At 43.3% G+C, this 144,179-nt stretch overlaps 1 protein-coding gene across 2 annotated transcripts; it reads left to right on the top strand.

Moving 5' to 3' along the window:
* Window positions 1-65,224: 65,224 nt before the first annotated feature.
* Window positions 65,225-126,608, top strand: RAI2 (retinoic acid induced 2). 2 transcript variants are annotated; one of them, XM_003261106.2, is made up of 2 exons: window positions 65,225-65,584; window positions 124,623-126,608. In XM_003261106.2, exon 2 carries the CDS (start codon window positions 124,647-124,649, stop codon window positions 126,237-126,239), a length of 1,593 nt encoding a protein of 530 aa, XP_003261154.1. In that variant the 5' UTR covers window positions 65,225-65,584; window positions 124,623-124,646; the 3' UTR covers window positions 126,240-126,608. The 2 variants fall into 2 exon arrangements, with proteins under 2 accessions (XP_003261154.1, XP_030663299.1); XM_030807439.1 differs by lacking the exon at window positions 65,225-65,584 and adding an exon at window positions 99,039-99,181.
* The last annotated feature ends 17,571 nt before the right edge of the window (window positions 126,609-144,179 follow it).

Raw genomic sequence — 144,179 nt, 5'->3', positions numbered from 1 at the left:
CTTTTTAGGAAATCAAGAAGGAGTTCCCTAGGACTAAAGAGAAATTTATTTGGCTGGGGACAAGAGAGACAAATTTGAGAGCTTGGAGAACCACAGGTATCTACATTCTTCATCCTGACAGTTATAGGAGAGGAGGAAGATTTCCGACAACTGAGCTGAGGGAGGGAGGCTGGACCAAGGCTTAGGCTCCTGGCTAGCCAAGGCTTCTCCAGCTCCCAGCATGGCCAAGAACCTGCAGAATCTGAGGAGCTAAAGGGACCCTGTGGCCCGGCTCTGTTCCATCTCAGTGATAGCTTTGGATTTGCCTGAGATCATGAGGGTCACTCTGATGTCTTAGCATGCCTTGAGACACAGAACCTTAGCACATTCTGAAGAGTGAAGGAAAGGGCCCAAGAATGTCTGAGGTTGAATTTCCCACCAGCTTAGCAGGATGGGGCTGGTTGCTTTATTAAAAATAATGACATGCAGTGTTTTTTGCTCGTGGATTGAGATTTATGTCTGCTGCAACAGAGGAAGTCAAGTTTATATTCTCAAGCAAGATGAGTGCTTTCTTCATCTGGGAGGAAAACCAATGGGGTAGAATGGGTATCTCTAGATGATGTGACAACTGGCATGTAGCTAGTAGTCAGTTTGGTAAGATGGGTAGAGGAGAGTAAAAGACAGTGACCTCATTTTCTGAGAAAATGGATTCTAGTTCATCTCTGCTGCTTAAGCTTCTCACATCTTTGGCCAAGGTATTTCATCTCCCTGGGCCTCAGCTTCCTCATATGTAAAGGGAAAGTGTGGGATTAAGTGAGTGCTAAGGCTCCTCCCACATCATGAGACCCTTTGGCTTTGTTCTCGTCTTTCTCATGGTAAATTGAGTTTCTTATCTCTAAGAAATGAGGTGTATTAAGCAGCCCCATTGCAGCTGAGCTACAGGCAACCCGGCCTAGCACATGCCAGAAAACAGCAAGCCGGGACAGTTAGCATCACTGGGGAGGCTACATGTATGCATTTTAATCTAGACGGATCCAGGATTTCAGATACAGTGCATCAGTCCATGCAGATTTAATGAGGGTGGGGTCAGAGGGTGATGAAACCACCAAATTTGCTCTTTAAGGCTGGGCCATCTAGTGAAAATGGGTTTGCATACTAGTCTCGGAGGGCTAATTTATCACTCTGGAGAGCAATTTCTCATTAACACAATGTCAATACTGCTGGGGATTGGCTAGAGCACCTTTGGAAGAGGTTAAATTACCTTTTAATCAGCATATGGAAGAATAAAGCTTCTGTTCCATCGTGGCATAACAGCCTTGCTAATTTGACATCTTATAAAAGCCAAGGCAATTCTAACTACACCTGTGTGATGTGACCAGAATTGTTTCCAGAGAGGCAGAAGACAGGAAAGAAGGGTTTCTGTGGCTGTTATCCAAACTGGCATAATTGATGTGGGTGCAGTGGGTTATAGCTAATTGTCTGTGTTTAATTATGGAGGCAGTGACACAAGGCCTCAAGGATGATAAGGCCCTAACCAGATGATGTACCACTTTCTCAGTTCTGAGCTTGCTGAGTGACTGGATAGAGAGTCGGTACAACAGCAAGGTGCTCTAAAGTTTATGTTTCTCCTGGCAGCAGTGACACACAGGCCCCAGGTGAAAGTGCTGTAAAATCCACTGCTCTGGAAATCAATTCCCCATTTAAACCAGAATGACTTACATTGATATATGTCCAAAATTCACTAGCTGCTTTGAAAGTATAGGACTTTCCATTTTTTCTCACTTCCCAGAGCAATGAAACAACAAACAAATAAACAAAGGACCTTTTATCTGCTAGCTTGAAAAATAATGACAATAACTGTTGCAGAGCTGCATATCATCACACCATATCCATTCTCAACTTTTGGCAATAGAACCTTCAGGTTTTAGCCAGACACATGGCTATCTAGCTGGAGACTACATTTCCCAGACTCCATGGCAGCAATGTGGGGCCATGTGACTAGGTTTTAACCAATAAGAAAGGAGCAGAGTGACATGTATAATGTCTGGATCATGCTCTGAAAGGAAACTGCTCATCCTACATTTATTCTTTTCTCATCTTGTGGGTAAAAATGAGGTTGTGGTAAGTGGTGATTCAGTTTCATTCTTGAAGATAAGGAAGACACCCTATGGGAGGATGGGGTAATAAGAGAAAAGAAACCTGGGTCCTTAGTTGACCTTGAGGAGTAAGGTCATTCTACGTTCATCAACTGCCTGCAAGCTTGGGCTTTCACTTGACCAGATCTTCTATCCTGTTAAAGCCACTGTTATTTTGGTCTCTGTTAAAACAGTGATTTACATCAGTAAAGCACGTTCCAACTTGAAAAACATGTTCTTTTATATGTTTTATCTCTTAGCTGCTCAAAACAACCAGGTGAAGTAGACAGGGAGAGAAGCCGTTAGAGATTCTATTTGACAGGAGGAAATGGAGGCTCAGAGAGGACGTGGGTTTTGTCCTCAGTCACACCTACACATATACGGAGCCACATCTTGCAACTGGATCTTGTGACTCTGAATCTAGTGTTCCTTTTACTATCATATTGCCCGTCCTTCCTTGGAAACCTCCAGTGATAGTCGTGCATGAGAGGGCACTCTCCATTCATTGAAATGCTTAGCTCTTGCTGTTTTGATCACTTAAGTGTCCCAGCCTCATCTAGCTCCTCTCCCCTCCCTTCCACCTCCTCCAGACCATCCCCAAAACAACAGTAAAGAAAAAGCTCCATAAGGAAGGTTTTAAAAAAATGGTTGATGGCATTGCTTAAAATGAGAACAGTCTGGGGTCAGTGGTGGTTGGAGGAGTGCAGGGGGAGGAGTATTTTATCAATGACATTGTTTAGAATTGCCAGAACATTGGGGTAATAAAAAGCAGAGCAACTTTCAGTCAGTTTTATTATTGTTTTTAAATTCTCTACAGGCGATAAACCCCTTATTGCCTGCACCCCCCTTTTGCCTGCACACTGGATGGGCCACTTCCATTACCGCCCCCTTTAGAATACCACAAAATAATAGTTATGAAGAAAAGAAAATAATAAAGTGTAAAACCCAGTTAACTTCTGCCTTGCTCTCTGATATGTATACACATCCAGGAAATGGCTGGCATGTTTGTGCCAATCGCCGCCTGTTCCATTTAGAAGAGCTTCTGTAAAGAAGAGGAAAGCTTGTTTGTTTCCTTGGGTTTGTCCTCCCCTCTTATCTCCATAGTTACAAGAGTTGGTTCTGTGTAATTTTTTGAAGCTGGCACCTTGCCCAACTCAAATTGATTATAAAGGTTGGGAAGGACAGTTGAGATCTGCAGCTTGATTCCTGGGTAAGTTGGCTGTTTAGAAAGATAGCATTGACAGCTGAGATAGCCTGCAGATGGGAAGGCAAATCTGGAGATTCCGTTTTTTATTATGGAGCCGATGAATGACTCACTAGTTTGGGCCCTTCCTTGGAGGAATACAGAAAGATAAGTGCCTGGGAGAAATCAGCCAAAAGGTTCTTTCCTCAAAGGCTTTATAGTAGGGTTGCCAGGTTAAATACAGGACACAAGTTAAATTTGCATTTCAGATAAATGACACTTTTTTAAGGATAAGCATGTCCCCAAATAGTGTATGGGATATACTCATACTGAAAACACAGATGCTCAGTTATATTTGCATTTCACATAAACAAGGAATAATTTTTTTGGCATAAGTATGTCCCATGAAATATTTGGGTCATACTTAAACATTATTTACTGTTTATCTGAAATGCAAATTTTAACAGGGAATCCTGTATTTTTATTTGCTAAATCTGGCAGCCTTACTTACAGAAATCTAGCAAGGTCTTTAAAAAATGGTTTCTTTCAATTCGGGAACAGCCAATCTTGTTTTTCTCTTAAAGGATTCTGTAAGCTGTTGGATTTTATTTATTGGTGTGTGGGAGTACACGAGGGAGAGAGGATTAAGGAAAGAGATTGGACCAGAAGACAGGAGACTGAAGTCTAGACCTGCTCTGCCAGTAACTGGCTGCATAAACCTGGACAAGGCCCTTCACCTGTCTAAGCCTTATCTTTCTAGAAGGAAGGGATTAAATGGTCTCTCGAAGGACTCTATAGTCCTATGTCCTTCCCATGCTACTGATATCTTGATGGAATTCATTTTCCCTTGAGTTGACATAAATCGGTGCTAGCCAATAGAAATAAAATGCAAGCCACATATTGTAATTTTAGATTTTCCAGTAGCCACTTTATAAAAGTAAAAAGAAACAGGTGAAATTAATTTTAATAATATATTTTATTCAACCAATTATACTAAAATAGTATCATTTCAATATACAATCAATATAAAAATTATTAATGAGATCGTTTACATTCCTTTTTTGTACTAAGTCTTCAAAGCCTGGTGTTTATCCTTATAGTATATCTCAATTTGACTAGACACATTTAAAGTATCAATTGCCACATATGGCTCAGTGTCTACCATATTGGACAGCACAGGGATAGGCTAAATAAATAGATAAACAGGCTAGGCGGGGTGGCTCACACCTGTAATCCCAACACTTTTGGAGGCGGAGGTGGGCGGATCATGAGATCAGGAGTTCGAGACCAGCCTGATCAACATGGTGAAACCCCGTCTCTACTAAAAAAAATACAAAAATACAAAAAATACAAAAATTAGCTGGGCATGGTGGTGCGTGCCAGTAGTCCCAGCTACTCGGGAGGCTGAGGCAAGAGAATCGCTTGAACCTGGGAGGCAGAGGTTGCAGTGAACCGAGATCGCACCACTGCACTCCAGCCTGGGTGACTGAGCAAGACTCCGTCTCAAAAATAAATAAATAAAATAAATAAAAAAATAAAAACCCTCTCACAATAGGTATGTAACTTTAAAAAGTCCTTGGCCGGGTGCAGTGGCTGACGCCTGTAATCCCAGCACTTTGGGAGGCCGAGAAGGGCAGATCACGAGGTCAGGAGATTGAGACCATCCTGGTTAACATGGTGAAACCCGTCTCCACTAAAAATACAAAAAAAAATTAGCCAGGTGTGGTGGTGGGCGCCTGTAGTCCCAGCTACTTGGGAGGCTGAGGCAGGAGAATGGCATGAACCCTGGAGGCAGAGCTTGCAGTGAGCCGAGATTGCGCCACTGCACTCCAGCCTGGGCGACAGATCGAGACTCTGTCTCAAAAAAAAAAAAAAAAAAAAAAAAAAAAAAAAAAGAATAAAATAAACTAGCAGATAAATAGATAAAGAAACTTTAAAGATTAAGCAAATTTAAGAATGAGAGATCTATAAAGGGTTATGGAGAGAACTTAGGCTGTCATGGAACATATTCATAGGCTTTTAACAAGTAATATACAGTTGATCCTTACTATTCACAGATTCTTTAGTTGTGAATTTGCCTACTTGCTAAAATTTATCTGGAACCCCAAAATCAATACCGTTAGTGAGCATGGACATGCACAGAGCAGTTAAAAAGTTGAATTGCCCAATGTGCACATTCCCAGCTGTGGTCAAACGAGATGACACTCTGTCTTCTTATTTAAGCTCTCAAACTGTAAACAAGTGTCCTTCTCACAGTCTATTTAGTGCCACATTTTTTGCATTTTTATGGGCTCTTTTGTTGATGATTCACTGTTTAAAATGGCCCCCCACACCTAGTGCTAAAGTGTTATCTAGTGTCTGAAGTGCTGTCTAGTATCCCTAAGCCAAGAAGGCTGTGATATGCCTTATGGTGGAAACACGTTCGTTAGATAAGCTTTGTCCAGACAGGAGTGATAGCTGTTTGCTATGAGTTTAATGCTAATGAGTCAACAATATATGTTAAAGAAGGTGTCTTTAAACAGAAACACACATAAAACAAGGTTATTTACTGATCCAAAAATATTGTGACCAGAGGCTCAAAACTAGGGTTAATAATTCAATATTCACCAAGTCAGTGTTCTTGGTGACTTTGTAGAACATAACTAAAGCAAATAATGAGAATAGAATATACTTTTTTAGATAATAGTTTTAGATTCACAGAAAAATTGAGTGGTTTCCCCTCTTATTAACAGCTTACATTAGTATGGAACAGTTGTTACAGTTAATGAACAAATAGCCATCCATTGTTATTATTAACTAAAGTCCATAGCTTATTCAGATTTCCTTAGTTTGTACTTAATGCCCTTTTTATCTGACTATGAGGATGCCACATCATATTTAGTTGTAATGTCTTCTTAGCCTCTTCTTTGCCATGACAGTTTCTCAGACTTTCCTTGTTTCTGATGATCTTGATAGCTTTAAGGAGTCCTGGTCAAGGATATTGTAGGATGTCCCCCCACTGGAATTTGTTTGGTTTTTTCATGGCTAGATTGAGGTTATGGGTTTCCAGGAGAAAGATCACAGAGGTAACATGCCATGTTTAATCATATTATATCAAGGATGCATACCATCAAGATGATTTATGACTGTTGATATTGGCCTTGGTCACTTGGCTGAGATAGTGTTTGTCAGGTTTTTCCACTGTAAAGTGACTCTTCCGTCCCCTTCTTTCCATACTGTGCTCTTTGGAAAGAAGTCACTATGTGAAGCCCACACTTAAGGAGTGGGGAGTTACGCTTCACCTCTTTTAGGGCAGAAAATACATGATTTATTTGAAATGCTTCTGCATAGAAGACTGGCCTCTCATTCCCCATTTGTTGATATACTGAATCATTTATTTATGTCAGTATGGACTAAGGATATTTATTTTATACTTTGAGTTATAATCTAATACTACCTTATATATTTTGCTTTTCAAGGGCAGCTTTGTGCCTCACAGACTTTTGTAAATTCAAAACAAACAGAATGTATTTAACATCACTCTCCAAAGTTGAATTATTACATCAAAGAGTGTTTAAAATTTTTGATGTACATTAATACATTTCTTAAACGGGTGTGCTGCTAATTCAATGTAGTCCTGGTGTCAAAAGAGAAGCCCCCAAGCTCTCCCCATTCCCCAATCCCATGAGGCTCCCTTTTAGTATTCTTTGGAGAAACAGAAAGGACTCAAATCTGACCCAGTGAAGCAATTGTTTGGTTTTCTTATTATATTCTGACATGAATCCAGATATACCACAGGCAAATCTGGGCCCCAAAGACTTGTAATCATACTAGTTGACATTTATTGAGGACCTCCTATGTGCCAGGCACTTTTCCAACAGCTTTATCTGTATTAAATAAGTTAATTCTCACAATGCTAAGAGGGATATCTGGTGGTCTCCATTTTATGGATGGAGATCCTGAGGCACAGAAAAGTTAACTAAATTGCCTAAGGTCACTTGGCTTGTACATGGTAGGGACAGAATCTGAACTCAGGCAGTCTAATGCAGGAAGCTACTCTCTTGGCACCCCCACTGTGACTATGTAATATGGAAACTCTTATGAACCAGTGCCCTCATTCTTGTTTACGATTACTCTTTTCCAATACCAGCATTTTAAAGGTTGCTCCTTTGTCATATTCTCATCTTTTTTTTTTCAAGTTTCCAGTATCGAAAAGCTTGTCTTGTTTAAATAGGTCAGAGGACACTATGAATAAAGGTCACTTTCTTTATTGACAAGCTTTCCCAAAGAGAAATTTGCATTTCTGTTGATAAAAACCGTATCACAGATACAGGTGATGGTCCAATGTTTTAGCAAATAAGGAAGTGAAGGGTGCCAAGCTGAGCTCAGCAGAACTGAAACTAGGGCTTCCCTTGCTCTGTGCGGACCAATCTTCCGTCACCACCCCAGGGATTCCTGAAAACAATCTTGAAAAGGGCACATGACCTCAGGAAGTATTTTCTTTTTTATAAAAAAAGGGCAATTCCTTATTTTTTCTGTATATAATGTCTAGGAATTGTCCTTCCTGTACAAGTAAGGGGGCTCTGCTTGTCTTCAATAGCTGGGAAAAGCAAAAGAGATGGTTAAAAAAAAATAGCTGGCCCTGCACAGCAGCTCATGCCTGTAATCCTGGCATTTTGGGAGGCCAAGGCAGGAGAATTGCTTGAGCAGAGGGGTTCCAGACCAGCCTGAGCAACACAGCGAGACCACATCTCTACAAAATATTTTTAAAAATTAGCCAGGTATGGTGGTGCACACTTGTAGTCCCAGCTACTGGGAAGGCTGAGGCAGGAGGATTGCCTGGGCCCAGGAGTTTGAGGCTGCAGTGAGCTGGGATCGTAACACTGCCCTCCAGCCTGGGAGACAAAGTGAGATCTTTTCTCTAAAAAAAAATATAGCCTTTAAAAATAACAGTCCCCTCCTCCATCCCTGTTACAAGTGCATTAGTTATGGTAACACTGGAATCTCAGTGGATTAATCCACTAGTTGTTGATTTCTCACTAATGTCAAGTCCAATGCCAAGGCTCTTGCTCAGAAGGTCGACTTCCACTGCCTCCCTCAGAGGCCCAAACTTCTTTCAGCTTGCTTAGTGGCCTCAGAGTCAGTGGATGGGGAAAGAGATTCTACAGAAGGCGCACTTGCTGCTTACACACCTTAGCCTGGAAAGGCAAAGTGTATTTCTACTCACATTCAGGCAGTCTTCTAATGGGGACCCCTGAAGTGTGAGAAATGGACTCCCTGGCTGGAGAGCTGCTTTTCAGCCACAGCTCTACATCATGGAGGTGAAGGCCAATCCTGGTGGCTAGCTAGTCATCTCTGCCATGAGGACCTGAGCTGGAACAAATTTCAATTTCTCAAGAGGCTAATGAGACTGCAAAGGGGTGGAGGGCACTCTGTGGAAGGGTAGGCACTGACCCCATGCTCTCTGCTGATGTGTATCACATGTCCACAGACTGTCACTTGCTAGTGACATGAGAGAAGAGTTATCTTTCCGTGCACCAGGCATGGAGATCCTGGGGAAAATCAGGATCCTGGATGACTTGACCATGAAGTGAGCACAAAATAAGAAAAGAAAAATTAATATAGCATGTAGAGCAGATAAATGGGAGAAGTGGGGAGGTGGGATGGTTTATTCACAGGCACTGATTTGATTAAGCAACAGAAAAACTGTCTGATGTTTTGGAAAAAACAGAACAAACCCGCAAACTAGATGCTGTCTGGCCACATTGCTTTACGCAGGACACTTGAGCACTCTGGGGCTTAGTTTAAGCAAAAATCGTATGTTGACCCAATTGTTTCAAAAGTATATTTGGTGATCCTAGGACTTATGAACTATCTAATGGTAATGAGCACTTTCAGAGCCATGAAAAAAGCCTCCTGTTACATATCTTGACCTGGCTGGTAGTTACACAGATGTGTTTACTTTGTAAAAATTCAATGAACCATATGCTCATGATTTGTGCACTTGTCTTTATGTATGTTATTCTTCAATTTCAAAAGTATACGAAGGAAAAAGGAAGCCTGTCACTATTTCCACCCCTTTTCAAACATGGAGCCCAATATAGTTTTCAAGATGCAATTCAGGCCACAAAACATGCGTGGGATTTAGTCATCCTTTGCTAGGCATGTCCCCAAGACTTCCATCCCCTCTACTTGTTGCCCCTGAAATAGGGGGAAGGCAACTGCCTGCTTCAAATATGCTCAGATTTTTCTAGAATCTCTGATTCCCATAGCAATCAAGCCAACGCAAGAAGGAAGCAGGGCCAAATATGACCATAATCTTTAAGGCCACTGATGTTTTCTGTAACTCTTGGCAGAATCCTCAGCAGATCTCTTTTGGTGCTGGGCATCTCACACCTCTTACCACCAGCCACACCTGTAGGCCCCTCTGAATGGTCCTTGCCTTCAGGTAGCTCCTTACTGAGAGTTCATGCTGCTGCTACCATGTGACCTCATCTGCAGGACAACTAGACTGGTCAGAGATGAACACATGACCCAAGGGAAGCAAATCTACAGGTGATCAGAAGCCAAGAGGTGGACTGCAGTGAAAGTTTCACAGAAATAGAGATGACCAAGGTTGACTGGAACAACCCGATCATCCTGGGGATGTGGTAAAGATACAGTCAGGCAGGTGGGTGAGGGCAGAAGAGGAAAGATGTCTGAGAGCAGGCAGGCAGCAAAGCCTTTGAGGAGGAAGAGGCAAGAGTGGCCGTGACCATGAATGAGCTTTGAATCCACAGAAAGATTAGCAGGCTAGAAGGTGCAGCAGCTACTTGGCAGGAGCAGGCACAGAAGTCTCTAGGACGAGGGCACTGAGTCATAGCAATGGCGAGCCCACAGGCAGCAGCCATGAAGCCACATGCTGCCAATGAAGAGGCTCCGCAACTCCAGTCCAGTTCCCATGAGGCCACCTGTACTGCCATTCCTCCTTTTCCTTTTAGGCATAAGCACAAGATCAAGATTCTCAACAGTTTTATTTAACTTCTCCTTTCCCTTATCCATCAAAAAGGGTTAATAATAATGCCCACTTAATGTTTTGTGGAGATTAAATAAGTCAATACATGTAAGGCACTTAGTGCCTTCCACATATTAAGTGCTCAAAAACAATTGCTGTATTGAGGGTGAAGAAGATGATGATTTTCACACGTGTTCTTAAACCCACAAGAACCAAGGCAACCAGAGTCTCTGTTACTTTGAAACAAAAGAAAATAAAATTTTAACTGGTATTTTAAACTCTAAGATACGTGGCTCAAAGCTATTCTGGCTTTACCTCCACTCATAGCTTTCAAACACAGCCCAGCTTCCTCACTTGGGGCAATCCCCTAAAATGGTCGATTGTTTAGTTTCTTGGATCTTGGTGGCTTCACTATCATATGGATGTTTTAGGTGTTAGAGCACTTGTGGCAAGCTGGAATCATAGGGATGAGGAGAAGGGAGACACACTAGGTATACTGATGTGCACTTAGTATGAAAAAATGACGTTTAAAGTGAACAATAAACTGGCAAATGTGTGCTGCATTGACACAGTATTCTAATGTGTGTCTTCCTCAACTGAAACCCTGACATCGTGAAGCCTGTCAAAATGCTAAGCTGCCAGGACCTCCAGAAAAAGATAATTGTCTTAGACAGGGTTCCTACAGAAGCCGACCTGGACACAAGGGCTCAAGTGCACGTAGCTGATTTGAGAGCTGGTCCAAGGAAACACTGTAGAGGAGGAGGAACATGAAACTAGGAAGGGAAGGCAGCAAATAAATGGCGTGGTATGAAGCCAATGATTGCTGTGGCCAACTGCAATTGGCATTAATTTCCCAGTACTTCTGGCCTGCCACATGGGAGGGTAACACAGACCTCTGGGACCAGAAAAGGCAAGGAAATGCAGGCTCTGACAAGTGGAAGTCAGGCTGGAATGCATCACAGTGGTAGGGGTTGGGGGATACAGGCAGAACACTGACAGTGTCTGATAGGATAGCCCAGGCCTCCTTTGAAGTTGTGGCTAGGTTTGGATTTCTAGGGATCAGGTGTTGTCTTACAAGCCATACTGACGAGCAGCCATTCTTCATTTTCCAAATCAGTTGGGTTGAGACAAATGTGATGGTTCCCCTAAAGTGGTAATTGTATTTTCCTGGAAATCAGCGCAGGTTTGTTTATATGCCACTTGTGTGTTGCAGCACATAGCACATGCAGATCTTGAACATCTTGAAAAAGCAGTACAGGGACCCAGAACAAGTCTGTTCACAGACCTGCCCAGAGGATACCAAATGGTATGTTATTTCCTCCTCTCAACTGCATGTCACCAACAAAGGAACCCTACATGCTGGAAGTGGGGCTTTTTGGAGATCTCGCAGCAGGCTACAGACATGAGATTTATGCCAGTAAAAAGGTCTGGCATCCTTTCTGCAATGTGTTAGTGGCACGGATGAATACTCAGGATGGAGGAGGTTGCTATTTTAATTTACACGCTATTGCTACCCATTTTGGCTGGCTTACCCAGAATGCCCCAGATACCTATTTGAATGGGAAGTGTTCCATATTTGTAAGACAGACCATCTTGTGGAAATTGGTGTTTTGTCACTCTCCTGAACAGTGTGAAGTTAGGAAAATGGCTTGTGTGTCTTGTTTGTGTTACAGAATTCTAGCATTTTTTCTCCCTGTTTTTCTTTCTTATCAGCATTTTTTTTTCAAAGGAGTTGAGAAAAACCAAAAAGATCCTTTTCACCACTTTTTCAGAATCATCCAACATGAAAAATGCAGGCTTCCGTTACATCTTAATTATTGTTTGCAAAAACTGTAAGTAGTTTTACACCATAATTTCTATATACTACTGAAATTGCTTGGTAGAAATTTGAAAGCTACCAAAAATCATTTTTGCTTTTGCAAATTTCTTCTTTTTATTTTTCTCTTGGAATACTGATATAGTAAATAAAAATGGTCCTTTATTCTAGGCCCAATATACTGGTCTGATTCGCTTTAGATAATTATTCATAGAAGTCATACAATTTCTTTTATATTCTATTATTTTGCAACATATTTCTATGCATTACTGAGTTATCACATTTTTACATTTCGTTTTTATACAATGAATTTTGTCTATAGAACACTCAGCTTGCCATATATAATATGCATGCATATTTAAAATGATAAAAAGACGCATTCAAGATTCCAAAGAGAGTCTCATATAATTGCAGTGATGTAATATAATATAATGCAATAAAAATGCAATTTATCCCAAGGACATATTTGGCAGAATGCAAAGGTCACTGTTTTCTGACCCTAATTTTCAAGCTACTGTCTGACATTTACATTGTATATCATTAAGAGCACACACAAGCATATCATGTCTTTTGGGGACTAATTTTACATAAATTATGTGTCTCTATGGTTTGTTTGGATGATGGGGCATTCAGTCTACATTAGGAATATCACACAGACAACCCCTCCTCACTCCCTGCCTATCGCAAGAATGCTGGAAGTAAATCAGAGAAAAGAGAGACTGGAGAGTCCTTCTGAGAGATTCTAAAAGAATCAACAGCAGACTTTCAACAATAAGACAGACTGAGCTCAAGAGTGAGGCCCCTCCTCTCACTAATACATAGAAATGCAGACAAAACATATCCTCCAGAATTTAAATACATATATGAGCTCAGAAAAGGATGCAGGGGAAATCCCCAAGTGCCAGACAGGAAGAAAGGAACCAAAGTCAGAGCAGTAAGGCCAAACAGGTACCATCGCACACCATGAAGATTTCATACCGAGATATAGGCACCACAGACTGATTCTAATACCAATGTGGTATGGGAAATGAGGCTTCAGACTTTGGTGGGGCAGGGGAGCTGGCATCTTAGACAGCTGTCCTATCTAGGTTTTGAACAGGGGATTAGAAAGGTTGCCAGGGAAGCAACCCTGACCCAGGGAACTTATGAGGAAGCTTGTATCTAGGCTCTTGGGTGGAAACAAGTCATCTGCAGGAATTAAAACCTAAGATTGCACTCTACTGAAAGTAGAATTTGAATTGGCACTGCCTGGATGGCACAGGAAATCCAAGCCAAATAACTAACTTAAAAACAGATCTGGAACCTTTGAAACCTTCAGAATTCCCAAATTGAAACAAATGCCAAACCACTCTGTAGGTCCATTTTCACAACTCTCAGTAAAGCTTAGCGACTCTCAGGATTCCTTCACGAAAAAGAAATCCCCTAAAGATAAATTCACAATAAAAAATTATAAATGTATAGAAAAATGTACCAATTGTGAGGGAGAGTTAGAAAACTCATCAAACAAAAGAATTAGCACCCCAATTTGAATATAATAGATTGATCTTAGACTATAAAATAAGTATATTTTAAATGATTAAAGACATAAATGAGAGAAGCCAAAATAAAAGCACAAAACAATATGAAAAAAGAATCAGAAAAATTTGAAAGAGAATCAGAGTTACTAGTAGTGAAAAATAGAGTCATGGAAATTGGTGAACAGGTTAAACAGTAGTCTAAACAAAGGTGAAAAGAAAATTGGCGAACTAGATGGTATATGTGAGGATATTACCCAAAATGTGGCACAGAGAAAGGGTGAGGGGAGGGGGGGAGAGAGAGAGAGGGAGGGGGAGAGAGAGAGAGAGAGAGAGAAATGAACCATGAAAGTGATTTGGTGGAAGTTCCAACATATGTCTAATCAAAGTTGCAGAATAAAAAATTAAAGAGAAATGACGAGAAGCAATATTCCAAAAGATAATGGCTGAAAATTTTCCAGGACTGAAAAGAGACATGAGTTTCTAGATTAAATAAAACATGTCATGTCCTAAGCAAGATAAATTAAAACAAATCCACACCTAGATAAATGTAAAACTACAGAATATCTAAGAAGAGGTAAATGTGAAACTACAGAATATCTAAGAAGAGGAGAAAATCTCAAAATAAACCAGAAGGAAAAAAAAATCAAATAACCTGCAAAGGAATTATACAGGTTATAATTCAATCACATGAACACACCTAACTGCAAAAGAAGCTGGGAAATGTGGTCCAGTTGTGTGTCTGAGAAGACAAGAATGTGTCTTTTGAAGACCAGATACCATCTTTGACCACAGTGTAGTTATCACCTTTTGAGTATTGAGCTCAGAGCTGTGGAAGAAGAGAGGAAGAAAGATGCTCTTGGGAGACAAAATCTTTCTAACAATCCTCAAGCCATACCACTTAAAGCACCGAAACTTCCTTCTCTGAAATTATTTTGGCTTTGCTGTTATAAATGGTGATAAGGCAATTCTCCCGCCCAGATTAAATATAACATGGTTTGGAAATGGATCTTGTCTAACTTAAATTAATGGAGATGTGGAAATTGAACAACCTGTTTCTGAATGACTCTTGGGTAAATAATGAAATTAAGGCAGAAATCAAGAAGTTCTTTGAAACTAATAAGAACAAGGAAACAGCATACCAGAATCCCTGGGACACAGCTAAAGCAATGTTAAGAGGGAAATTTATAGAACTAAATGCCCACATCAAAAAGCTAGAAAGATCTCGAGTTAACAACCCACCTAACATCACAACTAAAAGAACTAGAGAAGCAAGAGCAAACAAACCTCAAAGCTAGCAGAAGACAAGAAATAACCAAGATCAGAGCTGAACTGAAGGAGATAGAGACACGAAAAACCCTTCCAAAAACCAATAAATCGGGGTGTTTTGAAAAACATTAATAAAATAGACTGCCAGCAAGGCTAATGTAAAAGAGAAAAGAATCAAATAAGCACAATCAGAAATGATAAGGGGGATATCACCACTGACCCCACAGAAATGCAAACAACCATCAGAGAATACTATTAACACCTCTATGCACATAAACTAGAAAATCTAGAAGAAATGAATACATTCCTGGACACATACACCCTCCCAAGACTGAACCAGGAAGTAATTGAATCCCTGAACAGATCAATAACTAGTTCTGAAATTGAGGCAGTAATAAATAGCCTACCAACCAAAAAAACCCTAGGACCAGACAGATTCACAGCTGAATTCTACCAGAGGTACAAAGAAGAGCTAGTACCATTTCTACTGAAACTATTCCAAAAAATTGAAAAGGAGAGAGTTCTCCTTAACTCATTCTATGAGGCCAGCATCAACCTGATACCAAAACCTGGCAAAGATACAACAAGAATAGAAAACTTCAGGCCAATATCCTTGATGAACATCGATGCAAACATCTTCAGTAAAATACTGGCAAACCAAATCCAGCAGTACATCAAAAAGCTTGTCCACCACGATAAAGTTGGCTGCATTTCTGGGATGCAAGATTGGTTCAACATATGCAAATCAATAAATGTGATTCATCACATAAATAGAACTAAAGACAAAAACCACATGATTATCTCAATAGATGCAGAAGAGGCCTTCAATAAAATTCAACATCCCTTCATGTTTAAAACTCTCAATAAACTAGATATTGAGAAACATACCCCAAAATAATAAAAGCCATATATGACAAACCCACAGCCAATGTCATACTGAATGGGCAAAAGCTGGAAGCATTCCCCTTGAAAACTGGCATAAAACAAGGATGCCTTCTCTCACCACTCCTATTCAACATGGTATTGTAAGTTCTGGCCAGGGCAATTATGCAAGAGAAAGAAAGAAAGGGTATTCAAATAGGAAGAAAGGAAGTCAAACTATCTTTGTTTGCAGATGGCATGATTTTATATCTAGAAAACCCCATTGTCTCAGCCCAAAAGCTTCTTAAACTGATAAGTAACTTCAGCAAAGTCTCGGGATACAAAATCAATGTGCAAATATAACTAGCATTCCTATACACCAACAACAGGCAAGCAGAGAGCTAAATAATGAATGAACTCCCATTTGCAATTGCTACAAAAAGAATAAAATACCTAGTTAACAAGGGAAGTGAAGGACCTCTTCAAGGAGAACTACAAACCATTGCTCAAAGAAATCAGAGAGGACACAAACAAATGACAAAACATTCCATGCTCATGAATAGGAAGAATCAGTATGGTGAAAATAGCCATACTGCCCAAAAGCAATTTATAGATTCAATGCTATTCCCATTAAACTACCATTGACATTCCTCACAGAATTAGAAACAACTATTTTAAAATTCATATGGAACCAAAACAGAGCCCAAATAGCCAAGACAATCCTAAGCAAAAAGAACAAAGCTGGAGGCATCACGCTACCTGACACATGGACCAATGGAACAGAACAGAGAACTCAGAAATAAGACTGCACACCTACAACCATCTGATCTTTGACAAATCTGACAAAAACAAGCAATGGAGAAAAGATTCCCTACTTAATAAATGGTACTTGGAGAACCGGCTAGCCATATGTAGAAAATTGAAACTGGACCCTTTCCTTACACCATGTACAAAAACTAACTCAAGATGGATTACAGACTTAAATGTAAAACCCAAAACTATCAAAACCCTAGAAAAAAAACCTAGGCAGTATACCATTGAGGACACAGGCACAGGCAAAGATTTCGTGACAAAAATGCCAAAAGCAATTGCAACAAAAGCAAAAATTGACAAATGGGATCTAATTAAACTAAGGAGCTTCTGCACAGCAAAAGAAACTATCATCACAGTGAACAGAAAACCTACAGAATGGGAGAAGATTTTTGCAAACTATGCATCTGACAAAGGTCTAATATCCAGAGTCTATAAGGAACTTAAACAAATTTACAAGAAACAAATAAACAACCCCATTAAAAAGTGTGCAAAGCACATGAACCAGATACTTCTCAAAGGAAGACATGCATGAGGCCAACAAATATATGAAGAAAAGCTCAATATCACTGATCATTAGAGAAATGCAAATCAAAACCACAATGAGATACCATCTCACATCAGTCAGAATGGCTGTTACTAAAAAGTCAAAAAACAACAGATGCTGGTGAAGTTGTGGAGAAAAAGGAACACTTTTACACTGTTGATGGGAGTGTAAATTAGTTCAACCATTGTGGAAGACAGTGTAGCAATTCCTCAAAGACCCAGAGGCAGAAATACCATTTGCCCCAGCAATCCCATTACTGGATATATAACCAAAGGAATACAAATCATTCTATTATAAGGATACATGCACATGTATGCTAATTGAAGCACTACCCAATAACAAAGACACGGAATCAACCTAAATACTTATCAGTCATAGGCTGGATAAAGAAAACGTGGTGCATATACACCATGGAATACTATGCAGCCATAAAAAGGAACATGATCATGTCCTTTGCAGGGACATGGATGAAAGTGGAACCCATTATCCTTAGCAGACTAACATAGGAACAGAAAACCAAACATCGCATGTTCTCACTTAAAGTAGGAGCTGAATGATGAGAAAACGTGGGCACGTGGGTGATAAAAACACACACTGGGGCCTGTTGTAGAAGGCTGCAGAGGGGGAGGGAGAGCATCAGGAAGAATAACGGATGCTGGGCTTAACTTCTGGGTGATGCGTTGATCTGCGAAGTAAACCACTGTGGCACACATTTACCTATGTAACAAACCTGCACATCCTGCACATATACCCCTGAACTTAAAATAAAAGTCGAAGAAAAAGTAAAATAAACTAAAAATTTAAAAAATGGAGCAAGTTGAAAATTTGGGTTTTTCAGACATGGAGCGGACCACTCACAGAATAATAAACTTATAACACCATAAGGAGATCTCAGTCAGTTACCTAGGTTAGCCTTGGTGAGTGCAACAAGAACAGTGTGTCATCTGTGTAAATCACATAGTAAACACTCAGCAAAAACCCACTGAATGCGTTCATTGATTAATTCAACAAGCATTTATTGGATGGGCACACTGAGCTCTTGTTCTAGGTCTGCACTGTTCAATATGGTAGCCATTACTCACATGTGGCTATTTAAATTTAAACAAACTAAAATTAAATAAAATTAAAAATTCAGTTTCTCAGTCACCATAGCCACACTTCAAGTGCTCAATAGACACATGTGGCTAGTGGCTACCATATTACACAGCACAGATATAGAATATTTTCATAATCACAGTAAGTTCTATTGGATAGTGCTGTTCTAGATGCTGAAGATGCAGCTGTGAACACAACAGACAAATTTCCTGTCTTCATACAGCCTACATTTCACAGGACGAGGCAGACAATGAACAAATGAGTTAGTAAAGTATATGACATGTCACATGGTGGTAAGTCTATGGAGAAAAAGCACGAATGGAAAATAGGGAGTGGGAGTGGAGGGGTGAGGGAAATAGCTACAATTTAAAATAAGATAGTTTGGAAAGTACGGAGAAGGCGACTGTATTAGTTAATGTAATGCTAACTGATGTAACAGATAAGGCCTCAAATCTCAGTGGCTGAATATAATAATAATAATAGTTTATTTCTTGCTCCACTCACTGAGTTGTGGGGAGAAACTGTGGAATTACAAGGTGGAATCTCTTCCATTTGGTCATTCAGGGGCACAGGCTAATGGAGGCTCTCCCATCCTTAACACAGAGCTTCGAAAGTTGTCCTGGATGTTAACATCAAGTCAGCAAATGACAGAAAGTAAGGAATGGAGGATGGTTCAAGAGGCTTCTGTGGTCTATGGGTCAGGCCTGGAGGTGGTATAATCACTTACACTAGCATTCACTTGGCCAGAGCTCAGTCACATGGAGAACAATCAACTTTACCAGTTTGCCAAGACTGAGGGATTTCCTGAGTTGTAGGACTTTTAGTGCCCAAATCCAGAACGTTCCAGGCACAGGAGCATGAGTTGGTCACCTCAGCACATGTCTTCAACTGGATGCCACTTTCCAGCAATAATTCTAGTCTGTGGAAAGGGAGAATGCATCTTTGCATTGTTACTGTCTGCATTGTTACTAATGCAGACAGCTAGCTGTCTGCCATAGTAACATTTTCCTCAGAGAAATGAGAAATCCAGCATGCAGATATGGGGAGAGGAAAGAAGAGCAACTGCAGCCAGAGGGAATAGTAAGTGGAAAGGCCCTGAGACAGGGGTGTGCCTGGCATTGAGGTAGAAAAACCAGGGGACAAGGACAGCTGGAATGGAGCAGGTGAGGTAGAACATTCCAGAGCATCTTTTCAGGTTCCCACTGATCTACTAACAGCCCCCCTGAGATGTGGTTGTTCACTTCCATCAAACTGGCCATAATTTGGTCATAAAGAAATGACGACAATCTCAGCTAACTCCTTTGCTGAAATGTAGATAGATAGCCTATGGCCTTTCCCTGGTTTAACACTTTGCTAGCCCTATCAAAAAAAGTTAACTGGCATGGATAGTGATGCATGTACAGTGAGACCAACAGAGCTTAAACGTCTAGGCTCCTCACCTATACAACTCCCTTCCAAAGCCCTGGAAAGAGCCCTAGCACTGTGTTCACATGTCATATGTTTTCATAAATTTTTCAAAAATAGGATGTTCTCATTATAATCTGTTAAGTTCTCTGTTTCTTTTTAGTTTTACTCCCTCTCCATCACACTTCCCTTCAAGTCTGCTGGTGTTGAAGTGGCCAAGGACATTTTTGAGCTCAGGCTGAGGGGAATTTGAGTTGGGGAATACATTTAGTTTACTCTTAGTGGGAGATGTTTATGTGGTTCACAGTGACTTATGCATATAGTTAACTTATTGCTAGCCATCTTGGTATTGAATTGGCTCTGGAATCCTACCTGCTGTGCCAACATATCCAGCATTGTGACACAAAGACTCAGCACACAATATGACTCCTAGTCTCTCTTAGTCCCTTTTCTGTTGCTTACAGAAATACCTGAAATTGTATACCTGAAATTGGGCAACTTATAAAGAAAAGGAATTTATTGCTTGCAGTTATGGAGGCTGAGAAATCCAACGTCAAGGGGCCACATTTGGTGAAGGCCTTCTTGCTGTGGGGACTGTCCGCAGAGTCCCAATTTGGCACACGGCATCACATGGCAAGAGCCTGGCTGTGCTAAGGATTTTTCCTCTTGGAAAGCTACCAAACCCACTCCCACGAGAATCCATTAACCCATTAATCTGTGAATAGATTAATCCACTCATGAAGGCAGAGCCCTCATGATCTAACAACCTGTGAAAGGCCCCATATCTCAATACTACCACATTGGGGGTAAAATTTCAACATGAGTTTTGGAGGGGACAAATATTCAAACCATAGCATATCCACTTTGAGGTATCAACTGGACCTCTGGCACCTAGTACAAGATGTACATGAGTAGTGGAGAAGGAATGAAGTATGAAAAGTACATAGGTAGATGCTGTGAACAATTCTTCCAAACAAAAGTACAAGGGATGTACTTGGTTGAATATCGTCTCGCTAAAATTCATGTCCACCTGGAACCTCAGAATGTCAGCCTTATTTGGAAATAGGATGTTTGCAGATGTAATTAAGATTAGGTCATGCTGGTTTAAAGTGGGCCCTAAATCCAATGACTGATATCGTTATAAGAAGAGGAAAGGGCATGATATGGTTTGGCTGTGTCCCCACCCAAATCTCACCTTGAATTGTAATAATCCCCACATGTCAAGGGCTGGGCAAGGTGGAGATAATTGAATCATGGGGGTGGTTCTTTCTTGTGCTGTTCTGTTGGTAGTGAATAAATCTCACAATATCTGATGGTTTTATAAATAGGAGTTCCCCTGCACAAGCTCTCTTGCCTACAACCATGTAAGATGTGACTTTGCTCCTCCTTGGCTTCTGCCATGGTTGTGAGGCCTCCCCAGCCATGTGGAACTGTGAGTCCATTAAGCCTCTTTTCTTTATAAATTACCCAGTCTCAGGTATGTCTTTATTAGCAGCATGAGAACAGACTAATAAAGGGCATAATCACACCAAGAGAAGAAGGTCATGTGAAGTCAGAGGCAGTCATTGAGTGATGTTGCCGCAAGCCAAGCAATGCCAGGAACCACCAGGAAGAGGCAAGGAAGGATTCTCCCACAGAGAGTTTGGAGAAAGAATGGCCCTGCCAGCAGCGTGATTTTGGACTTCTGGCCTCCAAAACTGTGAGAGAATACATTTCTTTTGTTTTAAGCCACCAGTTCATGCTAATTTTTATGGCAACACTGGGAAACCAATGCACATAAATACAGCATTTACAATTACAAGTGCGTAATACGTCTCCTTTCTTTCATTAACTGGAAGAAATAGAATTGGTTTGGATTCCTTTATTTATACGCACAAACTTGTAGCAATACTATAAGCAGTAGGAATGTGTGTGTGAAGTTGCATATTATATGCATCCCAGCTTTCAATAATTAAACAAAGAATTTCAATCAACCATGATGGAGGTAAGACTGAATTATTTCTATAGAAAATGACATTACAGAATTGTTGTCACATGAAGATGTGATCAAAGAGTATCTAGCCATCAAAAAAGGAGGGGAAAAGGTAATATAAAAATATTTCAGGAAGATAATTAATACAAAATAGTATGTTATTTTTCTTGATTTTTGTTTGGGATATCTGCCATCTTTTTTTGAAATTTACAATTTGTTGCAAGTTTTAGTTTCATCCTAAATAAATATTCACACGTGTTACCTAATTTTGTATTTGTTATTTTGTATGCTTTTTGAAAGAGTTCCTTCGCCACCACCAAATTCTATAAGCTTCAGGTCTCACAGTATGCTTTTCAGAAATCTACAGTCAAGTTAAGCCCTCTGGAAGCTTATATCGTAAGTGAACCAAGTAATCTCTGGATTTACAGCTATCCTGCACGAACAGGATTTTCACAAGGTAACATAAACAAGCTCAAAAATTGCTTGTACTTCTTGTAGTGGTTTCTCAACAGCAATTCTAATGACATCTTGGGTGGGACAAAACTTCGTTGTTCCAGTATGTTCCCTGAACTTAAGAACATCTGGTATCCTTGGCCTCTGTGCACTAGATGCCAGTAACAGGCTCCAGTCTGTGACAATCAGAATCACTCTCAAACATTTTCAAATTTAACCTGGGCTTGTTGAGGGGGAGAAATACTGCCTCCATTGAGAACCACTGCTACAGCAGGTGGCGCTGAGATATTCTTTGTAAATCCCATTATATCAGATTGAGATCAAATTGGAATTGGACTCAAAGGTGAGGCCCCTCACTTTGTGTCTCACTTATAGGGCAGACTCACCCTGGCTCTTCCAAGTCAGCCCCTCTCTCCTGCAAGTGAAGCCTGGGAAACATATCTTGAAAAGGCTCCCCATGTGACTCTGATGTCCACCGTAATTTGAGAGCACCTGTTCTCAAATTCAGGGTGATTGTGGCCCCCAAAGAACAGTTGGCAATGTCTGGAGGCAGTTTTGGTTGTCACAACTGGGGCAGGATGGGGTGTTACTGGCATTCAGCAGGTAGAGGCCAGGGATGCTGTAAAACATCCTGCAGTGCATAAGACAGTCCCCACAACAAGCACCAATCCATCCCAAGATATCAGTAGTGCCAACGTTGAGAAATCTGATCTAGACATTAGATGTCCCTGAAATACTCTATGTCAATCTCATTTTACTAAATCAAATTATATTTTGGGAATATTTTAAGGGAATTAGGAGATTTTGTGTCTGTCAAGCCCCAAGGCTTTCAACCAGGCTGACCTGCTGGGAGCCGTAAGCAGTGTCATGCCCTGAGTTTTTGAAAGACCTAGGGCTTGCACCCCATCCCTTCCCCACATCTGTCAGACTGTCTGCCTTTGGCCCTTTTCCGATGCAACAAGGCTTGCCTGAGCCCCCAGGGAGTCCTGTTCTCTCCTAGCTATTCTGGGTAATATGACACAGATTATAAGTACTTACCGAATCATTTCTGGTTTATCCTTTCTCTGCTTCATTTTTTTTTCAAAAATAAAAAACAAACATGTATGCATTATAATTTTCCCTTGTAACATACAATATACCCTGTTTTATGCCTTACCTTTTAAAATGCATGATTTTCCTCATGCTTTCTTACAGCCATATAGTACTCCACGATGCAGATGTACCATAGTTTATTCAACTGTGAACCAATGTACATTAGGGCTTTTCCAGCCTTTTGTTAATGCAAATAATGCCACAGTGAATAAAATTAGAGAGGCATTATTTTATATTCATGGAGGGGCTTCTTCAGAGTGCATTTGTGGAAGTAAGATTGATGGGTCAAGGGTAAGTGCAAATGTAGTTCTGTTACCTATAGCCAAATTCTCATCAATGGTGGCTCCACTATTTTTCACTTTCACTGCAATGCAGAAGCATGCCTGTTTTCCCACAGCATTGCCAGGAATGTATTTTGTTAAACTTTTGGATTTTGCCTTAAGTATGGATAAAAGTATGTAGTCTCAGTGTAGTTTTAATTTATTACAATGAAGTTGAGCATATTTTCTTACATGTAAGAGTCATCTGTATGTCTTTTTCTGTGGGCTGTCTGTTTATAACTTTTGTCCACTTTTCTATTGTGTTTTTGCTTCCTCCTCCTCCTCCTCTTCCTCTTCCTCCTCTTCTTCTTCTTCTTCTTCTTCCTCTTCCTTTTCTTCTTCTTCCTCTTCTTCTTCTCCTTCTTCTTTTCTTCTTCTTTTTGAGACAGCCTCCCACTCTGTCACCCAGGCTGGAGTGCAGTGGTGCAATCACAGCTCACCGCAGCCTCGATCTCCTGGGTCCAAGCGATCTTCCCACCTCAGCCTCTTGAGAGTAACTGGGACTACAGGTGTGTGCCACCACACCCGGCTAATAGTTATACTTTTTGTACAAATGGGATTTCACCATGTGGCTCAGGCTTGGTCTTTTTCTTCTTGATCTTTAAAAGTTCTTTATATATGTGAGAGAAATTAGTACAAAAAGGAGCTTCTTTTGTAAACTGAAAGGGAAGTTTTAAAACTGGGAGAAATAAACACATAACTAAAAAGCTGAACTTTTTCTGCTACTTAGCAGGAGGGAATAGGACGATTAGGTCAAATACAGGCACATAAATGGAATGGTTTCTTGTTTTCTTCTTTTTTTTCACATGAAAGTATAGTGTGAGCAGAGCTGTGACTCACTACATATGGCTGAGGCACCAGAAAATTTCAAATTCAATGGGCTTTCACCCTGGGCTTCCCGAAAGTGAGATCTGCTGCTGAGATGTAACAAGTTTGCCAACCAGCTCCTTTCTTAAGAAAAAGATGATAATGTGATCTCAAAATGAAAAATCCTAAACAAGAAAACATATATCTAGTTCTTAAATGCATTAACTAGAGGCATGATTAGAGGACAGCTATGAAGTATCCCAAAAGCCAGGTGTTTCATAATGAACAATAACATTCTCTTCGCCCTCATTTGAATTTTGGAGGTATGTTTAAAGTAGAAAAAAAAGCAATAGATATGGAGCTCGAACTACTGTGTCTAAATAAACATCTTGCAGCAATGATAACTTGGGAATGTTCTGAATTTAGAGTTAGATAGAGCATCCTCGGTAATGTTATTATGCAGAATCTGCACTGGTATTCTCTTTGATGGAGAGTAAAAGGGCAACAGGAAAATAAATCAGCCACTCTAAGCAAAAGCAGCTTGATTCTTCCCTTGAATCTTTGCTGGGGCTGAGGTGACCTGCAATAACAATCTCCTGTAGAGATTGTGTCAAGTTCCATTCTCAACCTTGGAAAGAGATGGCAACACCAGTGGAGGCAGCCACGTGAAATGACCCCACAGAGATACTCAGCAGGTGCTCAAGCCAGCCCTGTCTGGAAGGAAGAGAAGAAAAAGGTGAGCAGATAATCCAGAGGTGATGCTGACTGCAGCTTCAATGGCGTGACCAACAAAACCCGATTGGAGTGGGTTCAAGAAACAGGAGAGCAAGTGAAGATGGCAAGTAGAGACAACTCATTCCAGCACTTCGGGTGTGAGAGGAAGTGGAAAATTATAGCAATGACTGGCATTGGATGCAGAGTTGAAGGAGGCATGTGTGTGTGTTTAAGTCATGAAGATAGTACAGCACGTTTGTAAGCTGGCCCAGCTTTCTCCGGCACAGAGGGGGATATTGCTGACATAGGAGAGAATTGCTGGGGTAACTCCTTGAGCAGATGAGTGAGTGGGACCAGCTTCATGGGCCTGCATCCTGTGCAGGCTTCCAGGGCCCCAGGCCCCTTGTGCTTGATGTAATGCGTGGGAAACCCCAGGAAGATGAGCATTTCCAGGAAGTAACTGCACCCACACTGTGGTCCGGACTTTCTGAAGCTCAGCATTTTGGAGAGGCACATGCAGTCCCTCACAAGCAAGATGTCTTGCCTGTCTGCCACCCATGGCACCGTCTTCAGGCCCCAGTCACTTACAGAAGCATAGACAGACCCAGACACACCTCAACAACAGATGACTATCCTCCAAATCTGGTGGAAGAGAGGCGGCCTTTTGGGGAGGAGACAAGGTTGGAGAGACCCTCAGAACAGAGGGCAGGGGAAAGCCAGAGCCAGAGGGAAGGTGATGGGACATCAGAGAGACCTCCTTCTCCAGGCACCGAGGGTGCAGGGCAGTGTCCAAAGTCTTTCCACATTTGTCCCTTGCTGCCAAGAGCCTAGACACGAAGTCAGAAGTTGTTCCCTAAGTCCACATTTAGAAACTGCCAAGGGGGAAGCCCCTTTGAACTCTAAACATGGCTTCCTCTCAGTTCTTCCTGGTGTAAGGTGTCAGAGTAGAAGTCCAGCTGCCAGCAAGCCTTGGCTGCTGCAGTGGCAGTAGGCGGCTTCCTTGAAGGAGTCCTGGGACACCAAAGCCTCTGAGGGCAGGCTAAGGAAGTGTGAGACCATGGACTCAGGCTACTTGTCCCACTCTGGGACCAGCTTCTGGTCCCCTCCAGGCCCTGCACAGTTGCCTGAGCACGGCACTGAGTCTGAGGGCGAGTGAGCTCAAGGCTGAGACCTGAAGGTGCCAGAGTTGAGGAGGGTGAGCATGTGGCTAGCCTGGAGCTAGAGAAGAAATAGTTGAAGGATTGCACCTCCAGGCTCAGTTGGCAACCCACATCTGGACAGCATATGGCCCTGCAAAACCATCTTGTCCAAGCAGAGTAGTATTGACCTCCCTGTTCCCTACACCTACAAGGACTCCTTCCATTTTGATATCTGAGTGCTGGAGCCCAGTGAGAGGAAACACAGCACCTTCCACTTGGTCCACTCCGTCTTCACTTCAGTGAATACATCTTGGCCCCTCTTCTTTCACTCTGTCCCCACATAGCTCTCCACCACTATGGAATGCATGCCTGTCACCAGGAGCAACTCACTATCCTTCATCAGAAGTGCCAGGACACGGCAGGATAGAGGGCCAGACCCTGTGGAAGCCTGCCTTAGGAGGAAGCCTCTGAGCCCCAGACTCTACCTGGCTCAGTTGGGCTACAGCTTGGGGCTGACCTTGATGGGTGTCCCCAGTAGTCACCCTCGGGCCCTGGTCAGTCGTGATGCCATGAAGGGCCTGCCTTTTACCCCACTGAAAATATCCTGACCACCACAGAGGACCCCAGTGGGAAGAGAAATGCCACAGCCAGATGGAGCTAAAGATGTTTTCCCAGGACAAGCAGCAAATGTCTAGGGATAAGACATTCAAAAGAAACCACCGGAAAATGAAAATCAATCACCACAGAGTCAAGAAGGCGAGGGAGGTGAGACTGGGCAACAGGAGAGAAGCAGACTCACCATCACACGCAGAGGCAGGAAGGGCAGGGTGCAGGCCAGTCAGGGGATGAGAGATACACCTGTTTGTGGGCACACCATCTTCCCTCCTGGGGCCACTTCTGTTGGAGTGAAGATGGGGCTTGAGGAGGGTTGGTTGGCCCAGGAAGTCTCCTTGGTCATGGTGTCTCCCAAGCAGAAGGAGGGGATGGTCAGAATATTAAGTATCGACCAGTCCAGGGTGAACACAGCCACACATACCCCTCACCCTAAGCTGCAAAGATTCCCCCCTGTCCCCAATTTGGGCAGTAAGAGTCCTCTGCTTCCTTTAAATGGGAGGTTGGAGCCAGGGTGTCACCTGCCACCAGCACCTGGTCCTCAAAGAGGTGACCCACAAACCCCCAGGCTGGTTTTGCCAGACCCCAAGCAGGAAGGAGGCTTCCACGGTGATGGGAAGCAGGGAATAGATCAGGGGGCCCAGGCTATTCTGAGACTGCCCAGCTGTAACTGTAGCAAATTCTAGCCCATGAGTACAAGCTCCCCTCAGAGAGGAAGAAATTGAAGATAGGGCAGCTGAGCAGCCAATAGAAACTAGAACCTCTGGGAGCAGGAGGCAAGAGAGAAGAACCCAGATGGCTCCGCAGAGGATACCACCCCACTGTCTCAGAACTGGGACAGTGACCCCAGGGAGAAGACAGGGAGATGCACTAAAGTACTATCTGCATGGAGGGTAAGAGAGGTGGACCAACAGACACGTTCTTGGGGTCCTTTGGTATCTCCTTAGCTACTTTTTGGATTGTTCTGAGGCTTTCAAGGGGGGAAAAAGAACCTCCATTTCATTCTGTGTCTGTGGTTACCAGGCAGTGTCTCAAGTCTCTAGGTGGAAGCAGCTCTCAGGCGGCCACTTAGCCTTGACTTCCTGGGGTTCTTTTCTTGCTAGAGGACAATGACTTCCTTAAGATTCTTCCTTAAGTCACCTCAGGGAGAAACCCACTTACCCTGCTAGTAGCCACAGAGGACTGAGTAAGGCCAGGATGCCCTCTGAGGGAGAGGCTACCCCAAGAACCAGGCATCCTTTGTTGGGTCCAGGCTGGGACCTGTCTTCCAACCCAGCCATAGACAGGACTAGTTTTATGGATATGTGACTCATGTTCAGAAGGGTCCCGTGCTTGCTTTAGTGCTCTGATGTTGATGTCTCAAAATTCTTAATACATTTTGAGTAAGGTGCCTAGATTTTTCTTTTGTACTCGGTAGCCAGGTTTGCAAGGAAGGATGGGATCCAGGGCACAAGTGAGGGGTTGGCCTTAGCTGGGAATGGACGGTCCATCCATAGTAGAAGAGGGGAAGGCACAGTTGCAGGTAGGTTGGTGGACGTGGTGGTGGGAAGCTGAGGGATTTCTGTCTGACTGCTTCTAGTTTTCCAGTGGAATAAGAAACAAGATCTTCCTGTGAGACTGAGGAAGGGAGATAAGTGTTTGTGGTTTGAAGAAACAGGGGAAAGTGTGAAATGGTCGATGAGGGTGAGCTAATGGAGTGTTTCCCAATATCTGGGATAATTCACGGGCTCCTCAGAAAGCACTGAGTTTACTCAGTTTACTCAGTCTCAGAGGGTCAACTGGGTTGGAAGTCCTTCCTGGCCAGTTGACAACCAGGCTGCTGGAGCCAAACTTGACAACAGTTGTTCAGCTTGGGGTAAAAGCTTCAACTAATAGACCCACCTAACTGGGATGTGGGATGGTTGAGCTGGCCTGACAGCCCTCACAAGTCCCCAAATGGGAACACGCTATCGTCAAAAGTAGACCACTGAAACTGCTCTTATCAACAATGTTAATGGCGTCCATGTTGCCAAAGCCTATGGTCATTCTTAGTCCTCATCTTACTTGGTTCACCAGCAATAGTGTTTCTTATTTAAAACTATTCGGTCTCTGAGGCATTATCCCCTTAGTTTGTCTTTTTATTTACTGGCTTCGCCTCCTCACTATCCTTTACTGCACTTCCTTATCTTCCCAGTCTCTAAGCTTTGGAGTGCCCCCAGACTTAGTCTTCACATATCTCATTCCCTCTCACTCCCTAAGTAATTTGATCCAGGCTCATGGCTAAAAACACCACCTATACACCAATGCTTCCCAAATACGTATTTCTAGTTCAGATCTCTTCTAAACTCCATTCTTGTATATCCACCTGCCCAGCAAACATCTTCTCTTGGAGGTCTGATATGCATCTCAAACTTAATGTATAAACCAGAGCTACTGATATCTCCCACAAACCTTCTCCCCTGCAGACTTCTCCCTCTCCGTTAAATGGCAACTGCACCCTTCCAGTTGTTCAGACAAAAAATCTTGGTGGCATTGGTTGACTCTTTTTTTTTCTTGCATACTCTGCATCCTATCCATTAACAGATGCTATTGGCTCTACTTTCAAAATACATCCCCAGTCCAACCTCTGTCATATCTATTGCTGCCACAGTAGTCCAAGCCACCGTAATCACTGGCTGGGATTGTAGCATTCACCTAAATGAGCCCTCAACTTTGCTACTCTTGTCCCCCATAGATTATTCTTACACAACAGCCCGGGTGAACTTTTTAAATGTAGAACAGAACATGTTATCCTGTTCAAAACCAGAGAGTGGCTTCCCAGATAACTCGATATAATAATTGGAAGTAATTCCTATTCTTCTATCAGGCCCTATGTGAATGAATGGCCTACCCATCTCCTTCCTCCCTTCACTCATCTCCTACCACTGTCCTTATTGCTTATTCCACTTGACCCACTATCCTTCTTGCTGTTCTTCGAACACTTCAGGTATGCTCCTGCCCTGGGGCCTTTGCTCTTGCCTTTTCCTCTGTTTAGAACATGCTTGCCTAGATATCCAATATGACTTACTCCATCACCTTATCCAGGTCTCTGCTCAAATGTTACTTTATCAGAGAGGCGTTTACTGACCATCCCTCATCATTCTCTATCACTTTAACCTACATCATTTTTCTTTATAGTTCTTATCATCACCTAATATATAATAATTTATATTTGGTGATTGTCTACTCCAACTAGAATGTAAGCTTCTTTATCATCATAGTGTCTATATCAATGCTTGGCACCAAGTAAGTGTTCAATAAATATTTGTTCACTTCTAACTTAAATCTTGATTGGGCAGAGCCTAGGTCATGTGCCTCCTCTCCAGGTGCAAGGGATGCTGGGAGAATAAGTTCTGACTTTTACATTGAGGAGGAAAATTCTTAAAACCTAGAAAGGATCTTCAAAAGTTGTTGAGTAGCCACAACTTTCCTACAATCACAATCACAAATTTTCTCATATTTGTGAGGAAATCTGAGTACAGACTCTTTCCAGAGTTTTCTAGTGTCCACCTAATCTTTTTGAACCTACTACATCCAAACCAATAGCTGTTCCCCCATCTTTTTTTTTTCCCTCCAGCAACTTGCCTTAATGACGTCTATCCAGCAACTCTCAGGCTTTTTCGGTCATTTTCATTAATTTGGGTCACTTCAAATTACAGAATTCTAGTGACAACTACAAGATAAGCAGAATTGGAAACAAACTCAATTCACTCTTGGCTAAATATACAACTCAACCAGCAGGAGCAGAAGTATCCTGGCATCTTAGAGAGTAGCCCTCTACCTCTGAGCAGCTGCAGGCCCCGGGCATCAGTATTGCTTCCAGTGGATAATATTGATTGATTAGGTGAATCAATTAAGTGGAGAAGGGTTAAGAGAGCTTCTGCATGCTTTACTTATTACTATTATGAGGAAAATGACTTTACGTTTAGTGTCTATGTGGATTCCGTTTTGACATTGGACACATTGGGTTCTTACGTGCCCTGTACCCCACACTTAGGGAAAGACTGCTTCTTTTCTCTTTCAGAACCCTTTGCTGACACATCAGCCTATTGCTTCCTGGAGGAATAATTTGCACTTAAGATTAATTCTGAAACAATACGATTGCAAGGAGGAAACACATTTGGAGTAGAGAAATTATATAGGTATATAAAACTTACTATCTAACCAGGACACATTTGAGGTGAGTAAAAGGGGTACTACTAAAAAGTAGGATAACAGGTGTAAAACTTGGGACGTCTGTCTTGACAAACCGAGACATCTGCTGACCCTGATACATAGAATACTCCCACAATGGCAATCTTCTACAAAGCTCACAGAGAGGCTTGTAGGGATTGTCAACAAGGTAAATGTTGCTTATTACATGCATATGAGAGAATGCAGTGACTTGGGGGATTAAGATAAACAATTTTGGCATCCCAGAAGAACAGACTGCCTGTGACAGACACACAAGGATAATACAATCCTATCTGGTAAGATTCTTGTCCCATATCTGGAAAACCAACATCTGGTTCTGGTTCCAAACGACTGAGTTCTGGTATGTACTTGGACTTTGCCAGCCACGAGAGTTGGAGGGTGATTGGATACCACTTTGTTTATGCCTGAAATGCCATACTCTGCCATTGCATTGTGCATTGTATAACTCCAAGATTGATGAGGTGTCCCTGGACCAATGGTTTGAGTCTTCCCTGCCTAGGTGCCAGACTATGTGAATGAGTGTGCTTTCACATGATTTCAATCCCAGCCGTCTGCATCCATCTGAGAGATCCTGAGCCAAAACCTGCCCAACCAAGTCACTCCTGAGTTCCTGACCCACAAAAACTGTGAGAGATAATAAATGATTGTTATTGTTTGAAGCCATTAAGTTTATGGGTGATTTGTTATGCATTAATGAATAACTAGAACAGGTACCTATGTTCTCTCAACAGAGTATCCAATGGTCAATGGATTTTATAAGTTAGAACTTTAAGGGAGAGGTCAATGCTGAAGACAAAAATTTAGGGAGAATCTGCATATACATGGTGGTTAGAAGGGCTGAAGATGAAACCAGATGCCCATTTATCCATTCATTCATTCATTTAAGAGGTCAAGAAAGATGGTCAGAGAGTTAGGTCTTGATTTCCAAAGCCCTCCTTTCTCATTGCTTTCCTCTGTATCATCGGTCATTGCTTCTTAGTGTCTTTGCTGCTTTCTGTTCATTCCTCAGTCCTCTAAACTTTGGAGTCCCTAAGCTCAGACATAAGCTACTTCTCTCCTATACTTATTACCTAGGCAATCTTGCCCAAACTCATAACCAATTACTATCCATGTGCTGATGACTCCTCACTTTGATTCTCCAGATCTAACCTTTCCTCTTCACTCCAGACTCAATGTTTTCCACTGCCTGTTGTACATCTCCACTTGGAGGTCTAGGAATCTCAAACTCAGGATGCCCAAAGCCACACTCCCAACATTCCCCCAAAACATGCTTCCCTGCAGTCTTCCCCATTTCAAGAAGTAAATCCATTATCCAGATGGCTCAGGAAAAACTTTGGAGCCATTTTTGGATCCCTCCATTTATTTCGCATTTGATTCATCAGCAACCCCTTTTGGTTTGACCTTTAAAATACACCCAGAAACCACCCACTTCTCACAATTTCCATCACTTCCTCCCTAGTCCAAGTCACCATCGACTTCCATCTGGTGGATGACAGTGATGAAAAGAGATAGTGAGTGGTACAGCCAGAAGATAATGATTCTCAAAGCAGGAGATTTAAAAAGATTTGTATTAAATCAAACTTTTTATTCAAGATAATTGTAGATTCATATGCAGCTAATAAATATTACAAAGAATAATAGTTTCCCCCAATGGTAATTAATGTCTTGCAAAACTGTAGTGCAATATTACAACAAAGATATTGACATTGATATAGTCAAGATACAGAACATTTCCGTCACCATAAGGATCTCTCATATTGCCCTCTTAAACCACACCCACCTCTCTTCCACCTCTCCACCTCATCCCTAACCACTGGCAACAACTAATCTGTTCTAAGTTCTAAAATTTTGTCATTTCGGAAATGTTATATAAATGGTATCATACAGCTTTTAATCTTTTGGGATTGGTGCTTTTTTTTTTCACTTAGCATAATTCCCTGGAAAGTCATCCAAGTTTTTCTTGTGTCTCAATAGTTCATTCCTTTTTATTGCTGAGTAGCGCCATAGCCTGCTTAACCATTCCCCTGTGGTAGGGCATCTGGATTGTTTTCAGTTTGGGGCTATTAAGAAAAAAGAGACTATGGACGTTCATGAACAGGTTTTTGCATGAACATAAGTTTTCATTTTTCTGGGATGGGTGCCCAGGAGTACAATTGCTGAATCATATGATAGTGGCATGCTTCATTTTTAAAAATAATTACTCAACGATTTTCCAGACTAGCTATGCCATTTTACATCCCCACCAGTAGTATATGAACCATCCAGTTTCTCGACATCCTTGTCAGTATTTGCCAGTGTTTGGTGATGTCACTGTTTTTTATTACCATTCTGATAGGTGTAGGCATATCTCTTTGTGTGTTTAATTTGCATTTCCCAAATGGTTCATGACGGTGAACATCTTTTCTTGTGAGTATTTGCCATCTGTATCTCTTCTTTGTTGAAATGTCTGTTTATGTCTTTTGTCCATCTTATAATTGGGTTGTTTGAGGTTTTTGAATGTTAAGTTTTGAGTTCTTTTTTTTTTTTTTTTTTGAGACAGAGTCTCGCTCTGTCGCCCAGGCTGGAGTGCAGTGGCGCGATCTCGGCTCACTGCAAGCTCCGCCTCCCGGGTTCACGCCATTCTCCTGCCTCAGCCTCTCCAAGTAGCTGGGACTACAGGCGCCCGCCACCACGCCCGGCTAATTTTTTGTATTTTTAGTAGAGACAGGGTTTCACCGTGGTCTCGATCTCCTGACCTCGTGATCCGCCCGCCTCGGCCTCCCAAAGTGCTGGGATTACAAGCGTGAGCCACCGCGCCCGGCCTTGAGTTCTTTCTATATTCTAGGTACTAGTTCTTTGTTGGATATGTGGTTTGCAAATATTTTATCTCAGTCTATAGCTTGTCTTTACCTTCTTCTATAGGGTTTACACAGAACAAAAGCTTTTATGTAGATTAAGTCCAATTTATCCATTTTTCCTTTTATGGATCATATCACACTTTTGGTATCAAGTCTAAGACTTCTTGTCTAGCTCTAGAGCTCAGACATTCTGCTATTTTTAAAACAAATGTATTGTAGTTTGACATTTTGTATATAAGTTTATGATCCATTCTGAGTTATTTTTTGTATAATGTGATAATGTGCGAGGTTTAGGTCGAGGTCCTTTTTGTTTGTTTTGTTTGTTTGCTTATGGATGGTCCAGTTGCTCCAGCACCACTTGTTGAAAAGGTTATCCTTCTTCTTTTGAGTTGTTTTTGCACCTTTGACAGAAATAAATTTGGCATATTTATATGGGTCTATTTCTAGGATCTCTATTCTGTTTCATTGATCTATGTATCTCCAACAAACCACACTGTTCTGATTATGGTAACACTAATATTAGGTACAGTTATCCTCCGACTTTATTCTTCTTGCCTCAAACGGCTTTAGCTACTGTAGTTCCTTTGCCTTTCCATATAAACTGTGAGATAATCTTGCCTATAACTAAAAAATAAATCTTGCTGGGATTTTGATCGAAATTGTATTAAGCAAGTATATAAATTTGGTGAGAATTGCAATCTTTTCTATGTTGAATCTTTCAACCCATGGACATGATATGTCTCTCCATTTATGTATATCTTGTTTTATTTCTTTCATTTGTGTTTTATAGTTTGAGGCATACACGTTTCATGCTTTTTTTTTTCAAGACAGAGTCTTGCTCTCTCACCCAGGCTGGAGTGCAGTGGCGCAATCTCAGCTCACTGCAACCTCTGTCTCCCGGGTTCAAGAGAGTCTCCTGCTTCAGCCTGCCAAGTAGCTGGGACTACAGGCGTGTGCCACCACACCCAGCTAATTTTCGTATTTTTAGTAGAGACGGGTTTTACCGTGTTGCCCAGGCTGGTCTCGAATTCCTGGCCTCAAGTGATCTGACTGCCTCAGCCTCCCAAAATGCTGGGATTACAGGTGTGAGCCACCGTGCCCAGCCCTCATACATGTTTTGTTAGATTTACACATAGTATTTAACTTTTATAGCAATTGTGAATGGTATTATATTTTAAATTTTGGTTTTCATATGTCCATTGCTAGTATATAGAAATGTGATTGACTTTTATATGTTTTGTCTTGTATTCTGCCACCTTGCTAAACTCATTTATTCTAGGAATATTTTGTGGATTTCTTAGGATTTTTCACATAGACAATCATATGATCTACAAATAGGGACACTTTCACTTCTTTCTTCCCAATGTCTGTGCCTTATATTTCTTTTTTGTTTCTTACTACCCTGGCTAGAACTTTTGGCACTTTGTTGAATAAGAATGGTGAGAGCAAACATTTTTTTCTCATCTTAGAGGGAAATCAGTCTTTCATCATTAAATATAGTGGTAGTTGTAGTTTTTTGGTAGATGTTCTTTATCAAGTTGAAGAAATTCTCCCTCTATTGCTAGTTCAGAGATTTTCCTTTTTATCAGGAATGGGTGTTGAATTTTCTAATGCTTTTCCTACATCAGTTGATATGATCCTGTGAGTTTTCTTCTTTAGCCTGTTATTATGGTGGATTACATTGATTGATTTTGAATTTGAACCAGACTTGCATCCTTGGAATAAGTCCCACTTTGTCATAGTGTATAATTCTTTTTTTAATATGGTGGTGAATTTATTTGCTGAAATATTTTTAAAGGATTTTTATATCTATATTTGCAAGAGATAGTATTACTATTTTGGTACTGTCTTTGGTTTGGTATCAGGGTAATACTAGTTTAATAAAAACAATTGAAAAAAGCTCTCTCCTATTTTCTGTAAGAGATTGTTAGAATTAGTGTTAATTCTTTTTTTTTTTTTTTTTTGAGACAGAGTCTCATTCTGTCTCCCAGGCTGGAGTGCAGTGGTGCGATCTCAGCTCACTGCAACCTCCGCCTCCTGGGTTCAAGTGATTTTCCAGCCTCAGCCTTCCGAGTAGCTGGGACCACAGGCTCACGCCACCACGCTGGGCTAATTTGTTGTATTTTAGTAGAGATGGGGTTTCACCATGTTGCTCAGGCTGGTCTTGAACTCCTGAGCTCAGGCAATCTGCCCATCTCGGCCACGCCTGAGATCACAGGCGTGAGCCACTGTGCCCGGCCTAATATTGGTAATTTTATTTGTCACTCTTTTTTATTTTTCAGTCTTGCCAGAAATTTGTCAATTTTACTGATTTTCTTTAAAACAAAAACAGCTTTTTTGTTTCATTGATTTTCTCTATTGTTTTTTGTTGTCAATTTCATTGATTTTTTTTTTTTTTTGCTCTTATTATTTCCTTCTTTCTGCTTGCTTGCTTTAGGCTTATTTTCCTCTCCTTTTCCTAGGTTCTTGATCTGCTTATATTATTGATATGGGACTTTTTCTCTTCTAATGTAAACAATTAGTGTCATAAATTTCCACCTCTGCTTTAGCTGAGTCTCATATATTTTGATTTGCACATTTTCAATCTTGATCAATTTGATTTTTAAAATTTTTCTTGAGATTTTCTCTTTGACACATGAATGATTTAGAAGTGTGTTAACTTTCAATTGCAATTGTTTGGATACTTGCCTGTTTTTTTTTCAGTTATTGATTTCTAGTTTGAGGCCTTTGGGCTTAGAGAACATACTGTGTATTATTTCAATTCTTTAAAATGAGTTAAGTTTTGTTTTATGGTCAGGGCATTGCCTATCTTGGTATATGATCCCTGGACACTTGAAAATAATATGTATTTCTCTGTTGTTGGGTGAGGTATTCTATAAATGTCTATTAAATCCTATTGATTGTTGGTTGTGTTGGGTTCTTGTATATCTTTGCTCAATTTCCTGTCTATACATTCTATCAACTATTGAGAGAGGGGTACCATAGTTTCTAGATATGATTATGGATTTGTCTATTTCTCCTTTTAGTTATATTGGACTTTTTTTTTGGTGGTGTTGTTTTGCTTCACATAGTTTGCAGCTTTGTCATTTGATGTACAGGCATTTAAGATTGCTATGGAGGGTTGACTTTTTATCATTACATAATGTCCCCCTCTGTCTCTGAAATTTTCTTTGCACTGAAATCTACTTTATCTAGTATTAATATAGCCACTCCTGCTTTTTTTTGACTAATGTTCATATGATACATCTTTTTCCATCCTTTTACTTTCAACCTACCTATATCATTATATTTGAAGTTAGTTTTTTGTAGACACCATATAGTTGTGTTGAGTTTTTAATGCACTAAGCCAATTTCTTTGTGTTAATTCATACATTTAGACCAGTTACATTTAATGTAGTTATTGATGTGTTAAAGCTATGTCTTCCATTTATAATTTTGTTTTACACTTTTCCTGTTTATCATTTCTCTGTTCTCATTTTTCCTGTCTTCCTGTAGATGAACATTCCTTTACTTGAACATTTTTTAAAATTCAATTTTGATTTACCTATAGTATTTTTGAGGGTATCTCCTTGCATAGCTTTTTTAGTGTTTGCTCTAGGTATTGCATTATATACACATAATTTATCACAGTTTACTATACATTTTACCAGTTTGAGTTAGAAGTATAGAAACCTTAACTCTCTGTGTGTGTCTTCACCCTTTTTTGTTTTGTAATATAATTATCTTAAATATTTTTTCTGCATACATTTGGAAACACATCAGACAGTGTTACAACTTTTGCTTCAAACATCAAACATACTTTAGAAGACTGAAGAGAAGGAAAATGTATTTACCCATATTTTTATTCATCCTGTTGTTCTTTCTTCCTAGGGTTCTAAGATTCCTTCTTTTATCATTTCCTTTCTGTTTAGAGAGCTTCCTTTAGCCATTCTTTTAGGGTAGGGCCTGCTGGCAATAGATTCTCTTACTTTTCTTCATCTGAGATTGTCTTGATTTCTTCTTCATTCGTCATGGATATGTTCACTAGATGTAGAATTCTAAACTGACAGTTCTTTTCTTTGAGCACCTGAAAAATGTTGTGCCATTTTCTTCTGGCCTCAGTGGTTTCTGATGAGAGATCTGCTGTCATGTGAATTGTTTTTCCTTAATAGGTAATGTGTTGTTTCTCTTTTACTGCAAGATTCATCTTTGGCTTTAATTTTCAGAAGTGTGACTATTATGTGACTTGGTGTGGATTTCTTTGGGTTTATCTTGTTTGGGGTTTGCTTACTTTCTGGAAACTGTATATTAACTTATTTTACCAAATTTGGGAAGTTTTCAACCATTATTTCTTTGAGCACTTTTTTAGTGCCATCCTCTTTCTCCTCTCCTTCCAGGACTTCCGTGCCCAGATGTTAAATCTTTTATTACAACTTTCTTTATTCTTTTCAGTCTCTTTTTCTCTGTTGTTCAGATTAGGTAATTTTTATAGTTCTTTCTTCAAATTCACTGATTCTGTTCACTAGCCTCTCCATTCTGCTATTGAGCCCATCCATTGAGTTTATTATTTTGATTCTTGTATTTTCAGCTCTGTAATTTCCCTTTGGTTCTTCTTTATATCTTCTCTTTCTTTGCTGAGATTTTCAACTTTTTTATTGGTTTCAATCATGCTTGCAATTGCTCATTAAAGGATTTTTTATTATGACTGCTTTTAAATGTGTATAATAGAATCCTAACATCTCTGCCATCTCAGTGTTGGCATCCATTGATTGTCTTTTTCATTCAAATTGAGAATTTTCTGGTTCTTTGCATGACACATGATTGTTTTATTGAAACCTGGACACTTATACTATGATACTCTGGATCTTATTTAAACTTTTTGCTTTAGCTGGTTTCTGCTGACGCTGCTCTGGCAAGGGAAGTAGAAGTGCCACCTTGTCCCTGCCAAGTGAGCACAGAAGTTCAAGTCCCTCAGACAGGCTCTGTTGTCATCTGAGATGTCATTAAACTCCCTATGTAGCCTCCATTGACGCTCTGGACAATGACAGCTCTGGGGTGGTTGTCTCATTATTGCTGACTGGTGGCAAAAGTCCTGACTCTCCACTGAGCCTCCCCTGACATCATCCCAGTAGGGAAGGGTGCCTTGTTACTGCCAGATAAAGATAGGAGAACGGGCTTCCCACAAGGGGAGTGTGTTTGTTATCATCCAGTAAGGATGAAAGCCCTGACTCCATACTCAGCTTCTTCTGACATCACTCTGATGAGAGGAGGGCCTCATTACAGCCATGCAATGGTGGAAGTCAAGAATATTCACTCAGGGTTTGCTGATGTCCCTTGGGGTGGGGCCATGGTCCTTTCTGTGGTGCTTGGTTAGAGTGGAGTGGTTATTTTCTAAATGTTCCGTCTTAGGCACTTTCCTGGTACTTTGGCTAGAGAGAACAGGCTTTTGTTGGGGCTTTTCCTGTCTGCTCCTCTTGCTGTTCCCAGATTGCCAGTCCAAGTCCGGGATGTATGAGGCAAAAAGAAAACCCAGGGAATTCATTGCCTTGTTGTTCATCAGGTCCTGAGGTCCCTAGCCGGCTTGCTTTCTTCTTTCTACTTTTCAGAATCTTCTCATGTTTGTTTTATATGTAATCTCTAGAGTTTTTAGTTGTACTTAGCAGGAGGAGTGGGTAAAAGTACAGCTACTTCATTTTCCTGAAAGTAGAAGTTCTCCAAGAGGTCTTCATATAAAGATGGAGGAAAAAAGTTTGGGTAGAGAACAGGTAGATGTTGATGATCATCGCCACAAAACTCAGTAGAATAAACACCATCTGCCTAAGAGAGCTTCAGGAAGCAGAGCTTCATGGGAGATCCAGATTTGAACTAACACTGCATGGTGGAAGAGTGGGAGTGGACAGGGTTGCTTGCTATGGAAAGGGGATGGAAATTCCAGGGAACACTGTAAAAAGGATTAGGAATGACAGGAAGAACAAGAGAGGAGGAAAGCAGAACAAAAAAATTATTGGCTAAGAGTATGCAAGAGGATAGATGACATGTGAGGCTTATATTTGAGAAGTGACACAGGTGTGACAGGCAGGATTGACAGCCTTAGCAGTCACAGATAAATTTAGTGTCACATCAGGGCCTGATCACAGTATACTCTTGGCTTCCTAGTAACAGGGAAATAACTTCTGCTATAATGGGGTTCAGGTAGGTAGAAGCAGGAATGGCACCTGCAACTTTTGTATTTCATTTGCCCACAGGCACACCCAGCCCTGATACAAATAACCTGAAATGAAGGGTTTAATTTCCAAAATGTCCTGGAAGAGTGGTGGACCACTCATTTACTCAATTCCCCACCCCTTAATTTGTCATTCCAAAAAAGTTTTCAGGAAAACCGGTATGATTTTTTCTTTTTCTTTTCTTTTTTTTCTTTCTTTTCTTCTTCTTCTTCTTTTTTTTTTTTTTTTTTTTTTTTTTTTTTTTTTTTTTTGAGGCAGAGTTTTGCTCTGTCACCCAGGCTGGAGTGCAGTGGCATGATCTCAGCTCACTGCAACCTCCGCCTCCCAAGTGAAGCGATTCTCCTGCCTCAGCCTCCCTGGTAGCTGGTACTACAGTTGTGCAGCACCACGTCTGGCTAATTTTTGTATTTTTAGTAGAGATGGGGTTTCGCCATGTTGGCCAGACTGGTCTCAAACTCCTGACCTCAAGTAATCTGCCTGCCTCGGCCTCCCAAAGTGCTGGGATTACAGGCATCAACCACCATGCTAGGCCTGATTCCTTTTCATCTAGGCATTGTAGGGTACACATTTTTGGAATATTTGAATATTGAAGTTTTCAATTTAAAACAAATTGTTGTTGTTGTATAACAATAATTAATTTATTGACCACTTATTAGATGCCACATACTACTCTAAGTGCTCAACATGTTTTAGATCATTTAATCCTTACAATTACCCTATAGTAGATATTAACTATTGTATTAGCTGCATATTATGCATGAGAAAACTTGGTATGTACTAAAGGAATTAGAAATATGTTCAAAATCTCCATCAAATTAAAAACTGGCATAGCCATCTTCTCTGTTACCACATTCATTACATGAGAATCACAAAGAATGATGTTTTCCATTCTTCCTCAAATAATTACTACAATCAAGCTCTTGTATTTATTTCATCTGCTGGGATAAAAAGTAACAGGCACTAATCTCATTTGTTTCTTCTCTGGCAAATCACTTGATCCATTATCCCTATTTTTCCTGCTTTTAAATTTGGGGCAGTCATACCAGGCCTCTAGCCCACTAGCCACAGAGAACAGAGGCAATAAGATTTTATTGCAAAACATTTTGAAAATATTGAACTTGTGCTAAATTATCATTCAACACATAGGGAGCTGGGTGGTAGCTAACGAAGGAGAAAAGCAGGAAATGGAAGAAAAACCACACAGAAGAAGGGTTGCCTAGCGAGCTGGAGCTGAAGACAACAACAAAGACCCAAAGGACACCAGGAGATGCCAAAGGTTTGTTCTCGACTGTATCCACCCATGTCGTCTCTAGGCTCCTTTGCACAGGGCTACAGGCTTACCTTGGTGCCTCACTGATGGCTACATCAATTTCAAATAATGATTTGAATCATTGAAAGAGCTTCTTTGGACTGTTTCCCAAGTCTTCACCTTTGCCTCTCATCTCCTCTTTCATCTACCTCTCCAAAGGTTCCCATAGATGGTCTTCAGTTTCACCCACATTGATTTTGCTTCATGCAGAAATATGCCCAGGAAGCTCTCTCAGAGCAGAGCTGAGCTTGCCGGTGCTCAATGGTATGTGTGTGTGTGTGTGTGTGTGTATGCGTGCGTGTGTGTGTGTATGTGTGTGTGTGCCCTCACCACATAATTCTCTTGCCTGATGTAGAATCAGTGTCACACTAATTGCATTTATATTCAGAGAAAGAAAAAAAGAAGAAAATTCAATGTGATCCTATTATAAACAATTTTTAAACATTGAAATTTCCCCCTTAGTGATGCACTTCCAGGGTGGGTTAATTTGGAGCCTTTTTGAGTCAAATCTGTAAGCAGAAAATTTCTCACTCCTGGGTTGAAGGCCATCAACGGACCAACTTGCTGCCTGAAAATCTGCAGATTCTCCCATCAAATTGGCACAGGCTCTGAGCAGACTTGAGGGTTTCCATGCTATCACTTTTTAGGAAAACTTGAATAATGGAAGACCAAAGCTCAGATTCCATTTGTTTGCCTCTGTCTTCTTTTCCAAGAGGAATGCTGGCCCATGCTCCTCACCAAAATTTAACCCCCCAAGAAGCACTTCTTTCATTACTTCTGTTTGGAAAGAGCAGCATATAAATAGACTTTAAACCACTTAAATACATTCATGAGCTCTTACATGTGCTTTCTGCATCCATCTCTCCCCCTGCCTCACACCACACCATAGAGTATACTGATGACAGATTAAGCAGTTCCAAATTAAAGTTTCCATCATGCCATGTCACAACTCAGACGCAATCAATGACTCCCATTTGCCTATAGGATAGATTCCCAAGTCCTTTCCATTCTTTTCTCTCACTCTTCTGTTATACAATCCCTTCATTTCAGAATCCTCCTAAACAGGTCTTCCTCTTTTCCCCACCTTATTCCTCTTAACATCTTCCTCATCTTAACCCTTCACATGGGTCTCCCTTCTACATATCTAAAATCCTTCAGAGAAGTGGTTGGTTCTCAAAGTGTGGTCTCCAGATCACCAGCATGAGCATCACCTGGGAACTTGTTAGAAATGCAAATGCTCAGGCCCCACTCCAGACCCGCTGGCTCAGAAACTCTGGTGATGAGAACCCGCAATCCAATGTAACAGTCCCTGCAGGTTTGATGATCCATTTTAGCTCAGATCTCACCTCTTTCTGGATGCTTCCCTGATCCCCACAGCTTTTGTCCAGGCTCTTAAGATGCTTCCATGTTTGCTTATCTTATTTGGCAATCACCATGCGCAGCTTTGCTTGCAGTTAGCTACCTTGTAAGAAAGCCAAGGATGATTTCCACCCCTTCTTTCTTTTCTTTCTTCCTTCATTTTCTCTTTCCCTCACTCCCTTCTTCTACCCTTCCTCTTCCCTCTCCCTTCTCTCCCCTCTCCTTTCCTCCTTCCCTCACCCCTCCCTCCTCCCTTCTCTCTGTCTCCCTCCCTCCCTTCTCCTTTCCTCTCTTCCTCCTTCCTCTCTCCTTCCCACTCTCCCTCCCTCCTTCCCTACTCTTTTCCTCTCTCTCCCTCCCTCCATCCTTCCCTCCCCTCTCTTTTCCTTTCTCCCTCCCTCCCCTCTCTTTTCTTCTCTGCTTCCCTTCCTTCCATCTTGCCCAATCCACCAAAGTCCTAGCACAGCTACTCAGCAATTGTTGATTGGCTGTGGTTAGGTGACTAAACAGAACTCATATGTGTTGGTAGCACCTTTCCAGCCTTGAAGTCTGCAAGATACATCCTTCCAAAGCTTGTCCTCTCGTTCTCATGTCTCAAACAGAATACCAGCGCTGATGGCTCATGACCCTATCTCTAGAACTTCTTGAGTTTTAATATTCTGGAGACACTATAAATGATTGATGCAGGCTACTGATGTGCTAATTATTAATGACTAAAGCAGGCCCCAGAAAAATCATGATTTAGCAAATTTTGTGGGCTCAGTCAGGCTACTTAAGACAAAGGGCACTAAATGGCAAACCAAAAAGATCAATGTGACCAAATAGTAATTCCTTATGGCTGCCCACCTACCCCCACCCCACTCCCTGGGGAAACAACCCTTTTCAACATGGAGAACATCATAGCCAAAAATCATGAGATGTACTTCATCCTCTCTGAGTCCACCAGTGAAATAAAGGCCACACACTGGATCATCAGAGCCTCTTCCTTTCAATACCGTCTATCTGTATTATTTCCTCTCCTCTTTACCCATCATGAACCCCACATTTTGACATTTTCATCTATAAGGCAATTTTCTCTTCAATGCCATGATGTCCAAAGAGAAGTTAAAGAAGCAACCAGGGGCCAGGTGCAGTGGCTCATACCTGTAATCTCAATGGTTTAGGAAGCTGGCCTGGGAGGGTTGCTTAAGGCCAGACATTCAAGACCAGCCTGGGCAACAGGGTGAGATCCCTTCTCTACAAAAAATTTGACAAATTAGCCAAGTGTAGTGGCATGTGCCATACTCCCAGCTACTCAGGAAGCTGAGGCTGGAGAATTGCTTGAGCCCAGGAGTTGGAGGCTGCAGTGAGCTGTGATCACACCACTGCATTCCAGCATGGGTGATAGAGCAAGACCCCATCTCAAAAAAAAAAAAAAAAAAAAAAAAAAAGCAACCAGGTTGCTAGATATCTTGTGAGAGCAGAGGGAGAGAATCCATCATAAGACTCCTCTGGGGAAAAAGGAGTTTATGGTTTTTATTCCATGGTTCTCTGGCCTACGGTGTTTCAACAGGATTTGGAGTTAGTGCTCACAAACCATTTTGAGATTCCAGCCCCCTTTAGAGGAGTGAACTCCAAAATGTTTTTGATCCAGGCACCTATATCAATAAAAAAAATACTTTGAGCATGTACCACCAACACAGATATATTTGTTTCTTAATTGTATTTGTGCACTACTGTTCCGATGTATTATGTGCATAATGAAACACATACACAAAAATACATTTTGAAAGGATGGGGGAAATATAAAATGAATATTTTTAAAGTACTTTCCAATTGTGATGTCTTCCCGTTATCATTTGCTAATAGCTCAACAAACAATATGCGTCACAGAAAGCTTCATTGCACTGGCAGACACTGTCAGGACTCAACCTGTATTGTCTGGGTCCACCCTAGCAGGCATCTGTAGGGTTCCTGTACAAGCAACAGCTCACGTGCTTCTCTGCATGAAAGCATTCTCTAACTATTAAAGTGTGACTAGTGGGGACCTCCTCTTTTGGCTTTGGAGCCCCCCTCCCTCTGTCTCTGTATGGGGGAGCTTCTTCCTTTTGTCTTCTCCCTTCTTTCTTGCCTATTAAACTCTCTGCTCCTTAAAACAAACAATCAAAAAAAGTGTGACTAGTATGCATGAGGCCTGAAGTACTAGGGACCCAACACCCCAGGAATGACTCTCAACCAATGAGGGATGGGAGTCCCTCTCTCATCCCTCTCAACCAATGAGGGATGGGAGGGAGGGATAAATGCCCCAACTTCCTTGCACCTCAGAGGGTGATATGGTTTGGCTGTGTCCCCACACAAATTGCATCTTGAATTGTAATAATCCCCGTGTGTCAAGGGAAGGGCCAGGTGGAGATAATTGAATCATGAGGGTGGTTTCCCCATACTGTTCTCATAGTAGTGAATACGTCTCAGGAGGTCTGATGGTTTTATAAATGGGAGTTCCCCTGCAAAATCTCTCTTGCCTGCCACCATGTAAGATGTGACTTTGTTCCTCGTTACCTTCCACCATGATTGTGAGGACTGCCCAGCCACGTGGAACTGTGAGTCCATTAAACCTCTTTGTCTTTATAAATTACCCAGTCTTGGATATGTCTGTATTAGCAGCATGAGAACAGACTAATATAGAGGGATAATTCAGTCCCATACAGTCTCTCAGAGGGTCCTCAGCAGGATAGAGTCCCCGGTGCCCCATGTAGTAACCCAATCATCAACATATCCTTTATTGGCTTTCTTGCCTTTGTATGTCACTTTCCTACTCCCTTACTGTGCTTCCTGGAATCACCTCCCAAATAGGATACTTCTATCTAAATATTTGTCTTGGGGTCTGTTTTGTTGGAGTGGGGCAAACTAAGATAATAGTTAATAACATTTTAAATGGTCTCCTTGATGCTCTCTATTTTTAAGTAATTTGATTATAATGTCATTATTTTATGTAATGTGATTGGTGCTGAGCTACAACTAGGGTAGGAGAATTGGCAGTGCTGGCATTTTCTTCTGATTTTGCAAGCTTGAATGAATAGTAATATCTTGATCTATGGGTCCTTTGCAGGGACTTTTGTTTTGTTTTGTTTTGTTTTGTTTTGTTTTGTTTTTTGAGATGGAGTCCCGCTCAATCTCCCAGGCTGGAGTGCAGTGGCACAATCTCGGCTCACTGCAAGCTCTGCCTCCCGGGTTCATGCCATTCTCCTGCCTCAGCCTCCCAAGTAGGTGGGACTACAGGTGCCCGACACTACGCCCGGCTAATTTTTTTGTATTTTTAGTAGAGATGGGGTTTCACCATGTTAACCAAGATGGTCTTGATCTCCTGACCTTGTGATCTGCCCGTCTCAGCCTCCCAAAGTGCTGGGATTACAGGCGTAAGCCACCGCACCCAGCCAAGGACTTTTTAAAGTTACATACCTATTGTGAGAGGGTTTTTAGTTACAACTGGCTAATATAGTTTGTAATGCTACCTCACCAGGAACATGTAAACTGCAATACTTTGCAATACACTGAAAGAAGTGATCACGAGGGCTCCACTGTCAACCCTTCTCAGTGTGGAACATTCCATCCTTCCCCAGAATACCTCTAAAAGCACATGGGATATATGACCTGTTCATATAGACAGAGGAAGCTCACTGGTAGCAATCTGTATATTAAATGGTAGTCAAACTGAATCTATCTATCTATCTATCTATCTATCTATCTATCTATCTATCTAATCATTCTAACATGTGCTCTGTGTACCCCAGTATATTATCTCATTCACCCTTGGGGTATGATCACTCCATTTTGGAGGCCACTGCTCTAGAGAATCTAAGGCCATATCTAAGCAACCAAAGCCAAGTGGACGATTGAGGCCAATAAAGAGCTCACAGAGAATCACTTATAACTGGAAGTTGAGGGTTTGTGGTAGGATGGGCAGTATTTCTGTGAATTGATGTCCTTGAGTCCTTGAAGTCTTTACTTTGGTGTCTGAAGGAAGAAAGAGGAGTTAGATGCATTAAGTGTGGAGGTAGAGAAGGCTGGAGAAATTAGAAGTGAGGACAAGAAAGGAGAAGGCAAGATTTTTGTTCTTGCCTGGTTTCATGGCATGGTTTTGATCCCCAGTGGAAAAAGATATTGAGCTCTAACATGGAAGGAGACATTCTATGAGATACTCTGGTGAGACTGAATACAAGTATTTTTGTCTTGGGGGCTGGGATGACAAAGAATATCACACAGTAGAGAATAGAGATAATCTCTGAACTGTTGCCCAAAACAGAACGCTGTCTGCTACTGCATCATGGACTATTTAGAGAGCATGGCAAGAGAATGTACTTGGTGGGGAAGTTGGAATTCTCACCATCAGCAGTAGCACTGGGAAGAGGCTTTCAGTCTACTTCTGAGCAGATAACACCGACAAGGGGAAGCCAATTCAGGAAGAGAAGGAAATTTTGATAATGGATGTGTGGGACCTGCAGCTGCCATACTGATTCATAAGCTCCCTGTGAATTCCTGCTGGGGATATCCAGGAATACTCAATTGGGAAAGGGGGGACTTTTCCAGGAGGCTGGTGACCCTGAATAAGTAAATAGAGTTAAAAGCCAGGAAGTTTGGATTAATTTGATTTCATTCATATCCCCAAGAAAACATTTGGGTTACAAATAATAATTTGGGTTCTTCTACTATCAAATAAGTAAATGATTATTTAATATCAAGCAATCATTCCTCCACTTTGGCACTAAAGAGCTGGCCACATTGCAGATAAAAAATTACAATGACACTTTAACCTGTTCACTTCTTATAGGGCAGTATTTGGTGCAAGGAAGTACTCTAAAGCATCAGTTGATGATATGATATACAGGAACAAATAAGGAGGTGAACTAATAATAATAGTGCTTCTTCTAAGCAGGCTTGCAAGGGCAGACTTGCTTCTTGCTCTCCTGAGTTGCAGAATTATAGATGTTAGAGCCTGCCCTGTACGTGCATCACTCCCTTTGGTGAATCATTTGTACATCACATGAATGATATTTTGTGGACCTGACCCTTGGATTCTTGCACATTGAGTAATAATTTATACTAATAATTTCTTGCTCCCATAATTTAGAAACCTGATCATTCCCACCCAAATCCTTGGCATCTCACCTCCTCATACAGTCATGATTTAATAGCTCAGCTGTGAGGTGAGATCTCAAATTACCAAAGCATCATAACTTTTACTATGAATACCATGAGACATGCAAAAGGAAGCTAAGACCACTGAAACCAGTTACACCTCAGGCAGGAGCATAAGCTAACTGCAAGATAGACACTTGTGGAAGCCTGGTTCACATTTTCAGGTTGCTGGGAAACCATTTAATGTGTTGGACAAATTTGGGGCATGGGGGAGATGGCATCCCAATGTCTTGAAAGTGTTAATAGACTTTCCAAAGATATTGTAATCTATTCCCAGGGAGTAGTTTCCCATGTCTCAACATAACAAATAACCACAGTCCAATCAACAAAATGCATAGACCTTTTGGACTGGGTAGCAAAGCAGATCTTTTCATCCAGGATGCTATCTGCAGTTTGGCCTCACTTGGGACAGTTTTCCTGAAGGGTTGTTTTTCTGGGCGGGAAGAGGTATCTTGTTTTGAGTTTTTAAAAAAAGATGTTTCCTTAAAAATTTTAAATCCATTTCATTTTTTTTTCAGGGTCGAATTTATAAATCAAATGAAAGACTCAAACACATTTAATTAGAAAGTGGTCAGCTTTTATCTGAAATCCTGTATATATTATTGAGAGCAAATGTTTAACTTTTGTGGAAGTGAAACATGAGCAAATGAAACTTAGAGAAATGCGACTTATTCGAAATTGTTGTAGATAAATTCTAGAAGTCAGAAGCTTAGAAAAAGACATAAATAATGGTTTCACAAACTTATCCAAATGCCAATAATAATTTAATATTCTCCTTCTAGGAGCAAGCACTCCACTTGCTAATTATTATCTCAAAACGAATTCATGAACATTAATTAAGTCCCATCCAGGCAGCATGATTAAGACATAATTAATAACAGACATTTAATACTAGTCGAATTTAGTAAACATTTGCTTCTGTTGAAACGTTCTGTTCATTTGCCAGATAAGCAAAAGGTTAACTTCACTGTTGCAGTGTATCTTCTAGCAAATGTTGTGTTTGGAGTTTGAAAGTAGTGCTCTGGGAAACAGTGTGCTGTTACCATGGTCTTGGAATGTCATAATCCTGAATTCTGCAACCATCCTGCACTCAAATGCCCTAGCAATTTTGGGCAAGCAATCTAATGCTTCAGATACTCTGGTTTCTAATCCCATCATAACACAAATATAATAACCCTTCTCAACTTCTTAACACTCTCTCCATCCTTGGCTTCAAGGCCATTCTTCACAGTCTTTCTAATCTCTCCTTTTACTTTGCCCACTCTTGGTGGCATAGCTAATATATTTGACACCTGCAGCAGATCATTTCTAAAAATGTGCTTGCTTTCTATGCCAAAAGTATTTTTAGTATTGATCATATAATAATCATAATAATCATTTTCTTGAATTTTTCTCTAGTTGTAAAACAAGAAATTAACAATTAAAATGAAGTTTAGGTCTGGACAAGATGACTTAGACCTGTTTCTCTCTGCTCCTACCTGCTAAGTACAACTATAAACCTTAGAAAAAACCCAAAATGCAACCAAAAGAACACTATGAAAGGTATTAAGAGGAAGGTGAGCTGGTTTGGGATTCCAGTACTGAAGGAACAACACAGCAGCAGAGTGTCTTATATCCCCCTACCCAACAGAAGAAGGCAACCCTGGCCTGGCATTTCCAAGCCCTCAACCTCGCAACACGAGGTAGTGCAGGTAGGCTGATTTCTCTACCAGAATGAATGGCAGTCCTACTGATAATGCCCAGTGAGCCTACAGTGCTGGTAAGAAGGCTAGATCAGGAGCCCTGCTAAAAATAAGCAGCTAAGGCAAATTCTCTCTTCCCCTGCAAGACCTGAGACACCCCCACTTCTACCGAGAGACACTGGGTGGCAGGCTGGCACTGGCAAGATCGTTCTTCCACACACAATAGGCTGCTTATTCCTAGGAAGCATTCTTTGTCCTTATGGGCTAGAGATTCCTTTCTTCCACCTTGAGACACCAGGTGGCCCTGCCCTGGGAAACCCTTTTGATCCTTTCAAGCAGCACCACCAGGGACCAGTGGAAGTCCCAGCAGCACCAGCTAAATCAAGCATACCAAGAAGCACTGAAAAGGCTCTGAAAATTAAACTGTCATTGAAACCACAGTCCAAAAAAGTAGATCAGGATCTGTATGCGAAACCTAAACTGGTTTCTTTAAATAGGACCTAGAATCTTCTAAGGTAAAAGCAAAAAATGTCCAGGATACAATAAAAAGTCACTCACCATATCAAGAGCCAGGGAAATCACAACTTGAATGAAAAAAGACAATCCAGGGATGGCAACAAAAAGATAAATAGGATGCTAGAATTATCTGACAAGGAATTTAAGGCAAGCATAATAAATAACTTCAAATGAATAATAATGAATTCTTTTTAAATAAGTGAAAAAGTAGAAAAAACCTCAGAAAAGAAATACAAGTTATAAAAAATAATGAAATGAAAATCTTATAAATGAAAAGTATAATACTCCATAATTATTAACGTGCTGGATGGACTTGATAGTAGAGCAAATATGTCAGCAGATAGAATCAGTGAACTTCAGGATGAATAAAGAAGATTCACACGATCTCAAAAACAGAGAGAAAGCCTGGAAAAAAATGAACAGACTCTCAAAGACCTGTGGAACAATAACAAAAGATCAAACATTTATATAATTGGAGTTCCAGAAAAAGAGGAAAAAGAGTAGAGTTGAAAGAATATTAGACATAATGACTGAAAACGTCTCAAATGTGGCAAAAGAAACACATAGATGCAAGAAGCTGAGCAAAACCCAAACAAGATAACCTCCCCCCAATCCATAGCATGACACATCATAGTTAAACTTCTGAAAACTAAAGCAAAGATAAGATCTTGAAGGCAGCCAGAGAGAAATGATGCATTACCTATCAGGGAACACCAATTTGGGTGACAGTGGGGTTTTCATCTGAAACCGTGGAGGCCAGAAGGAAGTGATACAATATTCTTAAAGTTCTGAAAGAGAAGAACTGCCGATCTAGAACATCCTTTGGGAATGAAAGGGAAATTAAAGTAGTTGCAGAAGAAGGAAAACCAAGAGAATTTGTCACTATCAGACTTACCCTTAAATATTGTCTAAAGGAAATTCTTCAAACAGAAAGGAAATTATAAAAGAAAAAGTCTTGGGGCATCAAGAAGTGGGAAAGAACAACAGAAAGAGCAGAAATCTGGGTGAATAAAATAGACTATCTTTCCTACAAGCTTTTTAAATTATATTTAATGATTAAAACATTAGTTATAATAACACTTGATACTCAACACAATTATATTTGAAAGCAATCAGATTAAAGGGATCTAAACGGAATTAAAGTTTCCACAGTTGACTTGAAGTGGCAAAATGCTGCTACCAGTAGAATGTGGTCATCACATATCTATATTGTAATACCCAGAGCAACAATTAAGCAAGCTATATAAAGAGATGCACTCAGAAACACTATAAATAATTCAAGACAGATTTATTAAAATGTTCAAGTAACCCACAGGACGGCAAGAAGACAGAAACAGAAGAATGATAAGCAGAGGAAACAGTCATAAAACAAATAATAAAATGGTAGGCGAAGGTTCTAACACACCAATAGTTATCTTAAATGTAAAAGGTCTGAATATAACAACAAAAAGACAGATATTGACAGAATGGATTTACAAAACAACTCAACTATATGTGGTTTACAAAAAACCCTCAAATTCAAGGGCATAGGTAGGTTAAAAGTAAGAGGATAGAGACAGATATACTATGCAAACATTAATTAAAACAATTAGGGCCAGGCGCAGTGGCTCACGTCTGTAATCCCAGCACTTTGGGAGGCCGAGGCAGGTGGATTACCTGAGGTCTAGAGTTTCAGACTAGCCTGGCCAACATGGTAAAACTTTGCCTGTACTAAAAATAAAAAAGTTTAAAAATAAAAAAAATTTTTTGAAAAGGGCGTGGTGGCAGGCGCCTGTAATCCCAGCTACTTGGGAGGTGGAGGCAGGAGAATCGATTGAACCTGGGAAGTGGAGGTTGCAGTGAGCCGAGATCACACCACTGCACTCCAGCCTGCACGACAGAGCAAGCCTCCGTCTCAAAAAACAAACAAACAACAACAAAAACAAAAAACAATTAGGAGAACCTATATTAACGTAAGATAAAGTTTAGAGCGAAGAAAATTGCTACAGATAGAAAGAGACATTATGTAAATATACCAAGAAGCTACAGCAATTATAAATATACATGCATCCAAGAACAGTGCCTTAAAATGAATGAAAGCATAAGCTAATACAGCTGAAAGGAGAAATAGACAAATTCACAATTATAATTAGTGACTTCAATGCTTCTATCTCAGCAACTGATAAAATTACTAGAAAGAAAATCAGAGAGGATATAGGAGAGCTGAACAACACAATCAACCATCAGGATCCTAGTGACATATATAAAACATCCCACTCGGTAACAGAAGAATACGCATCTTTTTCAATAATCCATATAATGGTCTCTGAAATAGACGATATCTTGAGCCATAAAACAAATCCCAATACATTTGAAAGAGTTAAAAGTATATACAGCATGTTCTCTGACCTTAATGGAATCAAAGTAGAAATCAATAACAGAAAGAATGAACAAGAAAAATCTCTAAACACCTGGAAATTAAGCAACACACTGCTAAATAATCCATGTGTCAAAGAGGTTGTCTCCAAGAAAATAAAAAAATATTGAAATTAATTAAAAGGAAAATACAACATAACTAAATATCTGGGATGCAGCTAAAGCAGCACTGAGAGGGAAATTTATGGCATCAAAAACTTACATTAGAAAAGATGCAAGGTCTTGAATCAGTAATCTAAGTTGCTACCTCAATAAACCAGGAAAAGAAGAGTAAAATAAGCCCAAAGCAAGCAGAATGAAGGAAGTCATAAAAGCAGAAATCAATAAAATGAAAAACAGAAAAACGAGTAAAAATGAAATAAAATTACATGCTGGTTCTTCAAAAAATGAAATGAAATTGATAACATTTTAGTACAGTAAATAAAAATACAAATAAAGAAAACAAGTCACCAATATTAGGAATGAAGCAGAGACTATCACTACAGATCTCATAGCCATTAGAAGAAAAATAAGGGGATATTACAAATAATTTATACTAATAAATTTAACAACTTAGAATAAATTGACCAATCCCTCCAAAACCACAAACTACCAAATGTCAGCCAGGATTAAATAAATAGTCCTATAACCATTAAAGAAATTGAATTTGTAATTTAAAAACTCCTTCAAAAAGAAACATCCAGGCCCAGACAGTTTCATTGGAAACTTCTATCAAACATTTAAAGAAGAATTAACACCAATTGTACATAATCTTTTCCAGGAAATTGAATAAGAGAAAAAATTTCCAGCTTACATTGTGAGACAAATATTCTGATATCAAAACTAGACAAATAGTACAAAAAAAGTACAAGTAGATATCAATATTTTTTATAAACTCAGACACCAAAATCCTTAACAAAATAGCAAATCAAATCCAACAATGTATTAAAAGAATACACATGGGGCAAGTGAAATTTATTCCAGATATAAAAGAATGATACAACATTCAAAAATAAATCAATGTAACCTATCATATCAACAGGCTAAACAAAAAATCAGATAATCAATATTAATTGATGCAAAAAACACATTTGTCAAAATTAACACTCATTCATCATAAAAGTTCTCAGCAAGTTAGGAAGAGAGAAGAATTATCTCCACTTGACAAAGAGTATCTACAGCAAACCTATAGAAAACATTATACTTAATGGTGAAAGACTGAATATTTTCTCCCTAAGATCAGAAACAAGGTAAAGATGTCTATTCTTGCCACTCATACTCAACATAATACTGGAAGTTCTGGCCGCTGCAGTGAAGCAAGAAAAAAGAAATAAAGGCATACAGATTGGAAAGAAAGAAACAAAACTGTTCCTATTTGCAGATGACATGATTGCTTATGTAGAAAATTCCAAGGAATTTCTAAAACATAAAAAGATATTCTAGAATTAATAATTGCAATAATTGAGTTTAGGAAGGTCACAGAATATAAGATGAGCACAAAAAATCCGTCTTATTTCTATATACTAACAAAGAGCACATGGAAGCAGAAATTTAAAACACAATACCACTTACAATCACTGCAAAGAAAGTGAAACACTTAGGTCTGAATTTAACTGAAAAATGACAATGTGCTGATGACGTTAAAGAAGACCTTAATAAATGGCGATACATTTTACGTTAATGAATTAGAAGACTCAACATACTAAAGGTGTCATTTCTTTTCAATTTGATCTATAGATTGAAAGCTATTCCTATCGAAATCCCAGCAAAAATTTTTATAGACATAGACAAGCTTTTTCTAAAATTTATATTGAAAGGCCAAATAACTAGAATAGTTCAAACTATCTTGAAAAAGAAGAATAAAGTAGAAGCAATCACTCTACCTGATATTAATGATTACAATAAAGCTACAGTAATCAAGATAGTATGTGTGGGTGGAGGGGCAGACACATGGATACATAGATAAGTGGAATGGAATAAAGAATCCAGAAATACTCACACAAATATGGCCAACTGATTTTTGACAAAGGTGCAAAAACAACCCAAAAGAGGAAAAATGGCCTTTTCGAAAAGTAGTGCTAGAGCAATTGGACATCCATAGGCAATAAATAAATAAATAGTAAAATCTTTTGCTCTGTAAAAGACCACATTAAAAGGATAAAAAGACAAGATACGGACTGAGAGAAAATATGTGCAAACCGCACATCTGACAAAGAATTAATATCTAGAATATATAAAGAATTCTCAAAATTCAACAGTATAAATACCCAAAAATCCAATCATAAAATGGGCCAAAAGTATGAACAGACATTTCACCAAAGAGGACATACAGATGGTAGACAAGCACAAGAAAAGATGTTCAACATCATTAGCTACTAGAGAAATACAAATTAAAACCACGATGAGCTATCACTACACACCTATTAGAATGGCTAAAATAAAAATGGTTCTAATGCCAAAAACTGGTGAGTATGTGGAGAAACTTGTTCACTCATACATTTCTGGTGGGAATGTAAAATGTTACAACTCTATAAAGCAGTTTGGCAGTTTCTTAAAAAACCAAGCATGCAATTACCATACAACCCAGCAAGCGAACTTTTGGGCATTATCCTAGAGAAATGAAAACTTCTGTTCACATAAAAACCCGTGCAGGAATGTCCATAGTAGCTTTATCCATAGTAGCCCAAAGCTGACAGCAGACCAAAACCGAAAACAGCCCAGATGCGCTCCAACAGGTTAATGGTTAAATAAACCATGGTATGGTATGTATGTCCCAATGGAATACTATTCTGCAATTACAAGGAATGAACTGTTGATACAGCAATGTGGATGAATCGCCAGTGAATTATGCTGAGTGAAAAAAAACAATCCCAAAAGGTTATGTACTGTATACTTTCATTTATGTGACATTGTTAAATGAAAAAAAAAAATAGTAATGGAGAACAGAGTGGTGGTTGCCAGTGGTAGGGATGGGATGGAGGGGAGGAAGAGAGGTGGATGTGGCTATAAAAGGGCAATAAGAGAGATCCTTGTTGTGATGGAAATGTTCTATATATTAACTATAGTGTGGATACACAAACCTACTCATGTAACAAAATTGCATACAACCAAATACACACACACACACACACACACACACACACACACACATACACCTGAGTACAAATAAAACTGGAGAAATCTTAATAAGATTGTGAATTGTATCGATGTCAATATGCTGGTTGTGACATCGCACTACAGTTTTGCAAGACACTACCAATGGCGAAATTGGGTAAACGATACAGGGGATCTCTTTGTATTATTTCTTACAGCTGCATGTGAATCTATAATTATCTCAAAATAAAAAGTTTTATCTTAAAAAAAGAGAGACAGAGCGACAAAACAGAACTGACAGCCCCGAATTCGAATCTTTTAAATATTAGCTTATTATTTGCTAAAATAGAAAGCACAAATTAATGGAGAAGGTATTCCATATTAAATAGCGTTGAGACAATTGGCCAACTACTTGGGGAAAAATGATACAATTAGAATCCACCTTACAATAAATAGCAAACAAATCTAAATAAATAAAAATTGAATTAATTAGGATTTATTAGTTTTTACTCAAATAATAGAAGACTTCACAACACAAAAGATGGATAGATTTAACTTTACAAAAATAAAAATCTTATCTATATAAAATAGTAGCCACGCTCACGGAATGAAAAGAAAATGGAGTATATATTTGTTGTGATTATGACAAACATTTATTTTGCATTAAGTAAATGACACATACACACCAATAAGATGCAAACACTGTGATTTAACGAAAAAGTGAATAAAGACAATTCCCTTGGATATCGAAGTAGCAAGTACACAAATAAAAATGACTCACCTTGCTAGTAATCAGAGAAATACATTTTAAAACAAAATGAGTCAAATTTTTTGGCCCAGACTGCTGAGTACTCACAAGGCAGGTGGTCTCAGACCTCATATATCCTTTTCAAAATCAGTTTGGCAACATGTTCATGTCTCTGTGTCTGCCCCAGAAATATTACAGCTGTGTATTTACGCTAAGAAATAATTATTAATGGGGAACATTGATATACACAAAGATATTAATTGCAGTGTTCTTTTTAACAGCAGATTTTGGAAATGACTTATACTTCTAACGGGGGAAAACTAAGTATATGGTAATAAATCCACCTAATAAAATTGTATACCACCATTAAAGATATTTATGGTGATTGTGTAGTGTGATTAGAATGCTATGATAAAATGCTTATTCTTTGAAGATGTTAAGGGATAAAAACAGGACTAAAACCACATGTAATATTATTTCAGTTGAGTAAATAGTATATAGAAAAACTTGAAATATAAAGATCACTGAAAGTGGTTGTAACTGAATGTTTACGCTGAAGAAACAATACACTTTTACACTTACATTTAATCTTTAATGACTATTACAATGAACCATTCATTTAAAAAATAATAAATTGTATGTATTCTACAGTATTTCTACATTAATTGTGAATATTTTCTGAAGCAATAATGTTGTAGCTTTCAAAATGTCACCTCCATTTCCTCTAAAATGATTCTTCTTCAAAAAACAAGGACTCATCTAACAGATGGAGTGAAACAGAAATCCAGGATGGTAGTGGTCCACTATTTATGAAACGTGCCTGTTAAGTTTGAGCACAATTCCTTTAAGGCAGGATGTCAGTGAATGAGAAACCAACTCTCTCCCATGTGCAGAGAAATGTGGACATCAGAGATTGATGGAGACACTTCAGTGAATTGGGCTGGGTGGTGGAGCCACATTTCTAATGGAAGCTTTGAGAGCTACGAAGACAATCAGACCCAGAAGCCTAGTTCTATAAATGGGGCCAATGTGGGAAGAGGTCATGGACAATGACTGGTGAATGCTAAGGCTCCATGGCTGAGCGATGCCTAGTGTACTCTCCTCAAGAACACGAGGAGCTTAGAAGACAGAAGCAGGCCTCATCTGGGGCCCAACACACTGGTGGTCTGGCTCAGAAATTGGGCAAGGATAATCCTAGGGGTGAAGAGCATGAGGGAATTCACCTGAAAGAGGCCAAGGTGAGCAGGAGCTGCTGGTAAGCGATCTTATGACCGCACTTAGGTGCTGACTTGGCACGAAGAGGCCACAAATGCAAAGACGGCAATTAAAAATGCTAACCAGCCTAGACATGAGAGATTTTACACTTGCTCTCTTTTCCTTCTTCTATAACATTGTTCCATTCATAAAATTTTATAATTTGAGAAATTCTCCCAGGTGAAGAAAAATGAAACCATTAAAGTCTCTTTTGTACTACACATTGATGTCCTGTTCAAAAATGAATGACCTGGCAACTCCTCTTATTCCTTGAGTTTACAGTAACAGAACCCTTGCCAGTTACACTGGGGAGACTTGCAGTGCGTGAATCAGAGCAGACCTAACAGGCCATGGACACGCTGAGGGTGGTAGGAGCATGTGATGCAGGTTGTGGCACAGATCATTTGTGAAACTGACTGCCACACTCTCATTTGTTCATGAAATGCATGTGAGCCAGGTCAAACAGGTTGTGTCTCTGGGGGAACTAATCCCTACCAAAAGCCAGTGGGTTTGATGGCTGAGAAAGCCCTCACTAGCTCTTCTCCCAAGCGACCACTGCAGAGCTAGATCTCGGACTCACCACAGAGACGGGCACCAGGGGCCTGTGTATTTGGGCAATCAAGGATATTTATGGCCCACTCCATTGTCCTCTTTAACAATAACACTCCTGCCTTGCAGTGTCTGCGCAGTTACTTTTTAGGATCTGTTTTAGGCAGTGTTCTAATTGTTAATCCCTATTAGTCCAGGGCAATTTTGCCCGTTTTTCCTTTCTTACTCAGGGATGAATCTGGCTCATTTGTGAATGAACTTCTAAGAGAGGAAAAGGTGAGTCTCACACCTGGAAAGGGAACAGGACTTGGCATGTGCGAATGGGGGTGTGTGTGTGTGTGTGCATGTGTGCGTTTATGTGCACGTGCAGGTGTGTGTGCATGCATGTGAGTGCTTGTACATGTGCATGTGTACATGCATGCATGTGCTTGTGTGCGTGTGTTTGTGCGTGTGTATCCAGTTCTTCCATGCAAACATCTCTGAGCCTCATGTTCTGCATGCGAAGGCTGGGTTGTGTGGGGTCATCTCTGAACTCTCCTACCCCTGGTCTGTGATGTGCCAGTATTTCACCCACACTCATGCCACAGTTGGCACAGGTGTCCCATCCAACAAGATAATTCACTGCCCAAAACAAATCTGGGTGTATTTTTCACTTCACTGACATCCTCTGCCTTATAATTTCATGTCCCTGACTTCAACTCTCTATTGGGGCTATAATCATGTTCTGGTCCTTCCTTGGTGACCTTCATGGACCCTACTCTGTCTCATGCAGCCTGGCTTCTCACATGGCTTGTACAGGGCTCTCCATGGATTTGGGCAAACCCTGGTGGCCTCAAGTGACAGTCACATGACTCCAACCCCAACCCCACTCTGCCCACATCCTCCCTCCACACCGAAAAGGAAGGTGTGTTTGACGGTCATGATACTTGTAGGAGATGTGGCTGTTCCAGCTCTTTCGGAGTAAGAGACCAAGCCCAAATGGGAGGGGAGATAGCAATGAGTTTAACAACTACTTACTGCAGGCCGCCCACACCGGGAGAACTAAAGTGGCGTCTGCAGGAGGTGCAAGCCATGAGCCCTCCCTCAATGTGCACCATCAACTCAGAGAGACGAGACACAAGGGGAAGGACGGCTACCACTGGTGTGAGGCATCTACGTCCCAGAGGGAGAGGAGAGCTTACTCGAAGCCACTTAGAGCAGTGACAGAGCAGGGGACAGACGCTCCCCATCCTGACCCCTTGCACAGGAGTCTTGCCCTCCTCCATCAGAGGCAGCAGTGTGCCTTGAAGGCCCGGCTAGAACAGAAACCGCCCCATGCACAGTGGGCCTTCACCTACATTCTAGTTTAGATTATTGCCTTCGTTTGACTGTAAAGTCAGTTTACCATGACAATCCATAACCTACTTCTTCCCTACACTTGTTTTTGTCAGATTGCTTGACTCAAGAATGGCCTTAACCCCCAGAATTGGAGGTAAAACAAAACAAAGACAACCCAGTTACTGCATGTATGTCTTAGGATGCTTTCAATGAAATTACAAGTGATAGAGACCTGACTCAAAGAAGCTTAACCTATAAAGCAGTGTAATAATTTACATAACCAGAAGTGCATGGTTGGGTGGCTCTAGAGCTGCTTATTCTAGTAGTTCCACAACCTGGCCATGGTCCTAAGTTCTTTCTCTACTTTTGCTGTGATGCCTTGAGCATCAGCTCCTTTCTAGGCCTGGTTCCTAGCATAATAGTGACCATCTATCCTGGTTTACTGGAAAGACCCAGTTTATGCCTTTTCCCCTGACATAGTTGTTAATAGCAACCCCTTTCACCCTCAGTAGCATCCTGCTTTAGGTCATCAACCATGTGGTCACCTGCATAGTGTTTTTGCTGCCAGTTGCAAATGGAGTTACATTAGCCTCACATCCATCAGGAGAGGGAGGGATGCTCTCCTAGAGAGTAAGAACTTAGCTGGGAATCCCCAGCAAATCTCTCCTCTCATTTATTTGGCCCTAATTATAGCAGGAGGGATGCAATTTTTCTTAGCTCAAATAGACCTACCCTAAATATAGGATGAAATTCTAAGGTACTTAGGTTTCACAGGAGAGGGATGGATGTCTGAATATTAGTGTTCTGTTAGGAAAGAAAAATGGAGAATACAGAATACAGCAGCCACAAGCAAAGCCCTTTATAATGAGCCTGCTTCTTCTTGTGATAATTTCTCAAAAATCTCTATGAAATGCAATGCTCTACTGCTTGTGAGACTAGACAGAGCTACAACTGGACAATGAGAGGCTTCAATGCAGTGCAGGGATGGTACTTTATTATTCTTTGCTTTCTAGCATGTAGCTTAGTACTTTAAAGTAATAGCTGTTCAGTATATACTTATTGATTGCCTAACTAAAGAACCAACTCACATATCCTTTGATCCAGTCTTTGCTAATTTTATCCAAAGTGCATAAAACAGTTCATAGGAAGTCCTCAGGTGAAGAATACTGAAACTCCCCACCCCCATGCAGAGCGCAGTAGATGTCTCTGTCCCATCCAAATAGTCAAAACCTTTCCCTCACCTCATGAGCTCTGAACATTCCTCAGGTAAAAATGTCATTCTCATCGGACTGTTTCTCTGAATGCTTTCCATCCTCTTTCCCTAAACCTGGGTTTGATTTCAGTCCTCTGTGCTTCAGTCATCCCTTGCATTTTCTTCAGCATTTCTCCTTCTGCCTTGTGATTATATTTTCAAATGCCTGCCTCATTCACTCAATCCCCCAGTAAATATTATTAACCATGAAAACATTTGTAAAACAAAGTTTCCATTTTAAATACATTATTCCACTTCAGTAAAATATAGACCCCTTAAGAAGTTAAGAATCTCTTGAAAGCAATAGACAATTTCCCCAGATGCATTCACACCGGTGAGCATTAAACTGACATCTACAATTTCAGGGCTTTCAGGAACCCCTTGAGAAACCCACATGTTCATAAAGATGAGGTCAGATTGTGTTGGTGTACCCCAGGGTGAAGAGCTCAGCCACCAGCCCAATTCACACATGTCTTCTACAGAGTTCACCAAGTAATACTGGTTCAACCAACACCCGGGGCCTAACAACTCCAAAATCTTGGTCTGCAACTTAAATTTTGAACTCCAGATCTGCTCTTCCAAATGCCTACTGGACATCTCTACGTGGCTAATCAACAGGCACCTCCAATCTGAGATGTCTTAACCAGAACTCCCTGGAGAAGCTACTGATGATGCACCACCCATATCCCTTGGGTGCTACCACTTCAATGTGCTCCACAGACATCTAGCTGCCAGGATCTTCTCTCTGTATTTGGGAAGGATCTTCTGCCTATGCTGGGTGGCAGGTTGGAATTGCCAGAAAATCAGCACCCCCTGGACCGCGAGCTTCTTCATCTCTGGAGTGGGTGATTTGTATCCTGTCCAAGAGTTTGCCTGTGGGATTAAGCTCCAGTTGCTCACAGTGGGAACTGGCCTTGCGAACATGCCTCCCATTGATGGCTGTCCCTCTGGCTTCCTTCCCTCCTCCCCTACAGTGTTTCCTTCACTTCCCAAATCAACTTTCTGCACTGGAATCCTTGTCTCAGGATATGCTTCTGGGGGAACCTACGACACTCGCCATTGCCAGCCCCAAATCTGCTTCTCTTCCTAGAGACCTCTATCTCAGTGACCACGCCCCCACACACTCTGTCACCCATGTCAGAAAACCAGGTGTCAGTCACCCTTACTCCTGTTTCCTCCATCATCAAGCCTTGTTGATTCTGCATCCCAAGTACCACTTGACTCAAGTTCCTACTCTTCATCTCTGCTGGCACGACCAATCATTGCAACAGCCTCTCTTACCTGGTCTCCCTGCTGCCAATCTCACCTCCCTCTGATCAGCCCACCACACCAACCAACAGAGTGATCATTCCTCAATCCAAATCTTTCCTTGTCACTCCCTTGCTTAAAGCCTTTCAATGGTTCTCACTGACTACAGGGAAAAGCTCCTTGACAGGACAGACCAGGGACTTCAAGTGACCCGTAGCTTCCTTTTCCCCCTCCTCTACTATTCCTCACAGCCTCTACTCTGGACTTACAAAATATCTGCAGCCTCTAGATAGTGTTCTGCATCCCAGCTTCAGTTCCCTTCACTTACAATGCCTTTTGTTTACTTTGGAAACTTCTGTTTATCTCTCAGCATTCAGCAACTGTCACCATCTCTGGCAATCTTTTCTGACTTCCCTGCCCCATGCCATTCCCTATTCCTTTCCAGTGCAGGAATAGGCCCACTCCTTGGGTGTTTACCCAGCCTATTTTATAACTCACCATGTACCACATAATGTCAAATTGTATTATTAACAGTTCTTAATAAGCTGTGAGCATACTGGGGTCAGAAACCATATATTCACCATATCTCTAACCCACATCCTTAGCTCAGTGACTGTGCAGCTAGTAGGTGCTTAATAGATGTTTATTGGATAAACAAACAAATCGCTCATCTGGCAAGTATGTGAAAACTCGATTATAAGGAGATGCTGTATTAGAGAAGCAGGATATGGGTAAAAAGAATAAGAACTGGGATGGGAAATTTCTTGGGTACTTATTTAAAATCACCAAATACTACAATTACAGATCTCAAAAATCACCCTGACCCACCCTGGAAGATTTTGAGGTTGTTCTTTCCTGCTGTTTTGGCATGTTCCTTCTTCCCTCCATTTTCTTAGGCACCCCTTTAACTGTATGAACAAAATTATTCCACATTAATGTCCTATTTCTGTCCCAAAGCACCACCCCACACGCATACACAAATCCAGATCTACCCTTTATGAAACTTTTTTCCTTCCCTTTGCAAGGGCAGCCAGGATGAAAAGGCAGAAGGGTGCCACTGTATGTTTATTTGGGAATGGGGACCATGAAGCCTATTTCTTCTGCATTAATCTGAATCAATATAATCTTTCCTGAAAACATAAGCACCTCAAAGGGCAGCAAATATGAATCACAACTGTCAGTGAGGATCAAACATTAACCCAGGGTTGTGATGAGGCCAACAAAAGAAATAGCCTAGTAATTGCCTTCCAGGATATCAATCCCTACCTTATACACACATACCCCCTCAACACACACAAAACCTTTATGGATCTTTCATCCATGAACTTGCCCAATTATAATTGCCCAGCTGTGTCTTTAGTTGTATTCAGGCTAGATCTTGGCAACTGAGACCTCACATACCTTATCCAAGAACTTAGAACAGTTATGAGATCTATAGAGGAAGTCTGGTTGCTGAAATGATTGAAGACACATTCACAGATAAATATTTCCACAGGTATCATTAATTAGTTGGGGCTGATTTTAAACCCCCAAAAACCTGAGTGAAACAAGTAGAAACTGACACTTTCTGTTGATATTCATTATTATCAATTCTTAAACTTGCACTGTGTGTCTTTCCACCCCTGTGTGGTCTGGGTATTTCTTAATTTAACTCTTTTTCAAAAGAGGAAATTCAGTATCAAGGAATGGTACTACCAGGGCTGACTTCTCCCTTAGGCATAGTAGGCACAGTGCCTGGGGCTCATGTTTAGGGACCCACATAAATCTTTTAAATTCTTTTAAAATCAGAAGAAAAAATGATTTTTTAGGTTGAAGAAACTGTTTTAATATATAATACTATTATATTCATCTTTACACAAATGCAATTGTAAAATGTAATTTGTAATATCTTTCCATGGAGGAAGGAGTCCACAAAGGCAAAAGTGCTCAAGACAGACATTGTTCAGCCTCAGTTACTACCACCTTATGCTTGCAACACAACATAGTTAGAATAAAGCCTTTCAAACACAAGTTCAGGCTCCCATACTAATTATAAACTGTGTTATAAAACTCAGATTTGATAAGAGGAAAGTCATGTTTAATACACACAGTATTGGAACTTCAGGGGGCTCAAGACTACCAAGAACAACTAGATTCATTTTGTTCTCTGCTCTGATTAAATAATTTCTGCTCTGCTATTCTCTCTCAAATTCATCCTGTTTTGATTAATAGAAAAAAAATCTTTACATCTTTGGAGAATCATTAAACCAATTTGGTTGCTTCCTTGGCTGTCTCAAGAATTCTAAAGATTTATTGTTTTCAATTTTAAAATGATCAATAGTACAACTGACACCTACTACTTATTTACTGGTCAGCAATCATACAGTCACCGTCCCTGCAACTCCAGTTCTTTGCCCAGTATCTGGCAAACACTAGGTGCTTAATAAAGGTTAGATTGATACATGAATCACCTCTTGGATGGAAATTACATTATGTAGGTGGACTAATTTGATCTTTCCTAATCTCCCACCTTGTGAGAGGCATCTTCCACCGGTATCACAATTGGCATTTTCGGGTGATCGCTGGGCCCTTCCCACCTCCCCCACTTCCATCAGCCAGCCACTTCCTCCCTCCTGGGCTCTGTTCCTCGCTCTTCTCCATCCTGGGGTCTGGAATGGTCCCCAGCCCGCCGGGAGGCAGTAGGGTCCCAGCTCCTCCGGCCCTCCCCCGGCGCTCCCCCCAAGGTCCCCCTCCCCGCCCCGGACACCCCTTCCTCCTGGCACCCCGCGCCGCCCACGGCCACGCCCTCCCCGTGGGCGAGATCACCTGTCCCTCCTCCACCGCCGCCTCCTCGGGTACCCTTTCGCCCCCCTCCTGCTCCCCCTCCTCCGCCGCCTCCCCCAAGCCCTCCCCTTCCCCGCCTCCTCCCACCCCTTGGTGTATATAGTAAAGGCCGGGCGCTGCACGCAGACACACACTCGCCCGGACACAGGCGCACACACGCTCACGCACAACCAGCAGCGGCGGCGGCGACAGCGGCTCGGTGACAGCGGCGACGGCGGCTCCCACCGCGGCGCACCCCCTTCAGGCGGCCGGCGGCGAGGCCAGACCGGAGAGTTCCCGCACCCGCGACCACCCCGCGGCTTCCTGGAGGCGGCGGCCGCGATTGCGAGGTAGCGGCCGCGGCGCCCCCGTGCGGGCCGGGGTCACCCCCGCCCTCCCCGCGCGGAGCTGCCACCGGGACGCAGGGGGCGCGTCGGGCTGGGCGCGCCTGGCGGGGCCCGGCGCCCGGGGAGGGGCCTGCTCCCGGGGGCAGGACGGCGCCCGGAGGCCGGGGCCGGCTGGGAGGGCCGGGCGGGGGCGGGGACGCGGGCCGAGGCCGCCGCCCGTGTGGCGCGCCGGGGCCCCGCTCCCGTTCCCGGCGCCGCGCACTGGCCGGCGGGGCCGGGAACTGCCGGGGAGGCGGCGCCGGCCGGCGGGGCGGGGGCCCCGAAGTGGGTTTCGGGCCGCCGCCCGCACTGGCACTGGGCGCAGAGGGCGGTGCACGGCGGACTCCGCGCCCGGGCACCGCACCGGGCAGTCTCCGGATCTGCCGTTCTGCCCCGGCCCGGAAAACCCGGCGCCTTCCAGGCCCTTCGAAAGATGGATTCTGTTGACGTATCTGGCGGCCCTGGCGAGCCTGGTGGAAAGTTGGGTTTTGCCAGATTGCGCCAGGCTCCTCTTTGTGACGCGCGGCCAGCCCCGCATCCCCCCCGGAGCCGGGTGAGTGTGCGTCGGCGCCCCGGGAGCCCCGGTGCCCCCAATGCCCAGCCCCGGGGTGGCCGCACCAGCTCGGGCTTTCTGCCATGTTAGGCACCGAGCAACGTTCTCGCTGCATTTTTGCGTGCGTTTCAGTGGCGCCTTTTGCTGCGGAGGGAGTTATTGCTTCTCTCCGCGGTGGCTTTTTCGGGGTTGGGGTTGTGCTCTGTGTGTTTGCTTGTTTGCCATTTAAAGCCCGACTATTGTTCAGGATAAGCTCCGCCTGGGTGGGGAAATGGCATCCCATCACAGTTGCTGGCGAGGGGTAGAAATGTTGCCAAACAGCTGCTGCTTTGTGTTTCCCTATCAGAAGTCCCTGGAGTAGGTTTGGGGCACGACGGATGGATGGAGAGAGGGATGGGGCACGGAAGAAGAAGGTGGCTTTGGAGGAGCGGATTGTTACCCACACCATGGCACTCACTCAGTCTCCCTTTCTGCCTGCCAAACTTTTATGAATATTCCTTTTGTGGCAGAGGGAAGCTTAATGAATTTAGCCCAGTTTTCCAAGGAAAAAGCAACCCAGCTTTAACAATGGTTTGAGAACTTAATCAATGAAAAAGGCAGGAGAGGAGGACAAGGAGGCGCCGACACCATATCGGGTATGTGGCTGCTGCTTGCAGAGTCAGGTAGGGGAGAGGTGGGGAGGGCACGGCGCAGCGTCTGGGTGACCGTGTTCTCGGAACTGTTGGTAGCTCTCACCTGTGCCCGCTGGTGCCACCCACCGTTGTGCCCCTATGTCTTGGGCTGTTCAGAACCCATCGATGGGGTTTGAGGGGCAGCTTGCGGCAGTGCGCGGGCCGGCCCCCCTCATCTGGCATTTTTAAGGATGTGTAAATATTTTGCTGAGGATAAGTGACATCAACAGAATGATATTCCGCAGAGCCCGGGTGTGCAGCGATGATAAATAGATATGGCCAAAGTTTTGATAACCGCGTATTCTCATGGCTCTGTCTGTTTCATTTGGGTCTTTGTTTTTGTTGGTTTAGCATTATCTCGCATCCTCTGGTGTGATCCCTTTATTTAACTGATTCTTGGAAGCTTCTCTTTAGAACAGAGAGAAAAGCAGCCAGCAGGGAGAAAACAATTCTTAGCCTTGCATGCATCAGGCAAGGTTTTCTGTGCTTTTCCCAGGGAATCTTTCCCACCGTTTTCTAGATGTCTCTCTTGCTCCTTTGGAGTCATCAGAATTGGTTGTTGGTGGACCGAGAGACTTGTGATAACTTTGAAAATGTGGTGTGGACATGCCTTTGTTACAGTAGAGGGGTGGCAAGGTGGGAGGGGGACAATACGGAAGGGGACAGGATGGACGCTAGTTTTCTTCTCAAACGGGAACATGAGAAGCCGGGGTGGGCTGGAAGGCAGAGAATTGTAAGATGGTGGCATCCCAGTTTCTCTGCCTCTTAAAAGCCCAGAGAAGCCACCTGTCCCCACACCCCCACATACACAGAGAACGCTTCTCGTCCTGACAGATGCCCACTAGAGGCATCCCCAGGGCAGCCCAGGCACTGTGAACCAAGTGAGACTGGAACTTGGGTGTAGTGACTACTTTGGCACCAGCCCAGGGGACCATTCAGCCACCCGAGGGGGTTCCTTTATGATGAAAAAAAGCCAAGACCTCCAGTGGTGATGTTTTGCCCAGGAAAACCTGTTCATCTGAGGAACAAATGAAAAGACAGTTTTCCAAGTGATGCCGATCGCTGGGGTGAGAACTCGGTTTGGTGGGCAGTTGGGGAAGAATTGTAAGACACATTTCAAAATCTTGTATCCAGAATACAGAGTCCCTGAGACAGGACCATCTGAACTACAAGAAAGAAAAATCAAAGACTGGAAGGTGTGTGAGGAGCTGTTGCTGGGAGTGCTCTAGCTGTAATGACCCAGAAGCTGAGGATAGGACTGGCCTCCCAAATCCATTGACCCAGAATGGAGATATTCTGGATGTGCAGAAAGCCCTGCACAGCGTGCTCCAAATTTATGATAAGAAAATAGGAAACGTCTGTTCTCTGGCTTCTCCCCTAAGCTTAGAATTTTGGAGAGGATAGTTGTGGAGGGAAATAAATTGGGAAGGGAACTAACATGTATTGTTGGCCTCCGTCTGCCAGGCACTTCACATGTGGTAAACCTTCTCAGCCACTCTGTGATGGAAGAATTATTTTACAGATAAGGAATCTGAGGCTCAGATAAATTTCCAGTGGTGTATCTGATTTCAGACTTTGGTGGTTATGATTTAAAGGGGCAACATGTCTCTATTCCCCTGCTCCAGGTCTCTTATTTATTTCTCTTAACCTGTCTGAACCTCAGTTTCCTTACCTACAAGATGGGAATAATATTTCCCATCTCACATGGACGTTGTAAAGATTAAAGTGGGACATGTCAGCATGGAATCACGAAGGACTAAAACTGGAGTATGACACCAGGAACTCCAGGCCCCTAACCAAACATACAAATCTCTGGATCTCTTCCTGCTGGATCTTTCAGCCCCTCCACCTTGGCAAAATCAGGTACCCAGTTGGTGGGGATTGGGGGGAAGGTGGAAGCCACCAGTGGGCAGCCCAGTCACCCACAGTGCATACTTATGTGCCAAGTAGATAGATCCGAAATACCCTATGTCAGATGGACAGACTGTGCCTTTTCATCTTGGAGTCCCCACCACCCAACTGTTGCTTAATAAATGAGAGTTGAGTGACTAAATGATGGTACTGATGGAGTGAATGGCAGTGGGGAGGGGGCTGTAAATTATTTTTAAGGGAGACCCAGCAAGGAGAGATCCAGAGATTTGTATGTTTGGTTGGGGGCTTGAAGTTCCTGGTGTCATGTTCCAGTTTTAGCCCTTGGTAGCTCCATGCTGACAAGCCCCAGTTTAATCTTACAAAATCCATGGGAGATGGGCAAGATTATTCCCATCTTGTAGGTGAAGAAACTAAGGCTCAGAAAGGTTAAGCGACTAACTCAAAGTCCACGATGGGACCAAAGGGTGGGTGAGGTATTTTTGACTAGAAACTGTCTCAAATAAACAAACATTCTATAGGAAAATGAGGAGGGGACTTGCTATGCAAATGTATCGTTAAAGCAAGCCCTGTAGCCCCCTTCCAACCAGGTGGTAGTCTTTAACCTCCTAGAAATTCTGGAGCCACTGAGGGAGCTAGGCTTTGAATCTATGTATGAGGAGCTCCTGAATGCTGCCTCCCTGATCAGAATATGAGGGAGACCTCAGAGAATGAGGGGGAAAGATGGCTAATTGCACTCTTCCCACACACAAAAGCCTGCGTGGGATTCTGAATTAAGCTTGATTTGGGGATCAGGGTGACATCCTTGCTGTAGAGTTGGCAGCTCTTGTCTTTGGAGAATGCTTCTGATTACCACTTCTCCCTCCCACCTGATCATCTGCCCGGGTGCCCATCATCTCATTCTTTCCAGACTCAAGGCCTTTCCTTCATGGCTCACAATGTTTGATGAGCCTCTTGAGTCTGCCACTTCACTGTCCTCTGATGGCAGCTGGTGAGAAGCTGATTTTGGCGGCCAGGTTAGTACTTCTGGAGTTCACACATGACCCTCCTCTCTCCTGCCAAGAACACACACACGAACACACATGCACACACAGACACAGGCGCACATAATTAGATCACGTTTCTGTATCTGCTTCACCAAATTAGATTCAAACCCAGAATTGTTATTGGAAGAAATACGTGATTTTGGTGTTCTCTCCCAGCCCCTGCCCTGAACAGACCAGAACAGCTAAGATGGAGGCAGCTTAGCCAGCAGATGTCTTGAGCCATGATCATACTTGCTGGCCTTCCCACAGCTGTGGGGCAGCACCCCAAAACATGGGCATGGTCTGCCTTCATCCATCTGGGCTGCTATAACAAAATCCCATAGGCTGGGTGACTTATAAATGATAGAAGCGTATTTCTCACCGTTCTGGAGGATGGGAAGTCAAAGATCAAGATGACGGCAGATTCAGTGTCTGGTGAGGGCTTTTTTCCTGGTTCAGAGATGGCATCTTCTTGCTGTGCCCTCACATGGTAGAAGGGGCAAGTGAGCTCTGGGGCTTCTTTTACAAGGGCACTCATCCCATTCATGAAGGTTCCACTCTCACGATCTAATCACCAACCAAATGCCCCACCTCTTAATACCATCACGTTGGGGATTAGGATTTCAACACAGGAATTTGGAGGGGACAGACACATTCAGACTATGCATGGTCCCAGGGCCTTTCATAAAAGCCCATTTTAATCTCTACTTAGACATAGGGCTGGGCTCCTTGAACATCCCAATCCTCGTAATTCCAATTTCTGCTGTAATTAGCTCCAACAACTCAGTAATTCTAGAGAACTTTGGAGCACACTCTGCTCACACCTGTCACTCCTCTTCCCACAACTTTTTGGTCTTTCAGCACAGCACTGTCTAATAAAACTTTCTATGATGATGGAAATGTCGCATGTCTGCACTGTCCCACACACTAGCCACTAGCCACATGCAGCCATAGAGTGCTTGAAAGTGGTTGGTCTAAATTAGGATGTGCATTAAATATAACAGATGCATGGGATTTCTATGACTTAATACAAAAAAAAGAATCCAAAATAGCTCATTAATAGGCTTTGCATTGATTACATGGTGAAATGATAATATTTTGAATATATTAGTTAAATATGATAGAGTATTAAAATTACTGGCTTCTTTTATTTTTTTAAATGTGACTACAAAAAAATTTTAAATTACATAAACATTTCTATTAGACAGAGCTGCTCTGGAGCAAACTAACCAACCTCGTGACTTCAGCCTCCAGATGTTCTGAGGACATAAACGCTCTCCATCTCGATGGCAGGTGGGAGGCAGGGGGCTGAGCCAGTAGCCACAGCAGCCTGACATCAAGCGATTTTGATTTTCAGTAGCTCAGGTGCCATGATGGAGGTTCCCAGTGGAAACTAGCCATTAGCATGTTGGCTCAGTCTCGTGCTCTATGAGGAATGTGGGACCCAGAAACCCAATAGAATGGGCACAGGCAGGACCGGCTTGAATGAAATGGCTCTTTCCTTTCCTCGACCCCACCCAGCCCAGACCGGTGTCCTCGTCCATCTGTGAATTCCTTGACACCTGCTCTAGTAGCAGCTTAAAGTACTCTCCATCCCAGGGATTTGTGCTTGGAGATTAACGTCGCCAGTAGACACCCTCATGCTGACAGTGGGTTATTTGGGGCCGGGGCCAGCCTTAAAGGAGAGAAAATAAAAAAGAGAATGCACACTGTCATTTCCTGACAGTTTGATGAGAACAAGAGCAAGGACATAAATAAAATTTCTGCGAGGGAGACAGAATAAATGCAAGGAAGGTCAATTTCACACAACCACAGCACAGCAGATGAAGAAACCTGGCCAAAGGAGAGTTCAGGGAGGTAGAAGAAGGATTTTGGCTGGCACTATGGTGTCATCACATCACATCATTCCTGGGTCCTTCCCTGGGCACTGGTCATGGCATGAATAGACAGACGGAAAGGGATGGGATAATGAACTTGGGACTGCAGTGATTTACAGGTCAGGCGCCTGTGGCTCTGGCTCCTGAGGGGGCTGCCCTCACAGGGGACCCTTGGCTGACCTCCTTGGGCTCCTCAGAAGGAGTTGGTTTTGTTTCACATGGCAGAAGCAGACTGTTTACTGGAGCACAGGAAGAATCCGACATTCTGGCGAAAAATAATTCATTAACAGCCAGGGTATTACCAGTTCCCTGGAAAAGATCCTCCAGCTGCACTGTAGCAACTGTTCTTTTTCAGCAGCAGAATCAGGCCATGCTGGCAGCCAAGACTGGGTGTGTTTGGGCGTTTTTATTGTTGTTGTTATTTTTGCCTTTGTGTATATGGCCACTTTTCCCTTATAATTCAGAGAAAGAAACGGAGGCCTGGAAGGGTTGAAATAGTGTAGCTGTCAGCCATTCTTTCCTTCGTGCTTTAAGCCTGGAAGCTCCAGGCTGACTGTAGGAACATAGGTTTTTCCTGATCAAAGCCCATCCCCAAAGTGGGGGCACTGCAGAACCACACAGAATGTTCTAGGATGAAAGGAATTTTAGGGAACTGAAACACCTGTTCTTAAGATTCTCTGAAAGCAATTGGCTGAAGAATCCCTCCCCACCCCCATACGCACAACCAGGCAGAAAGTCCTATCTTGGCCGTGTGGAATTCTTTTGCTTACTATTAATTGGCACAATGGGGCCAAAGTATGTGATTCATCATCCTAGTTTTGAGGGCATTTGGAAAGCCAGGCAAGCATAACCAAGAGAATGGGCTGCATGTTTTGCTCACTAAAGAATGATTGAATCTACAGTAAATACAAGGAAAGATTCAGGAAGCTTTTTGTGCTCTGGAAAAATATGTTTGTTTTTTTTTTTTAAAAAAAGGTTTTTGTCTGCCTGTTTGTTTTTTAATGCCTCATGCTCAGAAGTGTGTGCCCAGCTAGCAAAAAAATGGGAAAGAACAGCATTTCCTTGTTTTAGTTTTTTTAAAACTCTAATTGCAGGTTAGGTAAGATACAGTGTATTGATTTTGGTTTTGTATGGAGCATAACTAAATAATCTTTTTATTTTATGAGATATTAATTTCCACCCATTTGGACTGATGAAATATGCATTTAAAATATCCCATACCTACCCCCACCATCATCACAATATTTCTTTAATGTTCCTAGATTCAGATGGAGAACCTATTTCATTTATATGGAAAAGGAGTAAACATATTAGTCAACATATATGTAAACCTTCCTTAGATTTTGAAAAAAATGGGATCCTTTCCCTTTTTTTAAAAAAAATGAATGTTAAAGGCCAAGCATATTTGGCTTTATCTGGAGCATGGTTTCTTCACCTTGGCCCTGTTGACATTTTAGACCAGAGAATTGTTTGTTGCAGGGGACTGTCCCATGCACCTTAAGATATTTAGCAGCATCCCTGGCCTCCACCCGCTAGACACCATTAGCACCACATCCTCCTACCCTAGACCTTGCCAAATGTCCCCTCTGGGACAAAATTAGCCCTCTTGAAGACCACTTGTCTAGACCAAAATTTAATAAGTACTTTGTGTTTTTTTGGAAAATTCCATTTGACATAATAAAAGACACAATTTTCCCCCTCTAACTTTTATAAATACAATTCATGGGCATGATTAATTAACAGTTGAAAGTGGGTCATGTGAGTGATTTAATTCTAAGGTTGGTGGAAGGGTCTGTAAGATTGTATAAGCATGGAGACTTTTTCAAGGCAGGCAATTTTATAAGTCATAGGTGATTGGGGGGCACATTGTAAGAACTAGTGGCTTCTCTGGTTTTTCATAAAGAGAACAGGTTTATTCCTCCCTAATTTCTTTTTCATATGCACCTGATTCCAGGCATGACTTCAAAGTCAGCAGGCATCTCCCCCCACCCCCAGCCCCTCCCCATTGTCGTTTCTCCGGTAGCATCTTAAGCCCAAGCCAATTAATTTAGCCATTTAGTGTACTTGTGAGAGCTCTGCTTGTAATATTGTAATGGACTCATTTCAGATTGTAGCAGCCCTTTACCCACCACTAAATTCCATGTTTTCCAGTACTATTGAGAGAGAAAGTCAACAGTACTTTCTCAGTAGATGGATCATTTTTCGTAATGATTGGAAGTTGAAATTCAGGTGGCCCCCATCACCCCTGGCAATTTTGTTTCCTTTTACACACATTTGTTTCCTTGAAGCAACTCTCCTTCAGGCAGCTAGCACCTGGTAATGCCTGCAGGCAGCAACAGCAGATGAAATGTTGCCACCAGGACAAGCCCTCAGCCATATTCTTTCTGGTAGTCCCTTGAAAGGCTAGAAAGGAGGGTCATGCCTTACACAAGGAAGGTGTCATGGGGGCAAACCATGCCCTGCCCATACATGGAAATGGAATGGGTGTTTGGGGGCAGGGAGAGGGCAGAGAAGTGGATCACTCATTATACAGGGAAAGTGTTCCCCAGTCAGCCCTCCCCTGCCAGCCTCTGGGAGTGTATGGGAGCAGGGGATGGTAGTGAAGGATAGGGGCAGTTGTTCAGTGCAGAAGTCAACATAGGCCACTTCATTTTGCAGCCATCCAAGGTAGGCTGACCTTTTCCAAAGAGTGTCATGTGTAGGATTCCCTTGCATACTAGCCAGTGAGGAAAAATGGAAAGGTGAGCATTGAGGGATTTGGCAAGCCAGCACCACTTCTTCATTGGTGAGTTCCAGCATCTCTTGAAGAGTAGTTGAAATCTTCCTTGTCACCATGAAGAGAGAGGCAACGAGCTGGCAGGGATCCACAGTGTGCTGGGCTCAGGCGGATAAATAATTGATTTGTAGCACGTGACACTTGGTCATTCTAAGTTGCCAGTCCGTTGCAGGCCAGGATTCGGGTGATGGTCGCAACACTGGGAGAGGAAACAGGATCATAAATCTGAGCGTTGGAGGCCAGTTTCGTGGTGCAGAGGCCACTGGGGCCACCGCCGTGTGCTGCAGAAGCAAACAGACAGATCCGAGTGGTATGTTGTTCCTCAAAATAATGGCAATGGAAATGGCTGTGAAAAACATTTAGGAACTTGTCATAAAAATGCAAACAGTCTTCTTTCTATAGGGAAAAGCTAAATAAACCCTATTGCAGCTGTATTAAGTAGAAACAGATTTGAAAATCGGGTGTTTTTTGTTTTGTTTTGTTTTGTTTCGTTTTGTTTCTGAGACACTTATTTATAGCAGGTTGGGCAGAGGCTGCCACTATCTTTCGAGACTCCGGAAGAGTGTTTTCCAGATGGTCCTTGCTGTTTTTCTCTTTATTAAGCTTAGCTGAACACTGCTGTGCTTGGAAAGGGTCATAGAAACCAGTGTTACTTTTTTTCAGATTACAATGGCCATTGATTGGCTAGCAATCAATGGATGGGAATGGATTGAGCCTGTGCTGATGAATTTCCTATTGCATTTTATAAACAAGAAAAATGTCAAGGAAAGCACAAAATAGGGATACTCTTTCGACTATGCACATCAAAGCTTTGAAAACCATACGGAGTTACATTTCCTATTAATTTCCATTTAAATTTTGTTCTAAAATAATGCTCCCCTCTTTGTGAAAGCTCTACAATGTTACCGTTTCCTTTCCAACATCTAAACAATGTCCAGATCCATTTCAGATTGAGCAATTAGCTCTGGATGCAGTTTCCTTTTATGAAAAAAAGAATTACTAACCCTCTAGACCAAATATGAAATTATTGAATGTGAAAATACCAATATGGGACCATTTTTCTAAGATCCTTTTTGGCCTATCACTGGCATTTTAAGAAGGTTAGAAAAGGCCAATTCTGCCCTGCCCTTCCATGTTGGGCACAGCCACACCAGAAACCCCAAGCTTTGTTCGTGCTCATAGAGGCTGAGCAGCTGGATTTGAGGTTATCAGGGCTGAAGCTTACAGCCAAAACTGCAAGGGGAAACATCTTAGAATGTCACATAAGCCAGTGGTCCCCACAGACCAGGTTTGCAGACCACTGCCTGTATTGGACAGGATTTCTGTCCCTTCACAATGAAGTGGAAGAAAAGTGAAAATGCAGTGAATTTTTTTTGTTTAAAGCTAAACCTTTTCCACTTTACAAAACTGCCTTATATTCCAAAATGATCTTTCCCACTGTCCTTGGTGTGAAACTTTCTTTTACGACTTATCAAGAGATAGTGGATGACATTTGTATTTTGACATCTTGACTTGACAAAGTCAGAAGTTTTCTAACTCATATTGGATCCTTCATTTTAAAAATGTTACTCATCCATAACATTCAGAAATCTGAGGTTCACGCAGGAGGCCCAAGTAGAACTGGAAGGGGAGGCTTTGTTATGATTCCTAAGCCAGAAACAGCAACCTGAAGAAGGATCCTGGGGCTGCTTCCCTGAGTCCCTTCTTTACTCAGCTCTTCTGACCCCTCACTCATAGAGAGCTGGCTTTGTCCTAAGCCCACGTGAAGAATGGAATTGCTTCTTTGGAGGAGTTTGAGGGGGCAAAACTGGCCTCTTGAACATGAACGCATAAGCGTGCAGCCTCAATGCTGAGAGCCTGGGCCCTTTATCCCTGACTCCCAATGTCAACGCCATTGCCGTTTCTCGTGGGCTTGACCCTCTTCACCCTCTCCTCAGCCATGCCCACTGCTGTCATGAGCACAGGCCTCAAAAGGCTCCCCGGCGTGGCCCTGTTCTCCTCACTGCTCTGCATGATTTGTTGCATTGCTCCCCCCAGCTGCTGTTCCACAGGCCTGCATCAGCTTCCTCCTGCTAAAGCACCTCTCTAGTCTTGTCACCCTAGCTCAAGAACATTCAGTGACCCCCTATTCCCTAAAAAGGTTGAATAAAACTCCACATATGAAGCCCTCTCTACTTTCCCAGCCCATTTCTCCTCTCCTAGAGCTTCGACTGACGTTCAGTAAGGCATCATGGGAGGTTGTCTGCAGGTTGTACAACTTCTCTGTGCTGGGTTTTGTTTGTTTTCTTATATGGGGGAAGATTTCCAAAAAGGTTATAGGATATCTTGAGCATCTTTCTAGCTGAAGAAAATGGAAGGCGTGAGTTTAATGTGAGAGAGAAAGAGAGAGAAGTAAAGAAAAAAAGAAAAGAAAAGAAAGCCTTTCACAAAATGAGGCTTTCCGGTTTCAAGAATTGCAGCCTTACTACAAGTCTCTTACCACTCTGGGTTAGGATACCACCTTTCTGGCCTGCCAGCAAGTGGGTATTGCTTCAGAATTACACTACTACTTATCCTGTTGAGAACTGAGCCACTTACCCAAGCTTTGGAATGTACAACACAAACATAGTGGAACGGGTCCATCCTAGCCAATGCAGAATGTCCATTCTGTTAGGAAACATCCTCCAGTGACTGCTCATGAAATCATAAAAGCAATGATATTACCTATCATTTATCAAGCTCCTGCTATAGACTGGACAGTGGTACCAGGTGATTTACATATATTATTTTATTTCCAGTTCCATAACAACCATATGAGGTAGGTATACGTATTATGAACTCTATTTCACAGAGAAGGAATCAGAGGCTTGGATATGTTTAGTAACTTACACAAGGTCACACCACTTACAGGAGGTGGAACTGGGATTCTGTACAGCCTGGTTCAGTAGAACTTTCTGCAATGATGGAAATGTTGTGCACAGTCCAATATGGTAGCCACTAGCTACAAGTAAGTGTAGGAGCACTAGAAATGTGGCTGGTGTGGCTGAGGAAGTGGATTTTACTGAATGTACACTTTGGTAGCAGCTCTAGAATATGCTTGTTTCACCGCACCATTCTGTCTGTCTGCTCTCTGCAGACTTTACATCTCTCTTCCTCCCTCTAGACAAAACACAGCTCTGCTTTTTCTCAGAGGCCTGTAGCCAGCAGTTCTCAAGGGCAAGTGTGCATTAGAATTGCCTCTGTACCTCAGGGAGCAGTGGTCGCTGGCTCAAGTCAGGAGGGAGAAGCTTCCTTCCCACTGCTGTGCTGAAGAGCTTACCCTCTCCTCGTCATCCCAGCTTTATTTGGGCGACTGTTAGATTTGGTCACTTCCTTAGCAGTTGTTCTTGAATGCATTCATTTTAATTTGGGATCTTTTGGGAGGAAGAGGGTGGAGAGCCAGTTGTGGGTGAAGGAAGAAGCATGGGCTCTAGGAACTGCCTGACCACCCTAGCAATCTAGGGCAAGCCCAGGCAGAGAGGCCCATTTGCTGTCCAATTTGCTGTTCTCTGTAATTAAACAGGGCAGAAAAGTTGACTAGGGAAGAGTGAGACAGACAGATAATGAAGCTGGGTTTTCCCCCACTCCTCCGTGCCCCCACACTTATTTCTTCACCCTAATTAAAGTCTTTGTCCATTCTGGAGGGCAAAAGCCAGCCTCCCTGGGGCAGGGGTAGAGGCGAGGGGGTGTGAGTTGCCAGGAGGCCAGGGAAGGTCTGGAAAGGTCCCTGGAAGGAGACTGTGATGTCAGCCACCTTAACACTTGATCTCCATTTCAGCAGTGCTAAGAATGTTCTTGTGTTGTTTTTTTTTTTTTTAATACAGGTGGAAAGAAGTAGTTGAGGTTACTCACCAAAGCAGCTGTTGAGCTGTTTTTCTTATGAATATTTGTAAAATGAAAGAGTGATATGGAATCTTTTTTTCTGAGTATGCACAAATCTTCTGTTTTCCCCCACAGAGACTAAGCTTTTTTCTTTTCTCTCTGTCCCTCCCCTACCCTTTTTTTTTTTGTTTTTGTTTTTTGTTTTATTTGAGAGCAGAAATCATGTGTCTTTTTTTGTGGCTTGGTCTCAAACCAACATTCATTCTCTTGAGCCAGGCAGCACTTCCTAAAGCTCATTTTAATCACAGTCTATGACAGTCCAGCCCTCCTTGGCTCCTGGCAGCACTTAGATGCTGATAATAGATTGAACAAAAAAGTGCTAACACACAAGTTTCCCTCAGTTTGTCTGTTTCCAAAAGTAAGTCTCCAAAGGCATGAAGTTAAGTCCTCTTTTGCATTATTATAGAGGCTCTGTCCCCATTAATTGGTGTTGAAATGTAAATTTCTTGGGCTTTTAATACTTCCATTTTCCTACCACTTAGCTCTCTGCCATCTACCCATGAGTGGCTCGGTAAATACCAGCACGTAGTGGGTCCCAGAGCTCTGGCCCTCTCTAGTCTTTGTCACCATCATCACCAGGGGCTGAGGCCTGCTTTCCTCTAGTCAGCCAAACCCACTGTTAACTCCACTGTGGATATTTGGACAGAAAGCTCTTCATTCCCCCATCCATATGGATACTTATTTGCTGCCTTCAAATTCGTTGCTTTCTGCAGAGGGCTATGCCAAGTGCTCCACTCTTCCCCTTCATTCCTTTTGACCACTTCTGTGGCTGGGGGCAAAGGACTCCATGTTCTCCAAACCTAAGATGGAGTGAAGCACTGGGCCAGGGCTTTAATATATGTGCTTTCACTTCAACTACACAGTCACTTTCAGAAACAGCTATTTTCATTTGCGGGATGAAGAAACTGAGGCAGTAAAAGGGCCAGTTCTGAGTGATGAGCAGAAAAGGTGGGCAGGGCCCACATCATAATGGGTCTTGTGTGCCTCGATAAAGACCTTGGACTTCATCCTGAGCAGTTTTCAGGAGGCTTGTGATGTGAACTAGTTTATGTGTTTGGTCTTTTTCCCAGTGGAGATGAACTGGAGGGTGGGGGATGGGGAAGGCGGAGGGAATGAAGACCAAAAAGGCCCTGTTGCAGTAACCCAGAAAGAGAGGTGAGGAAGAACCGAAGTAGAGGAGTACAGCGGATGGGGAGGCTAGTGGCTGGATTCAGAAAGAATCTAGGAGGCTGCCTCACTGAGGCTTGGTGATGGCTCTGTTCTCATGCTGCTAATAAAGACATACTTGAGACTGGGTAATTTATAAAGGAAAGAGATTTAATGGACTCACAGTTCCACATGGCTGGGGAGGCCTCACAATCATGGTGGAAGACTAAGGAAGAGCAAAGGAACGTCTTACATGGTGGCAGGCAAGAGAGAGCTTGTGCAGGGGGACTCTCACCTATAAAACCATCAAATCTGGTGAGACTTATTCACTACCATGAGAACAGTATGGGGGAAACCACTCCCATGATTCAATTATGTCCACCTGGCCCTGCCCTTGACACATGCGGATTATTACAATTCAAGGTGAGATTTGGATAGGGCCATAGCCAAATCATATTAGGCTGATAGACAGACTAAATGATGACAGCACCCTGGTTTCTGTCTTTTGGGCCTCCTGGTGGGTCAGGAAACTCAGAAGAAGGGAGAGAGTGGGCACCTTGGCCTCCCCTCCCCCTGCAGCCAGGCCTAGGTGAGTAGTCAGAAAATCTTGGTATGGCGCAGGTAATCCTATTCTGAGCCCTCAGTTCTGAGGGAAATGCAATGAAAACAAATTAATGGGTCAGAAGAGCCTTTTGAAGCCATTCTGGGAACAAAAACAAAACCTGACAGACATAGTCAACAGCCAGGAGCACCTTCAGTCCGCAGCTTTAAATGCACTTCACAAATACGTACGCTTTAAATAGGTCAGACTCTGTAAGCAGGAGGGGACTTTGGGTGAGCCTGCTGGTTCAGGCTTTGACTGGGCCCAGCTAGGGGAGAGGGGTTTAGCTGGTGGCCTGCTGCTAGCATGACCAACCATCCTGTCCTCATTTGCCTGGGATTGAGAGGGTGCTTAAGACACAGGACTTTCAGTTTTAAAACTTAGTCCTGGGCAAACCGGGGTGAGTGAGTCACCCCACCTGCCAGGGGAAATGTTGCAACATGGATGGCTGAGCTGATTGGGACCAAAGCAGTGAAGATTTACTTCCACCTGAACTGGCATCAGTATGGGGATGCCACCACAGAGAAGAAAAGGAGCTTGGGAATAGAAAAGGCAAAACATATCCCAAACCCTTTCCAATAGCTTCTCTGGTTCCAACTGAAGCACTTCTCTTAAAATAGGAGCCTGAGATCCTTAACCTGCCTTCCTGGAAACTAGACCGCCCTATGCCCTTCTTGTTATCCCACCCATCTGATGCCTGTCTAGATATTTCAGTTGAATTTCAGATGAGTGAACAAATCCTTCAGTCCTGCTGGACTCTGGGACTTGAAAGTCCTTGACTGGACATGGAAATATGTTAAACTGCATGTCTTGAGTGAGAAAAACACTTTCTTTACATAATGCATTCCTACATCCTTAAAATCATGATTAGAAAAGACTTTTTATTTTTCTAGGAGCAGCAAGATGCAGACTCTTGTGTAGCAGTAGACCATTCAGATTTTAATTTTGCAAAGCAACTGTAATCTTCCATTATTCATCACTCTACTGAAACCAAATTTAAAAATTTTTAAGTTTTCAAAAGCTTCCTTTCTCCACCCCCATCCCAAAGATTTCTCTTGCAAAGCAAACCTCAGTAAATAAACAGGCAACATGTTGTAAATGGTGCAAAGTGGAGAGCTTGGAGTAGGAAGCTAATAAAAGGGATTTTTCCTGTTGGGTCCTGGTGCAAGCCTTCAGGTACATTCAGAAATACAAAGAGAAATGCAGGGTGAGGTGACACACTCATCTTAGGACACCAGTGACAGGGAAAAGCACTCAGAGTTTATTCTCGTGGTGTCACCTGAACCCTCAACAACTAGAATATGGAGGGTGGTCTAGGAGGAATTCAGTTCAGGGAAATAAAAGTGAAAGGGAAAACTAGAGGAAGATGTGAAAAAGGCAAGAATAAGATTCCTCGGCCATGGCCATGTGGTTCAGATAGTTGAGAACCACCCCAAATGGGACTTGGTTCTTTGTTAAGTGCCCTCAGTGATACCCTGCCCTCCTAAAATGAGTCTGAGAGAGAAAATGAGTCTTCTTGTTCATTTGTGGCACTCTGTACCACTGTATGAGGAGTAGATATTAGACCTTAAATAATAGTATCAGCATTTTTAAAAGGTTGTCTATTTCACACACAGTTCAAATAGGTCAATTTTTAAGCAGTAGGGTGACATGGTTTATTCTTTAATTGGTAATGTTTGGTTTTTAAAGCCAGCTATATGGATGGGAGAAGTGTTAAAAATTATCTAACACAAATTTTTATTTGTAGATTTTTGTCTAAAATTCTTACATACATACACAAAATTGCATATATTATTAAGTGTACCTCTTGAAGAATTTTCACAAACAGCACACCGATGTCACCAGTGCCCTGAAGGAGACACAGACTGCACCAGCCCCTGGAAGCTTCTTCATGCCCTCTTCATTATCCTCACCAACAGTAGCCACTATCTTTTAACAGCATAGATTTGTTGTATCACATACAGGGATTTTTAAATCATAGCTTTGTGTATGAGTACCAAAAAAAAAAAAAACCAGTCCTGCGATTTGTTTTGGTGGAGAGGGTGGGAGCAGAAATTTTGTAATGGTTTTCTTTCTCTGGCTGCTGTGAATTAGGCTTGTTAAACAGGAAGTTTCCAAGCTGGGTTCTTGCTGGTATAGGGTTTGGGGCAGGCTGGTCTCTTCTGCCTAAGACAATGCCCAGGCTGCAAGCCAGTAACCTGTTCTTGGCACCACCTGGGCCAAAGGCAGCCACCAAGCTTGCTTTATCTGCCTTATTAAAGTCTCTGTCAGAGCTTGCAAAGACACATGTCTGGGAGCAATGAGAATAGGACAATAAAATGGCTGGGAGTCCTCTGAATCAACTGGCCTTCTGGAAGGTAAAGCCAGGCACAGCGACTAAAAGAGCAATAGCATATCCAACGAGGACATTTTTCTCCGACTTCCAAATGAGAGTATGATTGATGAATTTCTCTTCTTCGTAGGTTTCATTGTATTTTTCTATGTGCATTCTGCCTCCTTTTTTTTTGCTGCAGGAGGCAAAAAGTAGGAAGGTGGGAATCAAGCTGTGGAACATACATCGTAATGTGTCTGGAGTGGCATCAGCAAAGGACTTATTTGTTCTCCTGGGCTGTGGAGTGCCGAGTGATTGAATACTCGCCAAGCTGTCAGTTTTATGAAACAAATTCCCTAACCCTCTTGGCCCAGAGCTCTGCTCTGCCTGAAATGGAAAAGAAATAAGTTTTAATAGAAAACTCATTGCGAAAATCTAAGATTTCCAAGCAACTTCTCTCCTAAGAATAAAATGAAATATTGAAGAAAGCATTTGATGGGGTATTCTTAGGGAACCTTATTTCTCAGTTCTTAATTAACAAACTATGTTAATAAAAATATTTAGACTTTTGTGATGCATAATGCATTTTTATTCCTAGTGAGCTGGCCTGTTTGTATACACAGATGTTTCCTGTGGCCCTTCTATCATAGCTTCTATTTTTTCTGAAACAATATTTCTAGCAGGAAATAGAATCTTATGTTAAGAACCTAAGCCCCTCACAGACCCTGTTAGTTTGAGTGAGGATATTTTCATTTCTAGATTTAATACTTGAGGGAGTAGGGTCAGAATCTTTTTTTTATTCAGGAACATGGAAAATACTTTTAATAAAAAGATAATTCAATGAATCCACTGTATCAAGACATTAGACAGTTCTTCCTTGGCTTCTAGATTAGACCTGACCAATTCATCCAGGCACGTTCATTGCTGAAGGGCTGGATGGCTTTTCTGTCTCCGTTCTCACTGTCAAAGCTGCCGTGAGTAATGTCTGCCCTTTCATGCAAACCTTAGGTGTGTTCGACTGGGTTTTACAGATTTTCCAGAGCATTGTTCTCACAGAGCTGCAGTTTCCTTTCCAGCACCAGGAGCACTGTCGCAACACAGCTCACGAGCTCAGTTTCTCTGCCACTCGTTGGAGTGCATGGAAATGCATTACAAATAAAACCCACAGGCAAGTGTGCTAAGGAAGGAAATGAGGTTTTACACATCAGCACTTTAAAAAAAAAAAAAGATGAACCTGTCTTAATTGAAAAATGGCATAATGCCCTAATGAAAAATCAGGTTTCAGGATTCAGTCCCTAATATCTCAGTGATGAGTGCATATTTCCTCCTGTGGCTACTCCTGCGAGTGAGTTCTGAAATAATCAGGCAGTGTGTTGAAATAAGATATCATTGGGTGTTACTATAGGAGTGAGGCATAGCTAGCTGTCTGGCTGACATGCCGGTCACTGCCTACATGCCAGGAGAGAAAGGGATGAAACACAGGAATCCTCCTCTTCTTGCTTTTTGGAGTTTTATCTTCTTTAGCTTGGTAGTAAATCTTGTTTTCCTATGATCATAAAAGTAGACATACTTACTTTAAAAAATATACAAGTATGAGAAGACAGCAAGAGAGAATAAATATCATTCACATTCTTACCACCCAGAGATTGCCACTATCACCGTTTTGGTTCATGTCCTCACGATCTTTTTTTTTTCTTCCTATACATATATCCTTTATCTTCTCCAGGAGTTTGGAGCTTTACAATTCAAAGTCTTCTTGTGCTTAAATTGATTTTCTCAAAACTTTGCCGATCATTTATGTTTCCCTAATAATTAACATCAAAAATGAAAAGGTACCTGTTTTATTACTTCTCATGGGTGACAAAAATTTTTTTAGCATATTTATTTCTCTTCTTCTACTGACTGTCATATCCTCCAAGCACATGGAACCTAGCAGTTCCTTAATATAAATGTTGAATCAATGAATGAATGATGACAGTTTATCCTCATATTACTCCCAGGGGGCAAGCATCAGCTCCTGAGACTAACGCCTTCCACCATCCTTTGCTGCCTCTCCCTGGCAGTGAGACTAAGCCTTCCTCTGTCCACTGGGTCTGTTCTCCCTGGTTTTCCATGGACTGTGGGCAGTAAGGGGATGCAATGGAAAGGGGTCGCTCTTTAGAGTCAAAGGGGCCAAATTCTCAGGTCTACCAACTACTACATAATGGGACAAGTGTCTTCATCTCTCTGGCCTCAGAGATGCCAACTGTACAGTGGGTGGCAGTGATACTTGCCTGTCAGGGTGAGTGACAAGTATGCAAGATGCCTAGTACACAGGAGAGATCCAACGTCTGCAACTGCTGGTACTTTTCCCACTTTCTTTCTAATGACAGCATAAATAAAGAGCCCTTGGGGCCCTAGAGCACTTCCTTTCTCTTCACATTTCCAGTCGTTTCATCTAATGAGCCATAGGAAGATTTCTGATGAGTTCCTTGATGCTTCTGTGCCAAGTAAATCAGAGAAATAACCAAGAATTGAGTGTCCTTTTTAATAATCTGTTTCTTGTGCTTCTTCCACTGCCATCGCACATGCTTCCACTGCAGCAGGTGTCCTGCTGCATTGTAATTGTGTGTTCACACAGCTGACTCCCCCCGACGCAGTGAATGTGTCTTGCATCTTGGTATCCTCAGCCCGGGACCCACAGTGCTCGGAATTGAGGAGTCACTCAATATATATTGATTGAATGGATGAATGAATAAATGAACAAATGAATAGTATCGTATTGTACATGTATTGTCCCTATCCCGACCACACATATGGACTTCCTGCAAACCATACTGTAGAATTAAATCGTAAGCCTTCTGAATCTGTGATGTAAGCCTCTGACAGACAGACATATAAGTACTGGTTCTGCAAAGTGCCAGCTTAAGGGAAAAAATGATATTTCCTTTTAGTTGCCATGATTAATCCATGGATTCACTGGTTCGCATGTGAGGTTCTTTAGTGGAGTAGGAGTGACAATGTATGCATGGTACAGCTTCTTGTCTGCAGCTTTTAGTTTGAGTTAGATGCGTGTTGGCATCTCTTTCACACAGAATCTGAGGAGCTGGCATTTATTTTTGACAGCATCTCAAATCTTGTGAAAGTCAGAGCTTGGAGCTGGCATTGTTTTTTAGTAGTATCTCAGACGGTGGCAGGACAACCTTGATGATAAAAAAGAGAGCTTAAACAGATGTCTTATTAGAGTTCTTCCAAAAAACTAAAAGTTCAGCAAAAAAAAAAAAAAAAAAAAAAAGCTTCTGAACTTCCTAGAGCAAAGGCTTCTTTGAGCATCAGCTATTTGCAGACTGGCCACAAATAAACACTCACAAACAAAGTCATAGGGATTTGTTTCCCTCTCTAATTCACCATGGTAGTGATTGCTGGTTAGTCCCCAAAACCTGTTTTGTTTATCTTCCTAGGTACCCAGATAGACTACATTTCCCAGTCTCTCTTGCAGTTGTATGTGTGGCCATCTGCCTGAGTTCTGGCCAATGGGATGTGAGTAGAAAGGATGTGTGCACCTCTGGTCCAACCATAAAAGCTTTCTAGGTTTTCCTCCAAGCTCTTCTCTTATCCACTGGCTGTCTGGGATGGAGTGAAGTCCCAAGGTCACCTTGAAAGCCACAGTTAAAGATGGCAGAGCCTCTTCTGCCTAGGGAAGGCCATTTCATGGAACAGAACTGCCAGATCTGGAGCCCCCACCCTAGACAGTTACATAAACAAGACATAAGCTTTCATTATTGAGCAATTGCAAGTTAGGAGCGATTCACTAGGTGGCTTATCCTACCTTAACTAAGTCATACTCCTTGGATTTTTTTTAAGCAGCCGATAGTTTTCAAAGGCCTTTTATGTGCCTGGAATTGTTTATGTTACTAATCCTTTCAGTAGCCCTGCAAAGATTCCTGATTTTACACCGATAGATGCAACTCCAAGTAGGAAGGGGATGAGCATTTTGTCCACCACTGTCACCCCAGGATTGGCACAGAGGGTGGCATTGAGTAGGCTCTCAATGAGGCTTGTTGATGATGGATGAAAGGAAGGTTCAACAAGGCAAAGTCACATGCCCAGACCCCATGGCTAGAAAATGCTGAACTCACTGGCCTCAAGGTCCAGCTGCCTCTGAGTATTGGTAATCCAAGATTTTAAAAAGAGTGGGTGAAGGGCCAGTGATGGACACTTAGAAAAAAAATGTTTTTGTCTCTTTCTGACTGAAAAAAGTAGCACATATTTAAAAATAAAAACATTATTGATATCTGAAACAAAGACAGGAATAGCGCTCTCTAATATTATCAGAGAAAACTGGTACATGCTTGGTTTTATTCTTTAAGTTCTTAACACACACACACACACACACACACGTGTACACACATGCTCACTCAACAAAAATTAGTTCAGGTTACATATAGAAAATCTATATTCTCTCCTGCCAAATGACTTCTTCACTTATTTTTCCCTTAAGTAGTTTCCTTGGACATTTTTTTCCATGTCAGAACATACCAACCTGTGTCCTCCTTTGCAAGGACTGGGTAATATTTGGTGTAACAATCTGGGATAATTAACTAAGCCAGTTCCCTCTCAGTTGACATTTAGGTTGTTTCCAGTCTTTATAACACAAAAGAGCTGTGATAAACCTGCCTGTGCATTCATCTTTGGGGGAGATTCCTGAGAGTTAAATGGTGGGTACGCTGATGGGAATTTTTCACTGTTTTCCACACATGGAGACCTATTTTCTGCAGAAGGTCCAGATGGTCAACAGATATTGAAATGGACTCAGTGGAGTTAGTTCTTCAAGTTAAGGTAACAACAGCAGAAAAAAGGGGTTTTCCGGGATCTCAGAAGGCTGCAGCTATGGCAGTCCATGGCAAAGACTAACAGCAAGGAGGCGCCAGCATCCCAAATTGAGAGGATGGCACCTTCTGGATATTGACTGGTTTCTCTGCATTCCCCTGGCAATGAAATCAGCATTGTCTGGAAGGTCAGGGCTCATCTGGGCCCAGGATGGACACTGTTCCACACTAAGAAGGGAAGCAAGGCTCCTTACTGCGAAGGGGGCAGTGGCCAGTAGGACAGGGAAAGAGAGAGGGAGGAGGATGGTGCATAGATGTCGCTGCAGGGTTCCTGTCAGGGCTGGAGCTGAAGGTTGCAGGACACTCACTCCACAGAACCAGGCAGAAACCTGATGTGCCCAGACAGCTTTTGGGGTGAGCAGGCGGCTCCAGGCAGATGTCTTTGTTTGCAGGCACAGCTGCGTGCACTCTGAGATGTTCCTGTCCATGAGGGATGTTTCTGGAATGATGATGATGATGATGATGACAGTGGCTGTGGTTGGCAGAGGGAAGAAGGAGGTGATTACGCAAACAGCGCTGGCATTCTAAGAGTTGACCCTGAGAGGGGAGGGGCTGCCTCCACTCTGTGTGTATGATCCCTTGTGGTATGAGCGTGTGATGTGTGCTTTGTGTGTATGTAGGTCTGTGCAGTGTGATGTGGTTGAGTATGTGAGTGTGCCATGTATATGATGTGTGATGTGTGTAGTCCCATGTGTGACTGTGTGGGGTGTGTTGCAGCAGCAGTGTGGGATGTGAGTGCATGTGGTGTTGCAGGGTGGCATGGGGCATGGAGTGTGTGTGGATGTGATTCAACGCATGAGTGTGCTGTGTTTGTGTGTGTGTGTGTGTGTGTGCTGTGTGTGTGTGTTTGAGGCGGTCCTGATTAAATTCCCCCAAACTATTCATGTTGCGCACCAAAGACCTCTGGGCTCATGTTGAGTTTTTCCTTCTGTCTTCTATGTTTCCTGTGGCAAAAATGCCAACTTCACCAAGAGAACCCTCTCGAACATTTTCTCCCTAAGGAGACCAAGCTCTAGGGAAGGGCTTAAGTTTCCACTGGTCACAGTTAGAGAAAGAGAGAGAGAGACAGTATTCTCTAGAGCTGTGCTATTTTATTTTATTATTCTTTTAACTTATTGTTATATTAGTCTATCTTACCTTTTTATAGAGGTGTATATATAACACATACAGTAAAGTCACAGAGTACACAAATCTCATGTGCTGATGGGTTTTAAGTGCATGTGTATTCACCCATATAATCATACCCCGGATCAAAATAGAATACAGTCCCAGCACCCTAAAGAGCTCCCTTGAGCCCCTTTCTAGTCAATATCTCTCAAAGGCAAACACTATTCTTACTTCGGTATTGGTAGATTAGTTGTGTCTGCCCTAGAGTTTCATATGAACAGAATCATGCGGTATAGGTAGTCTTTTTGTCTGGCTGTTTTCACTTAGCATAATGCTTATGAGATTCATCCATGTTGTTGCTTGTGTCAGTAGTTCCTTCCTTTTTATTGCTGTGTAGTATCTTATTGTATGGATGTATTACAGTTTGTTTATCCATTCTCCTGCTGACGGACATCTGGGTGGTTTCCAGTTCAGGGCTATTGCAAATAAAGCTGCTACAAATATTCTTGAACATGTCTTTTTGTAGCCATATGTAGATCTGTCTTAATGTTGCCTGTGATAGCATTTGACAAAGATAGAGCTTGCAAAAAATAACCCCCTGCCAAAACTCAAACAACAACAATAACAAAACCCCCAACTTAACCCAGCAGGCTTCCCAGGAAGAATGAAGCAGTCAACTTGCATAAGGCCTGTCTTGACTTCTCTCCTTTTGGGGAAGACGGTCACATTAAGAAGGGTGGCAGGCTTGCCTGGACACAGAATTCCACTACCAAACAGACATCATTTCTGAGAACTTCAGTGTTTATGATCCAGGTTTCCCAGTGATTAAATTACTCCTTGGGAGGTAAGTGGGGATCTTTCGTAGGGCCACTGGCTGCTTCAGGATCTGCGAGCTGTGTTTTGGGCTCCAATGCCAAGATTTCCCATTAGAAGCCCTGTAAGGCTGGGTGTAGACAACTTCTAAAGATACCCAATTTACTTCTAGGGAGCTCAGACCTTGGGGAAATCCAGCCTGTTGCCCATCCACAGGATGTCAGGAAGGATTTCAGAGAGTGAAGAAAGAGAAACAAACAGGCTTGCACCTGCACACTGGTGGGCTTTGGTCTTTTGGGTGTCTGCAGCAGCTCGCTCTTTGACTGATTATCTCTATAGTGGAAGCTCTCTTGGCTGACCCCTACCTCCTGGGTACTCACCTCCACCTATCTGTGTGCTTACTTCGAACTCCTGCAGCTCTCTGCTCCAAGACTTCAGTACTGGCCCTGGAAGCATGCTTAGACCAGGCACTCCAGGGCAAGCAAGAGGCTCTGGAGTATATGTCACCAGGAGCAGCCCTCAACTGATGATGCAATGTAACTGGAAGACAGATGCTCCTGTTTTTTCTCCCTCAGTAGGGAGAAACCTGAGGTTAACTCCCAGTGGGACTTAGCCCCAGTTGTTCATAGCAGTCAGCTGCTTATTAACACATCCTGAATTGTTTGCCTTCCTTTCCTGCCTCACTTCTCTACTGCTCCATGGGTGCTGCCTGTGGTCCCCTTCTACATACACTATGTGCACTCAGATCTTGGTCACAGGGTCTGCCTTTGGGGGAATCCAAATTTAACCATGCTTCTCCCCAAGGAAAAATGCTTTCTGGCACATACACTAATTTTGCCTGGGGATTTTGCAAATTCCGTGACACTGTCTGCATCGCCTGGTCTGGGGTTCAGCAAGGCCATCGTCAGATATCTTTGCTGTGGAGAAGCTTGTGATCAGGGGCCAACTCAGGGGAGGACCATAATAAATACAGATGGCCCCCAACTTAACGATGTTCAACTTAGAATTTTTTTCACCTTTACAATGGTGCAAAAGTCATACTTGTTCAGTAGAAATTGTGCTTCGAATACCTGTACAGCCATTCTGTTTTTCACTTTTAGTACAACATTCAATAAATTACTGAGATAGTCAACACTGTATTATAAAATATGCTTGCTGTTAGATTATTTTACCCAACAATAGGATAATATAAGTGTTCTGAGCTTACATTAAGGTTGGCTAGGCTAAGCTATGATTCTGGTAGGTTAGGTGTATGAAATGCATTTTTGACTACAATATTTTCAACTTACGACAGGACATAACCCTATCGTAAGTCAAGGTGCATCTGTAATGCTTAATTTTCAAGCTACAATGAAGGCAGACAGCTTGGTCCCATTGCAACCTGTCCTTGTCACTCCCGATACTGTTTGTGCACGATAGACATGTAACTCCAAAAAGATGTGAGGAAATGGAATCATTTAAGATACAGGGGTTGCAGGGGTGGGAGTTGAGGGGTGGGCATTGTTACTTAAGGGGATTCTCAGCTACTCTGTACCTCTGAGGAAAATGGCTTGTCATAAAATACAGTGTGAAAAGGAAAAGACAAAAATTGTATCTGTGCCATGATGGGTTGTTTCCTGTAAAAAACAAAACAATAAAGTCAAATAGTTTTGATTTGTTGGGGGCATAAGACTCCTGAATGAATTTTTCCATTTTTTCTAAATTTTCCAAAATTCAGTTGTAACGTAAGCATGAATATTTTTAAAATAATTCCAGGATGAATCTTTTTAGGGAGAAAAACCATAATGCACAAAGCAGTTTGTCCAGTTTCTTTTCCATCTTTTCTTGGAGGGGTGTTTTTCCACATAAGAAAGGGAACAGAGGAAGGAGGTGGGGCTTAGGGCAGTGGGATATAATTAGCTATAACATTTGATGATTTGAGTTTGAGTTTGTGGTTCTGGGGGGATAAACACACGGACCTATCTCAGTGGGGCTGGGGTGATCTGAAGGCCTCAGCATTTAAAGAGGGCAAGATGTCAAATTGCAGTTACAGATCTTGGTTGATCTGTGTGGAGGGCACAGCTGGAGCAGGAAGGGCTGGGGAGCAGGGAATATGAAGGCACAGATAAACTCGGGCTATCCAAGACTTGGGAATGGTAGAGGGAGGAGTGTGGTTTTGGTTTTGAAGGATTCCCTTTGGCCTGATGCCCCTCATTGCCTGGGGCAAACTTAGAAGCACACAAGCTGTTTAAGTTACATTCTATTAACCTTTCCCCAGCGGCTGTATTTGCCTGGTCTGATCCCGCACCATGCTACACACATTTTCTAATTGTTTTACTGTTTCACTGATTGCAGAATTAGAAGCATCCACTGTCTGGTAAAAGTAGGTCAGGGAAGTTCCTGACTTCGCTATGTTACTAATAGATTTCTGAATGGTAGCGTATGGGCACCTTAATGTGACATTTGAGCAGAAGAACAATGGTGATCACTCACTGACAATTTTGTGCTTGAATCATTCTTTTCTCCAACATGAACACATGTTGGGGAGGTCTCCGAGATTACAGGTGCCAGTGACAAGTAAATGAGGCACTGATATGTTCATTTGAAAGCAAATCAGTGCTTTTATCTGGGTCTGATCTCTCTAGGCCTCTCTTCTTGTGGCACTCTGCCATTTGCCTTTCTCATCACAACTCTCCTCCCTGAGCCACCACCATAAAAACCTTTTCTGTAACACCTGCCATCTGAAATAGTGTTACATATGCGACCTCTTTCCATCAACCCACCGCCTTCCCCTCCTGTAGGCTACCTTGGAATCCCACCTCTCTTCTCTTACCCTGCCTTCTCCTCAACCTCCTTTTTCCTCCTGTTGGTGTTTTATTCTCTTCCCATGTGATCCCAGCTTAAGGATACTGTGGGCCTCACAGAACCCATAGAAAATGAAACTGCATTGCCTTATAATCAACTATGAAGCCCTTAGGTTGTCCCCGGGAAAAAAGTAAAAGCGAGTCAAATTATAAAGACCTAGACGTTGTCAAATTCACCACATGGGCATTGCTATGGTCAAGTAATGATTTAGATAGGCATGCTGTGTGTATCTCACTTGCTCTCTTCTTTAAAAAAAAGTACGAATCATTTTTGCTTAAACTACTTCTTCCTTCTAGCTCCAGACAATGGTGATCATAATTATGTCCGAGCAAAACATATTGCTTGTGTGTGTTCATGTTTAATTTGAAAAATGACAACAGTGATTTCTTTGAAGTCTCATAATCACCCAGAGCTACCCTGCCAGTGGGTGTTCTAGTATCCAGAATTTCTTAGAGGAGGAGGAGGAAGAATAAATCACCATAAAATGATATAATAAAGTCTTTTTAAATAACAACCAGATAGTAAATTAACATATACACGACCTTTGAAATGATTATGTACAGGGAAGTTGAATCCAGCAAACAGCTGGCTGGGTGCCTGCCTTTGACTAATAGGCTGAGAGATACAGCTGCTAGAAAGATATTTGAGAGTAAGCCCTAAATGCAGAAATCTGTCTTTTATTTAAAAAAAAAAAAATCAGCTTCCTCATTTGACAAACTCTAATTTCATTGGGATTGACAGCATTGCCTTTGTCGAGCATACATTTAACAAATGAGATTGAACAACCACCCCACTCAGTTTTATCTAATTTAATTTGACAGCCAAAGCAGGTAGGTAGAATAATGTACTTACAGAGGAGGTAAGAATGTTTTCCCCAGGGTTAAATGACATGCCTGACATGGCTTGCTGGATCAAGCTCAAAGCAAGTATCTCCCCCATTGCTTTTGTATTTTTGTTTTGTTTTACTTTTTAAATTGAGGTATAAAGTAAGTAAAGTGAGTTCACTTAAGTATACAAGTTGATAAATTTTTGCCTATGTGTATGTTCATATAACCACCACCCAAATCAAGACATAGAACATTTCCATCCCTGCAAAACATTCACTTCCCAATCATTATTCTTCTCTTCTTCTGGCTCAAGGTAACCACTACTCTGACTTCTAACAGCAAAGATCAGTTTTGTTTGCTTTTGAACTTCAGTTTTGTTTTGTTTCTGAGACAGAGTCTCACTCTGTCACCCAGTCTGGAGTTCAGTGGCACGATCTCAGCTTACTGCAACCTTCACCTCCTGGGTTCAAGTGATTCTCCTGCCTGAGCCTCCTGAGTAGCTGGGATTACAGGCGCACACCACACAGCTGGCTAATTTTTTATTTTTAGTAGAGACAGGATTTCACCACGTTGGCCAGGCTGGTCTCGAACTCCTGGCCTCAAGTGATCTGCCTGCCTCAGCCTCCCATAGTGCTGAGATTACAAGCGTGAGCCACCGTGCCCAGCCCGAAATTCATATGAAGTGTATCAGACAGTATGTACTTCTCTGTCTGGTTTCTTTTACGCAGTATAAATATTCAAGATTCATCCATGTTGTTGCATTGTATCAGTAATTCATTCTGTTATTGCTCTGTGATATTCCATTATATGAATATAGGACTGTTTATGTATTATTGATGGACATTTGGGTTGTTTTTGGCTTTTGCTTTGCCTTCAGTTTTAACTTACGTTTTCTGGATGGTCTATAGAAGGGCATCCTAGAAATAAGCAAGAATGATGTGCCGATGGGTGAATTTGTTTCAAACTGGTGGTAAAATCCACTCACCACTGCATAAACAAGCGTTCTGGATCCTGAGTGGCAAGACTGTCTTGGGTTATCTTTCCTTTAAGACTCAAGTGAGCTTCATGTTCCCTTATCACATCCCCAGCATAATTGTGGGGTAAGGAGGGGCCTCAGCGCCTAGCCTCCATTAACCCTAATGTGGGAGAAAAGAAGGTGAGCTTTAGAAACTGACAGGCAGGGGGACCTGGGGTGGGTTTGCAGGTGGCCAGGGAAGGAGAGTAGCAGTTTTTCATCTGGAGTGCACAGGTATCTGGCATCACGCCCACCTTTGGGCAGACTCGGGGACACAGCTTAAATTGGGGCATCTCTCCTGATCATTCTGACACCTGCCCATTTTCTGAATCTGGGAAATAAAGAAACCATTATTGCTTCTCATAAAGAAGCTGACCAGGCAGTGTGGCTAAGGTAGTCATTTGTCGTTGGGCAGAAACTGGGCACAAAGGGATGTCACCTTAGAAGGCTGCCCCCTCCCTCCAGCTGATGGGTGAGGCGAGCAGCTGTATGTACAGGTGCGACAGGGTTGGGAACTCCTGGGAGGCGAGGGTGGGTCTGCAACCTGGATCTGGTGGTGCGGAAACGAAAAGAGATCAGTTGTTTAAACCTTCCCGGTTTGCCTGGGACTGTCCTGGTTTAAGTGCTGAAAGTTCCAGGGCCTGGGAAGCCCCTCAGTCCTGGGCAAACCAGGACGATTGGTCACCCTACAAGAGGGAGCCCTTTTCACTCTGTTATCAGTGCATTTCAGTTAACAAATATTATTAGCCTTCTATTACAGACCACGCACCTTGCAAGGTTTGGAGGATAGATTGGTAACGACAAGACAGTGGTGATCTCTGCCCCTCCTTCCGGAGTACTTCCTATAGCAAGAAAGGTAGGGTTTAAACAAGTGATTACAACACAGTGCAATGCTTGCTTTGATTAGAGATAATAAGGCAATGAGTGCTTTAATTGGGAAAATTCTGGAAGCTCTGGAAGCAGGTGGAAAAGACAATCCACTACCAGTTCATTATTTCCTTAGCATATCCACAAAGTTCTAGGACTGCTCAGAAAAGCCATTTGCAGCAAACTCTGATGCACTCATAACAGCTATCAACAAGAAGGGTGGGGGATGATAAGGAAATAGACAGATTTAGGTCTATTGATGTAATCCCTTTGTGCTGCTTACATTCCCAACACGTAGCCACATTTCTTCTCCCACTCCGAGAGTCCTTACTGAGTGGTGCAAAACATTCAGTGTGTAGTGAACGGGAGTCCTTGGCATTGTCCGTGCCCATAAATTCAGAGTGACAAGCATGCCTTGGAAAACCTTCTTCAAGTTTTCAGATCACGTAGATAAAATGGGGAGAGGGGTGAAGATGATGTTCTGGGGTTAATAATTCAGTATGTTTGTAAACAGGGCTCCAGGGTGGAAAACTTAGTGCCAGATTTTCTGCGTGTTGTTTTACAACAGAACAGCATGTACTTGTAAGTAACTAAAACTAATGGACATGTACTCTTGCCTAAGAGGCCCAGTTATTGTTTTTTTTTTTTTTTAAAAAAAAAGCTTTTTAATATACTAGAAATATATGGCAGCTGTTGTAAGAACTGAAAGGCCAGCCCAATGCAGGTTGACATATGTCCATATATCCATATTATATATTCAAAAATACCCCCTGAATATTTTACTTTCTACCAGCTATCACACAGATCCAATAAAACAAAACAAATCTCCCAGAACTGAAGCCCTTATCTCCATGGAAAAGTCCAAACATTTATTCCAGTATCAGAGACACAGCCAAACAAGATGGGTCTCGAATTTTAGAGTCCCTTTCTTGCCTTCCTCAGCCCAGAGGGTGCCAATGATGTTTGTGTAAGGTATGTCCTTTTATGGATGTTTGTAGAAAAGATGAGGATGGATGGTTTTTCTAGAGGATAGTTCTCACTGTTTTCATCATGTGTTAGAAATAGCACAGATACATTGGGTCAATTTCTTTTTCTTCTTTCTCTACCTTTATCATCATTCAATTAAAACAAAGATCCTCACAAACTATTATTTTTCTATTATATGGAAAGCAATGCCCAACTTACCTGTTCTGAGTACTAACCCTTTGGAGGTTCCCAACTATTATGCAGCTTTTTCTAGCCTAGCTTGTGACAGGTTGTGGAGGTATAACACCCCCCCATACCCCAGATGACCTCTGAGCTTTCCTTTGCAAGGAAGCAATAATGGAGACTTATCCATGAGGGATGAAGTGCCTCTTCCCTTCATAGTTTGACCATGCCTTCCTTTGTAGCTTGTTCAGCTTGGCTTGTCCTGATTTATGTTTTTTTTGCCATCTGGTTTATTTCTCTTGTTGTTTTGTATTGTTTTAAGTGTGCTCCAGGCCATCTTTAACTGAGTCTTTAAAAAAAAAAAACAAATCATAGGAGTGTCATTTGAAGGTTAGGGATGAAAGAGAAGTTTAAAATGGGACTCTGATCTTCCCTGCAAAGTCCAGTAGCTAAAAATAAAGTTCCTTTTACTTTGTTGATTATGTAATAGAACAGGTTCTCAGATATGAACGCTATGGAATGCTGCATTTGTTCAGAGAATACTTGTTTGGGTTTTCCTAAATGGAGGTGCAAGCGTTCTCTCAAATAATTGAATTCATTCAGTTAGCTGTTGAGGACCTACTGTGTGCAAGCCACTTTGCTAGACACTAATGTGGACGATTTTGTGATGTTGATGAGCTGTAACCAGAGGCAGTACTTGCCTTTCCTTTGGTCTAACCTCAGTTTTCATCCTATTGCACCATATAACTCTTTCTAAAGAAAAAATGGTGTGCGAGGGAAGTGGAGAGGGAGTTATTTTGCAAAAGGAAAGGATAGAGTTGGGCAAGGGCAGTGTTTGTTTGAAAAGGGGAAGGTTCTCTCTGGGTACTGGGTGCTGTTTGTGTTCTGGGAAGCCATGAAATATCAGTGACCTGGATAACTATGTTTAAACCATGTTCTTATTAAAACCAGCAGTCCTGGCTTACCCAGACAAAGAAATTCTGAAACAATTTTGGAAATACATTCACAAGAGTGGAATTCATAAATGGAACTGTACAGCCATCAGCTGCACTGTTTAGACATAAAGTTGGATGAGCAAAGGGGGAATTTTACAAGTATGGATTCAAAGCTTTTAAATGAACTTGCCTAATTGGTAGTAGTGATGTAGAGCATCTTGCTGGAAGGAAAACAAATCTCATATCTAAAAATGTTCTCTTAGATATAAAAGCAAATGCAGCCTCAAACAATGCTTGCGAAACATCTTGGTTAAGGATTTTGGAAGAGATTTAAGGATCATGGGTTGTTGCCTGGCACTTGGTGAACTGCTCCACACAATTTAGAAACCCTGTCAAGAGGTTCCTAAATCCAGCTGACCTTAGAATCACCTGGTGAGAGTTTAGGACTTGTACATTTCTGGACCCCATTAGATGCATGAGGTTGGGCTCTTGGGAGTCAGATGGAGAATCTGTGAGCTCAGAGGGATCCCCAGGTGATTTCAATCATTAGCCCTGTTTTGAGAACTGCTAGCCTAATCCATTTCTCTGGACAGCATCCTATCCACACCATTACAGACCTTTTTATTATTATTATTATTATTATTATTATTATACTTTAAGTTTTAGGGTACATGTGCACAATGTGCAGGTTTGTTACATATGTATCCATGTGCCATGTTGGTGTGCTGCACCCATTAACTCGTCATTTAGCATTGGGTATATCTCCTAATGCTCTCCCTCCCCCCTCCCCCCACCCCACAACAGTCCCCAGAGTGTGATGTTCCCCTTCGTGTGTCCATGTGTTCTCATTGTTCAATTCCCACCTATGAGTGAGAACATGCGGTGTTTGGTTTTTTTGTCTCTACGATAGTTTACTGAGAATGATGGTTTCCAGTTTCATCCATGTCCCTACAAAGGACATGAACTCATCATTTTTTATGGCTGCATAGTATTCCATGGTGTATATGTGCCACATTTTCTTAATCCGGTCTATCGTTGTTGGACATTTGGTTTGGTTCCAAGTCTTTGCTATTGTGAATAGTGCCACAAGAAACATACGTGTGCATGTGTCTTTATAGCAGCATGATTTATAGTCCTTTGGGTATATACCCAGTAATGGGATGGCTGGGTCAAATGGTATTTCTAGTTCTAGATCCCTGAGGAATCGCCACACTGACTTCCACAATGGTTGAACTAGTTTACAGTCCTACCAACAGTGTAAAAGTGTTCCTATTTCTCCACCTCCTCTCCAGCACCTGTTGTTTCCTGACTTTTTAATGATGGCCATTCTAACTGGTGTGAGATGGTATCTCATTGTGGTTTTGATTTGCATTTCTCTGATGGCCAGTGATGATGAGCATTGTTTCATGTGTTTTTTGGCTGCATAAATGTCTTCTTTTGAGAAGTGTCTGTTCATATCCTTCACCCACTTTTTGATGGGGTTGTTTGTTTTTTTCTTGTAAATTTGTTTGAGTTCATTGTAGATTCTGGATATTAGCCCTTTGTCAGATGAGTAGGTTGCGAAAATTTTCTCCCATTCTGTAGTTTGCCTGTTCACTCTGATGGTAGTTTCTTTTGCTGTGCAGAAGCTCTTTAGTTTAATTAGATCCCATTTGTCAATTTTGGCTTTTGTTGCCATTGCTTTTGGTGTTTTAGACATGAAGTCCTTGCCCATGCCTATTCCCTGAATGGTATTGCCTAGGTTTTCATCTAGGGTTTTTATGATTTTAGGTCTAACATTTAATCTTTAATCCATCTTGAATTAATTTTTGTATAAGGTGTAAGGAAGGGATCCAGTTTCAGCTTTCTACATATGGCTAGCCAGTTTTCCCGGCACCATTTATTAAATAGGGAATCCTTTTCCCATTGCTTGTTTTTGTCAGGTTTGTCAAAGATCAGATAGTTGTAGATATGCGGCATTATTTCTGAGGGCTCTGTTCTGTTCCATTGATCTATGTCTCTGTTTTGGTACCAGTACTAGGCTGTTTTGGTTACTGTAGCCTTGTAGTATAGTTTGAAGTCAGGTAGCGTGATGCCTCCAGCTTTGTTCTTTTGGCTTAGGATTGACTTGGCGATGCAGGCTCTTTTTTGGTTCCATATGAACTTTAAAGTAGTTTTTTCCAATTCTGTGAAGAAAGTCATTGGTAGCTTGATGGGGATGGCATTGAATCTATAAATTACCTTGGGCAGTATGGCCGTTTTCATGATATTGATTCTTCCTACCCATGAGCATGGAATGTTCTTCCATTTGTTTGTATCCTCTTTTATTTCATTGAGCAGTGGTTTGTAGTTCTCCTTGAAGAGGTCCTTCACGTCCCTTGTAAGTTGGATTCCTAGGTATTTTATTCTCTTTGAAGCAATTGTGAATGGGAGTTCACTCATGATTTGGCTCTCTGTTTGTCTGGTATTGGTGTACAAGAATGCTTGTGATTTTTGTACATTGATTTTGTATCCTGAGACTTTGCTGAAGTTGCTTATCAGCTTAAGGAGATTTTGGGCTGAGACAATGGGGTTTTCTAGATATACAATCATGTCATCTGCAAACAGGGACAATTTGACTTCCTCTTTTCCTAATTGAATACCCTTTATTTCCTTCTCCTGCCTGATTGCCCTGGCCAGAACTTCCAACACTATGTTGAATAGGAGTGGTGAGAGAGGGTGTCCCTGTCTTGTGCCGGTTTTCAAAGGGAGTGCTTCCAGTTTTTGCCCATTCAGTATGATATTGGCTGTGGGTTTGTTATAGATAGCTCTTATTATTTTGAGTTACGTCCCATCAATACCTAATTTATTGAGAGTTTTTTTTTTTCCATACAGATGGCCATGAAATCACATCTCAGCACATGCCTTTGACTCTGGATTGCACATGTATTCGTTAGCTAAAGCCCAATTTTAAAATCCAATCAACTCTATGATTCCTTGAAATGACTGCAAATCAAGTCACATCCAGTGCTCCTCAGGTTTATTTTTGTTCATTATTATTCTACTGAGTGCTCAGGACATCCTACTGCCCCTGAGTTGGTGAGCTAGAGGCATAAATAGCTTTTGGATCCCTCGGGTTTCGAGATGGTTAAAAGGATAAATGGTGATAAGTGAATAAAAGGATGAACATTGGCAAGTGAACAAACAAAAATTTGATAAGGCTCTACTCTAAGCCACATGCAGTGTGAGGCCCTTGACGGCCTCCTCCACCAACCCTCCCAGTATCTTTATGGGGGTGTCTCAAACCTTGTTTTACACATGGGAAAAGCAGAGTGATAATCCCAGGCCACAGAGCTCAGGGACACAGCCAGCAATCAAGCCTGGGCCTTCTGGGTTTACCGTACCACCTAGTTCCCCCACTCTCTTCCATCCTAAATCTGATCCTGAGTTTTCTTCATTTTATCATCCATAAAGAGCATTCTAAATTCTCTTGTGCTGTGCCCTGGGGTCCAGCTTGGGCTCATCAAGGTCCACTTACTTCTCCAGAGATCCCCGTAATCTATTTGGAGGAGTAGCATAGTTCTACTCTGATTTGGCATGTTTTAGAGGAATCAACGGTAGGGCCGTTCATTTTTGAATTATACATAGGTTTCCCTTCATCTCTAGAATGTAATTAGGCAAAAGGGCTCGAGGAATACCAAATGCCAAGCCAAGAGCATTAAGAAGCTGCCAAAGGAAGCGGGTATTAACAACCTCTGTTATGTGCCATGTGGGCCAGAGCTGTTCTTAGCTTCTCGGCAGGAGGGAGAGGCTGTGGTTCCAGGAATCAGGAGAGAGAGGGAGGCAAGCAGGAAGGTCTTTGCCTCTTCCCTGCAGATTTTGTAGTGGTGCAGCTGGCATTTCTCAGTGATTCACAGATGGGCCTGCCTTTGATGGCCTTACCACCTTTCTTATTAATTTTCTGAAAGGTAGTCTCTGGACCAAGACTAGGGTGACCCACCCATAGCACTACTACCATTTGGGACCAGATTATTTTGTGCTGCGGGGGGGCTGTCCCATGGCTTGTAGGATGTTTAGCAGCATCCATGACCTCTACCCACTCAGTACCAGTAGAACCTCCCCACCTCCCACAAGTTAGGGACAACCAAAAATGTCCCTAGACATTGCCAAATGTCCTCTTGGCAACAGAGACAGAATTGTACCATGTTTAGAATTGCTGGCCTAGAACTATAGTAGAAACATGAAGTGAAGAAGAGATCTCCTGCAGGGGTAGGGATACTGGGTTGGAAATGGACCCCCAAGCTTTAACCTCCCCACCTTCCCTCAGCCTGCAGAGGTGGCACCAAAAAGTGGTATATGAAGCATATGAGACTTAACCCAGCGATCCCTTAAAGGGTAAATACCCACTTGCCCCATTCACCCTTTTCCCATGCTGCCATCCCACCCACCTGTTCTTGGTACATGGTGCTAGTGCTGTGGCAGTAGACACTCTTGATAGCATGGGCTGGTGGTTAAGAGCATAGATTCTGGAGCCAAGGCTACAATAAGTTCATGTTCCAGCTCTGCAACTGAGTAGCAAGTTCCCTATTCTTTTCATGCCTCAGTTTCTGCATCTTTAAAGTAGTAATAATAACAGCAGCTCTCTTTTAGGGGTGTTTGTGAGGCTTGAATATTTGTAAACATTTAGAAGAGTACCTGGCACTGTGTATAAAAGTGTATTGTAAATAAAACATAAATAATATGGATGAAGAAGTTCTGTTAAATACAGCCACTCAACAAATGTTTATTGGTTGTCGAACAAGGCCCCACCCTACCTTCCTGGAACTGATTTTGGTTATGGGCCAACAGTAACTTGGGCGGGGTTCTGAGCCATGATTCTGTGTGGCCTGCAAGGGGATCACAGAGTTCACTCCCTCCCTCTCTGCACTAAGGGCTGCTGTAGAAGCAGAGCCCACTGCCCTGGCCATGCTCTCCTACATAGTCTCAAAGTCAAGTTCTCCATATCCCAGTGAGCAGGCCATCTGGCCTTAGCTCCCCGATGCAGTGCCTCTTACTCATCATAAGTCGAATGCTGCTTTACCCTGCATTAACTGAACATTCCATGTGACAATGACTCAACTCTCTATATCTTCAGCTGTAGCCAAAATAAATGGAATCTATGTATTAGTTTGTTTTCACATTGCTATAAAGAACTACTTGAGACTGGGTAATTTATAAAGGAAAGAGATTTAATTGACTCACAGTTCCACATGGCTGGGGAGGTCTCAGGAAACTTACAATCATGGTGGAAGGCAAGGGGGAAGCAAGGCACATCTTACATGGTGGCAGGAAAGAGAGAGCATGAGGGGGAAAGTGTCACACTTTTAAACCATCAGATCTTGTGAGAACTCACTCACTATCACGGGGGAAACCAGCCCCATGGCCCAAGCACTTCCCACCAGGTCCCTCCCTTGACATGTGGGGATTACAATTCTAAATGAGATTTGGGTGGGGACACAGAGCCAAACCATATCAATTCACTATTCAATATTTGGTAGCACCTCTGTAATGAATTTGAGGTATATCAGTCTTTGGACACACTAGTTGGGAACATTGTCCTCCCTCCTTCACTCTCTTGCTCCCTCCCTCCCTTCCTTCCTCCCTCCAAATAAATATTCATTGAGCATTGTCTATGAACCAGATATTATTCTGGGTTCTAGGTGAGGTCTCTGCTCCCAGAGAGCTAACATTCCAGGTTAAGTAGAAGAGACAGACTATAAACAGAAAACAAAGGAAAAAAAAGATAGCTTGCAAATGTGATAGGTGCTGAAGGAAAGACACACTGAGATTGATATGAGAGAGGAAAACGGATGGAGGTGGTGACTGTTCCAAATGGTCATAGAACCTTCTCTATCTAAGAAGGCTGTTTTGATTTGAGACTTAGCTGAGAAGGAACCAGTTGTGAGAAGGGCATTCCAAGCTGAGGAAATGGCCAGTACAAAGGCCCTGAGGCAGTAAGGAGTTTGGTACCTTCTTGGAATGGGTTGAAGTGGGGCCAGATCAGATAGGGCTTTGTAGGGCTTGGCTTTTATTTTAAAGTACAATGAGATGCCTTGGAGAGTTTTATGCAGACAAATAAAACTATTTGATTTATGTTTTAAAAGAAGGAGGGAATAGTCAACTGTGTCAAACACTGCTGAGATGAGTAAGATGAGGGCCAAGAGAATCTCTCAGTGGATCTGGCTACATGGAGGTCAATGTGACCTCTGTGGAGAAGTAGAGAGCAGCTGTTCTCTTTGCCTTTTTGTTTTAGAACATATGGTTTCACCAAGGAATAGACACTTGCATTTGAAGGGATCAATAATTCAAAAACATTTCTTAATACTGCTTTGGTCAGTTTTCAGGGAATTACTTGGTTTTATTCTTTCTTCAGTAAGACTTACTGTAATGGTCACAATGATGTTTGCAGTGGTGATGTCATCCTTGGTATCTAAGACATCACTACCTGCCCACCATCAACCCCCTTGATGATTTCCCAGTATGGGACAGTACCAGCCCAGCTACACATGCACAGCCCCTGGAACTCTGACATTCATGACCCATGTTCATTGCAGAATGGCTGGCTGAGGCCAAGGGCTGCCTGTGACTCAGGAGAACTATCTAGGCCCTTTATAAATGGGCCAGGCAGGGCACAGAGGGTTGACCTCAGCCTTCTCAGTGCCATGTTCTCATGGTTGTCCCCTATGTGGCTTTTCACTTCCAAAGTCCATCCAGCCCCTTAACCTTGCCTGAACCTTTAAGCCCAAGAATGGCAGAAAATCCCTCAGAATAAATCCTTAAAGAGGCATTTGACAGAGCATATAGAAACTTACACTTGGTAAAAAGTGACTGTAGAAAAAATCTGTTTAGCACAAGCTTAAATATTACTGTGCTTTTTATGTGGTCTCCTGCAGCATTTTGGAACTGGGACATTTTTCCTGAGTGATCGTTTCCTTTGATTTTTTCCCCCCACTGCTTTGATTTTGTAACACAAGAATAATATTTTTTCTGGACCAAATTTCTTATAAGTGGTCTTGCCCAGGGAATGATGATTCTATTTTCTCTTAAGTACCAAGAAGTACATACAAGCACATTTAATAGCTTCAGATGGGATGGTTTGACTTTCAAAGGCATATTTGCAAAATTCTGTTCCTGTTGATTCCAGCCCCTGATTCAAAGCCCCACCATTATAATGCTGTTGCAGACACAGTGGAGAAAGCCCTTTATCACCTGCACGGTAGATGCAGGCTGTTCTTCCTGTCTTGAGGAGCAAGCCCTGGGTCTTGATGAATGGATTCCCTCTAATGTGTGATGCCTTCAAGATGGACTCAAAGGTAAATCCATCCCATTTGCAGAAAGGGAAGGTTCCTAACTTCCCCAAGTTAATAACCATCTGCAGTGTTGGACAAGGCTTCAAATTGCTGACACCTTCGTTCATACCAGCTGGCAAGATTGGATCACATCATTAACCACACAGGGGCACATTTTGCAGTTAACTCATCCTGGGGGGCTGCTCTGCTCAAAATCAGACATTGGACTTTGCCTTACTGTGATTTTTTTAAAGGCCTAACTGACTGGCTGGCAGGACTTTCCAATCAGCTTTCTCCTACCTAGAAGAGTCTCTTTCATGCTTAGGCCACTGAATTCTGGAGTCTGCACTGAGTTCTTAACTGAAAGTCTGTGCAAATCCCAAATCCTAATGAAAAAAAGTATGGTCCTTGTCTGAGGGTGCCCCTCTCTCACCTCCCTGTGGAAATGGGATTGCAAGAGCACCATTGCCCTAGAGTGTCTACTCTTTACTTCTATAGCCCTTGGATCTCCCTTTAATCAGCACTGCAGGCACTTGGGAGAAAATCCAGCCAGGGCCTGCATTTCCTTGAGGTGATTCCAAAAAGTAGATTTTCTAGGTCAGTGGATATGAATGATTTTAAGTTGCCCTCCAGAAAGTTTTTAACCAATTTACTTCCTTATTTGCAGACATTTGCTATGCAGCTGTATTCGTTTGTTCGTTCATTCATTCATTCGTTTATCTATTTATTCATCTATTCATTCAGTTATTGATTCAGCACCAAGACTGTATACCAGGCACTGTGGACCTGTAAACAAATATTAATTGATTCCTGCCCTGGGTGGGGCTTGGTGGGTTTTCTCTTTGTCTCTTTGAAGAGAATTGAGATTGTGTCTGGGCCTCCTGAAGACTGGTCAGGATAAGCTATCCATTTACGTAGTGGTGAAAGGGGATCCAGACTTGGGAGGAGGGTTGTTCCCCCTGGCTGCACATCAGAACCACCTGGGGAGCTCTAAACAAATCCCGATGCCCAGGCCCGACCATGGATGATTTTGATTTCACTGGCCTTGGGTGTGGCCTGGTAATCTGGGTCGTTCAAACGAGATTTGGTGGGTTCAGGGTGGTATGGCTGTAGACTTATCTGGGTCTTTCAAAGCTACCTGATCAAAGTCTCTTGTGCAGCCAGAGTTGATTGTCCCTCTCCACCCTTTATCCTAGAGAGTCTAGCCTGACGAAAATCCTGCATCAGGTCCCCACCACCTCTGCTCTTGACCTTACACTTGTCACTTTAGACTTGATGATAATTACTGTCCCACCACACATCTTGCCTACTGTGGGCCATGGGAGGCCAGCACCATGCCAGGCTTATGTTTGAATAGACTGACCATTGCCATGGAAAAGCTGCTGAGAAGAAAAATCATCCCTCTTTTCATCTTATTTATTGTTTATTTATAGTTTCAAATATAATCCTCGCCTTAATTATTTAGGATTCCACAGTGAAGGTCATTTGGCTCCCTATCTTTTGTTATAATAACAATAGCTAACCCCTACTGAGTATTTACCATGTGCCAGGAACTGTTTCAAGCATCTTGCACATGTGAACTCACCTACCCTTCTTAACAACCCTGTGGCATATACACTGTCATCACTCCCACTTTACAGATGAGGAAATGAGGCATAGAGAGTCTAAAGGAGTTGCCAGTGTTCACACAGCCAGTCAGTGGCTGAGTTGGGCATCTACATCTCATTTCATTTAAGTGAGGCCTCTTCTAAGTCGGAAGGACTTCTCTTGGATTTATTATGCCTTTGCATTGTATTTTCTTTCTCAAAACAGAACTTCAGGGGACGAGTGAGTGTACACCTATGAGATCTATCAGCATCCCTATGCCCTCACAGTGGCAGAGTGGCTTAGGACAGAGAGCTTAGGAAGAGAATCATTCAACAGCTTGAGTCACTTTCATTGCATCCACTGGACCAAGTTGTCTTGATCTCGTGGAGACATAACTTAAGTAACTAAAAGTAGACGGTTCTTACCTGTGCCAAGGGCAGGCAGAACCCTCTGCAGTTAGCACTCTCCCATCTGCATACTTTTAGAATTGTCCTCATAAGAAAAAAGAGAGACTGAGAAAAGCCTGGGCATGATTCAAAACAGCCTGAATTCATCTGTCTTTGAAAATACCTAGAACTTCTCCTCTGCTCATTCTTCTAGGAGAAATCAGAGGCTCTCGGAAGTCAGTAATTGTGATCTCTTGAGTCATAATTTCTGCAGTTGTATCAGAGCCTAATGTGGGGATGCAAGATGGAAACAGCACAAGGGGCTGTTGCCATAGACGAGGCAGAGAGTGGAGGGGCCGAAATCTCCTCCTGGAAGGAAAGGATTAGCTGCCCAAAGAAGAAAACAGATTTGAGAAATCCATTTACCCTGAAGGTTTAATAGGGAATGCAGGTCAGACTTACTCAAATGTCTTTAGTCACGGGTCTCTCTCCTGTTTTTATCTTGTACCCAGCTCAGAGTTTCAAAAGAGAGGGGGTAAGTGAACTTTTAAAACCCTGACGTTAATATTTACATCCATAATATTAGGAATAAGAATTCTTGTCATCTATTGAACTGAAGGAATTGTATTAAAATAAATGTAAAATTATTAATTGTATATTTCTCAGTTATTAAGACAAACTCTTGCTTGTGCTTATATGATAACACCCAACTCAGATTTCTAAGAATGTCACTAGCATGTGTTTGGTTTTTCTCTTGAGAATTAATATTGCCTATGATAAGAAAATAATTTGGGAATATTCACATGGATTTTTGACATGGCCCTAAGGAATTAGCCATTAAATAATTTCAGAATCCTAATTAGTCTTCAAATAATCTTTTGCATGGTAAAGAACTTCTGCTTGGAAGAACACTATTTCAATATACTGTTTGTCACTTCATTACCTGAAAGCTGCTTGGAGGCATTGTGTGGAATGAAAATCATTTGAGGGCCCGGAGGGTCAACACAAAGGTGCACAGAGCCTTGAATTCTAACCATAACCCTGTCCCTACCTAGATGTGTGGCCTAGGCCAAGTCACCTTTTCTGAGCCTTTGTTTCCCCAGCTATACAATGAGTTGTACTAAATAGTCTTTGTAAAAATGGAAATTAGAAAGCCATATGTTATCTATCCCCTGCCTTTATTTCCTACCACTCTGAAATTTGTTAGCTCCTCTCCTTCTCCCCTTCTCCCACCTCTCTGTCTCTCTCTCTCTTTCATACACACACACACACACACACACACACACACACACACACCTCCTTAGAGTGCTGGAATGTCATTATGCCATGATGCCATGGTGTCTCCTTTTCCTTTTTCAGATCTTTGCTCAACAAGAGGCCTTCCCTGATCACCCTCTCCAAAGCAGGCCCTTCCCCACACCCTGCTCCCCATCACTCTCAATCCACTTACTCTGATTGACTTTCTTCTTAGTGCCTAGCACCATCAGAAAGTATAAGAAGACAACATGGTGCTGGCACAGGGGTGGACAAAGGGACTGATGAAATAGACTGGAAAATCCAGTGACAGACCTACATGTTGTTGAGTCGGGGGACGATTCACACATTTATTTTATTATTTTAAATTGGATAATATTAAAAACAATTTTTAGAATAAAACCAAAAAAGTGGACCATGCATGGAACATTGTCATGATCCAAGGATAATGATTATGCAAATTCGGTATACTTCAGATCCAAAAATTAAAAAGAAAAAAAGAATGCTAATTTAAGGTTGGGCACAGTGGCTCACACCTATAGTCCCAGCTACTTGGGAGGCTAAGGTGGGAGGATTTCTTGAGCCTAGGAGTTGGAGGCTACAGTGAGCTATGATTGTCCCACTGCACTCTAGCCTGGGTGACAGAGTGAGACCCTGTCTCTAAATGTCTGTATTTTTTTTTTCTTTTTACAAAAGAATGCTGATTTGGCTGGAGAGGATTCCTTCTTCAGCTGAGAGGTTGGCAGAGACAATCTGGAAAGACCCTTGGAGCTCAAATATGATTCTGTGTTCAGCATTCACTAGGCTTCAGGCAGTTTCTACTTTGCCAGTAGTAGGTGCCATTTTCCCCATTTTGCAGGCAAGGAAACTGCAGCTCAGAGAGGCTGAGTCACTTTCCCAAGGCCACACAGTTCTTAAGAGGTCAGAACCAGGATATGTGTGCAGGCTTGACTCAAAAGCTCATTCCTGTGCCATAGATCACAAGCTTCCGCTAGCTATTTGAAGGTATATGGGTGTGACTTTGGCCAGCCTCTTACTAGGGAAATAGAATATTCCTCTCCAGCATGCAAAATAGGAGGCCTTTGCCTTTAAGGAAGTTCTGACTTTCCACTCCAGTCGGTGCTTTTATGGGTGCTGCATCCCAGAGACCCACAGAGGAGGTCTCAGTAGCAGCACTTTGAAGTCTCTCCCACAGGGCCCCCTCAGTTGAGCACAATTGTTGTCCAAAGACCAACACATTTTGGCTCTTGCTTGCCTTAATACTCCCTCTCCGTTCCCAAATACAAAAACATTGGCATTTCTTGGAAAGTGGTTTTGGCTCAAAGCCTGCTATCTATCCCACACTCTCAAGCCAGCTTCCTCAGGGCCCCTGTTGCTTTATTTCATTGAGTGTTTGTGTTTGGGGGCTGACATTGCTGCCTCCTTTGTAAGGGTCCTCCTGGCAGGTGCCCAGGGAAGTGTCCTCACCCGTTGGCTAACCAACAGACTTCACTCCAGCTCCCCTCTCCACACTGGGCTCAGGAGTGGTGAAAACCCACAATGCACACATGCAGAACCACTGAGGGTTTTTCTCCTTTCTGTGGTTATTCAATAGTATTTTTAATGTCTCTTTTCTTGAATCAAGGGATAATTAACCTAAATTCGTAAGTGGTCAGATGGATACATTTTGACAATTGTACATACCTTTGTAACCACCTGAAAGAGGCTATAAAACAGTCTTGTCACCCCAGAAAGGCCCTTCAGGCTGCTTTCCAATTCATTCCCTCTCCTCCTTCCCTGGAGCAGCCACTTTCTGATTTCTAGCATTGTAAGTATTTTTGCCTGTTTTTCGACTTTGTGTCAATGAACTCTTACAGCATGTGCACTTGCACTGTTGTATCTGGCTTCCTTCCTTCAACATGGTGGTTTTGAGATGCAATTGTGCCATTACCTGTAGCAGCAGTGCATTGCTTTTTATTGCTGAGTAGTATTCCACGGTTTGGGTGTGGCATTTACCTTTTGACCAACATTTAGGTTGCTTCCAGTTTGTGGTTCTCATGAATAGGACTGCAATGAGCATCTGAGTACAAGTCTTTTATGAATATAGGTTTTCATTTCTTTTGGGAGAATACCCAGGAGTGGAATGGCTGACAACAGGGCAGGTAGTTACTGAACTTTTCTAGAAGATGCGAGACAGTTCTCCAAAGTAGTGGTGCCATTGACCAGTGGTGGACAGTTATTTCACTTGCACCATAGCCTCACCAACTTTTGGTGTTTCTAGTCTTTTAAATGCTTAGCTATTGTAATGGATAAGATATGGTTGCTTAGTTGTTTTTTAAGGACATTTTAAAGAATTTTCCAGCATGTCAGTCAATGCCAGCTCAGACACTGAAAAGGTCCCATAGGAGGGAAACCAGGTGTTAAATGTTTACGGACAGGAGGTTTCTACTAATCATCCCTGTCCCTAAAGCAGAGTCTTTCCAGCCCTGAGGGCTGTCTATGGGCTGCCTCAGGGCAAGCTCAAGGCCGAAGCCCTAGAGCGGGGAACTAGGGAAGGGGAAGGAGGCTGGCAAGAGAGTCAGAGTGGAGAAGAGGAGGGCCCCTGCGCAGGGAATACTCTGAATCACACTGTGACAGCCACAGGACAAAATAGGAGAAGTGGAGCCAAGCATCAGAAACTGGCCATAAACAGCAGGAGGGCCCAAGGTCTTCCCAGGGAGAGGAGGTAAGGTCATGCCCTGAGGTATCATAAAACTTATTTATGTTTGTTTTATCATCTAATCTTTTTAATTCTTGTTTTTTATTTTATAGTGTATGCAATAAATATAGGAAGGCATATAAATCTAATTATATGTGTGTGTGCGTGTGTGTGTGTGTTAAGGGGAGTGTTCAAAATTTGTTTTTTCTAATAGGAGTGTGAGAATGAAAATGTCGCAACTCAGCAGGAGAAATGAAGCTCTCAGGGCCCACTATCTTCAACAGGGCGCTTCTAAAAGTTCCTTTTGCATCAAGCTGAGGGGAAGGGGAAAAGGGTTGGAGCATCACATATGGAAGGAAGCTTTGTAGGATCCAGGCCTGGAAGTGGTGCCCCTCACTTTCAACTCACGTTCCCCTTGCTAGAACTCAGGCCCATGGCCACACCCAACTGCAAGGGAGGCTGGGAAATGTAGTCCAGGAAGAAGATGAGATGGGTTTGGTGAACAGCTGGCCAGTCAGCCACAGATGAAATATTTCTGGGAAGCATGGGAATGAACCCCTGCCTGGGATGCAAGCTGGACCAGAGGCATGGGAAGTGAGAATTGAGCTCCAAAAAGAAAAGGGAGCACCTATTTCAAGCTGTGTCCTTCACGGGCCAATATTCGCTAGCTGCAGTGGTAATGGTGGAGAGGGAAGTCCAAGCAGGGTCTGGGCCAGGACAGCAAAGCTAGGCAGACCTGCCTGAGGTGCAGATGCAGGCTGAGAAATCCTAGGTTCTGGTCAGAGACTGAAGACATCTCTACTTCTTCCTTCCTGCCTTTCTCTACTCTCACCTGCTGTCTGCACACAACCAGGAACCTTTGCTCCTTTGCTCTCTCTCTCCTCCATCTCCTCCAGAAGTGCCTTCCCTGCAGTGAATGTCGTGCATGTTCTGGAAAGCTCTGACCCTCCCTCCCATCAAAACAACCATTCCCGGGGGATTCACAGCTCAGTTCCTGGGGGTGGGGAGTTGGCGGGGTGGGAAGCAACAATCCAACAAACCCAGTCACACCAAGGTGGTACCAGTCTGCTGGGGATGCTTAGAAACTGAGATGAGAAAATAAATGTGAAATACCTAGTGGGGTGCATGGTAAATGCTTAGTAAATGGTTTATTATCAACTTGTCAGTGTGTGTGTGAGAGAGAGTAAGTGGGGGTGGGGGGAATAGAGAGAGAAAGAAAGAAAAAGAAAGAAAGAAAGAGAGAGAGAGAAAGAAAGAAAGAAGAACAAGAAGGAGGAGGAGGACGAGGAGGAGGAGGAAGAGGAGCTAGCAAAGCCCTGCAAATTAAACGGTTTTATCTTTTCCTCCCAACCTAATGGCTCACTAGTGAATTGATGGCTTCCTGCTCATCAGGGCCTGGGAGAGCATCAAGATTGTGTCGGTTGAGTTGTCAGTCCTTTAGGGCACAAGGTTAATTGATGGGTGATTCTGAACACCCTTTAAAAGAGCTACTAGGTTGGTGCAAAAGTAATTGCAGTTTTTACCATTGAAAGGAATGGCAAAAACCGCAATTACTTTTGCACCAACCTAATAGATAACCCCTCTAATGTTTGAAGCACTCTTGATTCTCCCCTAAGCCCTCACCAGCCCTGGGCTTCAGGCACCTAACCTACTAGCCTGCCCCAGACACACCTGTCCTCTTCTGCCTTTCCTTCTGTCCTGCACTTTTGGAAAACCCTCCTCCACTCTACCATCTCCTGCGCCAAAATCCTACTCATGTGGCAAGGTCCAGTTCACAGGTCACCTGCAACAATAAAGATTTGATAACTGGAATTCAGAGGGAAAATTCCTGAGGTGGAACAGGTGAGGAGGGAGAATCCTGATTTAAGGATCCCCCTTGACTATTAGAGGGACAACAGGTGGCTTCACTCCTACTTGGCCACTGTGTGTGTGTGTGTGTGTGCACGTGTGCACATGCATGCATGCAAACACATGCATTCTAGAACTCTTCCCCCAAATAAAATAGGAAATAATACCTATAATGGTTATTGCTAACTAGCCAGATGTTATACAGCCGATCTTTTTCCTTCCCCCACCCCGACTTTGTATTGTTTATGCTATATTAGCTCCAACCATGATACTTGCTTTAGGATACATACAGTGAGTTTTTAGGGACTTCAAAAGCCTCACCAACCCTAAGATTCTGCAGAGGATGTTGTTCTGCTCTTTGCGCCTCTAGGCAGAAGGGTGCTTTTGACAAAACAGAATTCCAGAAAGAAGCTTCCCTGTCTAAAAGATGAGTACTCTCCACCCTCTCCTTCCTGCATTGTCTGTACTTCTCGGGTCGAGGTTATTATTATTATTATTATTAGGCAGCATGCAGCTGATGAAGTGAAGTAGTGTTTGTTTATTTATTGATTTTTGGTCCCCGAGTTGGAACACAAGATCACCAGAAAAGAAACTCCCTCTGTGACTCATCCCAGGAACATCTTGCATTCCAGCCAGCACAAATATGATTCAAAGAACTTTCTGGAGGGCCCCAGTTATATTTTAGCAAAGGAACACATTAGCTATGCTGACCATCTCTTGAACGTTTTGCTTTTGGAAAGATAGTCGTCTCTGGCCCCCTCGTGTGTCTTTTTTTTTTATAAGATCTTCAGTCACACCCCTTTTGAGCTGATTCCCCTGTGGTGTGAACATTGTTATTATAAAGGAGTGTCTTCTTCACAGGGGTTACACAAGGTACCACCAACTGGGGAAATATTTGGTCATGGTGGCCTAAATTAATGACATTTAGATATTCACATAAGCATTGAGACTTTCCAGGCCATGGCTGGTGTAGCAGACACTTGTCGGTGTCCTGCCATTTCCTGCCCAGACTGGCCTTTTATACACCAAATGCTACTTACTGCAAACATCCATGATGCTCGCTAAAGGTGTGAGTTTTTGGTTTTTGGTTTTTGTCTCAGGAGCACACTAGATCTGCATGCTGGGCTAGCTGGAAGTGCCAAGGAATGACTACATCCTCCAGGAGCAGCCCTTGGCCAGTAATGGATGGGGGCGGGTGAATAAACACCCCAACTTCCTAGCCTCTCAGTTGAGATGACTCTGAGGTCTCCCCAGTGGAATTGAGTCTCAGTTGCCCACAGTGGTAACTTGTTTGATAAATTGGCTTCCTTGCTTTCCCTGTCTCACCACTTCACTCCTGTACTGGTGTTATCTGGGATCTTCTCCCAGATAAATTACTTTCAGTTAATCCTTGCCTTAGGGCCTGTTTGTGGGGGAGCCCAAGCTAAGACAACTAGCTAGTTGGGTTCACCAAAACCCAACAGCCTCCTCTCTTCACTCGCCTTGCCCTGTTCATCACTATCGTTAGTAATGATTCAAAGCACATGATTGGTGATGGTCATGAAGTTCCATTGTGGCTGTAGCGCTGCAGTAGTGTGTTGTGCATGGGGGTACAGTCCTTTGAGAGCCCTAACTTCTGCATGGAAACCTGGTAAGACAGAAACCAGCGTTTCAGGAGGTAGCCAGTTCAGTAACAGGGCCCTGGACAACTTTGGATGCTGCTAAAATCTCTGCACCAGGGAGGCACATACTCAGGAGGTTCGTGTTGGGTGAGCAATAAGTGTTTGCTGATTGTGTCTATAAAGGAATGAATAATTGACTCACATTCATGTCCTTCCTTAGTTCTGAGTGCTTAAGGGTCAAGGTCATGCCCCTGCCCCCTTTATTTGATCTCAGATGCCTTCCAATGGGCCCAGCAAACTTAATGATAGTTGTAGGTTCTTGTCTCTATGGAGAGATTTCAAGACAGTTAGGAAGGTTCCTCCCCATGACCAGTATCTGAAATGACTCAATTATAGTTTAATTTCTTTGTCCATAGCTTTATTACTGGCTGGATTATCTTTATTGTACCAATAAAGGGACATAATACTTCAGCCTTATCAGTCATGCACCTCATTGAGAATGAGTTTATCAGCTTCTTTCTGGAAAACCCAATTTTGATGGGAGAAACCTAGTTCTGACTATCCAAGGAGGGATTGGGGGAGCTGGGGGGTAGGCAAAAATAAATATTAGACACAGAAAGAAGGTAAATTTAGATTTTTTTCCTGGGACTGATAACTCAGCCAAGTCACAAGGGTACGTGCTTGATGATTTTAGAGGCATAGGAGAAGTTCTGCCCAAATTTGGAGCACCTTCCCTAAGTACTTGCAGTACTCAAACTTGTGAACAATGCTATATTTTATTTTTTTTACCATGTCTTCACTGTGCTAAGAAGTTCCAGTCCTGTCTCTCCCTCCACCCTGCTGTCCTGCAACCAAGCTATTGTGGGTTACAGCATCCCCTTGTGGCCAGCTGAGTAACTCTCATTCAGTGTTTTCCTCACAGCTTTCCTCAGTTTCTCTGTGTTCTTTCACTCTTCTGTTACAGCTAACCAATCTTTCCTTTGGACCTACATGAACTTTTGAATCTTCTCTCCTTCAACTCTTGCCTAGTTACCTCAAAAAGGCTCTTTGCTTTCTCTCTCCCTCTTATCCTTATCCTCGTCCTCTCCGCTTCCACTTCTTCCATGTTTTTGTGAGTAAATGAGCTTCATGACCACTGAAAAGTAGGAGAGGAGAGCTACTTAAGCTCTTGTGCAAAGGAGAAGGAAAACTGAAGAATATGAAGTGAAATTATGTGCGGTCAATCAGCAGTAACTTCAGAACCCTTGAAAGTGCTCATGAGTCCATATTCAAGATACAAAAGGTTCTGGCCACCTTTTCTTTCTCCCCCAGCCTTTCAGTCTGAATAAGAAACAGATTTGTGTATTTATTTGTCTTCCCACTATATTTTAATTTCTAACATTGGGAGAGCATTGTTTTCTGTTTTCACTTCAAATGCTCATTTCAACTATGTTGGGTGTTAGGTGGGTTTTTGTGGGCTGGCCTGGAAACCTTCCCATCAGGTGTAACACCAATCCTATGGTAAGTGCCTTCTTAGTTCCTAGTAGCTGATTTTTAAATGAATCTTTGAACAAACAGGGTTGCGAATGTATAAACCCATTCAGGTGCAAAGGGAGCATGGGTGATACTACTCAAGATGCTCACAAGAAATATGGCCGGTGGATCTGATGATGCCAATGATGCCAATGGCACAATGATGATGATAGCACTATGAGAATGATGGTGAAGATGAAGACTGTATCGACAGTGGTGACAACAATAATGCTAATGACATTGATGATGGTACCAATGATGATGATGACAATGATAATTGCCATGATTTACTGAGCACTTTCTGTGTGTCAGGCACTGTGCCAAGTACTTCACTTAGCTTATCTCCTTTAATCATTACAACCACCCAATGTGACAGGTTTGTTTTTAATCCTCATTTTACACAGAGAGAAACTGAGGCTGAGAACTTAGTTGCCCCAGGTCACACAGCTAGCAAAATTAGGCAGAGCTGAAGTTTGAACCTAGGCCTGTCTAAGTTCAAAGCTTATACTCCTAACCACTCTCATACGGGGCGCAGTGCCCAGGGTGAGGCTGACACTGTCTCCATGCCAAAGGGTGGCAAGGGATTCACATGCGTTAGAAGAAGGGGAAAATCTGAACTCCAGTTCTTTGTACTTCAGAAATCTGCACCCCTTCCTTCCAGTGACCCCTCAGAGGGTCTATTTCTGGCACACTGGTCTCTGGAAAATGTCCTGCTAATGACACAGGATTATAAACAGTCTTTTTCCCAGAACAAAAATGTAACCTTTGTATCTCAATCTAATTAGAAGTATTTTCTCTTCCAGAGGCAGGTTTTTTCCTCCTCTTTGTTCCAAATTTAAGAGGTTTCTTTGTTGCCAGAAAAATGTCCAAAAACCATAGCTCTTTAAGATGATAGACCTTGGCCCAAGACCTTAAACGTGACCTGAGCTCCTGCATGAGATGGCTGCTCCAGCAGCAGCACCTGAGGGTGCTTGGGGTTCTGGGTGTCCAACCGAACTGTAGGGCATTGGCCCAATGCAGGGATGGGCACTTGCTGATTCTCACAGTCCCCTGTCCAGGTGAGTGTCCCCTACCACCACCAGCAGCTCTTTATGATTTTCTTCTGTGATGCTGAGGTTCGCCAAGACCTGAGGAAGGCGGTTCATTCCTGTTAGTATCAGCAGCAGCCATCTCTGGAAAATATACATTTGTTCTTTTCCTTAGAGAGATCCTTGCATGAACATCACCCCTTCCAGCTGTCTAGGGACTGGCTTTCTTCCCTTACAGACTTACTCCTTTACCTCTGCAGGAAATGTGAGCCTTAAAGAAGCCCTGTTAAAAGCAGATAATCATGGGATAATATGGATTTGGTTAATATCTTGAGAATGGAGCCAAGAGAGATGGCAACCTGCCTACAAAGAAAGTGATATCAGGTTGGAGGAATAAGAGATGCATGCCTGGCACACAGTAGGTGCCCACATCATTTTTGAAAGAATGAATAAAAATGAATGGACACAAATCTAGTTCCATACTCCAGCCCTGCAGTCAGGCCCATGTGGGCCCCCAAACCCAGCATAGATCCTTTGTGGGCAGGTTGAAGGTAGTAGAGGCTTGGAAAACCAGGCCTGGGAGCTGGTGGCGTCCTCCCTCCAATTCCTCCTTGGTGCTCCCACTTGCCCATCCTTTGGGGCCCACAGCAATTCCTCCTCCGGCAGCTCCTGGGAGGCTAGGTTTGACTCCTCCCCAGCAGGCACCACTGGCTCCAAGGAGGCCTGAGTGAGAGTAGGGCAGTCCCCCATGTTACAAAAGAGGAAACTGAGTCCCAGATGTATAAAACAACATTCCAACAGTCATGAAAAGTTCATGTGAGTCCTGAATTTCTTCATTTCAATGACTTATCTATTAGATATCACTGAGTCAAGGCATGGGGGCGTTCTTTTTATGAGCAAGCTCCTCACCTGTCAAACTTTTTGACATTTTGTTGGTTGAATAAAGCCATCCCACATACTTTGGCATTAGATGCTGGTTCCAATAGAGATGTTCTAAACTTGGGTGACTGACTGTGCTGACTCTATAGCTCGTGTGTTAAACTCAAGTGCTCCTCAACATCCTTTGAAATGTGAAACAGAGGCAACAGGTGGGGTAATGTGCCTTTAAGGAAGGAGAACGGGTCTGGGAGTCAGTGTACTCCATGCTGTGTGAACTTGAGCAAGTCACTTCTCCTCTGAGCCTCAGGTTCCTGTTCTTCAAAACAAGAGGGGTGGGGTTGGGCACGGTGGCTCATGCCTGTAATCCCAGCACTTTGGGAAGTCGAGGTGGGAGGATTACTTGAGGCCAGGAGTTCAAGACCAGCCTGGGTACCATAGTGATAATTCCAGTCTCAACAAAAATAAAAGTAAAAATCAGGTGGGCATTGTGGCACACACCTGTAGTCCCAGCTACTCAGGTGGCTGAGGCAGGAGGGTTGCTTGAGCCTCAGAGGTTGAGGGTGCACTAAGTAATGATTGTACACTGTACTCCAGCCTGGGCAACAGAGTGAGACTATCCCCAAAAAACACAAAAAACCCAGAAGGGGTAGGCTGGGCCAGTAACACTAAGACTTGTTCAGGCAGGGACACCCTGGAAGTCTCCCTGGGCCCTGAGAGCTTCATTTCTCCTGCTGAGTTGCGACATTTTCATTCTCACACTCCTATTAGAAAAAAAAAATTTTTGAACACTCCCCTTAACACACACACACATGCACACACACATATAATTAGATTTATATGCCTTCCTATATTTATTACATACACTATAAAATAAAAAACAGGAATTAAAAAGATTAGATGATAAAACAAACATAAATAAGTTTTATGATACCTCAGGGCATGACCTTACCTCCTCTCCCTGGGAAGACCTTGGGCCCTCCTGCTGTTTATGGCCAGTTTCTGATGCTTGGCTCCACTTCTCCTATTTTTCACAAATATCAGATCAGAGATAATATTTGTACTCTGTCCTCCCTAACAGATCTTCCCCGTAGCCACTGTCCGTCCTCATGAAATTTAGTCCCAGTTGCAATGTTTGTGGTCTCTACTGTTTTCATAAATGAATTAGCGTGTCAGGGAACTCATCTCTAAAGCTAATCTGGGCATTCATATTCCCTTCAGAGGGCTGTGTAGACCTCTGGATGTAAAAGGCAATCGACCATAAGGCAGGTGACTATTTTGTGTATTCCTCATATTTTAACCAATTTGAGACTACATTCATGTGGTAATTATGTTCACAGCTTTGGTAAAAAGGCCCTGTGCTGATGTTTAAAGCTTAGAAAATTTAATCACTGGGGCAAGTAATTGACAATTATTATACCCTATGGGGAGAGAAAAACCAGTTGTTACCCAGTTGGAATTACTTCTTAGATATTTAGTGCATCTCAAGTCCCGAATGGTAAAACCATGTACATATAGAATTAAATGATGAAAATTATGCTTTTCTTACTTGGCTCATAGAGAGTGGCTGGTGATTTTTATGCAGAATTAGGTTAGTCATTGAAGGTTTGGTTTAAGTACCGAATGGAAAGCACAGAATAGACTCAGAATAGGGCATTGATGGAGGGGGCAAGATTCTTAGCAGAGGTCTCTGGGAAGTCAGCCTTGCAAGAGGGAGAGCCATCTCACGTCTTCCTGGGGGTGGGGGCACATGGGAAGACACTGCGGGGGCCGGGGGGAAAGAGGAGGGAGTTTGGTGTGTTGATAGCCTCAGTCTTTTCTGGGAAGTAAGAAGGAAGATGGACCATTGGGAAGGTCAGCAGACCAGCAGTTGTGTGCTCTAGCCTTTAGATTAAGGGTCCGCAACCTCACTGTACATTAGAATCACCTGCTGCATCCTAGAATAATTAAATCAGAGTCTTTAGGGGTAGGACCTAGGCATGTTTTTTTTTTTTTTAAGTTCCAGATTACTCCAATGAATAGCAAAATCTGAGAACCAGTGGTAGACCAGCGCTTCTCAGACTTTAATGTGCATACACATCTCCTGGGGCTCTGTTTGGAAGGCAGATTCTGATTCAGTGGGTCTGAGCTGTGGCCTGAGATTTGTATTTCTAGGAAGATCCTGGGTGCTGCTGCTGCCGCTCCAAGGACCCCACTTTGAGCAACAAGGGCATCCAGGGGTATTCAATCTTTTGGCTTCCCTGGGCCACACTGGAAGAAGAATTGTCTTGGACCACACATAAAATACACTAACGATAGCTGATGAGCTAAAAAAAGAATTGCAAAAAAAATCTCACAATGTCTTAAGAAAGTTTACAAATTTGTGTTGGGCCGCATTCAAAGCCATCTGGGCTGCATGCGACCCTTGGGCCGCAAGTTGGACAAGCTTGGGTAGACAGTCCTACTTTGACTAGAAATAATTGATAGCTGTCTCCACATAGAAACCAAAGCTGTTGATATTTTACAATTGGAAAACACCTATCTTGAGAAAATTTTCAGCATATGTTTTAAGATGTGATTGTTGTAGGGGAAGAAACTTATCTTGATAGATGGCTTAATTTAAAAAGCAAAATACTTGACCTCTAATTTAGGCTGTTCTCCAAGTCCTAAAATCCACCCATTTGTTGGTTGCGGGCATTTAACACTGACCCATCGGAGTCTCCCATGGCTCGTGAAGGTGAGTGGCTGCCATGTTCTTCCACCATGGCACCTGCGGGTCTGACCCTCTGCTCTTCCCGAAACAAGAGCCTGGTGACCTCTGTAAGAAGTGGCCTTATGTAAGTTTTAGTCAGCCTTTGTGAGTTGCAACTTACTCATCAATAAAAAGGGTCAGCAAGAGGCTTGAAGAGATGTCAGCTTTAACGTCCCTGCCCACCTTGACACTCCATGAGTGTATAAATGGTGTGCCTGCGACAAGAGGGTGAGGATGAGAACACCAGGCTCAGGAAGGCTTAGGTGTTCATTCGTGCACCAATTCATCCAGAAGATACTTCCTAAGCACCTACTAGTGCCAGATATGAGGTGGGAGACTATCCCCTGCTCTTGGAGAAAGAAGTAAATAAGAAATCCCAGTAGGGGCTGGGCAGAGTCAGGACTAGACAAAATCAAGTTGGGGTCCTTTGGGAGCCCAATGAGGGTGGGGGGTGATCTCAGAAGAAGCAACTTTACGGCTGAACCCCTTAAGTCGGACAGATGAGCAGGAGTTGGCTGGGTGAAGGCTGAGGTGGGAGAGAGCTCCAGGCTAATGGTCAGACCCTAGGGAGACCAGCCTCTGGTATAATTAGATCTTTGCAATAATTAGATGAGGGGTTCAGATAACAGTTCTGTGACCCCATTATATGGTTTGGCTTTGTATCCCCCCCCAAATCTCATGGCAAATTGTAATCTCCAGTGTTGGAGGTAGGGGCCTAGTGGGAGGTGATTGGACCGTAGGACTTCCCCCTTGCTGTTCTTATGATAGAGTTCTCAACAAAATCTGCTTGTTTAAAAGTGTGTGGCACCTCCCCCCACCTCTTGTCGGCCACGTGAAGATGTGCTTCCTTCCCCTTCACTTCTGCCATGATTGTAAGTTTCCTGATCCCCAGAAGCAGAAGCCTGTATGGCCCACAGAACCGTGAGCCAATTAAACCTCTTTTCTTAATAATAAATTACCTAGTCTCAGGTATGTCTTTATAGGAGTGTGAGAACAGATTAATACACCCCAAAAGTCTGCAGGCAGAGCTACTCTCCCAGTCCCTCCGTACCTCCTCATCTGTCCTGGGCCCTGAGTCTTTTCCCCACTGTCTCCATACAGGGGACATATGGGCTACATGGGGATGAGGCCCTAGCAACTGGCTGCAAACCAAGACAACGAGGTCTCCACGGTCTCCAGCAACTTGCAGATCCAGGTTGCCTGCTTCCTACCCAGCCACACTGTCACTGTTTACTGACCTCCACTCCCACACCCCCAGGGATAATGGGGGCAGGCAGAATGGATGGGTGCCCTGATTTAAACCCATTTGAAAATGTTTTGCGAAACGCAAATGAAATGTTCCCTGTCACCTCTGAAGAAATTCATGCCCCCTGGGCTTGAGCATCAGCCGGGTCCTGTGATGCTCCTTGATTTGAAGAGGTCCCCCACCCACCCCAGGCCTGAGCTAATCAGCAGCTTGGCTGAGTGGGGAGATGGGCCTCCACCTTCTCTCCAGTCGTTATCTGGCTACTTGGCTTGTCCTCAGGGACACAGACTCACCCTTTGAACCCACGATTCATGAGCTAGTTTTGTATTCTTACGGCATCTCTGAGGCTTCCAGTATTAGCCCCTGCAGCAGCAACACCCACTATGCTCCCACTGGATGCACCCAGACCACCTCAGCTGCTGACTCAAAGTCAGAGTGGGGTGCTTGCTGGCAGGTTAAACAGCAAGAGGAGGAGATGTAGCGAGAAAGACGGAACGAGGCTTTCTGGGAGGTGGGAGGGTGCATGATGAAGGCCAAGTTCATGTTCCTTTGCCTGGGTGTCCTAGGGCAAGCGCCATACTTGTGGGGACTAGGTGGAGGCAGGCAAGCCTGTCTCAGGGCCAGCAGCTCTCTAGGGAAAAGCCCAGGGCTACTCTCAGACCTGCTTTGGCTGAGTAGTCAGGCAGATCTGGAGCTGTCCTGTTGAAGGAGGTGGAAGTGAGGTTTGGGCCAGGCAGAGGTTTTTCCCCTCTGCCCTGAGATCCTGCATACTGCTCCCCTCCACCCACACCTTGGCCTGTCCTCTGTCCTTCAGCCCACTGGGCCTCAGCCTTTTTCCCAGAGACTTGAGTCACAGCAGGGGATGCAAGGGCCTCTCTGTAGCTTGTTGGTGCTGAGATGCCCTCCAACCCATGTGACATCTGTCTCTGGAAGGCAGGCTGGGGACAGGTGAGTAACCAGAAGTAGGCTGAGAGGATGGAGGCCCGTCAAGCCCTCCAGTAACAGAACAATAGCCACTTCGGGCTGCAGTCCCCAAGGACAGGAGGAACTCCAGTGACCAGAGGGACAGACGAGTCCCCTTGTGGGGGAAAAAAGAACAACAGTTCAATGACTTTACTGGGAAGGACCTGGCCTCCACTTTGAAGAAATGTGATGCTCACATACAGTTTCCTGCATGCCTCTGCAGGCACATGCACTCGGTGTTGAAGGAGAGGCTGTGGGGACTGCTTTTGCCAGGAAACAAAATGCATGGAGGGGCGTGGCCTTCACAGCTCTCACAGTCGAAGGGAAGCCTGGGAAGCCCAGCCTTTATGTACCTTTAGGCTAGTTATTTAATCTCCCTGTGGAATCAGTTTTTCCACCAACAAGATGGGCATAATTGTAAGACCCCTCTGGCTGGGTTGTTCTCAACAGAAGGCCTGGCAAATGGCAGATGCTCAATGAGTTGTAGCTCTTGCCATCCATGGGAGGAACAGGGGCCTGAGGGAGGCCGCCTGCCCTGGCAAAGTCCTCTTTTCACTTTCTGAGCAGGACTGTTCTGGGAATGTTAGCAGGCCTAGACCAAAGCCAGGCAGGGAAGGGATTGAGGTTTCACAGGAAATGATGAGAGCTGGTACCTAAGCTGAAGGTGTGTGCAAGGAGCAGGTGGAGGAGGCATCCAGAAGTTTGTCTTCTTTCCTTTGGGAGGGGATTGAGAGGAGCAGACAGGGAGGGAGAGAAGCTGCCATTTCTGCAAGGGTGGACAGATGCAGCTGTTATGAGAAAGCTGTCTCACAGCTGGATAATCCTAACCCCACAGGAAGACCAAATGTGGCACAGAACATGTCTTGACTTCTATAGCTGCCCTTGTCCTCACCAATCCTACTGCAGCTTCCCTTCAGCCTTTTCTTACCCTTCCCCAAGGGTTCTGGCCACTGTGAGGAACAAGGATCTGGCCTTAGGTTCTCAGGGCCTTCATGGGGCTTTGTGCAAGTAGCCAACAAATATTTGTCCTGCTGATGTGGATGCCTCTCCTGGCATAACGTTGATGCCTTTGCATGCTAGCAAATCTCTGATCAAAGACGTGTTGCCTCCACTAGACTATAATGTCCATGAAAACAAGAACCTCGTCTGTTTCACTCAGGATGAGTGAATGAATGAATTCATACATGCATGCATGAATGAATGGTGTATTAGAGGCCAGGTGCAGTGGCTCACACTTGTAATCCCAGCACTTGGGAGGCCGAAGCGGGAGGATCACTTGAGGCCAGGAGTTCGAGATGACCCTGGACAACATGGTGAAACCCCATCTCTACTAAAAATACAAAAATTAGCTAGGCATGGTGGTGTGCACCTGTAGTCCCAGCTACTCGGGAGGCTGAGGCAGAAGAATCACTTGAATCCAGGAGGCAGAGGTTGCAGTGAGCCAAGATCGCACCACTGCGCTTCAGCCTGGTCTGCAGAGCAAGACTCCCTCTCACAAAAAAAAAAGAAAAAAAGAAAAAAAAAAAGGCATATTAGAGGCGTGGCGTCTTCTGGGCTGAATCAGGATTCACTCATAAAGAACCAGACCCTTCAGCTAGGGCAAGCCCCCTCAGCCTCCCTGGGCCAGGTGCCTCCCAACTCTGTCCCAAGGGGGTTACTGGCCAGCATGCTGGGTCACTTCATGGCTTCCAGAGGGAGACACGCTCTGGATCCTGCCAAAGGTGTGGCCTACCAGTCATTCTCCACAAAGTTGTTTGCACAGCATCCTTTCCCTCCCAGCCTCTCCTCCTGCCTCAGAGAAACTCCTTGTTCTGTGCATATGACACATTCTGATTGCCTGGAAATACCACAGAGTTGTTCATTTGTTAAAGCTGCCTTACTGTAGTGAGACATCATTTGTTTATTTCTTTTCTTTTTTTTTTTTTTTAAAGGAGTCTCACTCTGACACCCAGGCTGGAGTGCAGTGATGCGATCTCGGCTCACTGCAACCTCCACCTCCTGAGTTCAAGCCATTCTCCTGCCTCAGCCTCCCGAGTAGAGTAGCTGGGACTACAGGTGCGGGACATCATGCCCAGCTAATTTTTGTATTTTTAGTAGAGATGGGGTGTCATCATGTTGGCCAGGCTGGTCTCGAACTCCTGACCTCAAATGATCTGCCCACCTCAGCCTCCCAAAGTGCTGGGATTACAGGCATGAGCCACTGCACCCGGCCTTGTTTGTTTATTTCTAGCCCCATGGTGTGCTGGGCCGCCTCTTTCTTGTTTTGGAGGTTGTGTTGGTAATTTCAGGGTGAGGAGAGGAGGATGAGCTGACCACAGGACTAAAGTCTAGGCAGTTGGGATAGATGAGGTAAAAAATCTCAGTTGCCCAAGGCCTGCCCAGTGAAACTGGGGATTATTGAATTATTATTGAGCCCAACCAGACTCCAAGGCTGCTCAGATCCCTGAGTTAGACATGGTGCCTGCCTTCTCCATGGTAACGAGGCCAAATATGGACAGGTTTCCATGGAGAGCCCTACCGCATCTGCAGCCCTGCTTCCACCAGGAAGCACATGCGCTAGGTGCCTTTGGCCTCTCAGGAGGTGGCCAGAGGTCTATGGGAGGTGCCAAGGACGTCGAGAAAGTGTGCCTGACCTTTGAGGATTTTCGTTTCCAACAAGTGTTCCATCTCCCCAGCCCTCGGCTCACCAATGCCCTCTTCCCCTTGGCAGCTAGATATTAGGAGAGGCCACAGATCAGATAGATGAGCTGATTGGGGAAGTGCCAGTGGACCCAATGACCATTCATGCAAGTCATCATCCCATCTTCACCTTGCCCTGGGGAATGGATTTTGCTGTTACTGGAAGAAATGGGAATGTCATTGGTCAGAGGGAGACAGAGAGACAACTGTAATGACCCTTGTGTAAATGGACTGCTCTTCCTTATCAAACCTCTTTTGGAAGAATGATTGCTACAGAGTATTTTAAATGCCATTTTCCATAGTCATAGCATATTCATATGTGACAAGGCATTATTTTTTTCCTTAAAGGAAAGTAAGTCTTCACTGCTTATTTGAATTTGAACAAGTCAAATTTCTGCATATCTTAACTGTCTGACATAGCAACTTGGACTGAAACTTCGTTTTTGTTGAAGGCTAAACATATTAAGCTGAGAATTAGGCTTAAAAAATGCCCAGTTTAACTTCACTTGGCTATTTACTGATTACATCATCTGTATTTATAGCTTAATCATCTGTTAAATTGGGGTTCTCCACGCACACATGATCATGTGGTTGTGTTTGTATATATTAGGAGATATCTATAACTTGAACATATACATAGAGATATGGGTTATGCTCCCAGGTTAACTAAAATGTGGAAACTTTCTAAAGATGTGAGAGAGCTCTTAGGGCAATTATAAATAGTCTTTTGAGGAAGATTCATATTGTATGTTCTGTGTTGCAGGCCAAGTGGCATCAGAGCTGAGTCATGGACGACCTGCAGTCCCAGAACCTCTCCATGGACATGACTGACTCCCCTCCTGCCTTGGCTAATAACAGACTGGAGAATGGCATGGCTCAGCTGATCACCACCGAGGCCTGGAACATCAACTCCACTGACCTGGTAAAGAAGGCCCTGGTGACCGTGCCAGCCCCATCCATTCTGAACCCCCCTGCCGAGTCTCAGAGTGGCATGGCTCTGAAGGTGGCGGCCACTGTGTTGCAGCCCCTGTGCCTCGGGGAGAGCCCAGTGGTGATGCCCATTCACATGCAGGTGGAGGGAAGCTCCGCACCAGAGCTCAATCCCAATGGCAATGCCACCTACGTCATGACCACCCAGGGCCCCGTGCAACTGCCCGTGGTGCTGGAGCAGCACGTCTTTCAGCACCTCAACTCCCCTCTGGTCCTGCCGCAGGAGGCCCCATGCTCCTCCAATACCATCCACAACAACCTCTTCCAGGGAGCGGAGGACCCCGAGGCCCAGCCCCAGCTCCTGGACCTGAGGATCCCCAGCCAGCCGCAGGAGCCCACTTTGCCATTTGAAGCTGTGCTCCAGAATTTGTTTCCCTCCCAGGGCACTCTCGGGCCCCCACCCTGTCAGCCTCCTCCTGGCTATGCCCCTGTGCCCCCCCAGCCTTTTAGCTCCCCCTTGTCTCCCCTGGTCCCACCAGCCACCCTCTTGGTGCCGTATCCTGTAATCGTCCCCTTGCCTGTGCCAGTCCCTATTCCCATCCCCATCCCGGTGCCTCAGAGTTCTGAATCCAAGTTCAGCTCCGGTTTCCCCAAGCCACCATCTTCCTTTGGCCTGCACCCCTTTAAAGGCACCCAGACCCCCCTGGAAAAAGATGAACTGAAGCCCTTTGACATCCTCCAGCCTAAGGAGTACTTCCAGCTCAGCCGCCACACGGTCATTAAGATGGGAAGTGAGAACGAGGCCCTGGATCTCTCCATGAAGTCAGTGCCCTGGCTCAAGGCTGGCGAAGTCAGTCCCCCAATCTTCCAGGAAGATGCAGCCCTAGACCTGTCAGTGGCAGCCCACCGGAAATCCGAGCCTCCCCCTGAGACACTGTATGACAGTGGTGCATCAGTGGACAGCTCAGGTCACACAGTGATGGAGAAACTTCCCAGTGGCATGGAAATTTCTTTTGCCCCTGCCACGTCCCGTGAGGCCCCAGCCATGATGGATAGTCACATCAGCAGCAGTGATGCCGCTACCGAGATGCTCAGCCAGCCCAACCACCCCAGCAGCGAGGTCAAGGCTGAAAATAACATTGAGATGGTAGGCGAGTCCCAGGCGGCCAAGGTCATTGTCTCTGTGGAAGATGCTGTGCCTACCATATTCTGTGGCAAGATCAAAGGCCTCTCGGGGGTGTCCACCAAAAACTTCTCCTTCAAAAGAGAAGACTCCGTGCTTCAGGGCTATGACATCAACAGCCAAGGGGAAGAGTCCATGGGAAATGCAGAGCCCCTTAGGAAACCCATCAAAAACCGGAGCATAAAGTTAAAGAAAGTGAACTCCCAGGAAATACACATGCTCCCAATCAAAAAACAACGGCTGGCCACCTTTTTTCCAAGAAAGTAAATAATGGCTTTTTAAAATTTGTATGATTATAATATGGGGAAAGGTGCATTGGTTTTATAAAAAGGCATTTAAAACAAATTATCTTTGTTAATTATTTTGGGGAGTAGTTGGGAAATGGAAAGGTGAATTGGCTCTAGAGGCCCTGTATGCTAGTATCATTTTCTTTTTTAATTTTTGACTTTTCACAAATGAGTAAATAAGAGCAACCTATTTTTCAAGCAGATTGCACATTTTTTGCAGCTTTAATGGAATATTGGGTGAATTAGAGGGGTAAAAAAAGCTATTTTCATTGCCACAAAGTGCTTTGATGATGTAATACCTAATAAAGGGTAGGATGAATATTTCACAATAAATGTTTGTTTGCACTAATTGGTTGCAGTATTCCATCATTTATAAAATTTACATTCCTTAACTGGCATAATTTGGCCAAAACTCTTGCTTGTAAAAAGCCGTAAGTTATCTGTGATTAGAGACCTAAGTTTTTCAGGCATGTTGGAAAATATTGCCCTATGCCCCAGTAAAAGAAGGGTTAGGAATATGGATGACCTTGAGCAAGGCATTTCCCACTTTGGCCTTGGGGGTTTTTTTTTATTTCATTTGTAAAATAAATAAATAAATAAGTGGCAAAGAAAAGGGACAGGGAGGTGAGTTTCAAGTGCCCGAGGCTCCTTCCAGTTCATATAGTTCTTGGGTGTGTAGAATTCTGTGCCTGGACCTTCCATAGTGTAAGACAAGACAAATGTCTCACAACAAAAAAGTAACCTGCTTCCTTCCCACCAACCAAAAGTTTAGTTGGAAATGCCCTTCTTTTCAAGGGTAGTAAGAGCATTGTTCTCAGTGATTGAAAATCTTGCAAGTCAGAAGTAGTGGCACAGGCTAGTGGATCAAGAGATGGCTCATACTTTTTCCCAGCCTTGGATAGAGATCTTTGAGGGTGGAGCCAAGGAGAGAAGACAAAGTCATTCTTTTCTAGTTTAGCCTGGTGATTATCAAATGGGGTGATTGTAACCCCCGGGGGATATCTGGCAAAGCCTGGAGACACTTTTGGTTGTCGCAGCTCGGGGAGAGATTACTACTGGCATCTAGTGGGTAGGGGTCAGGGATGTTGCTAGACATTCTGTAACACACAGGACAGCCCCTAGACCCCAACAAAGAATGATCTGACTTAAGATGTCAGTTGTGCTGAGGCTGAGAATCCCTGGTTAAGCCATTTCTTGATGGACAGAAACGATGCGCGTGGAAGGAGACTGCAGCTCTACCCTGACAGCAAAGGCCACCCACACAAATGAGGAACTGGAGGAACTGTGAATCTGCATTTAAAATAGACCTGCTAGGTGGCACAGCACACTTGTGTCTGAAATTGTGCTGGCAAGAGCCTGATGATTGCACGCCTGCTTTTAAACTTAGAGCTCTTTTTTTTTTTTTCACTTCTTGCAATTAGTACGTATCCAGCTGTTACAGGGAGCATGAACAGGAGGAAAAGCAGTTGTGAGACTGTTCTTTTATTACCAGGCCCTCCGTGTACAGGGTTACAGCTTTAGCTGGCCCTGTATCATACACCCAGAGTGAATTTTCTTTCTCCTGCTCTTTTCCTGTGTTGTTAATTTTTTTTCCAAAATGTGACCAAGTAGCTGTTTCTTGTCAGGCTGACTAGTCCCAGGCTATAGCATCAGCCACACGCCATCCTTTCAGCATCTACATGGCACAGTCTTTTTTTCCATTTTTATTCCTAGTGTGGGTTTCTGGCCATGTTTCCTGAGCATAGCACATGTCTTCTGGTTTCAAATGGAACACAAAGGTGCATGGGCACCAGAGTTTCCCATTCGTCAGCTGTAATTTCTCCCCATGCTTACGGTTATTTCCTCCTGCCACTGCAGTGCTGGGTGGCCTTCCTATACCAGCTGATGGGGCCCGTGTCTTTGCAATACGCTGGGAACAGCTGCCAAGTCTCTGGCTTTCAGGGGACAAAATTCACCATTTGCCCTTTAGAAGCAAGTGCTTAAAGCCTAGTGACATACAAGAGAAAAGGAAGGCAATGGTAGCCTGTAATTACCTTATAAACCTCAAGCCACGTGTTTCTCTTTGTTGTATCTGGGAAGCCCTTTTCCTGTTCTTTCCCTGTGTTGTTAAAATTTCTTTTTCAAAATGTGACCAAGTAGCTGTTTCTTGTCAGGCTGACTAGTCCCAGGCTATAGCATCAGCCAGACGCCATCCTTTCAGCTTCTACAAATGGCAAATTTTATCCCCTCAAAGCCAGAGACTCAGCAGCTCTTCCCAATGTATTGTAAAGACACGGGCCCCATCAGCTGGTGCAGGAAGGCTGCCCACCCAACTTGAGACGGCAGCACTGGCTGGATGAGAAAGGCTGGCTACACGGCCAACCCTGGGTTTTGAGCCAGTGTGGAAAAACTCCCATCCCTGGGATAAATTCCTGGGGCAGGCCTCCCTACCCGCCCCAGCCAAACCCATTTATGATCCTTCCCATTCAACACTGGGAGCCTTCGGGGATGAGGCTATTGTAATGGGGACTGGCTGTGGTATTGGGAGGCTTGCCCATTGAGCCCTGTGAAGGCTGCACACCGAGTGTTGTGTTGGGATCAGGGTTGTGCCACTTGGGCAGCAACACCCTCTGCCTGCCCCTCATCCAGGCGTTTGATGGAAACTGGGATCCAGTCAGCTTGGCTATAAGCCGGCCAGGAATTAAGAGAAGGGAAAGCACCCATTGTTGTGGCCCCAGTGAGCCTAGGGTTCCCTGGTGGTTCAACTCCATGCCCCTTCTCCAGTCGGGAGTATGCAGCCTTTCACACAAACCTTTGAGTAAGAGCCATTAGCCCAGAATCATGGTTCCTGGACAAAGATATGTGATCCCCACAGGGCTCACAAAGAGGGCCACCAGCACACTCTCAGGCCCTGTGGTTTTTCTGCTTGATTCGGCCAGCTGTGATCACTCTTATCTCCCACTCCTCACAACTATGTCCAGTTCACCTACTCTCAGGTCTCGGCCATACAGGATTTCCAGCAGGCTTTTCCTCAAGACTTGATTTGTCATCTCTTTCAAAAATGCTTTGGGCCAACCAGCATAAAGATCAGCCTTTCAGGAAATAGGATTAGTCACCAGGAATGTTCAAATTTGCTCAGACTTGTCAAGATGGCTTCAGCTGGCTTCAGTTCAGAAATTATAAGAAATTGGAGCAAGTTGTGAAGATCTGTGTTTGTGGGTAGTGATTATCCTGGCAGAGGAAAAACGAGTAGCTCTAAAGAGGGGAAAAAAAGAAAGATTTAAAGAAGGAACAGGTACTGTCTTAACCACGGAAGTCCTTGACAGTGAGTAGAATATTCTGAAGTGAGGTCAAAGATTTGTTTAGATTGAAAGGCAAAAGTCTCACACTTTTAGCATGAAAAAATAGGCCTACAACAGTAAAAACTCCAAACCAAAAGAGAGAAGGAAGGAAGGAGGGAGAGAAGGAAGGAAGGAGAGAGACAGGGAGAGAGGGAGAAGCCAATTACTGAGAGAATATGTCAATATACTCATTATCTTCATAAGGAGCATAATTAATACAACAGGACAGGAAAGGATTTAGATTCATTTTACAAGTGAGGAAATTGAGGCTCAGAAGAGCTTTCTGCTTTCAGGTTTTAAGCATCAACAACTCAAAAATATGTACTTTGTTGTAGTCTTAAATATTGGGTCTGAAGCCCAATGAACCCACAGGAATTTGGACTCTTTAGGGGCAAAAGCCAGGATGAATTAGCAGAGAGTCTGAATTACGGATTTTTCTTCAATTATTTTCAAGACCATTCCAGTTAGCTGGAATGCCCAGAGCACTTGGCACAATGGTGAGGAGGTGATTTCAAGCTGAAGGGTGGGGAAGCCAAGCCTCTAAAAGCCACACTCGAAAGCTGCTAAGCCGAAAACTTTAACAGCAGGGAAAAAAAGTGTAAGAGGTCATTTTAGCAGACTTTACTCCTCATTAAATAAAAAAAAGCAGTTTTCCACAACTCACTACCACCAGGTCAAATAACTCACCTCCCACATCAGCAAGACAAAATAGGGTATAGTTGAGGTCCTTAAGGTGCTATTTTAACAAACTGATCATTTAATTTAATTAACCCATATTGGTTGACACTATTATAAGTAGTATATATAAGTGCTTGAAAGAAGTAGTTCCAAAATATTGCAAATAATCCACCTGCAACTGTTATTAGACCAAGGGATTTCTAAGTAAAGTGAGATTTTAGTTATGCCCTGCTGAGGTTAGAAACAAGTCCGAGTTAAAGGTGATGAACTGTTGAGGTTTACTATAATTAATTCCACTTGTAGGTTATTTTCCATCCAAATGTATTCTCTGTATACACTCAGATAAAACTGTAGGCACCTGCTGGGCACAGCGGCTCACACCTGTAATCCCAGCACTTTGGGAGGCCAAGGTGAGAGGATCACTTGAGCCCAAGAGTTCCAGACCAGCCTGGGCAACATTGCAAAACCTCGTCCCTACAAAGAAATATATATACACACACACACAAAATTAGCCAGGCATGGTGGCACCTATAGTCCCAGCTACTCGGGAGGCTGAGGTAGGAGGATCACTTGAGCTGGGAAGTCCAGGCTGGAGTGAGATGGCACCACTGCACTCCAGCCTGGGCAACAGAGCAAGATGACCCTTCCAAAAAAAAAGAAAAAACACCTGTAGGTTCACTCTGCTAAAAAAAGATGATAAAGGCCACCAGGAAACAGTCCTCCCCCTGCTTAATAATGTTGTAAATCTAAAGTTTGGTAAGCCAGGCAATTAGTAAGGATGTAATAAACACTTATTACATCACAGCTCCATGTGATCAGTCCAGAATGGTATTGGGAAGGTGGTTTTTCCCAGTTTATGGTCTCTTCAAGTAAGGAACTTGAAGATTTTTTTTCAGTGCAGAAATTGTTATTAGGACTCATTTCAAATCACATTTAGAAACACTGCAATGAACAGGGGCTGAATTCTTTGACAGCAGGAACTGAATCTGATTTCTTTATCTCAAGGTTTGTCAATCTTGGCACTATTGATATTTGAGGCTAGATGATTGATTCTCTTTGTGGGGGGCGAGGACTGTCCTATGCATTGTAGGATATTCAGCAACATCCTTGACCTCTTCCTGCAAGATAACAAAAATGTCTGCAGACATTGCCAAGTGTTCCCTGAGTGGTAGCATCATCTTTGATCCAGAACCACTGCTTTATCTCTAGGGCCTGACACCTGGCCCACAGCAGGGGCTCAAAAAGTCCTTGATGAATGAATGCAATCAAGAAACAATGAGGAAGAGGAATCTGTAGCTGTAGCTGTGGTTTCTGATGCCTCACTCACATTTTCTGATTTACTACCATGAGGCTGATCTGATCAGGAAACTTACTTGGTACCATTGTTCACCCATCCATAGGGCTGTCATTCATTTGACATGCTATGGGCACTTTAGAAGCTTCTCTCCAGTAAACAGGGGTCAGCAAGACTACCCCCATCTCACAGAAAAGGTAGGCACTCTGCCAGTCCTGACAGGTTCCTCATTATTTTACAAACACAAAACTGGAAGGACTTACTCATTATTCAAATCTCACTCCATAAATTGGTCTTATTTCCAAGGACAGCATAACCCCCTCCACCAGGAATTTACAAACATTGCCAGGAAGTTTTTTTTTCCTCTCATGTTTTACCTAAATCCTTTTTGCTGTAAGTGAGCCCAGTGTTTTGTTTGTCTTTAATGGAAACAAAAGTCAAACCTCCTTCTTTTAGTAGTTCCCAATTTAAGCACTAGATCTTTTTGCAGCCTCCTATCCTCAAGACTCAAGGATCCTGTCTCTTCTCACTTTCTCCCACTTCCTATCTTACAACCTTTTGTCATCTTGGTTGCTCTTTCCCCAATTTCTTCATCTACTTTGTAGAATCAAGAACTCCAGGTAGGTGATGAAAAGTTTCTAAAATCGCTTGTGGCAATGGTTGTACAACTCTGTGAATATACTTTTAAAACTTTGAACTGTACGCTTTAAAATGGGTGAATTGTTATGATATGTGAATTATATCTCAACAAAGTTACCTTTTAAGAAATAATAAAAGAATCCCAGATAGAAATTGGGAACTGATTACGGGTTCCAGCAAATCCTCCTGGAACTGAATAGTTACTGCCCATCTTTGATAGTTATATCTCTGTTACTATGTCCCCATTTTCCATTGCCCCCCCATCTTTGATTGATTATATGCCCATTAATACCTCCTCATTTCCCAGGTTTTCTTGGCTGTCACAACTTTGCTTGGAATGTCATCCTCCATGGCTCATTTCTTGGAATCTGGAATCCCCTCCCCTAAGTGGCTTCCCCTGAACAGACCTTCCCAGGCCCTCAGTTTGGTCCTCGCTATTTCTCTGTCAGCGTTCAAACTCTGTTAGGCCATAGGCTTCTTAACTTAAACAAACTCTCTTGAAGCAGACTAGGGTGTAAAAAGAAAAATCACAAAACAACAGCCACTCTGGTCTGGAGTCCCACCTGTCTGGTGCCTCACCCTGTAGGGCCTTGAAGCATTGCAGCTTTCTGCCATCTCCCCCTCTCTCCCCCAGCACCTCCCTGTCAGGGCTCTGGACAGCAGGGCAATGTGCCTTCCACTATTTTGCTTTGCATCTTATCCAGGAGCAAAGAGGACACTTAGGGCATATATGATCTAATGACCTGTAGGCTCAGAATGAGGAGACCAGACTCCTGACCATCCTTCCCTTCCACTGAAGGGACAGCGAGGCCCAGAGTAACAGTCAAGCATTCAAGCACTGTCCCCACAAAACAAAGACTTGGTCTCTGATTACAGGATGTCAGCAGGTGTCAGTCCCCAAGGTGGCCACCATAGCAATGGAGACCACCGGAATGACAAGTGCGCTCAGGAATTCAGTCTTCAGGGTGGCAGGACCAGCATACAGAGTTAATCATTTTTTGTTAACAACTGATGGTGTTTTAATGAGGCTTTGTGATTTCAGGCACAGATGGAAAGCAGCTAACAAGGTCTTGCCTGGTAGAAGTCCTTGGGGAAATCGTGTTAACACACTGATAACATTATTGGTAAAGAGGATCTCAACTATTGTGAGTGAATGGGTGCTCCTAAGGTACTTGAGCGTGGAGGAGAATAGCCTGTTTTCTTTGTGTGTCTGGGGAATACCACTCAACAGGCAGTGTGAGAGCCAGATAATGGAAGGCCAATTCTTCAAGCTCTGAATCCTTTTATTGGAAATGTTTTCAATGGGAAACTTTTCAAAATGCATTAAGCATCTTGGCAAAGGAAACCTTTCCTTGACTCGGTCATTGTTATGAGCAGGGGTGACTGGCCAGGGCTGAGATGACACGATGCCCTCCAGGCTGTCCAGGGAAGGGGCTGTTTGTCTCTAGCTGGTATTGACTCTCCTGTCCCCAGTGCCAACTCCACATGAGTGCCTTCCTTCTTTGCCTTTTTATTGGTTTGTTTTTAAAATCTCTTCCAATCCTGTCCCTTCTCAGTTTCCACGACAACAAGGCGTGATTTGATCACCATCACTGGCCAACTGGCTCTCATCCAGAAACTGACCCATGAAATTGTCCCCTGTTCCCTGGCAAGTGCCTCTTCCCTCCCCACTCTGCAAGGCCCAACCCCAGTGTCTCCGCTAGGGAGACCATCCCCAGTTCCTCTCCTCCCCATGCTTCCCTGAGACTCCCTACAGGGGAGGAACAGGCTAGGAAAGCCTCTCCCGTTTTATTGAGCCAGTCTCTGTCCCTTGGGTGGGAAGCTCCCTGAGAGCAGGCACAGCTTTTGGTCCACAGCCCATAGTATCTGGCAAAGCCTCAATAGTTGCTTATTGAATTGAAACCTGGAGCACCTTCTCTGCTTTCATACATATCATTTCTTTGCCATATTGGCTCCATCCCAAGCTTGGCCACTGTCAGGCCTTTCTGGTTTGGCCCTATTTTGGATCCTAGTCAAAGGTGCCTTGTACAAGCACCAGATGAATGGAACACCATGATTTAGACATTTGGAGTAAGGTCCCGTGTCCTATTTATTTACTCTTTAGACCCTTCCTTTGTTGTGACCATCAAGGTTAAAATCCAGCAGAGCCCATTTGAGCAATCACAGATTTTCAAATAATTAAAATTTTAATTTATGTTTTACTGAAGTTTTCCTTCCTTCCTCCCTCCCTCCTACCCTCCTTTCTTCCCTCTTTCTTCCCTTTTTCTTTTTTCTTTTTTAACCAAACTCCCCAAAGTGCTGCTTCAGCTTAATTTTATAAATGGCAAGAACTCCCCAGGGAGCCCTGGTTGTTTCCCAGGCCTCATCTCCCTGACCTCTGGGAGGTACAGGTGTGAAGGCATGGAGGTATGAGGCACTTTCATCCCCCTCCTCCTCCTTAGCTTTCTTGGCACACCTCTCTCCCCATGCTCTGGTCTCTCTGATTGTCTCTTCATTTTGACCTCTGCAGATAACGATGCTGATGCTCCACCTCTTCCCTCTCTTTCAGGCCTACAGTTCTCATTCCCTGTGCTTTCCTAGGATGACATTCTCATAGTTGTCTCCAACATTTTTATTTTGTTTACTTATCTCTATCTTCAGCCCTGACTTCTCTTTCCCCCCCTCTCTTTCTCTCCTTCTTTCGTTCTCTCCCTCCCTTCCTCTCTCTTTCTCTCTGCCGTTTTCTCTTTCTCTCCCCCTCACCAACCTGCCATATTACTAGGCTGGTGTCTCATACTCATCATCCTAGAACTAGACAGCATCGCCCATCCTCAGCCCCTCCTCAGATCCAGTGTACACCCTCTGCATCTGCTGCTGCCTGCTTCCTGGTTCTCCAAGCAAGAAACGTGGAGCTGTTCTTCATGACTTCTCCCTCACTTTCACCTCCCAGATACTTGTCTTCCTGACTTTGACTCCCCAGTCTTCCTTAAATCCATCATTCCTTTCCTCCATACTACTGTTCTTGAGCCTGCCCACATCATCCTCTGCCTAGACTCTTACAGTGGTGTCAGAACTGGATGGGCACCATGCACCCATCTTTAGCTTGCCTGATTCTCTCCTCTATACTGCCACCAGGATCGTTTTGGTAATAGGCAAGGCTCACCATCGTTCTGCTGCATAAAAGCCTGTGGTGTTGGATACCTCCCCGCACCCTGTGGCCTCACATGTCAGCAGGCCTCCTGAGGTCACGGCCAGCCCAGCACTGTGGCTAGAACTCCCTGCTTCACCCTGTGTGTAAGCTCCAGGGATACAGGAAGGTTAGCAGTTCCCAGCCCTGCCTGTGAGGTTCCACCCCTGAGTGCCCTCCTATTGACACTCCCTCTTCACCTTCTTGGTTTTATCTGTTTTTGTTTTTTGTTTGGAGACGGGGTCTCTCTTTGTTGTCTCGAACTTCTGGCCCCAAGTGATCTTCCCACCTCACCCTCCCAAAGAGCTGGAATTATAGGCACCAACCACTGCACTTGACCTTCGCCATCTTCTTACTCTGACTAATCCTTCAGGATTCAGCTCAAAACAACACCTCCTCCAGAAAGCTTTCCACGACTGCTCTGGCATAAGCTAAGAGCCCCTCTTGCCCTCCCATAGCAACATGTGCACACATCTGTATATCAATCTGTATATCATCCCATCCATCTCATTCAATTGAAAGTATGACTCTGTCTATCCCACTATGTCACACACTCCTCTAGGGCCAAGGTCATTGTCATTGTATCTCATACACCTAACACAGTGCTTGACATGTAGGGGACCCTCAATAAACGTGTGTGGACTGCACTGAACCTATGTGGAAAGTGCAAGTGTGCCCTTCTTAGCCAAACCAGTACAATATATGGAAACCCAAACATACGAAACAAATATCTGGAATCTATAATGGACTTTGCAAAAGAAGATGAACTACTTGATTCCTTTAAACCGTATGGCTTACTATGTTTTCAAAACAAGAAGGATTCTTCAAAAGTGGTTTCTACACTCTTATAAAAATATACATAAAACATAAAGCAAGCAATAGTCTACATCTCATCACTGGTATACAAAGAAAATATTTGAGCATTCACCTCCCCAGAGTTTGTGGATTTCTTTATAAATGACATGCATGGACTACCAAACAAATATGTACATTATAAAATAAGTGCAAAAATAGAGATGTTGGAAAAAATGAAACAAACATAAATAGGTTCAATATTTTCTTTCTACGCCCCAGTTCATTATCTTATGTATCCCACCGGGTCATAATGAAATGAGACTATTATACATCTTTCAACTGGCTGAACACAACCTTTAAATTCTCTTAGAGATCCATGCATTCTTCTTTCTTGAAATATGAGAAATAACCAAGCACAAGAGGTTTCTGCATCAGAAGTAGAAAAAGTGCCCATCACTACACCTAAGCAGGGGGATGGCTGGAGACCCTGAGTAAGAGTGCCAGTGTTAGAGCCACAAAGTCTGGATTGAATTCCCAGCTTTGCTCCTTTCTAGCTGTATGACTTTGGGCAGGTCACTTAACTTCTCTGCTTCCATTTTCTCAACTGTGAAATGGAAATAATAAAATATCTTCAAGTATCTGAGTTTGTGCATTGGGGTACCAAGGACAGGGTACTCAATAAATGAGCACACAGTAAGCATGAGCAAGGGATATAAATGATATAAATAATGACAAATAAATGTATTTGTATTATATCTTGTTTATGGATAATAATAGGGAGCAAAGTCACCACACTTCTAGATTTTAAAAAGCCTTTAATTCCAGTAAGCAGAGTTTTAGATTCCACTTTGTTCCATAAAGGTGGGTTTCCAGCCAGGCACTTTCATGCCTGCTTCCAGACTACTGACTAATATTTGAACTAATGTAAATGTCATTTTGATTTCCTTCCCATTGGCCTGAGAAAAGGGTTGATCGCTTGCTTTTCAGCAAGAAAATGAACTCGTTAGAATAGGAGAAAAAGTGACACAGGCTGGGAGAAAGAAGCCTGAAGGCAAAATTGGGCCTGGAATCAAAGTGGCATGTGCTCTTAGACCTCACCCTGCTTTGGATTCCTCATCAGTAAAACCACACAACTCAGCTGCCTTTCTCGTGGGGATTGATGAGATAATGCAAGCGCCCAGGGCCCAGGAGTAGGAGGTGCACACGGGCCAGGGTTCCCTTCCTTGCTTGCAGTGAATAGACGCTAGACGAGGACGAGACTTTCAGGTGCCCCCACCCAGGGACAGTCCCTTATCCAGAAGCCACCGTCCAATCACAGGGCCCATGGAAAGCCATGCCCTGGGGGCAGCTCTGTAGTGACACCAAGAGGCTATGCAGCCTTAGAAGTCTGCAACCTGGTGAGCAGGGGGGTTGAGGCTTCCTCAAAAGTAAATTATACAGCTCAACCCCCTTTATCAAACTCTTCTTACGAGAATCTGATGCCTTAGAGTGGATGAATTGTTATTTGAATTAGAAATCTGAAGTTTGCTTTACAAGAGATAACATCAGTTTCTTTTTTGAATGAGGGAGGTTTCTTGAGTGCACTTGAGACACGATCTAGCATGTGGGCAACTTCTGAAGAACACATCTGCTATATAAATTGGGGGCAAGTGTATTTGAAATAACTACAGAAAAGGGTTTGTGAGGTGAGCACAGAAAAGGAATCTCTTGCTCATGCCATTTAAGAGCTGCTGACCTCTCCACCACGGGAAGAGGATTTTTTTGCAGCAAAGGAATTCAAAAAGTCAGAACAGCCCTGCTTCTCCACCCACCTGCTGGGAAGAAACCACCCTCTTACCCACTTCATCTGCGCTGGGATACAGCGCCCTCTGCTGGCAGACTACAGCAACAACCTCAGGGATCTTCCCTCCAGAGTGGTCCTGGCACGGGCACCTGCCTAGCATACACCCCTCCTCTGTGAGCCTCTTGAGACATCCCTGGGGAGGGCCCAGACTGAAAATCCTGAAGGGTCCAGATTTTCAGAAAAGAACCACCTCACCCTTCATTAATGGGAAACTGTGGCCCAGCAAAGCCAGGGAGAGAGAAGATCGCTGGCCTGGGACTTGGTAGCCTTGGTGACAGGCTAAAATGAAAGTTGGGGACACAGCACACTGCAGGGTCCAGAGCTGAAGCAGTGACCTCGACATTTCTGGGGACGATAGGAACAGAGCAGGGGAATGTTGGGGATCTTGGAATGCGACTCAGGGGAGCTGGGGGACGGAAGGAGTGGTGGGAGCACAGGCCTAGCCTGGCAGCCACTGCCCTCGAGCAAGCAGGGGGGGTGGGCCAGGGGCGCTCCCACGACACAGCCAGTATTGGTCACTCTGCCAGACACCGGGTTCCCTACCCAGGCGGCACCCCAGGATCACCGAGGGAACTGTCAGGACGCCTGATGCTCAGCCTGAGCCCAGAGATGTCCATGTGCCTGGTGGTTACCTACAAAAGGGTGGCCTTGGTAGAGTAAAATTTGCCTGAGAACTTCAGCCTGTCTCCCAGGTTGAGTCAAGCACTGAGACCCCGGGAGGAGGTCCGGGAAGTGGGGCCTCAAGTGTGCCACAGGAGTGGTAGAAGGCAGCAGCACCTCCAGCTGGAGGAAGCCTCCTAGTGAGGCACAACCTGGGCTGTAGCCTCCTCTGACACCATCAGCCCACGCTGATCTCTGCCAGGTGCACGACTCCGGGCCCACCTCTCACTCACCTTGCTCCTGGTGGTGAAGCAAATCCCATGTATCATCATGATGGATGTCCTCCTCCCACACCTGCATTTGGGTGAGGGGACCAGTACACACCATCCCACCCTTTCAGGGCCCCAGGAAGGTGGGCTCTGGTGCCCACTCTGCCCTCCTGCCCAGCCCAGTTCAACAGCAAGTCTGCAGCCTTGAGTCCAGTTTGCAGAGGGTCAGGCTCTGGTGACCCTTCTGGATTCCGTATCTTGATGTTTCAATGCCGAGAAAGGAAACAGGAAAGGCACCCTTCGAATGCTCCAGTCAAAGGTTCCACTGAGACCACTGCAGAAAGCTCAGCTTCTCAGACCTCAGGCAAGCTTGAAAGTACTTTCCTCTACCATTTTTAAAAGAGAGACAGTCGTGCTTCACTCGAGGTCATTAACCCAACAACTTGGGCTACTCTCAGAGGGACACTTGCTCTTCTGAGCACAGCCCAGAAAAAGACAGGAAGAAATCCCTCGAGTGGACCCCAAGGAACATACGTGGATGGGATGTGCATCTCAGGTAGGGCACAGAACAGATGGTCAGCTCCTGTTGGCTGAGAGCTCCCATCTCCACCCCAAGAGCTCCCAGAATGACCTGTCTAGAATGCGGATCTGATCATGTTGCCTCCCCACATTGTGAAAGGTCTTCGGGTGCCTCTGCCTCTCTCCTGAATCGCTTCTGCCTCCCATCCACTGCAGTCTTGGGAGCCTTGTACCAGAGGGAATAGGTGGCTGAGGTGGCAGCCCCATGAGAATGGAGGCCTTCTGCCAAAAGCCACAGTGGAGTCAAGGGCTCCAGTCAACGTGTGTGGGTGACCAACCATCCCGGGACTGTGGGGTGAGCCAGGGCCCAAGCCTCTCAGCGCTAACTCCGGGGACGAGGTGTAATCATCCTACATGTGAGTGAGCCATCTGGGAAGCAGAGCCCCATCCTAGTCAAGCCTTGAGATGACTGCAGTTCCAGGCGACAGCGTGTGTATGACCTGTAAGACCCTGGGGCAGAACCACGCGGCTGAGCAGCGCCCAAATTTCTGATCATCAGACTCTGCATGAGATCATGAGTGTTTGGCCAGGTGCGGTGGCTCACGCCTGTAATCCCAGCACTTTGGGAGGCCGAGGCCGGCAGATCACTTGAGGTCAGGAGTTTGAAACCAACCTGGCCAATGTGGTGAAACCCCATCTCTACTAAAAATGCAAAAATTAGCTGCACATGGGCATGGTGGCAGGTGCCTGTAATCCCAGCTACTCGGGAGGCTGAGGTAGGAGAATTGCTTGAACCCAGGAGACGGAGGTTGCAGTGAGCCAAGATCATGCCACTGCAATCCAGCCTGGGCGACAGAGCAAGACTCCATCTCAAAAAGAGAGAGAGAGAGAAACAGAGATCATGAGTGTTTGTTGTTTTAAGCTGCTAAGTTTGGGGGTAATTTTGTTCCACACAAATAATACATTATGTTTTTAAAACATTTTATAAGGATTTAATATGTGATAAAGGTGATGAATTTACTCGTTGGTAAAAGTGTAGGAACAATTGGTTTATCCTGGGGAAAAGATAAAGGTTTTCAATCAAATGATCACCAGATGTACTGAGGACATCTTGAAAAGAAAGCCACAGACCTACTGGAAGAGGGTGTGTCTTGACAGAAGCTCGCTCCTGCTCAGGGTCTCTGGCCTTCAACACACACCTCCCTTGACCCCTGCCCATCATCCTTGGTGGAAACGACGCTTTCTCTACAAGCCCTGTACAATCTTCTCAGCCAGGTAGAGGCTGCCTGGTGGATCTCTCATGGCTACGCCACCTGCCGCATTTTGCACACTCATGAGTTAGGTAGGTGTTTGTATGTTTCATGCTGTCTTCCCAGATAGACTGTGAGCATCCTGAGGCCGGGGATGGTGCCTGTGCTGTGCACTCTCTCATGCCCAGCTGCCTGCCAGTCTGCAGTGCCTTATGGGGCATTTTCCTCCCTGACTTCCTGGTTCTTTGACACGGGGTTTGAAAACTCCACTTGGCAGTGTGTGCACCCATCAGGGCTCTTCTGTTTCAGCTTCCACCTGCAGTGCTGTGCCTGTGGGGTCCACATGTGCTACCCATGCCCTGGCTCCAGGAGTTGCAGCTGCCTCCTTGGCTAGGGTTTGCTGGGTGTTTTGGAATTGACATAACCTGAAGGAACAACGCAAGGGGTGCAGCATGGCCACGCCCCAAATGACCATACTACATGGCATCTGAAGACGCCGTGGATTGTAAAACCCATCCAGATGTCAGACATGTTCATGCCTGAGAAAAAAAGAACATCTTAGAATTGATGATGTACGTATATTCTCAATCCAGCTTCAAGGGCCTGAGAGTTGTAGAAATATTTCCCAGATGGGCAAAAGCTTGCCTGCCCTTCTAATTTTCAGGGGTACCCTGTGTTCTGGTCATTTTCATTTTCTGAAAGGTATTTAGTGAGAAGGCGAGAGTGAGTGACTCAATGGCTCTTAGTAAGATGTCATGTTAAACCAGTTTTTAATTCTCTTCAGAGCCACACTGTCCTCCAATAATTCCCTCTTTCTTCCTGTAGTTTCAGTGCTTGACTGGCTGTATGTAAAACACAGAAGTAAAACCAACCAGAAAATAATCCAAAGGCCAAATGGCACCTTATGTCAGTCATTCACTGACACGTGTGGAATGGCTCAGTATGTGTTTGCTACTTAAAATAGCCTCAATCTGATTCCCAGGATTACGAGTCTATCAACAAGTAATTGATTCCTGATGGCAAGAGTCAAAGCTGGTGAAACTCACTGCCCTCATGAAGAGTTCATTCTAGTGGGGAAAGACATCCAATATGCAAATAAATAAAAAAGTGAATGAATGAATGAATCGTGGCAGGAAATGTATCAGTTGCATCTCACCGTATTTTTGAGCTATGGTAATGAATCCCCGAATCCCCAAATCCCAGTAAGTTACAACTGTAGACACTACTTCTTGCTCACATAATATGAAGGAGGCCACAGGATGACCTTGGCCCAGCCCCAGCAGGCCTTCTTGCTTGCTCCAGAACCCAGTCTGAAGGGGCAGCCCTGTCTGGCCAATGCTGTGCTCTCAGCTGAGGGAGAATCATGTGACAGATGATCTCTCCCATGGGAAAGCTTCTGCTTGATGTGGTGCTCTTCAGTTCACTTGCGTACCTCCCAAAGGCCAAAGTAGGGTTCAGGGCCAAGTGCAGCAATGGGCTGGGCAACAGAGTTTGCCTTCGGGGATGAACTGCAAATCCCATGGCAATGGATGGGAAGAAATATTCTTTGCAGGGAAGAGTTGATTGCTGGGAACAATAATCTAAGCAGCCATAAGTTTAAGTGACATAAAGATAATATATCAGGGAAGGAGACTAAGGGGAGCCAGGTGTGTGAGTGTCCTGGGGTTAGAGGGGTGCCACAGAGAAACTGACAAACTTACAAGAGGGATGAACAGGTGATGTTCTGATGTTAGGATCGTGATGTGTAGTGGAGACTGCTGGCTAGTTACCAAAGACCCATTTCCTCATCTTCCTGGGTACACAGACTTTTCCTGGCCACTGTTACAGTGAGGTGTGGCCATGTGACTGAGGTCCAGCCCATGGAATGGGAACAGAAGTGATGTGTGCCCCGCCACCAGGAGTCCAAGGACCCCAAGGCCCTAGGGATGGTGAAGCCACAGACAGAAGGAGCCTGGGTCCCCAAATCACCATCCGGCAGGACATCTACTTCGGATCGTGAGCAAGTAAGCTGGAGCGCAGTGGCGCGATCTCGGCTCACTACAACCTCCACCTCCCGGGTTCAAGTGATTCTCCTGCCTCAGCCTCCCAAGTAGCTGGGACTAGAGGCGTGCACCACCACACCTGGCTAATTTTTGTATTTTTAGTAGACGAAGTTTCACCATGTTGGCCAGGCTGGTCTCGAACTCCTGACCTCAAGTGATCTGTCCATCTCGGCCTCCCAAAGTGCTGGGATCACAGGAATGAGCCACCGCGCCTGGCCAAAAACGGATTTTGTGGACTTCGGAAACCCACTGGTAGTGACTTCGTAGTGATGTTGTTTATGGTGATGTTGACCTAGGTGGACTCTCCTGGGAGAGAGACTTCCCAACATGGAGAACGGCGTATATTGGCAAATATGAGTCATGAGGGTCTTCTTCAAGTGTATGGAAGAGGACGGTATATGGGGAAAAAGAATGAAAAAGGAACTGAATCCCTTTGTCTGAAAAGCAAACACAATTAGAGAGGTAATAACTGGAATAACCAACTGAGAGAGTACTAACAACTTTGAAACCACCAGGCCTTGTACTTGGAGGAATTCCCCAGAATACCCTAGAGGTGGAGGCCCCTTTGGAGAGGGCAGAGTGTGGAGGAGCATGGGTGAAAAGATGACAGTCTTCGCTTTCTGAGCATCGCTTCCTCCAGGAAAGCAGCATCAGATTCCACCAGACACTGATGAGTTTCAGAAACACCTGTCATTTCATTCAACAGAATGGCAGACCTGCCACCCTGCCATTTATCTGGATTTGTGTCTTCAAGTCTTCCTGTTTTCTACATGCCTCCCAATTATTTACTGACAAAGGAATGAGTTGATCCTTTGCCCTGTATTGTTTTTCATCTATTACTTCAACCTTGTTTCCTTTTCAACCACGACAGGAAGAACAGGTGCTTCTCAGTTGTAGGTGGCTTAGCTGTCTTTGGCTAATATTAAGAAACCTCAAGCAAGAAGTCTAAATATTGATCATTAATTTACTGAAATCCTCTGTGTATTGAATGTTGCTTGACTTCAGACATCTCTGAAAAGTATAGAGAAATTTGTCTTCATATTCTGCATACTTAAACTTTTTATTATGGAAAATTTCAAACATACATGATAGTAGAGAGATTTGTATAATGGATTCTCATGTATGTATCACTGGCCGCAACAAATACCAACATAAGGCCAAGCCTGTTTCATCTGCATCTCCTTCCCTGTTGGATTATTTCAAAGTAATCCCAGATATCATCTCATTTAATCTGTAAAGTTTTAATAAGATACTTATTTCCAAGAGATAGGGGCACCATCTTTTCAAAATATAATTATAATACCAATTAGCACCATTGTTAGAAATTAATAGCAACTCTTCAGTATTATCTAATATCTACTGGGTATTCACCTTTTCCTAGATTGTCTCATGTATGCGTTTTTCCTGTTGTTTTCTTTTAATCAGCATCTAAACGAGGTATGTGCATTGCATTTGGGTGACATGACTCTTAAGACTCTCTTAATCTATAATCATTCCAAGTTCCC

Source organism: Nomascus leucogenys, chromosome X (assembly GCF_006542625.1).
Source record: "Nomascus leucogenys isolate Asia chromosome X, Asia_NLE_v1, whole genome shotgun sequence".
Taxonomy (NCBI): Eukaryota; Metazoa; Chordata; class Mammalia; order Primates; family Hylobatidae; genus Nomascus; species Nomascus leucogenys.
This window is presented reverse-complemented; position numbering and strand designations above follow the sequence as displayed.

Excerpts from the sequence above, each read along its gene's own strand:
- RAI2 (XM_003261106.2), top strand. The coding sequence starts at position 124,647 with ATGGACGACCTGCAGTCCCAGAACCTCTCCATGGACATGACTGACTCC.